The 121,896-nt window shown below is 32.2% G+C and overlaps 5 protein-coding genes, 1 long non-coding RNA gene and 2 pseudogenes across 8 annotated transcripts; 5 read left to right on the top strand and 3 right to left on the bottom strand.

Moving 5' to 3' along the window:
- The first annotated feature begins 354 nt into the window (after nucleotides 1–354).
- Nucleotides 355–54,480, top strand: LOC128183896 (cell adhesion molecule 1-like). 3 transcript variants are annotated; one of them, XM_052853116.1, is made up of 10 exons: nucleotides 355–416; nucleotides 1,969–2,292; nucleotides 24,440–24,748; nucleotides 25,612–25,881; nucleotides 27,212–27,532; nucleotides 27,671–27,774; nucleotides 28,074–28,098; nucleotides 28,215–28,295; nucleotides 29,248–29,269; nucleotides 54,415–54,480. In XM_052853116.1, the coding sequence occupies exons 1-10, from the start codon at nucleotides 368–370 to the stop codon at nucleotides 54,467–54,469; spliced, it is 1,560 nt and encodes a 519-aa protein (XP_052709076.1). In that variant the 5' UTR covers nucleotides 355–367; the 3' UTR covers nucleotides 54,470–54,480. The 3 variants fall into 3 exon arrangements, with proteins under 3 accessions (XP_052709076.1, XP_052709075.1, XP_052709074.1); XM_052853115.1 differs by lacking the exons at nucleotides 24,440–24,748; nucleotides 25,612–25,881; nucleotides 27,212–27,532; nucleotides 27,671–27,774 and adding exons at nucleotides 2,954–3,262; nucleotides 4,121–4,390; nucleotides 6,526–6,846; nucleotides 6,992–7,098; XM_052853114.1 differs by lacking the exons at nucleotides 24,440–24,748; nucleotides 25,612–25,881; nucleotides 27,212–27,532; ... (3 more) ...; nucleotides 29,248–29,269; nucleotides 54,415–54,480 and adding exons at nucleotides 2,954–3,262; nucleotides 4,121–4,390; nucleotides 6,526–6,846; ... (3 more) ...; nucleotides 7,701–7,722; nucleotides 8,084–8,145.
- On the bottom strand, nucleotides 14,643–15,966 carry LOC128183899 (uncharacterized; annotated as a pseudogene).
- Nucleotides 38,982–53,760, top strand: LOC128183898 (cell adhesion molecule DSCAM-like). Its single transcript, XM_052853119.1, has 7 exons — nucleotides 38,982–39,048; nucleotides 44,369–44,704; nucleotides 46,519–46,827; nucleotides 47,228–47,497; nucleotides 52,847–53,167; nucleotides 53,321–53,427; nucleotides 53,716–53,760. Exons 1-7 carry the CDS (start codon nucleotides 39,000–39,002, stop codon nucleotides 53,752–53,754), a joined length of 1,431 nt encoding a protein of 476 aa, XP_052709079.1. The 5' UTR covers nucleotides 38,982–38,999; the 3' UTR covers nucleotides 53,755–53,760.
- Nucleotides 54,481–58,773: 4,293 nt separating the features above from the next.
- On the top strand, nucleotides 58,774–62,428 carry LOC128183900 (uncharacterized). Its single transcript, XM_052853120.1, has 9 exons — nucleotides 58,774–59,093; nucleotides 59,210–59,437; nucleotides 60,489–60,809; nucleotides 60,997–61,109; nucleotides 61,495–61,519; nucleotides 61,603–61,686; nucleotides 61,859–61,939; nucleotides 62,092–62,113; nucleotides 62,359–62,428. Exons 3-9 carry the CDS (start codon nucleotides 60,737–60,739, stop codon nucleotides 62,426–62,428), a joined length of 468 nt encoding a protein of 155 aa, XP_052709080.1. The 5' UTR covers nucleotides 58,774–59,093; nucleotides 59,210–59,437; nucleotides 60,489–60,736.
- Nucleotides 62,429–66,908: 4,480 nt separating this feature from the next.
- LOC128183895 (uncharacterized) lies at nucleotides 66,909–72,330 on the top strand (annotated as a pseudogene).
- A 1,058-nt stretch (nucleotides 72,331–73,388) lies between these two features.
- On the bottom strand, nucleotides 73,389–75,163 carry LOC128183901 (uncharacterized). The gene is made up of 5 exons (XR_008243667.1): nucleotides 74,915–75,163; nucleotides 74,426–74,506; nucleotides 74,002–74,140; nucleotides 73,785–73,871; nucleotides 73,389–73,525 (listed from the first exon to the last, which is right to left on the bottom strand). It is a non-coding gene; the product is annotated as an uncharacterized LOC128183901 (long non-coding RNA).
- Nucleotides 75,164–100,617: 25,454 nt separating this feature from the next.
- LOC128185288 (uncharacterized) lies at nucleotides 100,618–107,002 on the bottom strand. Its single transcript, XM_052854923.1, has 3 exons — nucleotides 106,890–107,002; nucleotides 104,145–106,727; nucleotides 100,618–104,030 (listed from the first exon to the last, which is right to left on the bottom strand). Exons 2-3 carry the CDS (start codon nucleotides 106,639–106,641, stop codon nucleotides 100,618–100,620), a joined length of 5,910 nt encoding a protein of 1,969 aa, XP_052710883.1. The 5' UTR covers nucleotides 106,642–106,727; nucleotides 106,890–107,002.
- A 9,853-nt stretch (nucleotides 107,003–116,855) lies between these two features.
- LOC128183897 (uncharacterized) lies at nucleotides 116,856–118,361 on the top strand. The gene has a single exon (XM_052853118.1). The coding sequence runs from the start codon at nucleotides 116,901–116,903 to the stop codon at nucleotides 118,359–118,361; it is 1,461 nt and encodes a 486-aa protein (XP_052709078.1). The 5' UTR covers nucleotides 116,856–116,900.
- The last annotated feature ends 3,535 nt before the right edge of the window (nucleotides 118,362–121,896 follow it).

Raw genomic sequence — 121,896 nt, 5'->3', positions numbered from 1 at the left:
TAAGTAAAGTTTTGGGTTGGACCAAGCCAAACACTATGTTTGTTACTGACTGTATGTGATAATAATTCTTGACTTTCGACAAGATTTTCTACTGTGAAAGCTAACGCTAATACATGTGTAGCGCTCGGTAAAACTACCCAGATAGGCGGTAGATCTATAAATAATCTTGGATATAATTAAGAAAACACCATTATTTATTAACAGGAAATACAAAATACGTTAATGTCTATTTCAAACTTACATGCATTGTACTTCAACTTAATAACTTAACTATGTACATGTACTCTTTCCAATTACATCCTCTTACAATTAAAAGACAACATTATTTAATGTTAAATATATACCAGGAAGACATTACAGATACAAAATGTTGAAGTACAGCTGTGTATTGCTGTTCTCTTTATTCTTAATATGTGGTAAGCGCACATTGATCAATTTTATATTGGAAATGCAAGTATGCTACGTAATGTACGTTTTGTTTGTAATTTTGTCTGTCAGTTTAATTAATATTAATTGATTATGAAGTTAAAAACGTTATCCTATTAGCTAAATCAAGTATGCTTATATCTCACACAGTTACTTTTAGCCTATTCAGGAAACAGTTCCCGATCCCGAAAAACTGTTGTCCGAGGCCGTAGGCTGAGGTCAATAACTCCACTTTTGCTCAACTGTTTCCCTAGAAGACGTAAAAATGTTTTATTATGCAATTAACTAGCACTACTTTTTAACCTTGAAAATTTTTTCACTTGAACGTGAAATAATTACGTGACCAGGTAACAGTTTGACATTTGGTCATGTGGTCGGGTAGTAGTGAGTCACGTGTTGACCTTGTTTTGTGTAGATCACGTGTATAAATTTTTATTTATCAAAACTCATTTTTAACTTAAAATAAGAATTTACAAATAGAGTCTAGTCTTTTCTGCTCTCAGAACACGTTTTGAACTATATACGACCTTGCCTTTAGAAATAAAAAAATATATAAACTCGTAGATAAATTTGTAAAACACAGCATTGATCATGTAAACTATTTCTTCAGTGGACTATTTTTAATTACTTGAGATAAGTAAAATATAAAACAACCAAACACACGAAAGTTACTGTACATGAAATGGATGTCATACAGTATCGTTATTGTTACTTTTCGCTGCTCTCTGAATATGTAGTAAGTAATGCTAAATAACTTGTTGATTAACAAAAGTCAATAATTGCATGAAAAAGACAATATCCCAACAAAAATACTAGGATATACATGCGTAATTTACATGTATTTTTAGCTCCACAAAAAAAAAGGAAATTTTAAAAAAAAAAAATTGAGTGCATGTGATGAGGAAGTTAATCAATGACATATAGATTGCAAACTGATAACGTCGGAATAATGGAGCTTGAACTTGTATAAGTTCTACTTAACCCAAAATTAAAGATCTTAAAGAGTTTAGTTACAGTGAAAACCAATCTTTGGAGCCCCCCCCCCCTCCCCCATACACCCACACTCAAACCCGTTATGTATTTTCCCCTGCAAATTTCACCTGTATTAACAAAGAACAGATCGTGTGTTGTTCATTTAGTTTTCGTTGTTGATATATTTGAATTTTTTATTATCAAATTACTGGATAAAAGGTTTTTTTTCGCACCGTGTAATTTTCGCCCTTTTACACTTGCAAATAGTTTGGTCCCGTATTGAATTCGCCCGGACAAAGATGTATTTAAAGAGAGATAATATGAGACTTAAAAGAATTCGCCCAGTCTTGATTAAATTCGCCCACTGACGACGAAGGCGAAAGGGGTGAAAATAAAACGGGGGGCGAATATTTCCCTGTGTACAGTAATCAATAAACTTAACTTATTAAAATAAGATAAAGTGTCCATTTTTTCAAATGCAATTCTATTCTGATCAATCATTTTCTTTTCCTTTGTCACTATCACAAAATCGGTACCAGAGAAGAAATTCATGATTTTTGTGGTTTGTAGGTTTCGAACTCATATTAAAGCCAGAGACGCCTGCATTTGTCAAGAAAGGTCAAACTCTTGAGTTAACATGCCAGTCTAATGTACCAGTAGGAATTTATTACTTCTACATGATTGACGTCAAAGGAAGAATGATATCATTAGGTGCTGGCGGAGGGGCTTTCAGATCATGTCATTCATTTATAAATCAAACAAGATTTGAATGTGATTTCGAGGAAATTTGGACATTCAAATTAACTTTGCTAAACCCCATACATAACCAGACAATTGAATGCAGCGGAACTTACAACCGAACGTTGAGCATCAATACTACAATCTTTGTACAAGGTAATAATTGGTTATTGCAACTACATGATCAAGCATTTTCATTTTACATATTATTTGTTTTCTTTTGTAAAACATAATTATTCTCTTCTTTTCATAATAAGTCATTAGTTGCACATAATTGCATATAATTAATCCTTGATAAATGTTATCTCAGATAATAACTCTGTACAAAAAAAAAAAAAAAAAAATAAAAAATAAAAAATAAAAATTAAACGATCAAATTGGAGATAAATGTTCTAATTGTGGTAAAGGCGCATGCAATGAAGGCCAAAATTACCACTTCAAAGAAGAAAGACTAAGTCTATTCTATTCAGTTAAATGTCACAATGCTTTATTCTTTACCTGATAAGCTAACTAAACCGTTGATACCATACAGGAGGCGTCATTTTTATCCACTCTTGTTCGAGAAATATGTCTATAATTTTCTATAAACGTTAAAGCCGCTGAAAATATCATTTAACTACACAGAAAATAAATATATACATATTTATTTTCCTAGATGTAATAATTTGATAAGAGTAATATTGTAATGAAATTGAAAGTACTATCAGAAAGAATGAATTATCTTTCCAGTTTCAGAAGCAAAGTATAAATATTTTCATTCTATTTATAAGGAGTTGTAAATGTTGAAAAGAAGTAAAGCAATTGTTTATTCCTACAGTTCCTGTTTCAACACTGACATTATCAACACCTCAAACTGCAGTCAGGGCATCAAGATCCATCAACATTACTTGTAGAACAAATGACCCTGTTAGACCCGCAGCAAACATCACTTGGTATAAAGAAAAAGCTGAAATCTTCACTCAGATAACCACTTCGATACAGCATGACGCTAACGATCTGTATAGAACTGTCTCAGTCCTACAGTATACGGGTGTTCCAGAGGACAACGGTCAACAGGTGTACTGTAGGGCCAGCAACATCGAGGGAGAACATGTAGAATCCAATAGGTACACTCTCAATGTGATGTGTAAGTAACGACCCTGTCCCTCTACGATTTAATCAAAATAATGTGCTTTAAAAAAAATGTTTTCCCATTGGGTGCCTGGTTTCCATCTTTTCCGTTCCGCAAAGTACTAAAAGCCCTCTCAACACAATACATTGATATGTAACCGTATTCCTAATTTGTTTAAAAGGTTTGTCAACAATTTTCGCAAACAAAGAGTTCCGCAACCTTACAACTAAGTACATTACACATAACTTAGCGATTTTTAAGACAATATTAGAGAGCTATTACAAAACCCTAAATAAGTTAAAATTTGCATATCACAAACCCCGCTATACTGTATCTATTAATGTATTATTACTAGCTGTCAATTTAAACTAAACATCGAATTAAAAAGTTTACCGCGATATGAACTTGGTTGATCACGTGATGATATCCTTTGAACACCAAATGGCTTCTAACATGATTTTGATCACGTACCAGCCAAGCTCATAACTTAGTTAACTTTCAACATTGCAATCAATTACATATTCACGTTTGTAAAAAGAAAATCCTTTAGAACTATTCACATAACCGTAATTTTATGCTTATAATAATGCAACATTAAAACAGAAGCGCGTGCCGTGATCAACGTAATCAATGGAACATCATTAAAAAGTTTACACAAAATTGGACGCTTTTTTTCATTTCTATAGGTTCATATAAGGAAGCATATCTGCAAATGTCAATATCACATAATTGAACGTTTCGCTACCAGTATTTTATAGGTGCATATAAGGAAATAAAGCTGCAAATGTAAATAGCAAACTAATGAGTTCAGCGTAGTTAACAATCAAAGAAAATCAATTCTGTATTCAATTATTCATTTTTCTTCTATATTAGATATTGCAGAGGTACAAATATTTCCGGTCAGTAGCTTGAACATAGTAGCTGGGACAAAACAGGTTTGGCTATATTGTCATGTTTCAAATGCAAACCAGGAAATAGTATCCTATAGGTGGACAAAGTCAAATTCACTCGTATCCACAGTAGTGTCTTCCACACTAATGTATGTCATTGAATCAGCTGTTGAAAAGGACACAGGAAACTACACATGTACCGCTTATAACTCCGCTGGAAATTCAAGTGGAACAGTCGAGATCTATGTACAGTGTGAGACTAATCAACATTTGCCATATCTTTTTGATATATACTATTGTACGAAGACTAATAGGACCAAATAAAAACTATTTTTATCTCGTAATTACGAGTAAAGATCCCGTTATTACGAATGAATTATCTTGTTATTAAGAGAAAGATCTCGTTATTACGAGGAAAGTATTATATAAAATGGTGCGATTCTGAAGAGACCCCCAAGTCGACTGGTTCGCCCTTTTAGTCTATTTTTTTTTCTTCCAGAAACGTTAATTCAATTTTGATTAATTTTTTGATAACAACGCTCACTATATATTAATATATAGATGAAATGATCGGGTTTGACGTTTTATCTTTTATGAATTAATGGAAAGAACGTCATGTAATTTTACTTTCAACTTACATATCGCAATCCTAATCCGAAGTTAATACCAGGTAGTCCCAGTCATAAATCAAAGTACTGAGGTACTGACGGGAGTTGATTTTATCGATTATCATTTATTTTAAAATCAATTTATCTTGCATGGCAATTAGTTTCTAGTTTGTATTTGAATAACGCATTTTTTTATAATATGAATTTTTATACTTTTCCGACAAGAATTTCGAGAAACCCTATATGAATCATGTTGTGTAATATTTAAAGATAGATTTCAACTACTAGTATATATTAGTTATCGAAACAATTCTAAAAATTGTATAGATCCAATCACTATTGATATCGAACTTTAGTCTCGTTTAACTAGACGCTCGGCTGTCTCCGTTAATATCCGACAAGCAAGAGAGTCCCCTCTCTTCTTGTCGCAGATTTACGGAGACAGCCGAGCGTCTGGTTGAACTCTGGCGTAGTAATACACGAGACTACAAAAATATCTTATTGTTCGTAGAATATAAAATTTGACTATTTTCAAAGTGTTTATAGATAAGTTTCCTTGAAAAACAATGCTTCAGCATTCATTACATCAAATGTTTTCTATTATTTTCAAGAACTTAGTCTTGCCAGTGGTGATGATTTGCGCTTAGGTCCAAACACTGTTTCACTTTGAGTTTGCCAGAGTAACTGCATAGGAGGGTTGATTAAAATCAACTCCCAAAAACAATTCTATTAGTTACAGATGACTTTAATGACTATATACATGTACATGTAGTTTCAATCAGGGATATACAGGATTAACACCAAATTGTGTTTTATTTATCCATACACAACCTTTATGTATATTGAAAATAATTGATTTTTGTACATTAACATTTTGGAGTCTGAAACAAATTACATGTATCCTTCATATTAATAAATATTTCAAATAATTTATTAATCAATCTGCTTTCTTCTCCTGAAATTTCTTAAAATCTGCTTGGTCCAATTTTATATCAAATTTTATGTACGCTTTTCAACGATGATTATGGTAAGTATGTGTATAATAATAAAAGACATTGCAGTAATTCATAGACTTTACATAAAGAGAGTAGAACATAGATACGCGCCATTTTGATTACCCTGGTAGATCTTTTCTCGTAATAACGAGATCTGTTTTCGTAATAACGAGATAACTAACCCGTAATAACGAGATTTTTTCTCGAAATAACAAGATATTTTCTCGTTATTACGAGATCTTTTCTAGTAAAAACGAGACAATTTACTCGTTATTACGAGACATTTTCTCGTAACAATGAGATAAGTTTTCGTAATAACGAGATAACTAACCCGTAATAACGAGATTTTTTCTCGAAATAACAAGATATTTTCTCGTTATTACGAGATCTTTTCTAGTAAAAACGAGACAATTTACTCGTTATTACGAGACATTTTCTCGTAACAATGAGATAAGTTAGACTTTATCACGAGATATTTCTTGTAATAACCAGATATATTTTCTCGATATTACAAGCAATATCTCGTAATAACGCGATATTTAAATTGTTATAACAAGATCATATCTCGTAATTACGAATTAAAAATATCTTTGTCTGTGGCCTTATTCGTCTTTCTTACTATTGGCAATGTTAATGTATTTTTTCACAGCAATGTTGTTTTTAATTCCTTGAAAACGAAAGACCTGAAAAATTGTATGAGAATTTGAAATGAATCGCTAAACAAACTTTAAGCATTAATATTTATATGGGCTAACTAAAAATAATTTTTGTTTTCTTTTTGGTAGCAAGACCTATGAAACCAAAAATTATACTAGTTGATTGTGACGTCACTAGTGCCACGATTTTATGGACTGTATCTACATCTCTAAACTTTCGATACACCCCACCATTTCAACAGGAAACTCTTCAACTCAGCGAACAGAACGAAGGATTTTTGAATTGTAGTTATGAAAAAATTGAAACAAACCTGAGTTCTGTATATATCTATCGAGCACCTGATCTTAACCCTTCTACAGAATACAAATTCAGAATCGTGGCCTCCAATGTACATGGTTCTTCAGTCTCAGACAGTCGTGCATGCTTCACAACCGGAAAACCTTTTGCAAGTACTTACTTACATGTTTGAAACATGTGGTTGAAACAAACTTAATTTGAACTTTTGCCATCTTTAGCATCTACGAATATAGATATAATACTGACCTTTAAATGATATCATTAAAACCTTTTTCTACTCCTTTGCTTATTTTTCAGGTGAATCAAAAGATTGTGAGAAGGGATTCATTATTGGCGGGTCACTAGGTGGCGCTTTCTTTCTAATTATCCTTAGTGGAGGATCTGCCTTCTTCATATACCTCAAGGTAAAATACATTGCCTGCAATCATTTAATTCTAGTAAATATAACTTAATTATTGATTGAAAGTGTAATATAATTATGTTTTTCTTATCCTCAATGAACTTTTAATCATTGTATCTACATTTTAAAGCAAGGATTATAAAATTGCTTGACATATTTCCGAAAATTAGTTTATAAACTAAACAGTAATATTAAGGAAATTGGACCCACAAGGGATGTTATGTAACACTATGTGATTTTAGTGGCTCCCAGTTGTGTGTTGTTTTTAATACAGAATATTAAACATTTTTAGATAAACCGAAAGAAACAACAAAGAGGTAAACGTAGATAATAGAAGAGTTATACGATTTTAAAGAGAGAGAGAAAGAGAGAGAGAGAGATTTAATTCATATTTTCTTTAATTATAGCAAAACAGAATGACCATTACGTTCATCATATTTGTTCAACGAATGAACATCCTTACCAAGATATCTCCGATCAGAATAAAGGTATTATATTTTTCCATTTATATTTTTGCAATTGAAAATATAAACAGCTTTTGAAATTGACTTTACAAATGAAATGTTATAAATATTTGTATAACTTGTGTAGCATTTTACGAAACAGGTGCAGTCAAAGTGACTGAAAGGTATGTAATTTTTTTTGTTTGCTTGAGGGAGAAGTTGTGTTTCCTTATACAGTCAATGACTCCCAAAGTTAAGATATGATTTCATTTTTTACAAAAGAGCTAGGCTGGTTTCAAATTTAACGTTAAACATGAATTCTCTTAATTTATGTTTTTAACAACATGTGGAAAATTATGAGTAAAATTGCATTGATATGGTTAAATGCATCCATACTTTTAAGGGAAAGAACAATGAATCGAAATTATGTGCATTTTTATTTATACATGTATTTAATACTCAAATTTTGGGAGATATTATGCCTTAAAAATTTTTACTATTTTTCATATACACAAGGTGGTTTTATTCGTAATTTTTATTTCACAGAGCTGAGTATATGGAATTAGAGGACACAATTTATACAAACGGTGACGGACAATGACCTTAAAGTAAGTTATGTTTTTGCTACCTACATAAACTTTAATATCTCTTAAAAGCACTTATTTTACTTTTATTTTAATTTCTCATGAAAATTTTATTTTGCTGTAAATTCTTTGTATTTCAATTTAGATCAATACATTAAAAAACTCAGGGAGAAATTCTACACAAACTTCAATTTAAATTTTGTTAAATTTTTTAAAATATATAATTTATGTCTCTGTTTGTACTGTTTTTTCAAATTCATATCTACTAAGTAACTATGAACTAAACGTTTTTATTTTGTAGTATATGAATATGAACTAAAATAAACATAATCAAAATAAACGAGTTCTCATTTGTTAAAGTTTTTATTCAATAAAAACAAATGCAAGGTCTCAAAAAATTGTAAGCGAAATGACATTCACATGAATGCGTCAAGTTCATATTGATAATGACTCCTTTAATCGTTTCAGGGTTTTTTTTTGTTCTTACAGATTAAAGCACTGATTTGTGTAACTGCAGATACTAAAGATGATTGCTATGTGATTTGTAATTCATAAATGCATGTATTACACAATCTTGAATAAATCCTAAACCAGTATTGGCTGATATGCATACTTATTCAGCTTATTGTTTCCGAAAGGTAGCTATTCTTATTCTTTTTTCAATAAAAAATTGGTTATTTCCATATATTATTATTCACGAGCGCAACAAAGAAGATCTGTTAAACAACCGACAATAACTCAAATAACATATTTTTTAAGTTTAGAAAAAGGTTATTAAAACTTTATGTACCCTGACAAATAGAAAATCTAAAAAATAATCCCATTTAATCTATCAATGAAAAGATATTTTTTCATCCATTATAAAGAAATAATGCACTGTAAATCAAAATTTTAAAATATCATTTTATATTGTATATAGAAAATGATTTGAATTTACGATTTCCCATTATACGAATATATATAAGATATATAAAGATCTGTAGACAAATAGGTGATTAATTATGGTCTAAAAATAAGTATTACACATTCAGTCAGCATGCGAGCCAGTGTAAGATTGTATTTGCTGACAAGGTCGTTGTATCGACCATAGAACTAACGAAAAGATTACTTCAATATAGACAGTTGATAATACTGTTTTCTCAACTTTTTTGTCAATAGATTGCCCCGCCTTCGCAACTGTTCATTGATAGAGCATGTCCTAGCTGCAATAATGTAGCCCTCTAGATTTTTTGGGGGAGAGGGCTAGAACTCCATTGGATCTCCATAATGGTGCAAGTGCGGGAGTGATTCACTCCCGCAACGATTTCGACTCAAATCGTATATAAATGATAATAACATTTGCATTTCTTACCTGAACTAAAACATTGTAGTTGCGTATGGCATTAATTAATCCAAAAATATCAAGTGTATTCCGTATATCGGTTATTTTTTGTTTATGTCAACAATGCAGGTTGAAGTTGTCCGCTATGATTACTGACCTTGATCGGTTTTATTTTGGGACAGCCAATGAGAATTCAGAAGCCGATCTTGAACTGAGTATAGGAATTCTCCTATTTTTAACATAATTAACGCGGTATATATGAATGTTCCATTATATGCCATTTCCTTGAATGATGTTTTAGAGATAGAACGAGGTGAGACTGCTTATTTACATTGACATTCACGTTATCAAGCCCATCAATACTTCAAGCGGAAATCCCACAAAATCACGCGAGAACTGTCATGGCTGCTGAAAAAGACGACTGGTAAACATGCTGTTATGTTTCATCTGGTTTTGATTTATGTACGGTTAGTTTGTTTAACCTGAATTAAAAAATCATTTCATCTAAAAGAATATAATCAAAATACTGAAGTACTGAAACCCGGGCTCTTTTGGTGTGTCTTTATGCTTATTGTGTAGTAAAGACTGAAAAATCTCTCTCTCTCTCTCTCTCTCTCTCTCTCTCTCTCTCTCTCTCTCTCTCTCTCTCTCATGCTTTTAATGTCGGCAAAGCATCAGAGAGCGACCAAATTTTGTAAGCGGCTATAAACAAAAAATAAGTCTGTCTAGTAGAAGTTAAAAAGTTCAACAGTTTGCAACAAGCATTATATATTTAATCCCCGTTTCTTCATTATGCAGCAAAGTAGTTCATGGAAATTCATGCGCATTGTATGTGTCCAAAATGCATAGTAATGTTTTAAAAACACGTTATTAATAAGAAAACTAAAAAAGAGAGACACTTCATTCGAAATTTAAAAAAAGAAACAAAATGCCAACACTTTTGACAAAATGTGGCTCTTTGGGTTACTATTTGGTATAGCGGAAGCTTTACATTGACGCTGTTTGGTTTTTTGTTTATTTGTGCTATTTATAGTAACATTGGTGATTGGCCTACCTATAGCCAGGACTCTGCTTTCAGCAGAGCCCGGCTAAAAGCGATCTTTTCAGGCCGAAGTCAGCCGCATGAAAAAATTTATATTTTGCATCATTACGGAGATCCTATGGAATTGTAGCCTTCTCCAGTATACATCAGATATATAAAAATCAGAGAGGGCTACATTATTGCAGCTAAGTATGCCCTTGCGTATCGAATTAATTGAGAAACAATAATTCCATATGCAGTTGATGAAGGTATTATTCAACATATTAAGTAAGGAAAGTCTGTATAATATAGGGTTATGCATATTTTGCACGATAAATGTTTGTGAGAATTAATTAAAATTTTGCGCATTCAAATGAAAATGTATCTACAAAATCAGTTTGTTTACAAAACTAAATCTCATAAAAATACATCGATGCTGATGCCAAATACATGTACCTTATTTCTTTACAACTTTAGAAATTAACGTGAACAGTATTAATGAACATAAAAACACCGTATTCACAAACGGTCGAAGAATCAGTAAAATAGAATTTATTAAAATCTTTTACTTTTTTCTTTTCTTTTGTTTCCGAAAGCGTTAGTGAATTATCAACTTGCCGACCGCGCTTTCTTGTTTAAATACTACAAGCTCGCAACATCAAGTAATGATGATATTTGATCCGCATCGGCCAGTAATCGATTTCAAATTATCTCCATTCCTTTTGTAATTTGCAGAGAGTTTATGAATTTTAAAGCTTTACGAAAAACCTTAAACATTTCTGTTTTTAAACAAAATCATTAAATTCGACATGTATAGCCTTAGCAACAAAAATTTGAAAAGTGAAACTTGCATTTATATATCCAGCTTAGAAAGATTACAAATATTTCCGACAAAGGCAAACAAAGCGTTAAATAAAACTTCCCTAAAAAGGACATTGAGGTAATTAATTTGTACTGAATAACGCAGTTAAATTTATTTCATTTTGTTTGTTTGTATTATATTGTCTTAAAACAAAGGATTTACCTAGTTATTGTTTCAAATATTCTTCTTCTTGAGTAGAAATGGAAGCATATATATTGAGGTCTATTGTGTTTTTCTCTATATTTTTCTCGTGTGGTAAGTACCTATTTTCCTTGATTGTCTTTTATGTTATGACCTTTGACACTTGTTTGCAGTGCCCCCTCTCAACTTAAAAAAACAACAACCCAGTTTGCATGGCACAGTTAATAGTATTCACATATTGTTAACAATGTATCTATAGTAACTATAAAATTAGTAGCCAATATTTCTGAAGGAACATCGGATAGTCCCTCCTGAGAAAGATGAGTGTCTAGTGTTGTGGTCTTGACTTAATACATGTACAGGTTATTAGAATAATTAGTAGAACCATTGTAGCGAAATCGTTTTATTAATGGTAAAATATACGTATAGACAAAAAAGAGAGCAACATGAACATTTTGAAATATTATTTTTGATAAAAGATCTCAATCTCATACTGAGTCCTCGACCATACGCTGTCGTCAAAAAAAGCCGAGAGCTTGAACTTACATGTCAGTCCAACAGGTCTGGTGGTGTGTATTGGTTTTCTACAGTCGACGACCACGGAAGGCAAATCGAACTTGGTACCGGTGGAGGTGACTTTAAATATTGTGTAAATCAAACACAATTAGTTACAATCGAATGTAGTTTTGAAGAACCTTGGACATTCAAATTAACATTGCTAGCACCAGTTCATAACCAAATTATCTTTTATGCCCGAACGTTAAACCGAGTGGTCTCAAATTCAAGTACTACAATTTTCATACAAGGTAAGCTACTATTGTTTTGAAACTTCAACATTCTCATTCAAACACATTCATCTTTGATATTCTTTCCTTGTCTTAAACCTCAGACCAATACACAGATTGATTTGTTCGTTTCCCTACAAAAAGTACCCGTATCAACGGTGATTCTATCACAATTACAATCGGCGGTCGTGGATGGCAAAACGATGGTAAAAAGGATAAACATATCTTGTCTGACAAATGACTGTCGCCCTCCAGCAAACATTACCTGGTTTAAAGGAAACTCAGAAATCACCAACCAGATTACCTCTACCATAGAGAATAGGTCTACCTACCTGACGAAGACTATTTCAGTGCTACATTACACATATGTTATAAACGTGACAAGTATGAATCGCTCTCTCTCTCTCTCTCTCTCTCTCTCTCTCTCTCTCTCTCTCTCTCATGAAGTAATTTACTAGTACCACGATACTGATGACAATAGAAAATGTTGTAGAAATTTAGATGAGAAAAACGTAACGTCAGGTTCAAAAAGGTATTCTTGATCTAGAGAGCAGATCAAATGAGTATTTCGAATGAACATAGATTCTATCAAATGCCACACATTCCTTTAAAAGGAATAATTATTTAATATCTGCTGCTCAAGTTCTAAATGTGGAGCTCTGAATGTGTATTGAATTATATCTTGATGACACTTCACACACCTGGATCCGCCAAAGCGTGTCTCTCTCATTTTTCTATTTCGAGCTAGTTTATCAAAAATGAAAGTAGGTTTTTTAATTTATTTCTCAATAAATATTTATCAGGTTAAATTCAATTATAGCTTACAGACGTCATATCCCAAGTGTTGAAATACCAAATGTTTAAGCAGTTACTCTGGTGCAGACGTTTCTTAATTTATTGGCGAAATGTCTTGATTTATAAGTATTGATTTACCCCTCTACAATAAAGAAATAAACATACTTAAAACAGTCACTCTGAAACTATAAACAAGCTTTGGGTTCGGTTGTTTATGTGAAAACACAAAAAGTGACATAGAAAATGTCGATCTGTTCATAAGTTATCTTTATATGAAACTATAGCTGAAAGTTTGTACTTTGAGCGATGAAATAGTACATGTATTCAATTTCAAGTTTGTCTGCATACATGGAGGTTGAATATGGAAATAAAAAGGAATAGTTGAAACTATCATTATTTAACAAAAAAAATAATCTAATTTAATCTATGCGATACAAAGAATCATAGAATATCTGGAAAAAGATCATCCTTCTTACGACCAATTAAGTTAGCGGTTTATTTTAATTAAAATGCATAAACATCATTTTAGCAATACCAATAGTGAGGCCAGAAATCCTTTTAGTCGAGTGTGAGGATGTTTCTGCAAAGATATTTTGGACAGAATCCCCCGATCACAGTTCCTTGAATTCATCTCTTCCACTTGAAACGTTTCTTCAAATAAGCACAGAAAATTATGCATTTGTGAACTGCACGTATGAAAGAATTGAAACTAATAGGAGCAATTTCTATATTTATCAAGTAATCAATTTAAAACCTAATACAAAATACAGATTTAAATTCATGGTCTCTGATGGATTTAAAAGTGATTTCAGACATTCAGACATTCAGACATGTTTCACGGATGAATTTTGTGTTTACAAGCTGCTACACCCAAGTACATCACAACATCACAATGCAATAAATTTGCAACAGCTAACTGACACTGAATCTGATAATACCATGGAGAGGTGTGCTTAAGCCTCATTTCATTTTTGAATCTAGAAAAATGTGATAATTTTCTCTACAAATTTGATCCACAGTGCAATATCTGTATTTATATGAACATTTGATTTTTAATAAAGTTTTCCGACAGCAATCACAAGTAACAACACCATCAGGACTTGCAGCAATATGTGGATATTTTGGAATTACCAAAAGACCTGGAATTTTTACATTGTGTTTACAGTGATCAGTTTTACATTGAGTATCATACAACTCTCGTGCTAATGACCCTCTTTCTCTCCCATATAAAATTACAGGACTTGAGACATCTAACTTTTCTGTTAAAATCTTTTTAACAATAGAGTTGTGGACATTGTATCCTTTATATTTAACAACATCATGCACAATTGATGCAGTAATTCTGCATACTCTATACTTAAACCAGTTAACATTTTCACTCTGATCCTCAGTTAAAGGGTCAATCTCCATACAATCTGACTTATCTATACTTTCTTGCATAAATTTGACAAATGGCATACTACATTTACTTTGTCTATATGATAAAGCAAGTAATGGTACAGGTTGGGGTTCATTAACATTATTATTTGTACAATCTTTGTCTAAAACTTCTAAGATTTGTGTATCATAATTCTTAACAAGCTCAAAAATTTCCATTTCAAAATCATCATCTGTAACATTTTCCTCATGAATAGGATGATATATATATGTGTGTGTAAGGATAGACCCTATTAATGTCAGATTTACTAATATCATCAAGTTTTTTTTGGCTTCGACTCTCTTCTCGACTTGTCCCACAAACACTGGACATCTGTACATGTTGCTGTGTTCCTGTCGGTATGCCTCTCACTCCACTCAACTAAGCTAAACAGGAGAGCTACGACGTGTTTACAAGCACCGTAAAACAGAGAGCGGGGTAACCTTAAAATTTAAGAATATATATGAGACCAGATTGATACCAGGCTGGTTTTTACCGAAGTGATTACCCATGGTCAGTTTAGTCTCATTGAATGATTCCCAGTGCATAACATATCTTACTAATAGTAATTAAATATTTATATATCATATAAATGTAATTTTAATTCATAGAATAATACAATTTTTCAGATTAAAAATTGAATCATTGATAAATCACAGCTTGAATATCTATATGAAACTACGGTTATACATGTAAGTCACTTGCAACCAAATTTTACTCATTTAAAACTTTAATAATAGCCCATCATATGTAAACATTGTAAGCCCTATATTTTAAATGAGTAAATACCCCTTGAGGGCCCTTAAGTGATTACTGAATAAATAAACATACATAATGTACGTGGAATATATATTGATAAACTATGCAAGTTTGAAGGAATAAAAACTAATTTTTATAAAAGCTTATTGATCATAAAAATTAGAAAACTATGATAACAGAAACTTACGCTGTACATTCACATCCAGCTGATTTGATGGTGGCATTGCTGTCAGTCATACACCAGACAAAGTATGGCTTTTCACTTTGCGAAGTTTCTCTCAGACACTTGGCTCAAATGTACATATGGTCTTCGGGTAATGCATGGCACTGAACGGCACTGATATGGTTGCATTTAAACAATCTATACCCCCTCTCTTGTTTGTAACACTTGGTGCGGTCTGCTGTCCACTGGGCATTAGACAGTAAATGGACGAAAATATCTGCACAAACTATGTCTGGCATGCATGACAAATCATATGTCCAACTTTTCAAACTTACATCGCACACAAATGGAAAGTTTATCACTCGATCTTTAAGGGCAACCGTATAGCGTTTTTTGAACGAATCGATGGCGTCGCCTTTCTGCGATAAAACCGGTAATTTCATTTCCGATGCTTTAATAGCGAGCTCTCGAAGTTGTGAGACATTATAGTCAGTAACAGTGATTCCTCTTGCCAACAAAAATGACCTAAGCTCGGGTTTGAGCATGTTTTTAACATCACTGACAACACTCGATTCTTCCATTTTCATTCGAAGCGTCCTTGGATATTTGTACCCACCGACGCGCACTCAACGGTATTAAATGTACCTCCCTTACTTGAGAGCAAGTATCTCGGAACTTGTGTATTAAAAGACAACATTATTTAATGTTAAATATATACCAGGAAGACATTTCAGATACAGATATGTTGAAGTACAGCTGTGTATTGTTATTCTCTTTATTCTTAAAATGTGGTAAGCGCACACTGATTAATTTTATATTTGAAATGCAAGTATTCTACGTAATGTACGATCTGTTTGTTATTTTGTCTGTCAGTTTAATTAACATTAATTGATTATGAAGTAAAAAAAAAAGCTAAATTAAAGTATGCTTATATCTTGCACAGTTATTCCTATTCGGGAAACAGTTGAAGAATTGTCCCGAGCCCGATAAACTGTTGTCCGATGCCGTAGGCTGAGGTCACAATAACTCCACTTCTGCTCAACTGTTTCCCTAGAAGGCGTAAAAATATTTTAATATCAAATTAACTATAGTCTGTCCCAAGTTATTGCTTCCATCAGTTTTTGATGATTTTTAATAAAAATACACATACCTGTGAAAGAAATACAATTGAAATCGATGAAAGGGAATATATCCAAGATATCTTCAATAAACAATTATCCCTTTTCACTCATTAAATTTCACAGGAACGAAAACAATTTTCTGATAGAGATTTGTAATGGGAAATGTTAACATCTTTTCTCCATTCGGAATTCACTCGGAATACATCGCGCAATTTTTTAACATTATCATCCGGGCTTTTAAATGGCTGATGCAATGCAAAATCTCCGTAGACTTTCAATTTTTGGATGTGTATTGAAACCTGAAGCGGTAGAGGGGGCGTTTCAAAACAGATAATCTGGACATTTTTCATATTAGTGGATGAACGTAGTTTGAGCACAAAGGTATTTACTATTATTGAAAGATTAAGCAAAAAGTGGTGGAAGCAAAAACTCGGGACATAGTATAGTACTACTTTTTAACCTTGAAAATATTGTCACTTGAACTTGAAATAATTACGTGACCAGGGGCCCATTTCTCAGAAAGGCCTACGTTTATGCGTAAGCTTAGTCCGGACTAAATCAGGGACCAAACCTCAAAACCAGACTAAGTTGCGTTTCACAAAAGGCGGAAACTTAGTCGGGACTAAATTTGGGTTTAAATCTACGCGTGCTAATGGGTAGGCGTAAGTTCTAAGTCGGTGCACAAAAATAGCGAGTGTTTTGTTTCTAAGGCAAAATATGCAGAGAATTTTATTTTTTGGTTTGTTTTATGTGTTTATAAAGAAAACATTCACATTTATTTAAATATTTGTACATGTACTTATAACTTAAAAAATTACCTATTGTTCGATAACTGTTTCTATTTCTAAATAAATTATGATTAAATCAATTTGATAAACCTTATTAAACGTATGTAATATACATTACTACTCGTAATAAAATTTACCTAAAGTATGAAGAATGGGTGTACCCCGATAAATGATATAAAAACAATAATTAAAAAGATGCTTTATTTCTAAATTAACATGTATTCCCCAACAAGATAGATGTATATAAGTACGAATAGATTATTGATTTTTTTAATCAATACTCAGTAAGCATGAACTAGAGTTTAATGTTTCTAATCAAATTTGAACCTGTTAAACGAAACTTATTTTAAAATTATGAATAGGAGCAACTCAAAACGTTTACATTTGTAATTTGTCCTTGTGTGTGGTTGTTTGTTCTTTACCTACAGTGGTAACAACGTTATTGTTGACAAGCTAATCGTGTTTAATAGTTCGTGTAACGTTGGTGATCGTTCGTGTAACGTGCGGGATCGTGCGTGTATCAGGAAAATTGGTTTGCGTTTTTTACCGTGCGTGTTCGTGCGTGATCGTGCGGGTTTTTCGTTTTGTAACCTTTTTTACGGAATGCCAGGATTTATAAATTCTTAAAACAAAGACAAGTAGTTTTTGTAAAACAATGTGAATTTAAAACTTTTTTTAATATAAGAACATTGACAGTTGTTAACATTCATTCTCTCTTTTGTCGTTAAATACATTTTTTTTATTTCCATAACTCATTCAATCCTTTGTTCGGTCGAGTTAGTTTTGCTTAATCAATTTTATAATCAGCCTATATCAAGCATCAATTGTGTCTTGACAAAAAATTTCAATCATATTAGCGAAAGCGACACACGTTGAATGAAAGCGGCCAAGCTTACCCATTCCCCGTTTTAAACTAAACGATTATTCCCAACGTTTTTCTTTCAAATTAGAATACGAGACGCATTATTATCTAGTAGATTGTATACACATTTGTTTGAAATAAAATTTATTTAGACGTTTTAAAATTTAGATTAAATAGAAATAAATCAATTATGTACTGTAAATTATGAAAATATTGGATGTGAAAAATCGAAATTCTATAGAACAAGGTAACAAATTTACCTGTATCCCGCATAATTAAATCGTACATACGAGAATGAAATTACATAAACAGTGAACTCGTGTGTAAATAATTTGGTGTAGTTTATGCATTATATTCATTTCTATTACACGTAATTTTCTTTAACTTATGATAGAAGTTAATATTCATTATGGAGACAAAAAAATTAATTTGTGTGTGAATCCTTTATATTTGTGTATGGATGTGTAAAAGTGTTAACTCGTAAAATACAAAACAGTGCATGACTTAAGTACATGTCGCTATTCAATAACACACAAACATAAAGCAATACAAAGTAATACGTTTCCTTAATTCTAATCTTAAAAATTAATTTTGATTTTGCGTGTTTAATGGTGTAGAATCGTTCGGTTGCGTGTTTTATCGTTTTTGTTCGTGTATCGTGAAGGTTCAGTAAGTTAGTGATCGTGCGTGTATCGTGCGTGATCGTTCGTGTATCGTGCGTGATCGTTCGTGTATAAGAATCGTGCGTGTCGTTTGTCAACAATAACGTTGCTACCACTGTATACATGTATAACTGAAAACTTAACAACACATATGTATTCTCATTTTTATTTTTTTTTACTCCTAGTATCTGTACAAAACCGTATGAAAGCTACATGTATTTTGGAATGTTTATAAACTCGCTTTTAGATACAATCAATTTTTGTTTGTTAAAATATTGCTTAAAATATGTTTTAGAAGCGTGCAGAGTGTGTATCAATTTTATATCTGTTGACAAGCGTTTGTCAAGGTTATCGAATATTATATTTCACACGCACACCTTGAACTTTTGGAAATCAAATTCATTAATCTTATTAATTCTAGGATGAAGTGATCAATTGCGTTCATATTTAACATCGATCGTAATTCTTTTAAAATATGTATGGGGCATATGTACTATCAATGATCTTCGTGCATATTCATATGCATTGTTTATTTGTACTCATTTAATTGAATTGATCTTTAATTACTTAATTTCATTATATTTTTGTTTCATCATATTTAAGATATATATATAAGATATACGTATATCAAGGGATTTTTTTTTTATTTCGAAGTTGTCGACTTGCAATACAAAAGCGTTGTTTTAGCAGTTTTACAACAGTGTGCATTATTTACAAATTTAACTAGTTTGTATTTGTCATACTTATTATATAAACAATTGTATACACCCCCACCCCAATAACCCAAAGCAGATAGGGAAAAAAGTAAAGCTCACATGCACTTAGTCTTGTTAAAACCGCAAAGATTCAAAATGTCTTATCCGGAAGACGATAGGGGATTTTTTAAGATGCCTTTTCCATTAAACTTGCAAAAACCTTCTATTTATAAAACTTTCTTTAAATAGGAAGGATGTCCTTAGATAACTGCTTTTATATCTTTATTTTAATCAAGATACTGTATACAGGGTTATTTTGGTCCCGTGTAATTTCCGTCCTTCTACACTTGCAAAAAGTCTCACTCTGTCGTGACGTCGCCCAGTCACAGCTGTTACTTAAGTTACTTAATCTTAGATATTGAAAATCAACATAAATTCGTCCGCTGACAACGAGGGTGAAATGATTGAAAATTAAACAGGGCGAATTATTCCCTGTTTATGGTGTATATTACTTTCAACCCCCCCCCCCCCCCCGAAAAAAACCAAAACAAAACAATCGATCGATTAAACCAAAAACAGGAAAGGGAGTTGGGGAGACCCCGGCCTCAAATGTTGATAATTTCTGTCTTGTTAATTGTTGACTATTAATATCTTTCAAAACTATTATCATTTGAATCGCAGAAAATCAAGAATCGTTTCCATGTCATTGTCTACATTCTTTCAATATTGGAACAGAGGATGGACAAGGATCATATAATATTATTTATACAGTAGATATTTTCGATTTCAATTGGTTGCTGTTATACTCATGGTCATATTATTTTCTATAAATAATATTGTGAATTGATAAAAAAGAATCAAGCCTTATCCCAGCATCTGAAAATGTCTAAAGATCTACAGTGTCTATGAAGCATACTTCTCATTCTGCAGACGTATTGGGGCATATCCACTGTACCTTGTCCCTGTATTCTATAAATATTTGAAGTTTACACGAACATTGAAGTTTATTTCTATGTATTGTTTCGTTCAATCAATATGTAAGATTGTGCCTCAATATCATCTACAATGCATTTAATTGTCACATATTTGGTTTCTGAAACCTCTTATATATGCCGCTTTCATATCAACTGTATTTCTCTAAAATTTCATTATGTTAAGAAGTGTATAGGCATTTGTTCTACTTTTATTAATATAAAATGTCATGAACAGCTTGAACTATGCACATTCAGTTGTAAAGTATAACATGCGTACTTTCGGGTACTACATGTACTATGAATTGGAAAATTGATCCACCACATATAATCATAGCCTCAAAGCAAAACAAAATACGATATGCGCATGCTTAGTACTCAGCGGAGATGTCTAAGTTTTTCGACATTTAAACCCTAACTTACGCCTTTTTCAGAAACGCAACTTAGACCCGACTTAATATTGGCGTAACTTTGTTAGTCGGACTAACTTCAGCCCAGATTTACGCCTTTTTGAGAAACGGGCCCCAGAAACTAATTGCCATGCAAGATATGTTGATTTTAAAATTAATGATAATCCATAAATCAACTCCCGTCAGTACTTCAGTACTTTGATTTATTGTGCAAGCTAACACTACTTCATGTAGCGCTCGGCAGAACAACCTAGCTAAGCGCTAGATCTAAATAATCTTGGATATCATTAAGACAACATCATTATGTATTAACAGGAAACACAAACTACGTAAATGTCTATTTCAAACTCAAATGTATTGTACTTCAACCTAAATATCTTATGTACTTTTTCAAAGTACATCCTCTTACAATTAAAATACAACATTATTTAATGTTACATTTATACCAGGAAGACTTTCAGATACAGATTTGTTGAAGTACAGCTGTGTATTGCTGTTATCTTTATTCTTAATATGTGGTAAGCGCACATTGATTTATTTTATATTTAAAAAGAATGCAAATCTGCTACATGATGTACGTTTATTTTTTGTATTTTCGTCTGTCAGTTTAATTAACATTAATTGATTATGAAGTTAAAAACGTTAACCTAGTAGCTAAATTCAAGTATGCTTACATCTCACACAGTTACTTTTTGCCTATTCAGGAAACAGTTGAACAGTTGTCCCGATCCCGAAAAACTGTTGTCCGAGGCCGTAGGCTGAGGTCAATAACTCCACTTCTGCTCAACTGTTTCCCTAGAAGACGTAAAAATGTTTTATTATGCAATTAACTAGCACTACTTTTTAACCTTGAAAAAAAATTTACTTGAAGGGAAATAATTACGTGACCGGGTAACCGTTAGACATTTGGTCATGTGCACGGGTAGTAGTGAGTCACGTGTTGACCTTGTTTTGTGTAAATCACGTGTATAACTTAAAATAAGAATTTACAAATAGAGTCTGGTCTTTTCTGCTATCAGAACACGTTTTGAACTATATACGACCTTGCCTTTAGAAATAAAAAAAATATAAACTCGTAGATAAGTTTGTAAATCAAGTTTGATCATAGAAACTTTTTCTTCAGTGGACTATTTTTGATAACTTGAGATATGTAAATAAAAAAAAAACACACGAAAGTTACTGTACATAAAATGGATGTCATATATATCGTTATTTTTACTTTTCGCTCCTCTCTGAATATGTAGTAAGTAATGCTAAATAACTTGTTGATTAACAAAAGTCAATAATTGCATGAAAAAGGCAATATCCCAACAAAAATACAAGGATATACACGCGTAATTTACATGTATTTTTAGCTCAAAAAAAAAATTTTAAAAAAAATTGAGTGCATATAATGAGGAAGTTAATCGATGACATATATATTGCAATCAGATAACGTCGGAATACTGGAGCTTGAACGTGTATAAGTTCTAGTTAACCCAAAATGAAAAATCTTAAAGTGTTCAGTTACAGGGAAAACCAATCTTTGGAGCCCCCCCCCCCCCCCACACACACACACTTAAACCCGTAATGTATTTTCCCCTGCAAATCTCACCTGTATTAACAAAGAATAGATCGTGTGTTGTTCATTTAGTTTTCGTTGTTGATATATTTAAATTTTTTATTATCAAAATGATATCAATTACTGGATAAAAGGTTTTTTTTCGCCCCGTGTAATTTTTTCGCCCTTCTACACTTGCAAACAGTTTCGCCCCGTATTGAATTAGCCCGGACAAAGTTGTATTTAAAGAGAGATAATATGAGACCTAAGAATTCGCACCGTCTTAAATTCGCACACTGACGACGAAGGTGATAGAGGTGAAAATAAATTAGGGGCGAATATTTCCCTGTATACAGTAATCAATAAACTTAACTTATTAAAATAAGGTAAAGTGTCCATTTTTTAAACAATCATTTTCTTTTCCTTTGTTACTATCAGCGGCACCAGAGAAGAAATTCATGATTTTTGTGGTTTGTAGGTTTCGAACTCATATTAAAGCCAGAGACGCCTGCGTTTGTCAAGAAAGGCCAAACTCTTGAGTTAACATGCCAGTCTAATGAATCAGGAGGATCATATGTCTTCTCCACGATTGACGTCGAAGGTAGAAGAGTAACAATTGGTGTCGGCATAGGGAGTTTCAAAAAATGTGTGTCATATACAAATGAAACAATTTTTGAATGTGATTTTGAGGAAATTTGGACGATCAAATTAACTTTGCTAAACCCCATACATAACCAGACAATTGAATGCAGCAGAGTTTACAACCGAACATCGCTGAGCATCAACACTACAATATTTGTACAAGGTAATAAATGGGTATTTGCAACTACATGTAGCAGGAACTACTATTCAAAGCATTTTCATTTTACTAATGATTTGCTTTATTTTGAAAAAATATTCCCTTCTTTTTATACCAAGTCATTGGTGGCATATATTAATTGCATATAATTAATCCCTGATAAAGTTATCTTAGATCATAACTTTTTACCAAATTAAAAAAAAAGAATTAAACGATCAAATTGAAGATAAATGGTTTAATTGCGGTATAGATGCATGCAATGAAAATTAATTTTACCCTTCTCAAGTTATTGTTTTTTCTTCAAAATCTATATGAATTGAAGAAAACGTACATTGCGCCGTCCATATTGTTTTTTCCAAAAAAAAGAAAAAAGAAAAAAAGAAGCAAATATTTTCCTAACAAATGTGCGTTTTCCTCACGTCTGTCCTTTTAAAATCCAATTTACTTGTGTTTGTAATATGATTTATCTACAAGTAAATGTGTACAGCGCACATTTGCCATTTCTCTTTGGAGTTATCACATTGTTTTGTTGTTATTTAATTATTAAAAAAACACTATGATGTTCTTGGTGCGGAAAAAATACATAACTCGCGATAGCTTTTCCTCAACAAATGGTTGTAGAGAGGACACCAATGAACCTCCTTCATATCTTTTCAGATTTTAAATCTTTAAAAAAAGTCTGTAGCTGCGCAGTTTGACAGCTGTTCTGAGTCATTAAAAAGCATTGTCCTTTTCTTGTATGCATACTTTTCAGACAAAATGGCATGTGGGACTTCATATTTATTGCTTTTATATCTTTGGGCAACATTTTTAGCCAGTTTCGGAAAGAAACAAGCCATTTCAAGAAATGTCTACATTCCTATCCTCAAATGTACAAGATGGCTGCACATCCCCCTTAATTGATACTACACAGAAGGCGTCATGCATTTTTATCCATTCTTGTTCGACAAATAATTCTATAGTTTACTATAAACGTTGAGGCCGCTGAAAATATCCCTGAATACACTGAAAATGAAAATACATTTATCCCTATTTATTTTTCTAGAAGTGATAATTTAATAAGAGTAATATTGTAATGGAATTGAGAGTACTATCACTAAGGATAAATTACCTTTCCAGTTTCAGAAGCAAACATGCATATTTTCATTCTAATTATAGAGAGTTTGTAAATGCAAAAAGAATGAAAACAATTGTTTACTCCTTCAGTTCCTGTATCAACACTGACATTATCAACAACTCAAACTACGGTCATGGCATCAAGATCCATCAACATAACTTGTATAACAAATGACCTTGTTAGACCCGCAGAAAGCATCTCTTGGTATAAAGGAACCTCTGCAATCTTCACTCAGATAACCACTTCGATACAGCATGACGCTAACGATCTGTATAGGACAGTCTCAGTGCTCCGGTATACGGGTGCACCAGAGGACAACGGTCAACAGGTGTACTGTAGGGCCAGCAACATCGAGGGAGAACATGTAGAATCCAGTAGATATACCCTCAACGTGACGTGTAAGTAATGAATCTTTCCCTGTACGATTTAATCAAAATAATGTGCTTTTAAAAAAAATCTTTTTTCCCATTGGGTGGCTGGTTTCCTTCTTTTCCGTTCTGCAAAGTACTAAAAGCCCTCTCAACACAATACATTGATATGTAACCGTATTCCTAATTTGTCTAAAAGGTTTATCAACAATTTTCGCAAACAAAGAGTTCCGCAACCTTACAACCAAGTACATTACACAAAACTTAGCGATTTTTAAGACAATATTAGAGAGCTATTACCAAACCCTAAATAAGTTAAAATTTGCATATCACAAACCCCGCTATACTGTATCTATTAATGTATTATTACTAGCTGTCAATTTAAACTAAACATCAAATTAAAAAGTTTACCGCGATATGAACTTGGTTAATCACGTGATCATATCCTTTGAACACCAAATGGCTTCTAACATAATTTTGATCACGTACCAACCAAGCTCATAATCTAGTTAACTTTCAACATTACAATTAATTACATATTCACGTTTGTAAAAAGAAAATCCTTCAGAACTATTCACATAACCGTAATTTTATGCTTATAATAATGCAACCTTAAAACATAAGCGCGTGCCGTAATCAACGTAATCAATGGAACATCATTAAAAAGTTTACACAAAATTGGACGCTTTTTTTCATTTCTATAGGTTCATATAAGGAAGCATATCTGCAAATGTCAATATCACATAATTGAACGTTTCGCTACCAGTATTTTATAGGTGCATATAAGGAAATAAATTTGCAAATAGAAAATAGTAAATTAATGAGTTCAGCGTGGTTAAACAATCAAAGAAAATCAATACTGTATTCATTTGTTCACTTTTCTTATATATTAGATATTGCAGAGGTACAAATACTTCCTATCAATAGCTTGAACATAGTAGCTGGGACAAAACAGGTTTGGCTATATTGTCATGTTTCAAATGCAAACCCGGAAATAGTATCCTATAGGTGGACAAAGTCGAATTCACTCGTATCCACAGTAGTGTCTTCCGCACCAATGTATGTCATTGAATCAGCTGTTAAAGAGGACACAGGAAACTACACATGTACCGCTTATAACTCTGCTGGAAACTCTAGTGGAACAGTCGACATCTATGTACAGTGTGAGACTAATGAACATTTGCCATATCTTTTTGATATAAACTATTGTACGAAGACTAATAGGACCAAATAAAAACTATTTTTATCTTGTAATTACGAGTCGAGTAAAGATCCCGTTATTACGAATGAATTATCTCGTTATTACGAGAAAGATCTCGTTATTACGAGGAAAGTATTATATAAAATGGTGCGTTTCTGAAGAGACCCCCAAGTCGACTAGTTCACCCTTTTAGTCTCTTTTTTTCTTTTCAGAAACGTTAATTCAATTTTGATTAATTTTTAAATAACAACGACCAATATATATTGATTTTTAGATAAAATGATCGGGTTTGACGTTTTATCTTTTATAAATTAATGGAAAGATCGTCATGTAATTTTACTTTCAACTTATGTATTACAATTCTAATCCGAAGTTAATACCATGTAGTCTCAGTCGTAAAAAACAATTCTATTAGTTACAGATGACTTCAATGACAATATACATGTACATGTAGTTTCAAACAGGGGTATACAGGATTAACCCCAAATTAAGTTTTATATATCCATACACAACCTATATGTATATTGAAAATAATTGATTTTGTATATTAACATTTTGGAGTCTGAAAATAAATTACATGTATCCATCATATTAACAAATATTTCAATTAAATTATTAATCAATCTGCTTTACTCCTTCTTCTGAAATTTCTTTAAAACTGCTTGGTCTGATTTTATATCAAATTTTGTGTACACTTTTAAACGATGATTATGGTAAGTATGTGTATAATAATAGACATTGCAGTAGTTCGTACACTTTACATAAAAAAAGTAGAACAAAGATACGCGCCATTTTAGATAGATCTTATCTTGTAATAACGAGATCTTTTCTCGTAATAACGAGATAACCAACTCGTAATAACGAGATCTTTTTCTCGAAATAACAAGATATTATGTCGTTATTACGAGATCTTTTCTAGTAAAAACGAGATAATTTACTCGTTATTACGAGACCTTTTCTCTTAACATTGAGATAATTTAGTCTTTATAACGAGATATTTCTTGTAATAACGAGATATTTTCTCGTTCGTACAAGAAATATATAGTAATAACGAGATATTTAAATCGTTTTAACGAGATCATATATCGTAATTACGAGATAAAAATATTTTTGTATGTGGCCTTATTCGTCTTTCTTACTATTGGCAATGTTAATGTATTTTTACACAGCAATGTTGTTTTTAATTACTTGAAAAGACCTGAGAAATTGTATGAGAATTTGAAATGAATTGCTAAACAAACTTTAAACAATTATATGGGCTAACTAAAAAAAAATTGTTTTCTTTTTGGTAGCAAGACCTATGAAACCAACAATTACACTTGTTGATTGCGACGTCACTAGTGCCACAATCTTATGGACTCTGTCCACATCTCTAAACTTTCGATACACCCCTCCATTTCAACAGGGAACTCTTCAACTCAGCGAACGGAACGACGAATTTTTAAATTGTAGTTATGAAAAAATTGAAACAAACGTGAGTTCTGTATATATCTATCGAGCGATTGATCTTAACCCTTCTACCGAATACAAATTCAGAGTTGTGGCCTCCAATGTGCATGGTTCTTCATTCTCAGACAATCGTACATGCCACACAGCAGAAAAACCTTTTATAAGTAAGTGTTTTATACAAATTAAAATTTGAACTTTTGCTATTCCTAAACATATAAGAATATACTAGATATAATTATAATATTGAGGTTTTCTTTGTATGATTTTATCAAAACATTTCTTCTCATTTGATTTCATTTTAGGTCAATCAAAAGATTGTAACAATGGACTCATTATTGGCGGATCACTAGGTGGCGCTTTTATTATCATCGTTAGTGGAGGATCTGCCATCTTCATATACCTACAAGTAAAAATACATTGCTTGCAATCTTTTAATTGGTATCTTAATTAATGATTGAAAGTGCATTGTAATTATGTTTTCCTTATTCTCAATGAACCTTTAATCATTGTATCCACATTTCTAAGAAGGATTATAAAATTGCTTGTAATGTGACATATTTCTAAAAATAGTTTACAAGCTAAGCAGTGATATTTAGGAAAATGAGAATGCAGTATCAGGACTCACAGGGGATGTTATGTAACTTTTGTGATTTTGAAGGCTCCCAGTTATGCATTGTTTTTAATACATAATATTAAACATTTTAGATAAACCGAAAGAAACAACAAACAGGTAATTGCAGATAACAGAAGAAATAAATGGAGAGAGAGAGAGAGAGAGAGAGAGAGAGAGAGAGAGAGAGAGAGAGAGAGAGAGAGAGATTATTTCATATTTCCTTTACATTTTAGCTGAACAGAATGATCATTACGTACATCATATTTGTTCAACGAATGAACATCCTTATCAAGATATTTCCGATCAGAATAAAGGTATTATATTTTACCTTATTTCTTAAGGAAGGAGTCATTTCTGGTTTTTGACTTGTCAAACGTAAATTAAATTAATTGTTCATTAAATCAAGATAAAAGGAAATTAAAATAGTATATTTTTCTTTCCTTTTTTTACTATCATACAACTTGGCAGAGAAAAGTAATCAATGTTTATAATCTAACAAGGACTATATTTTGGCGTAATATTGGCGTAGGAAAATATCACACGTTTTGCAATTCAGAATTGCTGCAGATTAATGAGTCTGTTTTCAGAATATGTTTTTAAAATTTGTTTTGTCTATCAAATGACATTTTTATAAGCTTTTTAAAACGCCCATTCTATACATTATTTTTTTGAGATCACTAAAATCAGTTTTTCTCTCTTATTAAATGGTCAGTATATTAGCTTTTCTGTGAATTCATATCTTTATAATAAGTCTTCATAATACATAAAAATCAGAAATATTTTATTATTGGAAGCATTAAAAAAAAATCTTCAAAATTTTAGAAAATAAGAGGAAATGCGGGCTAAGCAATATCAATTTTAGTATAAGTATTTATTCCAATTTAGTAGAATAAGCTGATAGACATTCTGATATTCTAGCATTTCATTGAAGAATAGAATCTTCAAATCTTAAACAAATGTCTACAAAATTACAAAGAGCTACACTTATTTTTATCATCCTTTTCGTTGAGAAAAAAAGGTAGTGACCTTGACCTGACCTTTATGCGAAAACAAAAAGGTCAAATTTGATTAAACTGATAGAATCATTTAGTAATATGATCCGTTTGGCTGTGTCAAAATTTCATGAATTTCTTGTCATAATAAGTATGTTTGATAACGAGAACACTCCTTCCTTAACAATTGAGAATAAAAACAGCTTTTGAAATTGACTTAACGAATGAAATATTCTAAATATTTGTATAAGATGTACAACATTTTACGAAACAGGTGCAGTCAAAGTGATTGAAAGGTATGCATTTTTTTTTGAGAGGGAAATTGTGTTTTCTTAAACAGTCGATGAATCCCAAAGTTAAGATATGATTTCATTTTTACATACAGAGCTGGGCTGATTTCAAACTTGATGTTAAAGATGAATTTTCTTAATATATGTATAACAACATGTGGAAAATCATGAGTAAAATTGCATTGATATGTTTAAATGCATCCATAGTTTTAAGGGAAAGAGCAATCGTTCGAAATTATGAACGTTTTTATAATTATATATTCAATATTCAAATTCTGGGAAATCTTTTACCTTAAAAAATGACTTCTAATCATGTACACAAGGTGTTTTATTCGTATTTTCTTTTTCATAGCGCTGAGTATATGGAATTAGCGGACAAAATTTATACAAACGATGGCGGACAATGACTTTAATGTAAGTTATGTTTTTGCTACCTACATAAACTTCACTATCTCTTTAAAGCACTTATTTTACTTTTATTTTAATTTCTCATGAAAATTTTATTTTTTTGCTGTAAATTCTTTGTATCAATTTAGATCAATATATTAAAGGGAGAAATTCTTTACAAACTTCAATTTAAATTTTGTTTAATTTTTTAAAATATATAAATTATGCCTCTATTTTAACTGTATTTTCAAATTCTTATTTAATAAGTAACTATGAACTAAACGTTTTTATTTTGTAGTACATGTATGTGAAATTAAATAAACATAATCAAAATAAATGAGTTCTCATTTTTTAAAGTTTTTATTCAATAAAAACAAATACAATGTCTCAAAAACTTGCAAGCGAAATGAAATTTACACGAATGCGTCAAGTTCATATTGATATGACTCTTTTAACCGTTTCAGGGTTTTTTTTGTTCTTACAGATAAAAGCACTGATTTGTGTGACTGCAGATACTCAAGATGAATGCGACGTGATTTGTAATTTATATATGCATGTATTACACAATCCTGAATAAATCCTAAACCAGTATTGGCTGATGTGCATGCTTATTCAACTTATTGTTTCCGAGAGGTAGCTATTCTTATTTTTTTTTTCAATCAAAAAATTGGTTATTTCCATATATTATTATTCATGAACGCAACAAAGAAGATCTGTTAAACAACCGACAATAACTCAATTTGCACTGTAAAACTAAATTTTGAAATATCATTTGATATTGTATATAGAAAATGATTTGAATTACCGATTTCCCATTATAGGAAACAAAAATTTAGGATTTTAAAAATGTATTAAATGTATAAACGCTCTGGATGCTTAAAATGAACGCCATAATGCTGATTATTATCTATCTGCTTTACTATGCATTCTGGAGTTGTAGTAAGGCAATTTAAGATATTGTTCTATGAAATAACATCGTTAATTCAATATCTATGTTTTGGGAGAGGGCTACAACTCCATTGGATCTCCGTAATGGTGCAAGTGCGGGAGTGATTCACTCCCGCAACGATTTCTACTCAAATCGTATACAAGTTTAGCTTTTTAAAAAAGCTTACCGTCTTTAGAGCAAACTCTTAACAGCAATAAGATATCAAAGACAATTTAATTATTTTTTATATAAATGTCGCCTTCTATTCCATGCAATAGCGTGCCGAACTTTTTTAAAAAAAAAAAATATGTGCCTTTTAAGCGTGCGTGCATAAAATTGAAAATTATTTACAGCGTGTTATTTATTTGAAATCGACTGTAGTAGAAAAAAGAGATCTTAGGGAAGTTTGAATCACTGTAGTAAAATCAAAGTTAATACAACTGCATTCAGTTTCATTCAGTTTTACTGATATTAGTTTCACCGTATTTAATTTACAAACTTGTTTTCTGATATTAGCCATACCGTATGAAATTTCACTGGTATTTGTATAATCAGAACAAAAAGAAAAGAACAAATTATTTCAATAGATGTTACAGAATATTGCTTTTAACTAGTTAACAGAAAAATGAAAGCCTGAATTTCACTAAGAGCCATTTTTATTGTTCTTTCGTTTTCTTACTTTTTAAGATTTGAAATCTACAAAAATTGTTAAGTCGTAAGTAAAAACGATCATCAGAAAATTATCTCCCTTGTGCCGAACAGTATATCAACCAATGAAATAAATGTAAATTTTCACATCATCTATTTTCTATAAATCACAAAGTAGAGGAAGTGCACAGTCCGGAGACTGTAAATTATTTCAACTCTTTATACCGTCTTTCAAGGAAGACGGTAATAAATGACAATTACATTTGCATTTCTTACCTGAACTCAAACATTGTAGTTGCGTATGGCATAAATCAATCCAAAAATATCAAGTGTAGTCCGTATATCGGTTATTTTTCGTGTATGTCAACAATGCAAGTTGAAGTTGTCCGCTATGTTAACTGACCTTAATCGGTTTTATTTTGGGACAGCCAATGAGAATTCAGAAGTGGATCTTGAACTGAGTATAGGGATTCTCCTTTTTCTAACATAATTAACGCGGTATATATGAATGTTCTATTATATGCCATTTCCTTGAATGATGTTTTAGAGATAAAACGAGGTAAGATCGCTTATTTACACTGACATTCACGTTATCAAGCCCATCAATACTTCAAGCGGAAATCCCACAAAATCACTCGAGAACTGTCTATGGCTGCTGAAAAAGACGACTGGTAAACATGCTGATGTGTTTTATCTGGTTTTGATTTATATAAGGAATAAGGAATCATTCTTTGAGTATTATGAGGTGATAATTTCGGTCGGGGCGTGATCAAATCCAATAAAGCCCGAAGGGCTTTATGATAGATTTGATCACACCCCGACTGAAATTATCAACTCATAATATTCAAAGAATGATTCCTTATTACTTATATCGCGGGGGTGTTAAGGAAGCATATGGGCAATTAAGCGTCATATTTTGACTGTTATATTAAAAATCGTGAAATCAAATAATTATTTTGAATAAGATCAAAAGCTTAGTATTATCCTTTAAAATAGATGTCAGTGCAATAAAATCGGGTAGTACATTACTGCCACATCGGTACATTATCACGTGACAACTATAAATAGCTTACGTATGTTCCTTAACATAAAATGAGATAGAACAACACTACCCCGCGGTTTCCAAAATAAAATAAACATACCAAGTGAAAGCAAAACATCTCAGTTTAATCAAAACCGCTGCTAGAATCCTATGTTTGTCCTTATTGAAAAGTTTTTTATCCGGTTCTAGTGAAACCTTCCCAACTTTTATATAGTTTGCACGGAAAACGGCAAATTGCATAAAAACAACACACAACATGGGATTCTAGCAGCACTTTTCAATTTAAGCATTGATCAAACTAACGATACGTACAAAATTTCAAGTTCAATATATACGGGGTAGTGTTGTTCTAGTCGGATTTTTACATCGTAAACAACGACAGAGGAAAGCCTGGCCGAGAAATAAAAGCAAATGTACATACCTTTTAGCGAATGATTGATAAAACTAACATCTCCCCCAGTGTTCTTATGTTCAATTCTCAATAAATCACACCACAATACTTTATTAGAGTTCTTAAATTAGTTATATTTTGAATATGTTTACAATGCTTTCCGATCAAATTCACACGACATTCAACTTTTAGTCATGACGTCATCAATGTGTAAATCTACGTAACACAAACTAATTTCTGGAAAAAATTGTCTTCAGTATTTTTTGTTTGTTTTTGATCTACGTTTTGTTTCTTAGATATTTGAATATGTACATAATAACTAAGATTTGTGATTTCACGGAATTACATGCAACTCAGATTCCATATGCTTCCTTAACACCCCCGCGATTTATATACTTTTAAGCCATCGTACCATTATATATTTAAATGAGAGATAAGCAAACCCCGCTGGCGCCTCGATTTGGCGTCATTTGTATTATGGGTTATATAGTACAAATTTGATACGTAGTGTTATCACAGGCGAAGACACTGGAAAATGTAAATATATACGGTTAGATTGATGAACCAGAATTTTATCTAAAAGAAGTAAAATATAAAAACGATCTTTCCAGACCGAAGTCTTTATTATTAAAAATTATTTTGCACCATTACGGAGATCCTATGGAATTGTAGCCCTCTCCAGTAAACATCAGATTATTGCAGCTAAGGATGCCATTGCGTATCGAATTAATTGAGAGACAATAATTCCATATGCAGTTGATGAAGGTATATTGCTACATAAGTAAGGAAAGTCTGTATAATATAGTGTTATGCATATTTTGCACGATAAATGTGAGGATTAATTGAAATTTTGCGCATTCAAATGAAAATGTATCTACAAAATCAGTTTGTTTACAAAACTAAATCTCATACAAATACATTGATGACGATGCCAAATACATGTACCTTATTTCTTCTTTACAACTTTAGAAATCAACGTGAACAGTATCAATGAACATAAAAGCACCGTATCTACAAACGGCCGAAGAATAAGTGAAATATGATTTATTAAAATCTTTTTTTTCTTTTCTTTTGTTTCCGAAAGCGTTAGTGAACTATCAACATGCCGACCGCGCTTTCTTGTTTAAATACTACTGAAAAGCTCGCAACATTAAGTGATGATGATATTTGATCCGCACCGGCCAGTAATCGATTACAAATTATCTCCATTCCTTTTGTAATTTGCAGAGAGTTTATAAATTTTAAAGCTTTACGAAAAACCTTAAACATTTCTGTTTTTAAACAAAATCATTAAATTCGACATGTATAGCCTTAGCAACAAAAATTTGAAAAGTAAAACTTGCACACACATATATATATATATATATATATATATATATATATATATATATATATATATATATATATATATATATATATATATATATATATCCAGCTTAGAAAGATTAAAAATATTTCCGACAAAGGCAAACAAAGCGATAAATAAAACTTCCATAAAAAGGACATTGAGGTAATTAATTAATTTGTACTGAATAACGCAGTTAATTTTATTTCAATTTTTTTGTTTGTATTATATTGTCTTAAAACTAAGGATTTACCTGGTTATTGTTTCAAATATTCTTCTTCTTGAGTAGAAATGGAAGCAAATATATTGAGGTCTTTTGTGTTTTTTTCTATATTTTTCTCGTGTGGTAAGTACCTATTTTCCTTGATTGTATTTATTTATGGTTACATTCCTGTTTGTTTCCGACCGCTTCAGTGTTATGACTTTTGACACTTGTTTGCAGTGCCCCATTTCAACTTAAAAAAAATACCCAGTTTGCATGGCACAGTTAATAGTATTAACATATTGTTAACATTGCTTTTATGATAACTATAAAGTTAGTAGTCAATATTTCTGAAGGAACATCAGAGAGTCCCTCCAAAGAAATATGAGTGTCTAGTGTTGTGGTCTTGACTTATACATGTACAGGTTATTAGAATAATTAGTAGAACCATTGTAGTGAAATCGTTTTATTAATGGTAAAATATACGTATAGAAAAAAAAAGGAAAATGAAAATTTTGAAATATTATTTTTGATAAAAGATCTCAATCTCATACTGAGTCCATGATCACACGCTGTAGTGAAAGAAAGCCGAGAGCTGGAACTTACATGTCAGTCCAATAGGTCAGGGGGTGTGTATTGGTTTTACACAGTCGACGACCACGGAAGCCAAATCGAACTTGGTACCGGTGGAGGTGACTTTAAATATTGTGTAAATCAAACACAATTAGTTACAATAGAATGTCGTTTTGAAGAACCTTGGACATTCAAATTAACATTGCTAGCACCAGTTCATAACCAAATTATCTTTTGTGTCCGAACGCTAAACCGAATGGTCTCAAATTCAAGTACTACAATTTTCATACAAGGTCAGCTACTATTGTTTTCAAACTTCAACATTCTCATTCAAACACATCCATCTTTAATATTCTTTATTTGTCTTAAACCTCAGACAAATACACAGATCGATTTCTTCTTTTCCCTACAATTAGTACCTGTATCAACGGTGACTCTATCACCATTACAATCAGCGGTCGTGGATGGTAAAAGAATAAACATAACTTGTGTGACAAATGACTGTCGCCCTCCGGCAAATATTACCTGGTTTAAAGGAAACTCAGAAGTAACCAATCAGATAACCTCTACCATAGAGAATAGGTCTACCAACCTGACGAAGACTATTTCATTGCTACATTATACTGGTATTGGGGATAATTATGGTAAAGAGGTGTATTGTAGAGCCAACAACATTGAGGGAGAACGTGTAGAATCAAACAGAAATGTTATAAACGTGACAAGTATGAATCTCTCTCTCTCTCTCTCTCTCTCTCTCTCTCTCTCTCTCTCTGATGAATTTATTTACTAGTACTACGACAATGATGACAATAGAAAAGGTTGTAAGAATTTAGATGAGAAAAAAGTAACGTCAGGTTCAAAAAGGTATTCTTGATCTAGAGAGCAGATCAAATGAGTATTTCGAATGAACATATATAGATTCTATAAAATGCCGAACATTCCTTTAAAAGGAATAATTATTTAATATCTGATGCTCTACTTCTAAATGTGGAGCTCTTAATGTGTATTGAATTATAACTTGATGACTCTTCACACACTTGATCCGCCAAAGCGTGTCTACCACCTTACTCTCATTTTTCTCTTTCGAGCTAGTTTATTGAAAATGAAAGTAGTATTTTAAATTTATTTCTCAATAATTATTTATCAGGTTAAATTCAATTATAGCTTACAGACTTCATATCCCAAATGTTGAAATACTTAATGTTTAAGCAATTATCCTGGTGCAGGCGTTTCTTAGTTTATTGGCGAAATGTCTTGATTTATAAGTATTGATTTACCACTCTACAATAAAGAAGTAAACATACTTAAAACAGTCACTCTGAAACTATAAACAAGCTTTGGGTTCGGTTGTTTATGTGAAACCACAAAAAGTGACATAGAAAATGTTGATCTGTTCATTAGTTATCTTTATATGAAACTAGCTGAACATTTGTACTTTGAGCGATGAAATAGTACATGTATAATAGTAAATTTCAGTTTGTCTACATACATGTAGGTTGAATATGGAAATGAAAAAGTTAGAGTTGAAACTTTCATTTATTTAAGCAAAAAAATTAATTTAATTTAAGCGATAGAAAGAATCATAGAATATCTGGAAAAAGATCATCCTTCATACAAAAAATAATGTGAGCGGTTTATTTTAATTAAAATGCATAAACATCATTTTAGCAATACCAATAGTGAGGCCAGAAATACTTTTAGTCGAGTGTGAGGATGTTTCTGCAAAGATATTTTGAACAGAATCATCCGATCACAGTTCCTTGAATTCATCTCTTCCAACGTTTCTTCAAATAAGCACAGAAAATAATGCATTTGTGAACTTCACGTATGAAAGAATTGAAACTGATAGGAACAATGTCTATATTTATCAAGTAATCAATTTAAAACCTAATACGAAGTACAGATTTAAATTCATGGTCTCTGATCGATTTAAAAGTGATTTCATGAACATTCAGACATGTTTCACGGATGAATTTTGTGTTTACAAGCTGCTACACCCTCTAAGTACATCACAAAATCACAATACAATACATTTGCAACAGCTAACTGACACTGAATCTGATAATACCATGAAGAGGTGTGCTTAAGCCTCATTTCATTATTTGAATCTAGAAAAATGTGATAATTTTCTCTACAAATTTGATCCACAGTGCAATATCTGTATTTATATGGACATTTGATTTTTAATAAAGTTTTCAGACAGCAACCACAAGTAACAACACCATCAGGACTTGCAGCAATATGTGGATATTTTGGATTTACCAAAAGACCTGGAATTTTTACATTGTGTTTACAGTGATCAGTTTTACATTGAGTATCATACAATTCTCGTGCTAATGACTCTCTTTCTCTCCCATATAAAATTGCAGGACTTGAGACATCTAACTTTTCTGTTAAAATCTTTAAAACAATAGAGTTGTGGACATTGTATCTTTATATTTAACAACATAATGCACAATTGATGCAGTAATTCTGCCTACTCTATACTTAAACCAGTTCACATGTTCACTCTGACCCTCAGTTAAAGGGTCAATCTCCATACAATCTGACTTATCTATATTTTCTTGCATAAATTTGACAAATGGCATACTACATTTACTTTGTCTATATGATAAAGCAAGTAATGGTACAGGTTGGGGTTCATTAACATTATTATTTGTGCAATCTAAAACTTCTAAGATTTGTGTATCATAATTCTTAACAAGCCCAAAAATATCCATTTTAAAATCATCATCTGTAACATTTTCCTCATGAATAGGAATAGATAGGATAGATATGTGTGTAAGGATGGACCCTATTAATGTCAGATTTACTAATATCATCAAGTTTTTTGGGCTTCGACCCTCTTCTCGGCTTGCCCCACAAACACTGGACATCTGTACATGTTGCTGTGTTCCTGTCGGTATGCCTCTCACTCCACTCAACTAAGCTAAACAGGAGAGCTACGATGTGTTTACAACCACTGTCATCCCTAAAACAGAGAGCGGGGTAACCTTAAAATTCAAGAATACATGTATATATGAGACCAGATTGATACCAGGCTGGTTTTTACCGAAGTGATTACCCATGGTCAGTTCAGTCTCATTGAATGATTCCCAGTGCATAATATATCTTACTAATAGTAATTAAATATTTATATATCATATAAATGTAATTTTAATTCATAGAATAATACAATTTTTCAGATTAAAAATTGAATCATTGATAAATCACAGCTTGAATATATATATGAAACTACGGTTATACATGTAAGTCACTTGCAACCAAATTTTTACTCATATAAAACTTTAATAATAGCCCATCATATGTAAACATTGTAAGCCCTACATTTTAAATGAGTAAATACCCTTGAGGGGCCTTAAGTGATTACTGAATAAATAAACATACATAATGTACGTGGAATATATATTGATAAACAATGCAAGTTTGAAGGAATAAAAACTAATTTTCATAAAAGCTTATTGATCATAAAAATTAGAAAACTATGATAACAGAAACTTACGCTGTACATTCACATCCAGCTGATTTGATGGTGGCATTGCTGTCAGTCATACACCAGACGAAGTATCGCTTTTCACTTTGCAAAGTTTCTCTCAGACACTTAGCTCGAATGTACATATGGTCTTCGGGTAATGCGTGGCACTGAACGGCACTGATATGGTTGCATTTAAACAATCTATACCCCCTCTCTTGTTTGTAACACTTGGTGCGGTCTGCTGTCCACTGGGCATTAGACAGTAAATGGACGAACATATCTGCACAAACTATGTCTGGCATGCATGACAAATCATATGTCCAACTTTTCAAACTTACATCGCACACAAATGGAAAGTTTATCACTCGATCTTTAAGGGCAATCGTATAGCGTTTTTTGAACGAATCGATGGCGTCATCTTTCTGCGATAAAACCGGTAATTTCATTTCCGATGCTTTAATAGCGTGCTCTCGAAGTTGTGACACATTATAGTCAGTAACAGTGATTCCTCTTGCCAACAGAAATGACCTAAGCTCGGGTTTGAGCATGTTTTTAACATCACTGACAACACTCGATTCTGCCATTTTCATTCGAAGCGTCCTTGGATATTTGTACCCACCGAAGCGCACTCGACGGTATTAAATGTACCTCCCTTACTAAAGAGTAAGTATCTCGGAACTTGCGTATTAAAAGACAACATTATTTAATGTTAAATATATAGCAGGAAGACATTTCAGATACAGATATGTTGAAGTACAGCTGTGTATTGTTGTTCTCTTTATTCTTAAAATGTGGTAAGCGCACACTGATTAATTTTATATTTGAAATGCAAGTATTCTACGTAATGTACGATCTGTTTGTTATTTTGTCTGTCAGTTTAATTAACATTAATTGATTATGAAGTAAAAAAAAAAAAAGCTAAATTAAAGTATGCTTATATCTTGCACAGTTATTCCTATTCGGGAAACAGTTGAAGAATTGTCCCGAGCCCGATAAACTGTTGTCCGATGCCGTAGGCTGAGGTCACAATAACTCCACTTCTGCTCAACTGTTTCCCTAGAAGGCGTAAAAATATTTTAATATCAAATTAACTATAGTCTGTCCCAAGTTATTGCTTCCATCAATTTTTGATGATTTTTAATAAAAATACACATACCTGTGAAAGAAATACAATTGAAATCGATGAAAGGGAATATATCCAAGATATCTTCAATAAACAATTATCCCTTTTCACTCATTAAATTTCACAGGAACGAAAACAATTTTCTTATAGAGATTTGTAATGGGAAATGTTAACATCTTTTCTCCATTCGGAATTCACTCGGAATACATCGCGCAATTTTTTAACATTATCATCCGGGCTTTTAAATGGCTGATGCAATGCAAAATCTCCGTAGACTTTCAATTTTTGGATGTGTATTGAAACCTGAAGCGGTAGAGGGGGCGTTTCAAAACAGATAATCTGGACATTTTTCATATTAGTGGATGAACGTAGTTTGAGCACAAAGGTATTTACTATTATTGAAAGATTAAGCAAAAAGTGGTGGAAGCAAAAACTCGGGACATAGTATAGTACTACTTTTTAACCTTGAAAATATTGTCACTTGAACTTGAAATAATTACGTGACCAGGGGCCCATTTCTCAGAAAGGCCTACGTTTATGCGTAAGCTTAGTCCGGACTAAATCAGGGACCAAACCTCAAAACCAGACTAAGTTGCGTTTCACAAAAGGCGGAAACTTAGTCGGGACTAAATTTGGGTTTAAATCTACGCGTGCTAATGGGTAGGCGTAAGTTCTAAGTCGGTGCACAAAAATAGCGAGTGTTTTGTTTCTAAGGCAAAATATGCAGAGAATTTTATTTTTTGGTTTGTTTTATGTGTTATTAAAGAAAACATTCACATTTATTTAAATATTTGTACATGTACGTATAACTTAAAAAATTACCTATTGTTCGATAACTGTTTCTATTTCTAAATAAATTATGATTAAATCAATTTGATAAACCTTATTAAACGTATGTAATATACATTACTACTCGTAATAAAATTTACCTAAAGTATGAAGAATGGGTGTACCCCGATAAATGATATAAAAACAATAATTAAAAAGATGCTTTATTTCTAAATTAAACATGTATTCCCCAACATGATAGATGTATATAAGTACGAATAGATTATTGATTTTTTTAATCAATACTCAGTAAGCATGAACTAGAGTTTAATGTTTCTAATCAAATTTGAACCTGTTAAACGAAACTTATTTTAAAATTATGAATAGGAGCAACTCAAAACGTTTACATTTGTAATTTGTCCTTGTGTGTGGTTGTTTGTTCTTTACCTATACATGTATAACTGAAAACTTAACAACACATATGTATTCTCATTTTTATGTTTTTTACTCCTAGTATCTGTACAAAACCGTATGAAAGCTACATGTATTTTGGAATGTTTATAAACTCGCTTTTAGATACAATCAATTTTTGTTTGTTAAAATATTGCTTAAAATATGTTTTAGAAGCGTGCAGAGTGTGTATCAATTTTATATCTGTTGACAAGCGTTTGTCAAGGTTATCGAATATTATATTTCACACGCACACCTTGAACTTTTGGAAATCAAATTCATTAATCTTATCAATTCTAGGATGAAGTGATCAATTGCGTTCATATTTAACATCGATCGTAATTCTTTTAAAATATGTATGGGGCATATGTACTATCAATGATCTTCGTGCATATTCATATGCATTGTTTATTTGTACTCATTTAATTGAATTGATCTTTAATTACTTAATTTCATTATATTTTTGTTTCATCATATTTAAGATATATATATAAGATATACGTATATCAAGGGATTTTTTTTTTATTTCGAAGTTGTCGACTTGCAATACAAAAGCGTTGTTTTAGCAGTTTTACAACAGTGTGCATTATTTACAAATTTAACTAGTTTGTATTTGTCATACTTATTATATAAACAATTGTATACACCCCCACCCCAATAACCCAAAGCAGATAGGGAAAAAAGTAAAGCTCACATGCACTTAGTCTTGTTAAAACCGCAAAGATTCAAAATGTCTTATCCGGAAGACGATAGGGGATTTTTTAAGATGCCTTTTCCATTAAACTTGCAAAAACCTTCTATTTATAAAACTTTCTTTAAATAGGAAGGATGTCCTTAGATAACTGCTTTTATATCTTTATTTTAATCAAGATACTGTATACAGGGTTATTTTGGTCCCGTGTAATTTCCGTCCTTCTACACTTGCAAAAAGTCTCACTCTGTCGTGACGTCGCCCAGTCACAGCTGTTACTTAAGTTACTTAATCTTAGATATTGAAAATCAACATAAATTCGTCCGCTGACAACGAGGGTGAAATGATTGAAAATTAAACAGGGCGAATTATTCCCTGTTTATGGTGTATATTACTTTCAACCCCCCCCCCCCCCCCGAAAAAAACCAAAACAAAACAATCGATCGATTAAACCAAAAACAGGAAAGGGAGTTGGGGAGACCCCGGCCTCAAATGTTGATAATTTCTGTCTTGTTAATTGTTGACTATTAATATCTTTCAAAACTATTATCATTTGAATCGCAGAAAATCAAGAATCGTTTCCATGTCATTGTCTACATTCTTTCAATATTGGAACAGAGGATGGACAAGGATCATATAATATTATTTATACAGTAGATATTTTCGATTTCAATTGGTTGCTGTTATCATCATGGTCATATTATTTTCTATAAATAATATTGTGAATTGATAAAAAAGAATCAAGCCTTATCCCAGCATCTGAAAATGTCTAAAGATCTACAGTGTCTATGAAGCATACTTCTCATTCTGCAGACGTATTGGGGCATATCCACTGTACCTTGTCCCTGTATTCTAATAATATTTGAAGTTTACACGAACATTGAAGTTTATTTCTATGTATTGTTTCGTTCAATCAATATGTAAGATTGTGCCTCAATATCATCTACAATGCATTTAATTGTCACATATTTGGTTTCTGAAACCTCTTATATATGCCGCTTTCATATCAACTGTATTTCTCTAAAATTTCATTATGTAAAGAAGTGTATAGGCATTTGTTCTACTTTTATTAATATAAAATGTCATGAACAGCTTGAACTATGCATATTCAGTTGTAAAGTATAACATGCGTACTTTCGGGTACTACATGTACTATGAATTGGAAAATTGATCCACCACATATAATCATAGCCTCAAAGCAAAACAAAATACGATATGCGCATGCTTAGTACTCAGCGGAGATGTCTAAGTTTTTCGACATTTAAACCCTAACTTACGCCTTTTTCAGAAACGCAACTTAGACCCGACTTAATATTGGCGTAACTTTGTTAGTCGGACTAACTTCAGCCCAGATTTACGCCTTTTTGAGAAACGGGCCCCAGAAACTAATTGCCATGCAAGATATGTTGATTTTAAAATTAATGAAAATCCATAAATCAACTCCCGTCAGTACTTCAGTACTTTGATTTATTGTACAATACTACATGTAGCGCTCGGCAGAACAACCTAGCTAAGCGCTAGATCTAAATAATCTTGGATATCATTAAGACAACATCATTATGTATTAACAGGAAACACAAACTACGTAAATGTCTATTTCAAACTCAAATGTATTGTACTTCAACCTAAATACTTTTTCAAAGTACATCCTCTTACAATTAAAATACAACATTATTTAATGTTACATTTATACCAGGAAGACTTTCAGATACAGATTTGTTGAAGTACAGCTGTGTATTGCTGTTATCTTTATTCTTAATATGTGGTAAGCGCACATTGATTTATTTTATATTTAAAAAGAATGCAAATCTGCTACATGATGTACGTTTATTTTTTGTATTTTCGTCTGTCAGTTTAATTAACATTAATTGATTATGAAGTTAAAAACGTTAACCTAGTAGCTAAATTCAAGTATGCTTACATCTCACACAGTTACTTTTTGCCTATTCAGGAAACAGTTGAACAGTTGTCCCGATCCCGAAAAACTGTTGTCCGAGGCCGTAGGCTGAGGTCAATAACTCCACTTCTGCTCAACTGTTTCCCTAGAAGACGTAAAAATGTTTTATTATGCAATTAACTAGCACTACTTTTTAACCTTGAAAAAAAATTTACTTGAAGGGAAATAATTACGTGACCGGGTAACCGTTAGACATTTGGTCATGTGCACGGGTAGTAGTGAGTCACGTGTTGACCTTGTTTTGTGTAAATCACGTGTATAAATCGTGATTTATTAAAACTCATTTTTTAACTTTAAATAAGAATTTACAAATAGAGTCTGGTCTTTTCTGCTCTCAGAACACGTTTTGAACTATATACGACCTTGCCTTTAGAAATAAAAAAAATATAAACTCGTAGATAAGTTTGTAAAACGCAGCATTGATCATATAAACTATTTCTTCAGTGGACTATTTTTAATTACTTGAGATAAGTAAAATATAAAACAAACACACGAAAGTTACTGTACATGAAATGGATGTCATATTATATATCGTTATTTTTACTTTCCGCTGCTCTCTGTATATGTACATGTAGTAAGTAATGCTAAATAACTTGTTGATTAACAAAAGTCAATAATTACATGAAAAAGACAATATCCCAACAAAAATACTAGGATATACACGCGTAATGTACATGTATTTTTAGCTCCACAAAAAAAAAAGAAAAAAAAAAAAGAAAAGAAAAGAAATTGAGCGCATGTGATGCGGAAGTTAATCGATGACAAATATATCGCAATCAGATAACGTCGGAACTTGTACAAGTACTGGTTAACCCAAAATGAAAGATCTTAAAGAGTTCAGTTATAATCTTTGGCCCCTCCCCCACATATTTAAATTTTACCTGCAAATTTTACCTGTATTAACAAAGAACAAAATCGTGCGTTGTTCATTTATTTTTTGTTGTTGATAAATTTAATTTTTTATTATCAAAATGATTTCAATTAATCAAGAAACTTAACTTTTTAAGATAAGACAATGTGACCATTTTTTCTAAAGCAATCAATTGCATTCTAAACAATCATTTTCTTAGTCACTTTAACAAAATCAGTACGAGAGAAGAAATTCATGATTTTTATGGTTTGTAGGTTCCGAACTCATATTAAAGCCAGAGACGCCTGCGTTTGTCAAGAGAGGCCAAACTCTGGAGTTAACATGCCAGTCTAATGACCCTAGGGGACTGTATGACTTCTACACGATTGACGTCGAAGGGAGAAGAATAGAATTAGGTTATGGCGGAGGGAGTTTCAAACAATGTGTGTCATTATATACAAATCAAACAATTTTTGAATGTCAGTTTGGGGAAATTTGGAAATTTAAGTTAACCTTGCTAAACCCCATACATAACCAGACAATCGAATGCAGCAGAATTTTTACTTACAACCGAACATCGTTGATCATCAGTACTACGATCTTTGTACAAGGTAATTATACATGGGTAATTGAAACTAACAGGAACTACTACTAGTATTTAAGGCATGAATGAATTCCAATTTTAGCCGTCTCAGGTCATTGTCTTTTCTTCAAAATCTTCTCGATGAGAATTGAAAAAATGTAAATTGCGCCCATATTGTATTTTCTAAAAAAAAAAAAAAACTCCATAACAAATATGCGTTTTTGTCCCGTCTATCCTTTTAAAATTCAACTTACTTGTGTTTGTAATATGATATACCTACAAATAAATGTGTACAACGCACATTTGCCATTTTTCTTTAGAGTTATCACATAGTTTTATTAGTTGTAATCCTTCTATTTGTTTGGTTTATTTAAACAACAAAATGATTTCTTTGGTGATTTATCCAGGATATGAAGGTAGAGACATTGCAGAAAAAATACATATCCCGCTTTGGCGGGTTGTGTACTGATTTATTTCCGTATATATTTACATCCACCAACCATGATTTGCTAAATTTCTTATGAAAATTGATTGCAATTCATAGCTCTGTAGAAACTAACAGGACTGAAATCTATACGCCTCGTTTATCGATTGATCGAAATTTCATTGACCTAAGAAAAATCACAGACTGCATTAAATAATCATGAGGATGTCAGACCCAAATTCCCGCAGAAGAAGATTTGGCTGTTTCTTTTGTTCTAACGTACTGATGTACAATAACAATAATTTAGATAATTTTACATACTTTTTACGATTAATTCAGTAAAAAGTCTACAGATAAAGCCCGAAATGATGCTATCATGATAGATTTGATCACGCTCCGACCGAAATTATCACCTCATAATATTCGAAGAATGATTTCTTATTACTTATATGTTTTGAATGTTCAGGTATCAGGAATCGTACGATTAAATCTTTGAATATTGACACATGTTCTTGATTTACATTTCTTTTAATTATGCGAAATATTGGAATGTACAATACAAAATCAATTCGTAGTGTTATCACAGACAAAGACACTGCTATCTATCTATCTATCTATCTATCTATCTATCTATCTATCTATCTATCTATCTATCTATCTATCTATCTATCTATCTATCTATCTATCTATCTATCTATCTATCTATCTATCTATCTATCTATCTATCTATCTATCAACATGCACATCTATTCATCTATTCTTTTCGAGTCAATCGCTTAAGAAAAAAGGGTCACAAACCAAGACTAATTTCTCATCTATTTAGTTACAATGTTACAATGCTTTATTCTTCACCTGATTAACTATTTAAGGAGGATGTGAGGACATCTTGTACATTTGAGGATACGATTGTAAACATTTCTTGGACTGGATTGTTTCGAATTCTTCCCGAAACTGGCCAAAAATGTTACCAAAAGATACAAAAGCAATAAATATGAAGTCCTACATGCCATTTTGTTTGAAAGGTATAATGCATACAAGAACAGGACGATGTCTTTTTAATCACATCAGAACAGCTGTCGAAAGATGGCCGCACATCCCCCTTAAACCGTTGATACCATACAGAAGGCGTCATGCATTTTTATCCACTCTTGTTCGACAAATATTTTTATAGTTTATTATAAACGTTGAGGTCGCTGAAAATATTCTTTAACTACACTGAAGGTGAATTTACATATATCCCTATTTATTTTTCTAGAAGTAATAATTTGGTAAGAGTAATAATGTAAAGAAATTTAAAGTACCATCACTAAGGATGAATTATATTTCCAGTTTCAGAAACAAACATGAATACTTTCATTCTATTTATAGAAAGTTCATAAATGCATAATAGAAGTAAAACAATTTTTTTCTCCTTACAGTTCCTGTATCAACACTGACATTATCAACACCTCAGACAACGGTCAGGGCATCAAGATCCATCAACATCACTTGTATAACAGATGACCTTGTTAGACCTGCAGCAAGCATCACTTGGTATAAAGAAAACTCTGGAATCTTCACTCAGATAACCACTTCGATTCAACATGACGCTAACGATCTGTATAGAACAGTCTCAGTCCTACAGTATACGGGTGTACCAGAGGACAACGGTCAACAGGTGTACTGTAGGGCCAGCAACATCGAGGGAGAACATGTAGAATCCAATAGATACACTCTCAATGTGACGTGTAAGTAATGAATCTTTCTCTCTTCACAGTGTTCTGATATATTATTTATGCCCAGTTTGTTTTAAATGTAAGCGAACAATTTTCCCCAATACAGAATTCCATAACTTTGCAATTATGTACATTACATGTGCATGTTAAGCGATTTAAAGACAGTAACGAGCTACTATTAAACCGCTAATTAGGTCAAGAATATATTTAAAATTAGATAAACCCGCTCTTAATAATGTATCTATTATTGTTTTATTACTTAATGATTATTCTTGTAATACAAGACAACTTTTCATCGTTAATTAAGTGGTCATCGCTTTAAAATACTTATATTTTGATCGCTTTGTTCGAGTGATCCAAACAAAAAGAAATACAATTCTGTATTCAATTGTACACCTGTCTTTTATATTAGATATTGCAGAGGTACAAATTTTTCCTGTCAATAGCCTGAACATAGAAGTTGGAACAAAACAGGTTTGGATATATTGTCATGTTCCAAACGCAAACCCGGGAAAAGTATCCTATAAGTGGACAAAGTCAAATTCACTCGTATCCACAGTAGTTTCTTCCGCACCAATGTATGTCATTGAATCAGCTGTTGAGAAGGACACGGGAAACTACACATGTACCGCTATCAACTCTGCTGGAAACTCAAGTGGAACAGTCGACATCTATGTACAGTGTGAGACTAATGAACATTCCCCATATAACTGTAATACATGTATATAAAATTGGCAACGTTAATGTCTTTTACGTAGCAATGCTGTTTTTATACATTAAAAATGAAAGACCTAAAATATATTTGTATGAGTATTTCAAATTAATAGCATAACAAACTAGAAACATTATTGTAGGCTAAATGAAAATTATTAAGGTCTTCCGTTTCCAACGGAAGACCTTTCTATTATTGTGCGGGAAAAAATTAAGATTATTCTTATTTTTCTTTTTTTTTTTTTGTTTCCTAGACGCGACTTTTGAGGCTTCATATCTTGCTCATTTCTGAACGGTTTTTGCTCAAATTTTCAGGGCTAATGTACTTGACAAAATACTATCTTAAGCAATTCATAAAATGTAGAATTCCCTTTCCGTTAAAGAGTTATTCCCCTTTTAAATTTTTTTAGGGCCTTTTGTTTCCAGACAAAGGCTCCGAGACTATGATAGCTGGGAATAGGAATCCAACGAATTTGAATAACAGAGACATTGTAGTTGTGCACATCTGTTTTTGTTTTAAGATTACGTTTTTTATTTAGGAAAAGGTAGGGGGTCAAAAAACAGGATTCAAAAAAGTGCGAAAATTCAGACATGTTTTCCTTTATATCTTTTAAACGAAAAATATTTTGATAAGACATGTAGAATAAAAGTTGTGCAAAATATCAAGGGCTTTCATTTGACACCAATAAAAAAGGGCTGGCCCTTAAATTAAGGGCCAATGGCCCCTAAAAAAATTTGCTTAATAACTCAAAAACGGTTAAAATTTTGATATGGCTGTCGCTGGAAAAGTTGTTTGTTGGGATCTCATGAAGGTCGTTTCAATGTTATTTTGTAAGTGATTTGTGTAGTATGAGTGTAAAAAGCTTTACATGTTAGCATGTACCTGTTTTTATTTGACAAGTTAACGAAAGACTTTGTGCGTACAACTGGCATGAAGTTACCGCAGAAAGTATGCTGGTTTATACAGGAGGCATTAATTCATAAGAATTTTTTTTTTTTAGAATACATGCTTTTTTTAGGAGTTTAAGTCATTGCTGTTAAGTTTTTATAATGCACAATCCTTAAAACGGGTTTTGGAAAACAAATCATTGTTTTTCTTTTCTAGTAAACCACAAAATATGGAATTAAAAAAATCTATGCATTACATTTTCGTTATTAACTCCATGCATTTAAAAATATACCTTGAATCAGAGCTGTGTGTGTGTACCATTACGTAAGCTCACCCTCGTCCGCGGCCGAGAAAATCGGGGCACGATAGTCGCGGCTTGAATACCTAGCGGTCAGCGGTTATCTAATACACAAGAGTTGCGTCTCTCATATATGAGTTTATTTATCCGCAAACTCAAGAATTGTTTTCGTTTTGATTACACATATTTTTTTATGAATTAAACAATTTGGTGTCAATTAAGAAATCGTTCAGTTAATTAATAAAAGCAATGTCATTCTCAATCTAAAGCAATAATAGACATAGATCAATTATGGGTTTTAAGTTTAAAATACATAACTTCTATTTGATAGAGTAAGGTCATTATACGGCAATCATTTCAAAGCTTCCTGGATTCTGAGCTGTGCGGTTCTGTGCGTTGTACCTTTACGTAATCTATCGTTCACCCACGGCCGAGGAGATCAGCCACGGCTGCACTACTTAGCGGTTATTTAATACACAAGATTGGCACACCGAGACGCACACTTCCATGCATATGAAGGTGTTTGAGTTAATATAGCCGTAAATACAAGAACTGTTTTAATTTTATGTTATAAAAGTTTGTCCATTTTGGATTTATTTAATTAAATTTGAGTGTAAATGAATATTAATGAACGATATTACTCCAAATCGGAAACATCGTCAGACAGAAATTAATGGTTGGTTTGTTTATGTAAAATATTTTATAAACTGTACAAATAATGTTTTAAATCAACAACAACAACAACCCCTAAATATTAAACATTTAAATGATGATCATCCATCGCACATGGCTGAGGAGATCCGGCGCGAGTGGACAAGTGACCCGCGGTCGGTTCGTGATCTTCTACATGTACCTTATCACGCGCTCATGTTTCAAATTTTGCACGGACACAACTATATTTTGTTATGTTTTCAACTATTATATTGGTTTTATATGAAAAGATAAATTTATTTTACTTGTATAGTTGATTAAGCATTGATGTATACGATAGCGTACAAGGTATAGTTTAAAAATCAAATCAAATTATAATCAAAGTTCCATGTTACATGTTTGCGGTAGGTGCTAGCACGATAAAAGAATGTCCTGAGTTGAGGCATTCGATGATTATTTAAAAGAATATTCACATGAGTTTTAAACAACTTTAGATTAGATTCTATCGGTCATATATTAATCACTTCTGTAGTTTTTCTACATGTTCGTTTCATTGTGGAAGCGAACTCATTGCTGCCCCCCCCCCCCCCCCCCCCTGACAGGAGCTCGCGCTGTATTTTTTTTTAATTGGCGAAAAGATATCAAGATCTGTCGAAGTCATTTTTGGTGGCTTCTTCTTATGTGTAACATTTTGTTTCACTTTCCCACCCCTTTGTTTATTCGGTCAGTCTGTGTTAATTCAATCGCCACGTGCGACCGAGAATCGTGTGTCGCTTCAGCGCACACAGCTCAGAACATATATAGCCCCGGGTCATCAATTGTTATGTAATTGAGTGACAGTTGAAATGGTGCGTTTACTACATAAAATAATAAATTAAAAAAAATCATCCAGAAAAAAGGTTACCGTAACTCAATAGTCAATACCAAAAATAAAATCCGTATGATTACAAACTTAAATCGGTTTTACAGTATTCGACGGGATTTGATTTTTCTTTTAACATTAGTATTTTTATTGGTTTCAGAGAATACGATGTAAAAATACAAATAGTAAATAAATCTGATATTATTTACATTGATAATATTGAAAAATATTTAAAATTAAATTAGTCACATTCGTTAGAAAACAATGTTATACAAACATCCGATCATTTTTTCCTATGTCGTATCATTTGCGTAAATAAATATGGTCTGTACATATTCATGTAGCTCAGAAAAATTCAAATGATTTAACAACAAAGAAAGTTGTAATTACTATTTCTGATTTTTTTTTCCAAAGTAATTTAACATGGTATTGAAAAGAACAAGAAATAATAATGATTTAAATTTTTGACTCAATATTCGTATATATTACCTATGAATCGTATGGTTCTTGGTAATAAACAATACAATACAATACCGGCGCTCCTTACACGTATAACGGCGTACAGTGTATAGATTATCATTATCTATTTGAATTAAGTACCATACGTAAAGATTCCCATAATGATAATAATAATTGTTTTCCGTTAACAGTGGTTTAAATAATTAGAATAATTACTTGTAAAAAATATCTAGAATCGGGATTCCAAAGAACTTACTTCCTGCAATTCATAGAAATGATCAGTATATTTTCTTTCTATGTTTACATTTAATTTTGTTCAAATAATTAATAAATTTTCTATCATTTAAATTGTGTGCTTCATCAAATACTGATTCCGATTACCTTGAAGTCATTAATTTTTCCATTGGTTATTGACAAAAAAAAAGAGACGCTTGACCATCCAATGAAAACAAATATAAAGAGTTTGATTGACAGGTTCAGTCAGGTTTCACCCGATGTCTTGTAAGTTAAAGTTGATTAAGGCTTGTTCCAACAGAAATCATGTTTTGCTAACTGTATTTAATATTTTTTTTTATTTATAGCGAATTTTAATATTGTACAGTCATTTTACCGGTAACGAATCAGTATGCGGTTTCGTCGTGCATGCAACTATTACTATCGGAATTCCAAATGTTTTTATTTTTTGTTTAAATCGCGTTTCTTTGTCCTTCTAAATTGTAGTATCAAACTTCCGAAAATATAAAGGATGAATTACGGAGACAGTAATTTCAACACCCTCTCCATTTTCCTAGTTTCGTATTCGTTTCCCAGTATCGAATTAAGCGCCCTTTATCACTTCTGACCGAATATTTTGAGGCGAATTGATTTCAAAAATATACTGGAGGTACATGTTAATGGACTTATAAATGAAGAAGGAAAAACAATTGTGGGAATATGTCATTTAAACAAATAATATGATCGTTATTTTTATCATACCGTTTTCCCGTCAAATTGAAACTGGACTTGAACAGTTTTCATTTGCGTTACTTTATAATATTGAGTTTTCATAAAAACACTTTATAATAGTAATTGATGATAAGTAGTTGCCATTTTCCTTTGTTTTTCCCGTATATCTATCAATATATGCAGCCAAATAATACTTCTGTCGCAATGAACCGAAACTAGGAAAACTACACGTGGTTCAATCTGATACTGGCAAATACTCGTTACCGGTAAAACGACTGTACCAGTACTGAAACATCGTATAAAAACGTTATATATACATGTACTCTGTAACTAGTCGTCTTTTAATACATATACATGTACCTTTCTTTTGTTTGTTAAAAATAAATTCAATTTTGTAAAAAGATAAGTATTTCATTTCTTCTAGATTTTTTTTTCATGAAAATACATACAAAAGAGTTTTGCCAATCACAAACAGTTTAAAGTACATGTAATGTAAAACACGGGCGCCATTTTGAAACAAATTGTCAGAGAGTTCCGAATGAAATCTGATGAACGTTTCACATGGTTCTCGCACGCTTTGCTCGAAACGATTTACACGCTTTGTCCGAAACGCTAAACGGTTTACACGAAACGCTAAATACGATTCACACGAAACGCTAAACGGTTAACACGAAAAGTTTCTTGCACGTAAGTCACACGCTTTTTTGGTGTAGTAGTACGTTTCAGGGTCTGTAAATTTTGTCAGCATGCAACAATTCTAAATTGCACATTGTCTTAAAAAATTTAGAAATATCTAAATAAAGAAGTTATCTTAGAGGAAAGGTTACATGTTTTGTAAACGGGTTCGGTTTAAAAAAAAACACAATTCCTGACATGACACATGAGTACATACTGTTTATAACAATGCTTGCTACCCTCTGAAAATTTAACTCGCCATTAAATATCTCATTTTTTAAATAATGTTTGTTACGATTACATAAACTGTGTGCGACAAATAGTTTTCCTGAAACATTTTCTTATTTTCTTTTTCAAAACACGTTTTATATGCCGGCTTTCAATCACAACACGTTTTTATAACAAAAGCAGAACTGAAAGTTTAGTAATTATAATCGTTTGACACCATATCACATATATTTTCAACTCGCAGCAACAACGGAAGACCTACTCGTGGCTTTGCCACGAGCTCTGCTCTAGTTCTTCTTTTCTTTTATGGTAGCAAGACCTATGAAACCAAAAATTACACTAGTTGATTGTGACGTCACTAGTGCCACGATTTTATGGACTGTATCTACATCTCTAAACTTTCGATACACCCCACCATTTCAACAGGAAACTCTTCAACTCAGCGAAGAGAACGAAGGATTTTTGAATTATAGTTATGAAAATATTGAAACAAACCTGAGTTCTGTATATATCTATCGAGCGACTGACCTTTACCCTTCTACACAATACAAATTCAGAATCGTGGCCTCCAATGTACATGGTTCTTCAGTTTCAGACAGTCGTGCATGCTTCACAACCGGAAAACCTTTTGCAAGTACATACTTACATGTTTGAAACATGTGGCTGAAACAAACTTAATTTGAACTTTTGCCATCTTTAGCATCTACGAATATACTGTAGGAGATATAATACTGACCTTTAAATGATATCATTAAAACCTTTTTCTAATACTTTGCTTACTTTTCAGGTGAATCAAAAGATTGTGACAAGGGATTCATTATTGGCGGGTCACTAGGTGGCGTTTTCTTTCTAATGATCCTTAGTGGAGGATCTGCCTTCTTCATATACCTCAAGGTAAAATACATTGCCTGCAATCATTTAATTCTAGTAAATATAACTTAATTATTGATTGAAAGTGTAATATAATTATTTTTGTCTTATCCTCAATGAATTTTTAATCATTGTTTCTACATTTTAAAGCAAGGATTATAAAATTGCTTGACATATTTCCGAAAATTAGTTTATAAACTAAGCAGTAATATTTAGGAAATTGGACCCACAGGGGATGTTATGTAACACTATGTGATTTTAGTGGCTCCCAGTTGTGCATTGTTTTTAATACAGAATATTAAACATTTTTAGATAAACCGAAAGAAACAACGAAGAGGTAAACGTAGATAATAGAAGAGTTATACGATTTTAGAGAGAGAGAGAGAGAGAGAGAGAGAGAGAGAGATTTAATTCATATTTTCTTTAATTATAGCAGAACAGAATGACCATTACGTTCATCATATTTGTTCAACGAATGAACATCCTTACCAAGATATCTCCGATCAGAATAAAGGTATTATATTTTTCCATTTATGTTTTTGCAATTGAAAATATAAACAGGTTTTGAAATTGACTTTACAAATGAAATGTTATAAATATTTGTATAACTTGTGTAGCATTTTACGAAACAGGTGCAGTCAAAGTGACTGAAAGGTATGTAATTTTTTTTGTTTGCTTGAGAGAGAAGTTGTGTTTCCTTATACAGTCGATGACTCCCAGAGTTAAGATATGTTTATTTTTTTTTACAAAAGAGCTAGGCTGGTTTCAAATTTAATGTTAAACATGAGTTCTCTTAATTTATATTTAACAACAGGTGGAAAATTATGAGTAAAATTGCATAGAGATAGTTAAATGCATCCATACTTTTAAGGGAAAGAACATTTGTTCGAAATTATGCCCATTTTTATTTATACAAGTATTCAATACTCAAATTTTGGGAGATATTATGCCTTAAAAAATTACTATTTTTCATATACACAAGGTGGTTTTATTCGTAATTTTTTTTCACAGAGCTGAGTATATGGAATTAGAGGACAATATTTATACAAACGATGACGGACAATGACCTTACAGTAAGTTATGTTTTTTCTACCTACATAAACTTCACTATCTCTTAAAAACACTTATTTTACTTTTATTTTAATTTCTCATGAAAATTTTATTTTGCTGTAAATTCTTTGTATTTCAATTTAGATCAATACATTAAAAAACTCAGGGAGAAATTCTACACAAACTTCAATTTAAATTTTGTTAAATTTTTTAGAATATATAATTTATGTCTCTGTTTGTACTGTTTTTTCAAATTCATATCTACTAAGTAACTATGAACTAAACGTTTTTATTTTGTAGTATATGTATATGAACTAAAATAAACATAATCAAAATAAACGAGTTCTCATTTGTTAAAGTTTTTATTCAATAAAAACAAATGCAAGGTCTCAAAAAATTGTAAGCGAAATGACATTCACATTAATACGTCAAGTTCATATTGATAATGACTCCTTTAATCGTTTCAGGGTTTTTTTTGTTCTTACAGATTAAAGCACTGATTTGTGTAACTACAGATACTAAAGATGATTGCTATGTGATTTGTAATTCATAAATGCATGTATTACACAATCTTGAATAAATCCTAAACCAGTATTGGCTGATTTGCATACTTATTCAGCTTATTGTTTCCGAAAGGTAGCTATTCTTATTCTTTTTTCAATAAAAAATTGGTTATTTCCATATATTATTAATCATGAGCGCAACAAAGAAGATCTGTTAAACAACCGACAATAACTCAAATAACATATTTTTTAAGTTTAGAAAAAGGTTATTAAAACTTTATGTACCCTGACAAATAGAAAATCTAAAAAATAATCCCATTTAATCTATCAAAGAAAGATATTTTTTCATCCATTACAAAGAAATAATGCACTGTAAAACAAAATTTTAAAATATCATTTTATATTGTATATAGAAAATGATTTGAATTTACGATTTCCCATTATACGAAACACAAATTTACGATTTTAACATTAGTATTAAATGTATAAATGCTCTGGATGCTTAAAAAGTCGCCACAATGCTTATGATTATCTATCTGCTATACTATGCATTCTTGACTTGTAGTAAGGCAATTTAAGATATTGTTCTAAGAAATAACATCGTTAATTCAATATCTATGATGAAAACTCAACTGTTTTCATTATATTGGGATAGGCCAATTTTTAAGTTTGTTCATTGGATATATGGATGCCAAAAATGCACACGTTGTCAAATCACATACCATTTAAATCAAAACTATATGAATCTTCTCCAGTTTTATTCAATAAGGTAGAGGACTTCAAAGAAAATGATTTCGCAATTCCTAGAGTTTACACTCTCATGTTTATAAGTTTTTATCTATTTCGTTTTTTAAAATAATCATCATAATATTTACCACGATTATTCTTTTAATACCAGCAGTGAAAGTGTGTTGTTTAAAGATAATAAGGGTAATACAATGCACATCATTTTATATAATGCACATCATTTTATCAATATATTACGAAAAGGTAATTTTTTGAACTTTAAAGGGACATAATTTATTTGAACAATTAAATTTCTTTTAAATTTTAATGTTTTTATCGTTTCAGTGTCATCTTTCTGATGCTCAATTTGAATATTGGAAATCGTGTAATAAGCGAAATACAGAGATCACGAATTCGAGCTTTGTTTACATAATGAATAATTATAAGTTATGTATCTTGCTTATAACGCGACAACCAACAGTCACATTTTGATTGCTTGTTGGAAATATCTAAAAAAACCCCACTTTGTTTAATCTATATAAGCCGCATCTGATGCTATTTGAGAGAGGTTGGAAACCAGATCCAAATGGTGTCTATATGATAAGCCGTATGACATGTGGTAATGACGAACGTTGTTCAAAATCAAAAGTCCAAAGCAAATATACAAAACAGGAGCAGAGCAAACACGGGCCTCTAAAAAAATTAAAGGTAGGATCAGGTGCCATAGAGTAGTGAGCATCTTCTGCTGACTGGTTACACCCGCCATGTGCTCTTTGTCGTAATCGGGAAAAAACGGGAAAGGTCTGTAGACATATAGGTGATTAATTATGGTCTAAAAATAAGTATTACACATTCAGTCAGCATGCGAGCCAGTGTAAGATTGTATTTGCTGACAAGGTCGTTGTATCGACCATAGAACTAACGAAAAGATTACTTCAATATAGACAGTTGATAATACTGTTTTCTCAACTTTTTTGTCAATAGATTGCCCCGCCTTCGCAACTGTTCATTGATAGAGCATGTCCTAGCTGCAATAATGTAGCCCTCTAGATTTTTTGGGGGAGAGGGCTAGAACTCCATTGGATCTCCATAATGGTGCAAGTGCGGAAGTGAATCACTCCCGCAACGATTTCGACTCAAATCGTATATAAATGATAATAACATTTGCATTTCTTACCTGAACTAAAACATTGTAGTTGCGTATGGCATTAATTAATCCAAAAATATCAAGTGTATTCCGTATATCGGTTATTTTTTTGTGTATGTCAACAATGCAGGTTGAAGTTGTCCGCTATGATTACTGACCTTGATCGGTTTTATTTTGGGACAGCTAATGAGAATTCAGAAGCCGATCTTGAACTGAGTATAGGAATTCTCCTATTTTTAACATAATTAACGCGGTATATATGAATGTTCCATTATATGCCATTTCCTTGAATGATGTTTTAGAGATAGAACGAGGTGAGACTGCTTATTTACATTGACATTCACGTTATCAAGCCCATCAATACTTCAAGCGGAAATCCCACAAAATCACGCGAGAACTGTCATGGCTGCTGAAAAAGACGACTGGTAAACATGCTGTTATGTTTTATCTGGTTTTGATTTATGTACGGTTAGTTTGTTTAACCTGAATCAAAAAATCATTTCATCTAAAAGAATATAAAAACGATCTTTTCAGGCCGAAGTCAGCCGCATGAAAAAATTTATATTTTGCATCATTACGGAGATCCTATGGAATTGTAGCCTCCTCCAGTATACATCAGATATATAAAAATCAGAGAGGGCTACATTATTGCAGCTAAGTATGCCCTTGCGTATCGAATTAATTGAGAGACAATAATTCCATATGCAGTTGATGAAGGTATTATTCAACATATTAAGTAAGGAAAGTCTGTATAATATAGGGTTATGCATATTTTGCACGATAAATGTTTGTGAGAATTAATTAAAATTTTGCGCATTCAAATGAAAATGTATCTACAAAATCAGTTTGTTTACAAAACTAAATCTCATAAAAATACATCGATGATGATGCCAAATACATGTACCTTATTTCTTTACAACTTTAGAAATTAACGTGAACAGTATCAATGAACATAAAAACACCGTATTCACAAACGGTCGAAGAATCAGTAAAATAGAATTTATTAAAATCTTTTACTTTTTTCTTTTCTTTTGTTTCCGAAAGCGTTAGTGAACTATCAACTTGCCGACCGCGCTTTCTTGTTTAAATACTACAAGTTCGCAACATCAAGTAATGATGATATTTGATCCGCATCGGCCAGTAATCGATTTCAAATTATCTCCATTCCTTTTGTAATTTGCAGAGAGTTTATGAATTTTAAAGCTTTACGAAAAACCTTAAACATTTCTGTTTTTAAACAAAATCATTAAATCTGACATGTATAGCCTTAGCAACAAAAATTTGAAAAGTGAAACTTGCATTTATATATCCAGCTTAGAAAGATTACAAATATTTCCGACAAAGGCAAACAAAGCGTTAAATAAAACTTCCCTAAAAAGGACATTGAGGTAATTAATTTGTACTGAATAACGCAGTTAAATTTATTTCATTTTATTCGTTTGTATTATATTGTCTTAAAACAAAGGATTTACCTGGTTATTGTTTCAAATATTCTTCTTCTTGAGTAGAAATGGAAACATATACATGTATATTGAGGTCTATTGTGTTTTTCTCTATATTTTTCTCGTGTGGTAAGTACCTATTTTCCTTGATTGTCTTTTATGTTATGACCTTTGACACTTGTTTGCAGTGCCCCCTCTCAACTTAAAAAAAACAACAACCCAGTTTGCATGGCACAGTTAATAGTATTCACATATTGTTAACAATGTATCTATGGTTACTATAAAATTAGTAGCCAATATTTCTGAAGGAACATCGGATAGTCCCTCCTGAGAAAGATGAGTGTCTAGTGTTGTGGTCTTGACTTAATACATGTACAGGTTTTTAGAATAATTAGTAGAACCATTGTAGCAAAATCGTTTTGTTAATGGTAAAACATACGTATAGACAAAAAAGAGAGCAAAATGAACATTTTGAAATATTATTTTTGATAAAAGATCTCAATCTCATACTGAGTCCTCGACCATACGCTGTCGTCAAAAAAGGCCGAGAGCTTGAACTTACATGTCAGTCCAACAGGTCTGGTGGTGTGTATTGGTTTTCTACAGTCGACGACCACGGAAGGCAAATCGAACTTGGTACCGGTGGAGGTGACTTTAAATATTGTGTAAATCAAACACAATTAGTTACAATCGAATGTAGTTTTGAAGAACCTTGGACATTCAAATTAACATTGCTAGCACCAGTTCATAACCAAATTATCTTTTGTGCTCGAACGCTAAACCGTGTGGTCTCAAATTCAAATACTACAATTTTAATACAAGGTAAGCTACCATGGATTTGAGACTTCAACATTCTCATTCAAACACCCTTATCCTTAATATTATTTCTTTGTATTAACCTTCAGACAAATTGATTTGTTCTTTTCCTCTGCAAACAGTACCTGTATCAACGGTGACTCTGTCACCATTACAATCGGCGGTCGAGGATGGTAAGGGAAAAAACATAACTTGTGTGACAAATGACTGTCGCCCTCCGGCAAACATTACCTGGTTTAAAGGAAACTCAGAAGTAACCAATCAGATAACCTCTACCATAGAGAATAGGTCTACCAACCTGACGAGGACTATTTCAGTGCTACATTATACGGGTATTGGGGATGATTATGGTAAAGTGGTGTATTGTAGAGCCAACAACATTGAGGGAGAACATGTAGAATCAAACAGATATGTTATAAACGTGACAAGTATGGATCTCTCTCTCTCTCCTTCTCTCTCTCTCCTTCTCTCTCTCTCTCTCTCTCTCTCTCTCTGCTGAATTGATTTACTAGTACTACGACAATGATGACAATAGAAAAGGTTGTAAAAATTTAGATGAGAAAAACGTAACGTCAGGTTCAAAAAGGTATTCTTGATGTAGAGAGCAGATCAAATGAGTATTTCGAATGAACATATATAGATTCTATCAAATGCCGAACATTCCTTTAAAAGGAATAATTATTTAATATCTGATGCTCTACTTCTAAATGTGGAGCTCTTAATGTGCATTGAATTATAACTTGATGACACTTCACACACTTGGATCCGCCAAAGCGTGTCCACCACCTGACTCTCATTTTTCTCTTTCGAGCTAGTTTAATTATCGAAAATGAAAGTAGGTTTTTGATTTATTTCTAAAAATTCTTTATCAGGTTAAATTCAGTTATAGTTTACAGACTTCATATCCCAAATGTTGAAATACCAAATGTATAAGCAGTTACTCTGGTGCATGCGTTTCTTAGTTTATTGACGAAATGTCTTGATTTATAAGTATTGATTTACCACTCTATAATAAAGAAGTAAACATACTTAAAATAGCAATCCTGAAGCTATAAACAAGCTTTGGATTCGGTTGGTTATATGAACACACAAAAAGGTGACATAGAAAATGTCGGATCTGTTCATAAGTTGACTTTATATGAAACTAGCTGAAGATTTGAACTTTGAGCGATGAAATAGTACATGTATAATAGTAAATTTAAGTTTGTCTACATACATGGAGGTTGAATATGGAAATGAAAAAGAAATAGTTGAAACTATAAGTTATTAAACAAAAGAAAATTAATCTAATTTAATCTAAGCGATAGAAAGAATCATAGAATATCTGGAAAAAGATCATCCTTCATACGAAAAATTAAGTAAGCGGTTTATTTTAATTAAAATGAATAAAAATCATTTTAGCAATACCAATAGTGAGGCCAGAAATACTTTTAGTTGAGTGTGAGGATGTTTCTGCAAAGATATTTTGGACAGAACCCTCCGATCACAGTTCCTTGAATTCATCTCTTCCACAAACGTTTCTTCAAATAAGCACAGAAAATAATGCTTTTGTGAACTGCACGTATGAAAGAATTGAAACTAATAAGAGCAATTTCTATATTTATGAAGTAATCAATTTAAAACCTAATACAAAATACAGATTTAAATTCATGGTCTCTGATGGATTTAAAAGTGATTCCATGAACATTCAGACATGTTTCACGGATGAAGAAAAAGTTAAAAGTAAGTATTTGTGATTATCAGATTTAAAATTACGTAAACATGTTAAAACTTTATACTACTAGAATGTTGCTTTTTTGCTAATATTTATCTTAAACACCAGTAGATATATCGAATTCGTCAATATACTTAAATATTTCTATTTGTTTAACGCACGCCAAAAATGCAGAATTGCCTGATTTGATAATAGGTCATAAAGACGAGAGCAGCATGGGACCAGCTCTTGGTGGAGCAGTAGGTGGCGCCCTGTTTTTGGTGTTATTTGTTAGTGTTGGAGTCGTTACTCTTTATAAACGCAAACAAGTAAGAACTAATATCAATAATCAAATCAATCAATCAATCAATCAATATGTACCTTATATTTAAGTTAATGTTGTCGGAAACCATAATGATCACATATAATCTGCTTTCTAGATTGGATAACATACTTACCGTACTAATATACTGTTATTGTGAACGGTCTCTAGTCTCGGTTTCAAATTTTCCTTCATAATTCTAAATTTTCTGGCTAATAATTTTTAAATGTTTCATGTTTTGAATGTACTTATAAAGTAGAGTTTGCGTACGAAATAAAAAAAAAAGCTCGATGGATCATGTTATAGTCAAACCAATAAATAAGATTTCTATCACAGAATTTGCTTTGATTCGATTTGAAGAAAACCTACACTTTTCATTTTTTTCATATTAGGAAAGTCGAAAAAAGTCAACAGAAGGTAAGGTAATACCATTAAAATTTGATCTAGAGAAAATGAAAGAAAGATGAAAAGAGTTTTATTTGGGATTTTTTTTCTTGCAGTAACATCGAGTGCACACTACGTAGAACACTCTTGTCCTACGACTGATCAAACTTATCAAGAAATCTATTCCAATCAAAACACGGGTAAAGTTGTGTGTGTGTGTGTGTGTGTGTGTGTGTGTGTGTGTGTGTGTGTGTGTGTGTGTGTGTGTGTGTGTGTGTGTGTGTGTGTGTGTGTGTGTGTGTGTGTGTGTGTGTGTGTGTGAAAGAGAAGGTATAAAGAAAGACAATTTCTTGGAAACACTTTTTATTGTAGAATTACAAGAAAAAGATTACGTAGATCATTTATGCCCGGCGACTGATCATCCTTATCAAGATGTTTCAAACCAAATCAAAGGTAATATAATTTATGAGTATGTTCAAAATAAATTATTCTTTGTATGTAATCTAAAGTATGCTACAGTTCAAATTAATCCTCGGTAAATCCATTGCTTAAATGCTACAAATGAAAATTGATCTGACAGTTGAGTCCAGAACTTACTGTTTTAGATCCTGAAAATACGCTTGAAAGGTGTGTATGTTTCTTTATGTGAATAAAATGAAGATAATATAGGGTTTAATAAATATGAATAATCCAGATAGAAACTTCTAAAATTTAAAATGCTTTATTTAATAATCATATTGAGTGATTAATTGTGTTATCAAGGTAGTATTCTTAAAAAAGTTTCCAAAACTTTGATGATTTTTCAGAAAATTAAAAGTATTTACAATCTTTAACACATTTTTTTAAAATTTAATATTTGATTTCAAATGTAGAATAGAATACATGGAAATACCAGACACAATCCTGACGAACGAAGAAAGTCATTATCATACTTTAAAGTAGGAAAAACTAGATCTCATTGTGTAATATTAAACAATTCAATTCAGCCAAAGGTTTAAGTAAGATTCTCTGATTACAATTTGTTCGTTGTCTGTCGTTACGTTGTCGTAAAATTTCCAAATGTTCATCTTCTTCTCCAAAACCATGAGGCATTTCAACCAATCTTGGCACAAAGCATTCTAGGGGAAAGGGCTTACAAATTTGTTGAAATGAAAGGCCATGTCTTCTTCAAGGGGGTGACAAATGTAATTAAGAAAGATTGAAGATAGGGTAGGATGTTAGAAGAATTAATTTTAAAAGGGATATGTATATTATTCTCATTATCAATTGAAACGAAATGATTTTCATCTGTTACCAAAGTTACAAGTGAAGATTTATTAAAGTAAATTTTTATTCTTCTTTTATCAATTATGTGTGTTGAAGTCAAAAGAAGACATTTGACTTTTGTTATATCTTAAATTTATTTTCAAATTGTCAAATAAAAAATCCCATAGAGCACTTTGTTCTGTCAACACTTAAGGGTGTTGTTTACTCAGGATTTGAGTTCTCAAATTCGGATTGTTATAAAGTTCAATGTAATGAGTAAAATTTGTTCTAAACAAAAAAAGTATTAATAAAATGAATTATTATTGACAAAACATTTGATATTTTTACTTTATTACGTAATTAGGCTCAAACAAAAATAGACTTTTAGCCAAACAGAGGAAATTCGGACTAAATTTTGCAGATTTTGTTTTCCGCTAAAACATTTTTGGAAGTACTCTAATATTGAAAGTTAAGATTTTATATTTTAGTCTATATAATTTTTCATATTATCTGCTGGTTTTACCTCACTTATTCATTAAAATAATTGTATGGCACGAATTGCGAAAATATTAAAAAATGCTTAAAAACGATAAAAGACACCATATCTCAAAATTTTGATCATTTACCTAATATAAATTTTATGCCAACAGAATAAGGACAATATAAGTAGTTCAATGCTATAAATGTTTTTGTATTATCATCATTCAATTTTTTGTAAACTTAGATCAAAAATGGGTAGGAATTTGAAAACTGATAGAGGACATTCGGACTGGAATATTTTTTCAAATTGTAGCTGAAATCTTAATGTTTTGTACCTATTTAGTGCCACTGCCATTCATAAAATGTAACATTACATTTTTTAAAGTGCTTTATTATTTGAAATATATTTACAATTAAGAAAATGTCAATTGTATTGTAAAATTTTAAGGGATTTTTCTTGATTTTTCAAAAAATATTCAATGGCCATTTACTCAAAAAGTAGGTCATTGACCTACTTTTTTGAAAGTGAAAAATAACAATACAATCAAAGGTCTATAACATACAATAGATGGGGTTTCATTATCATCAGTGGAATTTTTTTTCATTCTGAGTAAACGTCATCCTTAACAAGCAACCGTGACTGTAAGTGAGAATTTGATGCTTCGCAGAATTATCAACATAAGTCTGAACAATGCCTAATTGTTTGCAAGAAGTTTACAAAAAACTTTTCTCATTTGTCCTAAATGTTTTAAAGGAAAATAATGCATGCAAAACAAGACTCCTATATAAAACATGTTGATTATTTTTAAACGATACAATGTTCAGGCAATATTAAAATTAGGGGGTTGTTTAAAGTTTAATATGAGAATGTACATAAAAAATTGGTTAACATTTGCTAAGAACTTGAATCCTACATAGTGTGTTAATTAACTATGCAAACATCCTGATAAAGTGAATATTCTAAATCCTTCCAATTGCGACATTTGGACCAATACTGAGACCCCCAAAAGATAGTCAAAGTTTAACTTGGGGATACAGTTTTTGGCTTGTTTAAACCATGACTTATAAACTGAAAAATGGGCCTTATGTGAGGGTAAAGCAATTAGTATAGGAATGTATAGTTAAAAATCTAAAATTTTATTCTTATCAAAAACTACGTACAATCTTTACATTTTGCAATTTCATTATGTATTAAAGCATCCTGATTCTTAAATTTTGACATAACAATTACTGTAACAACACTGACTGATTTATTGGTATGTGACTCTGCAAAGCTTCTTTGATTAGAATAAATAGCTGCTTTGATTTGAGTTATGGCAGTGTTACTCGAATGAGCCATGTGGCCCCTGGGTATCTTGTTCGTTTTTTTTTTTAAAAAGTTTTCTTTTGACTTGAAGAAGAGTCTAGTTGTCCCAAAAATGAAATAGTTTTTATTATTAGTTTTGTTGTCCATTTCTAGATCTATTCATACGTTTAAATCATTGTAGGTAATTATACTGTTACTTCAACAAGGAGTGGCCGAGACTACAGCTGAACAAAATGTAGTTTTATATGCCTGGCTTGAACATATTACCATGGACTTTAAATTATTTTGTCATTAATGAATGCATTCATTAACCTGTTCCTTTTTTGTTTAAAGAGTGTTGATAATTATTTCTGTGTCCGAAAATTTTTAACCTAATGTTTTCATTGTTTATTGCTCTTGGAGCTGATTAGGCAATGTTTAATATCAAATTAAAGACAAAATGAACTGTAAAAAAGAAAACCTAATGGAAAAGAAATCAAATTAAAATATACCCGAAAAATTAACAAGAAAAATTGAAAAATAGCAGATCTGATAATGGCCATTAAAGTACCCATAAACGCATCAAGACTGAAAAACGGTGCTAGATTATTCGTTAAATTGCTAGAGCAATGACGCGTGCTCAGATCCTCCAGGAAAGTTGTAAAAAGTGTCATTCTTTTTATCCTTGTTATTTCAAATTTAGTTTAATTTGCACAGAAGTTACGGATTTTCCTCGGCCTATAATCATATTTCTAATAATAAACTCGAAAAACATATTTTGAAAGGTATATTATTATGCAGAAATCTGTCCTAGAATTGTAAAATAATTGTAAATATCGAATATATAATAACTTTCCTTATTTTAAATTTTGTTGTTTATAATTTTTTATATGGCATATATGCATGTGTTAAACGATTATATAGAAATTAAATAAATATTAACAAAAATTAACAACATTTCTAAACTTCGTTTTCTTTTATTCACGTCCATCTTTGATTGCTTTATTTTTCTCTAAAACGTAATATCAAAATGTAGTGAGCTTTTTGACGTGGAATATGCAAGTTTTAAAATATCCAAGAAGGTAAGAAATTGTACGCATACACATACTTTTTATTAAATGAAACAAATAAAAGAATTTTTCCTTGAAAGTAAAAAGATTTATGAAAAAGGGTAATTTATCCCAAAGAGAGTTTAACAAATAAGCAGTAGAGGGCCATTTCAAATTAAATGCTTGCCAATTAACAGGCATCGTTAATATTAAATTCAAATTATAATAGATATCATTCGTATAAGCGTGATCTAACACAAACTCAAGCAATATCATTAAACACCACATAAGGGAAACCAGGTTTTAAACGTAATGAAGGATTGTAAATAAATAAATAAGGAAATGATTATGATTACGGAAACAGATATTTGGAAGAAAAATATAACGTACGGGGATTTTCTTCTTAAATGCTCTCGATTTTCAATAAAACATTTAAAACATTACATGTTATTAAGCAAATATGATCGATCAGCATAAATTATACATATTACGATAAATACACATACACATAGACTGGAAAACGGCTTAATGGATAATGAAAAAAAAATATGATTGAAAAACTATTTATAAAATAAGACCTAAAAAACGTAGTCATCATATGAAATGTCCCCCTCCCCCTCCCCTCCCACCCACCCCATAAAAAACACAAACAACTCCAAGAGATTTATTTAGAGCTGCGGTTGCAAAACTACTTTTCCACATTTCGAATTTATACTTGATCTTGATAAAAATGTCACCAAATAAATACCCAGTAGGTAAATGATGTTCATTTAAACACCTTTTGACATTGCAATCAGAATTTCACACAGTTGATTTAAAACTTAATAATTTAATTCTGGTTGTAACGCGCTTTCTGATTGGCTAAAAAATTATTTTATATCGTATAAAGAATGTTGCCTACGTCATAGTAAGACTAACGTCAAAAACATATCAATACGCCTGACGTTACGTTTGAATTTTGTACAATATTACGTCATTTTAAAGGTTAAATGATCGTTTTTATCTACAATGAAGTGTAAAAAAATTAAATTATAAGCAATGAATTCAATATTTATTTGTTTTATACGATATAAAATGGTTTGAAACAGTTTACGCTTTTTTATAAACCGCGAATTTTATACGATATAAAATGGTTTGAAACAGTTTACGCTTTTTTATAAACCGCTTCGCGGTTTATAAAAAAGCGTAAACTGTTTCAAACCATTTTATATCGTATAAAACAAATAAATATTGAATTCATTCCTTAATTAAACAACTACATACGATGGAATCAAAGATTTATACTATTATTGTGGCACAGATATTTTAAAAATAGTTTTATCAAAAGGAAACATTTAAGTAACAGCTGTTTTAACTGTGTCGCTATCAAAAATATGACATAAAGATAAAACACCCACATAGGATATACAAAGCTATGTTTTAGACTATGCCTTATTCACATAAAATGTGAGAAATGAAATCCCGCTGACCTAATATCTTCTTACATGCGGAAGAAAAACGTTAAACAAACAACAAAATGCGTCTAATCGGTTTTGATATTTTAAAATATGTTCTGCTGATATGGAAATGTGGTAAGTGCTTTTGTTAGTCGATACGGTTGACATGGATACAGAAAACGACTTGGTATTTAAATACCATCAATATTTAGATGTATATGTTGTTTTATATGGATTATTTTGAAGAAAGTCGAAATCATTTAGTGCGTCTTCTACAAAATGATTTATGTAATTATTTTTTATCTACTTAAGCATTTGTATATGTATTTCTTATGATTAAGGTTCAGAGTTAATTCTTAGTCCGGAGAATATAGCAACAGTAGAAGAGGGTCGACCCTTAACATTGACATGTCGGTCTAACGAAACAAGTGGGATATACAGTTTCTTCTACATTGACGACCATGGAAATAAAATTAACTATGGAAATGGTGGGGGCTCGTTTCTTTCATGCACGAATTTAACCAGTCAAGCATTTATGGCATGTGAATTTGGCAGTCATTGGACATTTAGATTGACAATCACTCATCCAGTTCATAATCAAACCGTATACTGCAGAGGGGTACAATCCAGCCAAGAGTGGTTAACTAGCACTACGATATTTGTGGAAGGTAAAGTTTTTGACTGAAAAGTAATTATTTTTTTACATCCTCGCTCCAAAGGAGATGTGGGCATACTGTTTTATCGTTGTGTGTCTGTCTGTCTGTCTGTCCGTCCGTCTGTCTGTATGTTTATCCGTAACAAAATGTGTTTAGGCATGTCATACGTTGGGATCTATTTTTGTACCAATCGGACGTCAACTTCCTGTTAATTGTTGCTTATTTTGTATATTCACATCAGAGCGCAGAATCAATAATTTTATCTTGACAAAAACAATAAACTATTTCATTTTCGAATACCTATAACGAAGAGTGTCGTATCACTTGACTTAGTAATCTCATGCTTTTGGCCAAAACAGGAAACGTCACTAGTTATAATTACATTTAATGGATGGTTTAACACTAGACTAGGCACTCTATCCACGTCATTTCACTACCCAGTTGAAATTGGTGCCAACCTCTGTTGGCAGGTAAACTACGATTGGCCAGTGTTTCAATAATGGGAAGGCATTTTGTGTTTGTCCCCTAAGTATCACAAAAACTTTTAAGACAATTTGATTCGATGAGCCCTAAATGTTGAAATGAACTTAACGTACTTACATGTTGGTACATGTTTAATATATAGTGTCAAGTATAAAGATATAAAGAGGAATGCTAAAATGATAAATGTATAAACAATTCACTAATATATATATATATATATATATATATATATATATATATATATATATATATATATATATATATATATATATATATATATATATATATATATATATATATATATATACATTTATTCACAAATTCAGAATCTTGATTTCAAGACCTTAGTAGGAAATTAATAGATAATTTGTGATTAAATATTTTTTTCAGGAGATGCAACACTATCAGTCACACCTTCATCAAATGTAGCTGTAAACTAAACAATTGCTTTACAATGCTTGTTTAGATCTGGACAGGCTGGGGTTAGATTTAATTTCCCTGGACATATTAGCTGTTTAGTAGCATTTGGTTATTGTGCAAGAGGTTGTGGCACTTTGTCATCAATTGAATGTCCTAACAACCAGACATACATTGTCAATGTCACCGTGTTGCCGTCATGGCACAATATAACTTTTTCCTGTCAATCGCCATTCGGAGGGACAAAGAGCAAAATAACATTGAATGTAACAGGTATAATGTGTATTTTTCATATAGTTTGTGTACTAATGATCCTTCATGTAAGCAATGAATGTGATTTATTTGATATAAATCTTTATCAGTTCCTGTCACTTCTGCCATCATCAGTACGAACCAAACGTCTCTAGATTCGGGAACAATAATGTACCTGACTTGTCAGACAAGTTTCTGCCATCCACCTGCAACTGTCACATGGTACAATGACAATAAAGAGATTTCGGATCATACAGTTGTTACCGTTGATAAAAATCCGTATTTCCTTTCAAGGATGACATCCAAATTAGAGTTTACTGTTATGCCAAAAGATAATGGTAAAGAAATATATTGTATCGTCAGCAATATTCTGGGAGAGAGGGTTGTTGTTTCAGATAAAATAACACTTGACGTCAGATGTAAGTATGTTCAACGAATACATGAACATCAATGTTGATCTTTATGTAACAATTTTAGAAAAGTTAAACACATTTAAATATCCTAATCTAGTAATTTTTATTTTTACAAAATATAAAACCAAAGATTTAGATGATGTGTGTTGCTTTATTAAGATATTTCAGATGTTTACATTATTCCTTCTGGTAATTTACATGTTGTCGCGGGGACAAAACATGTTTGGATTCACTGCTACGCTGACAATCCGGATGTCGTAGAGTACAACTGGTTCAAGGGACATTCTTCTAACCTCACAGTTTTGTCACATTCCCAAACCCTTTTTTTTAAAACAGTTGACATTCAGGACAACAGTCAATATACATGCAGAGCAACAAATGTAGCAGGGACATCAACCAGTACTATTCAAGTCATCGTACAATGTAGGTCACTAGGGACATGTACAAATGTATGTTTACTTCTTTAATTCGAAGTATAGTTTTACTAAGTACATGTATTTTGAATTCTTGAGTTGTCTTTACATTGTTATTGATAAATACGATCATAGCTTAATAGCCATATGCGATTGCAAGCGAAAACTTTCATTTTTTGAATTAAGCATTTAAATTAGGTAGCTTAAAGTCTTTAGCATCATTGAATATTTTTTATATTGCTTGTCAACTTTTCTCAATCTTCGTAATTATCAGTTTTATAAAAGAGATATGCACTTAAATGTTAGGGTTAGCAACTATTCATCCAAGTTGGTCACTTTTATTTAAGTTCTATAATTTATTATCACAACATTATGATGATATAGATTTCATATGTTTAAACATCATATCGATTTTGAAGATGATCCACTGGCAGCAAAGATTATTGAAGTGATATGTCAGGACACTCGTGCTTTCATTCTATGGACGTCCTCTAACACATACTTTAGCGATGACACTTACAAAGAAATCCTTAAGTACAAACGTTCGAATGACTTGCTATTTGCAACATTAGAAAAACCAAATTGGAATGGAACCAACACTAACATAAAACTTATTGAAGTGACCGACCTGAAGCCTAATACAGAATATTTATTCAGTGTTTTGACTTTAAGTCGACATGGCTCAGCGAACTCTAACAACGAGACATGCATTACTAATATAGAAACAGCCGAAGGTAAGTTTATGCTTCATGAATTTTTATAGCATCTCAATATACAATTTTTTTCTATTTATGCGAAGATCATAAAGATCATTGGAGTAAATATTTTGATATTTTAAAGAAATCAGAGGAGACTGTAATACTCAGATTGCAGTGGCAATTGGTGGATTGTTGGGTGCCTTTGTGTTTATTAGCGTTTTGGTTGTCACTGGCGCTATATTTTACAGAAAGGTGTGTTCAAGACTTTGATTTATAATTTTTTTCCCGTAATAAGACGTCACAAAAGGTGTGTTAAGACAATCAAGTGATGTACACATTGAATCCATATCAAACGCGTTTTTCAGGAGTTGTTTATAATTGCAAGACTGACAGTTAAAAACACACCGTTTTTGCAATATTGAAATGAGATGCATAATGCATAATGCAGCTAAAGAATAATACTCAAACTTTGTTATTTACTGCATTATGTAAAAAGATTAATCAAGTAAAAAGTTGCAAAACATAAACGACAATTACATAACAATAAAATATACATAACGTTATCTATTATTAGAATGTTTCACACTCACTTTTGTAATCAACATGTGTATTCAGCATACTCTGTATTTTAATTTTTGGTTAAGAATGTGATTCATTTCTGATTTTAGGCAAAAGAAAGGAAACAAACAGGTAATATGTCATTATCAATAAACACTCACACATATAGAAAAAATACATTGCCAATAGAAAATAATATTTAAGACCCACCTGTTTATTTAAAACGCCACCTCTCATCAGAAGTATGGTCTTATCTTTCAGTAGCAGCAGTAAGTCACAAAATCACTGAGACATATGAAGACCAGTTTTGTGAAAGCAAAGATCATCATTATGATGGAATATTACCGACATCTGCTACTGCAGGTAGCACATCAAATTGAATATCATTTGTATTCTGGGTCATTAATGCGAGATAGCGAATTAAGTAAAACGTTATGAGTATAACAAACAATTTGGAAATACCATATAACTACAATGTCAGACTTTATTTATTTCTTTATCTCAGATAGAAACAACGTCAAACTTTATTTATTCTCCACTCTCGGATATATATAATGTCAAGCTTTATTTATTTCCCATTCTGTAAAATATAGGCGTGTGATTCATGTACTTTTGGAAGGTTCATGATTTTCCTTGGCTTGAAAATATGTGATACAATTTATCGCCATCAATAGTGAATCAACCGTCAAAGGATATTAAAAAACAAATGAAAATGATGTGCAAGTTTATTTATATACAGGTCTGACTTAATAATATTAGTCTCTCATTAGAGTTTTTTTTTCCAAAGAACATGAAAATTAGTATCATAAAAAATAGATGAATCATTTTTACACGAGAAATTTAACCAACATCAAGCTCTCATTTAAATTAAAGATTACAGAGAATGTGTTTGTTTTCCTCAAAGCCCAAAATTGAGGGGGGAAAGGTGTTGAAGATTTGTTTTTAAAATGATGTGTATGCAATACTCCAACCTGATTGATTTGTGTGCAGGTTCTGAGACATGACTACTAAGAATGCAAAAATCAATGAATAAATAAAAAGAATTTACGTATATCTACATATGGATCATTCGTTTGCTTTCTATTTAGTATATTTACAAGCGCTTTTATTTTACCAGTCATTATAGGTACATAAATTTTGTTGGTATCATATTATTTTTATAAAAGTCGATAGAAATTACAAATTTGGTTTTGTTTAATTTGTGATTTTTTAAAATTTTCAACAATGACTTGAACTCTCTGCAAGTACAACCATAAGTACAAGTAAATCTATATTGTATTCATGAATGGTAGTGAATATTTTTAATTTAACATACCAAGTCTGACTCGTGTTTTTTGGTTTAACTTTCAGATAACATCGAAATGTATTCGAACGTCGAGTGACCAAGATGTTTAAAGAGGTGTCTGAAATACGTAAATTTTGTATCAGTATATTTGAAATAAAGTACGTAAAAACCACATATCACTCAGTTTTTACAAACGTGCTATCTTATGTAAATTAAGTTCGGTTTAATGCTAAAGCATAATATAATGTTTATTTCATGAACCAACCTTAAAGCATTACGCTCATATATTACTGAGTACAGTGTAGTAAAATTATTTTACACTTAAAATAGAGTTTTGTTGAATACTTTTTTTTTTTTTTTAATAATGATTTTATTTGAAATTACATACAAATTGCTTGAGGTAATACCTCCGCAGAGGCCCTCTTTGTATACCTTACCTGGGGTGCCAGGGGCCCCCTGGATCGGTAACTATGTAGCAAAAAAAAAAAAAATGAGGATACCTTATACATTTATATTTTTACAAAGTAAAGTTAATAAAGTGAAGTAATATAATTGTAATCATAGTAGATCATACACAAATCTAACTTAATAGTGCGAATTTATCATTTTTTTTCCTTATGTAAAGATTTATCGAAAAAAAAAAAAAAAATATATATATATATATATATATATATGAAAACAATTCTAAGTCATAATTTAAATACAATTTACGAATAAACATGTAATAGGAATTGACAATTGTGAATATAGAGAATATAAAATGCGGTACTATGCGGTAGGACTTGCTTCTACAGTCACAGTTCTTTTTGTCCTATACCGTATAAAAGTACGAGAGCCAGGTCGCCCTCTAGTTCATTATATTCTATTACTAATACACAGCAAAATGTGCCACATACGTTTCACATACGTTAAACATGTGTGATACGTATGTGACCTCACGTACGTTTAACGTGATTTAAGTACCACATGTGTTTAACGTACGTTAATGAACATATGTGAAACGTATGTTACACGTGTGTTAGACATACGTGATACAGTCCATACGTTTTACGTATGTGGATCCAACGTACGTTTTTCACATGAATTACATACATATCACATGTAAATTGCTTAAAATTAAATTACTTGAATATTTTCAATTTTTCAGTTCATTCATGATATACTTCATCTTGCTGCTTGAATCACTTTATTTGATACTCAGTGACTTCAGTGGATCTTTGGAAACATTCATTTTGCATTTCCAGCTACTTGTTAATCTAAAATTAGAGTTACAGAAAAAAGACAGTTTCGAGATTAAAAATGAATTTAATTCCTTGAATGATTACATTTAGATTTATATTGTTGTCATTCTTCTGTGCTTTAATAGTTTCTGGAAAAAAAACAAAGAATTTACCATTAAATTTCATTTTATGATAAAGTAAAATTTACAAATGCCTCGGTTGCTTTTTTATTCAACAATATTGTTAAAGAATAACAGGATCCATTTAGATTTTATTGCAAATACATTACAACATGAAGAAAGTTTACAATTGTTAATAATTTTTTCTTTTATTTGCAAGCTCTCAGAGAGAGAGAGGGGGGGGGGGGGGCAAATAGAAGGTCAATCACAAGACAAAATAATTTTTTACCTCTAGTATATTCATCCTGATTTTTGTCCACCTCCAATTCCTTCCTTTTTAATGTTTTCCCATGAAAATGCTTGTTTGAACTTCTTTCTAAAATATTAATATAAACTTAAGTACATACAATCATTTAAATACATGATAAAAAATATAATTTATACATGTAAAGGGGGGGGGGTGACTGGATACATGCCTGCATTAATCCTTATCTAGATTGAATTACCTTAATCTGTCACTAAATTAGCAACCACATTGCAACTGTCTGAACTTCGCGAAGAACATTTGGATCCTGGATCATTCATTACAAAATCTTCAGGCAACATCAAAACAGATCTTTGAAACTTCTGTATCATATCCATTTGCTACAAATTATAATACATGCATTAGATAAATAGATATATCAAAATTTTACACTTACTTACTAAGAAATACAAATGTAGGTGTCATGCAACAGATTATTATTAATGATCCTGAACACCCAATGACTTCTACTTTTTTCAAAAAACAGTCAATGACAATGTCATAGAAATCCATACCATTGAGTTATTTATTAGGTTGAATTTGTATGGAAAATTTTTTCCCAGCGGTGTTGATGACCCTTAAAAAATGGTTGAAAAACTGTGAAATGCAATGGTATGTATACTTACATTATTCAAAGAGACATCTGTCTTTGACTGTTAGCTAGTTGATGTCCTCTTCCAGGGATATGTCAAGCAGTCAATGCATACCTATAAAAATGTTTCAATTACCATGCAATAAGAATACAACTTAATAGAGGCAATTCAGTAACCATTTCACTTAGTTGCAATGGAAGACCTACTCGTTACTTTGCATAGGCTTTGCTCTAGTTTTTCTCTACTTTCAATATTTCAGTTTTCAAATGCGTCTTATCCAAGATCGACATATATTTTATGGGTTTTAATAAGTATTGATTCTTCTAAATTAACTAAACCAAATAGCTGCTTAGTTGTAGCTCTCTGGGGAAACATCATTTTTATCGTCATTAATTCAACCCGAATTTTCCCGGAGAACACAGTTACAGCTCCGTTCTACATGATTACTCTTTTGCCATCGGTAATTTTACGATATAATTTTCAAATGCAAGTAAATAAAAACGAATGCTTGACAATCATTACCTCTGCTAAGCTAAATTCATCCTGCATGTTCGATCTGCTGCCTCCGTGACGTAAAAATGTGACGTATGTTTTGTCATCGACAAAACTAAAACCGATTTCGTATTAATTCCGGATTCCTTATCGAATTAATTTTAAGAAGACACGTGGATTCTGTTAATGAAACAACTTTATTTATGCATAACTACATAAAAAATTTAAACCAATAAACATGCACAGTAGCAAGGCTTTTCTTCACACATGCATTCATTTCAGAGACAAGAGTGATAAAGCAACATGTACATGCAGATCATGCGCGGATCCAGAAATGTTTCCGGGGGGGGGGGGGGGGGTCCGAGGATAAATGTGTTTTCCCGAGGGGAAGGATCCGAGGTATATTTGCGATAATTTTACTGTGTAAATTTCATTAACTTTCCACGCATGCAGATAATTTGTCAAGTTATTCAAATGCATGCCTTCATACATATGTAAAACATATATTATTAACGCACGTGTAACATATGGTTTTTAGAACTCATGTTAACCATGTGTTTATTAACATATGTGTAACATGTGGTTGAGATCTACATATGTAAAACATATGGTTCACATACGTTTAACATATGTAAAATCTAACGTATGTTAAACATATGTGATGTTGAACCTATGTTATCACACGTATGTTAACCATGCGTTTCTCAACATATGTGTAACATACGGTTTGACTTCACATGAGTGTCACATATGTTTAACGTATGTTGTACATGTGTTAAGTTCAAACATATGTGAAACGTATGTGGCACAATTAGCTGTGTAGTACAACATTATTGTTATTACTATTTCATATTTTACAATTTACAGCATTTCAGAAAGAGTTCTAAGTATACAGTAATCAGAATTGACAGTTTGTGCTTGCTGATTTACAAGGAAAAAGCTTGCTTGTTAAATACTTATAATAAGTAAATAAGTAAATTGAATTTTTAAAAATGAACACATTTGTAATACTGTTACAGAAAAACAGTTTGAAGCTGCAAACTGTATAAGCCATTTTCTGAACAACATTGTAAAATATTTTCTTTGAATAGAAGTAATTTGAAATTGATCGTAACACCACGGTAAAATATCAAAATCATTCACACTAGATAAAAAATATCAGCACAAAGCAGATCTGCGCCGATCAAAAACGAAGGTTTGTTCATGTACTGAGGCCTTCATTAAAGCTATAAGCCTTTTATGTAGTGTTTCAAATCATAAACTAATAACTCGAAAGAGACACGCAAACATTAAGGAAACGAAATGAATACAAAACACTACTATCTTTATATTTTCAGCTTAAGAGTAAATCAAGGAAGTATACATGTGATAAATAAATTAAGAAATAACAATGTTTCTCGGATTGAATACATAAAGGAAACGATAGAAATTGTATTAAATTGCTCAAATAAAAGGAACCAACTTATCTTAATGATAGTTAACTAGAAACATATCGATAAGAAAGGGCAACGAAGTAATGCTAAATGTAAAAGTGATTGTTTTTTTTAAACAATGCATATTTGACGTTGTGTTGTTTTTTTGTTTCCTCAAGACTACAGTAATGCTGTTCTATAAGGAAATCGATTACAACGAAATAATTTAAGTCTGTTCCATATCCACCCAAGCTTAACCCGTTACTTTTTGGCTATAATTTTTTTCCTATGTTTTAAACACAACGATGTTTTATTGTATCTAGTTTAATACAGTTTTTTCTTGCATCTAAGTTTAACTTTTGTAACTTCATTTCAAACAAATTTTGGCTTGCATTCCACGTCTCAAAATTAATCCCAATTTTGGCCTATATTTTTGTAATTTCATGGAATATTGCCCTTTTGTTTTGTCAGACTTACTTTTGCATATCAATTTTCTGTACTGGCAATATAAATGTATCTGACAATTAGTTATTTACAACCTCGCACATAATACAGAAAGTGTAACGAAATTGAAAACAATCGAGTACTAAGATACTGTGCAAGTGCCGTTAAATTGCATTTCTTTCACAAACATAGCCATTGCGAAGGGATCGAAGAAGTCCGTGATTCACTTAAAAATTTCTAAACCATCACCTGTCATCATATATACGCCTGCGGGTCAGTTATATACCATCAGTTGATGTGCTATGCTTGATCACTGCAAGCCATGTATCAAAATATTTACTAGAGATATAATTTTTCATTCATTTATTTATCATTGTTGTATCATCCTCGCTTATTTTGGAACATGTAGATAATCATTTCTGCCAGAAACCGCTCTGGAAATGCAGTTGATTTCTTATGACTTGTATCTTATGCTATATGATTAAAGAAATTGGTGCTTGTGTACGATTCATCTTTCACAACCCCATATTCACAGCTTTTTGAATATCATGACTGGGTTTTTCCCCACAAAAATAGCAACCGTAATAGTCCTATGTATTAAGAGATATGTAAATTCGTACAAAAAATTACACTTCTAAAGATCAATTCTTTCAAAACACTTGTTGGTTTTAAAACATCAAGTTTTTAGTACTACTTTTAAATGATACAGGAAGAATATGATGCCATGGTCTCTCGTAAATTTGATACAGCAGGTATCGTGATTTAAGTAATGGTTACATTATATTAAGGACGTTGGATCCTGTGATCAAAAGTCATAAAGTTGTTTTCTAAAGTATATTTTAAAAATCTACACACATAGCTTAACCAAAATTCAAAACAAAACGGGGTTAATATGCCCCATTTGGCGGTACGGTGTATTTAATGACCTTTCTGCACTGAAAGTGCAGATTGCACATAAATCGCTTTTCCCTCTATATTTTATTATTGGAATGAACCATGGCCTCAAAAAAAAAGTATACTATTTATAATAAAAAAAGTAAAATTATCATAAAGAAAAATCTTTCAATTTCTTCAGCTAATTGATATTTTGACCTTTTTGCACTGATAAAACGCTATTTTTATCCATTGCCAATTCAGCATGCAATGAAATTAATTAAATGTCTAAAACTTTTTCTCAAATTTAATAAACTTGTCAGAAAAATCTTAAAATTTCAGAAAATAAAACAAAAAGTATGGGTGTATTATGTAAAATTAAAGATATGGCATGAAATAAGCTGATTTTAGGCAAAAATTGGAATTCATTTTTCCTTGACTTTTATGAAATATAAGTTAAAGCCAATATGTGTCGATAGAAATATTGAAAAACTGTAAAATTATGTTGTTTGTATCAAAATGAAGATATCCTACTGCACACACTATCTGGAAATTGTGTTTCCACTGAAAATAAGGTAGCTAAAGTGACGGTACACTAAAACAACCGAATTATGAAAACTTTTCATTTTCTTCTTGAAAACCTTCCGCCACAAAATATAGTCCCGTACTTAACTCTGTAAATATGTAATTTTTCTTTTACTATTTTGTTAAAGAAAGTTTAATTGGAATAATAAAATTTGAATTTATAAGTAGAATCAATATATGATGCATAGTTTCTAGAATGAGGTGACCCAAAATGGCTACCAAAAAACAGAGGAACGAACCTCTTTAAGTAAATTTTACGTGGTAAAAAAGGGGACACAGGGAGCAAAACAACTTAAATGTTACTTAATATTATCTAACTTACTGCCTTTTAACTTATCTGCCTGTCATTGGCTGATAAAAAATTCTGCACCAATCAGATATTATTTCTCTTTTGTTTACGGCTGTCTAAGCTGTCAAATCGAAAATGTGGCGTTGCTATGAACAAAAAGAAATCGTCACATAACAGGCTCCAGTATATGTTTTACTTTACGTTGAATTGTCAATATAAATCAAGTAATTTCCCCAAAGTGTATATTGATATCATTTATAAGCACATACTCTTACTTGAACAGGGTGTAAATGAAGAGGAAAACTGTATAAATTGTGTGTATATACATATACCGATGCACGTACTGTGAAATCAAAATTTGAGGATACATGTACCGGTAAATTAAATTTAGATTAAAGTGACACACAAAATGTTACAATAAACGTTGAATACAACTTCCTTAAATGAATTTATCGTCAGAGTGATCAGTATGGAAAGTCAGCAAAGATTATTCTAATCAATTTTCAACTTCTTGTGATTTTGTACCTAATGAAGAATATATTTACACGGACTTTTTTTTGATACACACAATTCATCGTATTGGAGAAACAAAATGGTTGGTTGTATCCTGAAATGCATTGTCCCTCTTTCTGTAATTTTGCCATGTGGTAAGTATTTATTTTACAACTGCATTGGCTATTACTTTCAAGGCATACAGTTTATGTTAATATCCAATGGGAAAGTGAATTCTTAAGTTTTTATAAGTGTGTTTCGTTAGTATTTTTTATTTGACAACGCATTATTAAATGTAAAAACCAGACAAACAAACCAAAGAAAGAAAACAAAACAGAATACCAAAAAACAAAAAACATAAAAATATTAAATTGATGCATTATTGTACACATGTTAATTCTAAACTGCCAGATGATTAATAAAATCAATCCAAGGAGACCATGCTTTTTCAAATTCATCAATTTCTGATTTCTGAATATAAATATACTTTTCAGTCTTGTATCTTTGATTTAAATAGTGTAAAAGCCCTAAAAAATGTGGCGTCTTACTTTGTTTTAAACATAAAAATATATATTGTTTTGTATATAGGATTACAAAGTTTAGAATTCTGTTCTCCCAAACAATGGGATAAACACCAAATAATACATTACAAACATCAAAATTAACATTGTTGTTGCATTTCTCATATATAAGTATAAGTAAGTGCATTCCATAGAGGCTGGATTTTCTTGCAAGTTGCAAAAACATGTTTTATAGTTTCAGGCATATCATTACAGAACGTACAGCAGTCAGAGGTAGTAATTCTGATTTTCTTAAGATAATATTTAACAGGAAGAATTCTATGGAGAACTTATGTAACTTATTAATTAAAAACTAATGTTTAATATTTTCCTTACATTTTAAAAATATTCGTATTTTCCAGCACATGAAGATTCATAAGATGATGCTTGCGATTGCTTTTGAATATACGAAATGAAACTAAATATAAAATGCAAATAAATTTGAAAATCATACCATAGTAATACAATTAAAGAAGCATCGAAAGTAACATTAGCTTTTCCTTTGCATTGTTTATTTTATGGATATATCCTGATGCTCATTTGAGAACTTTGGTGTTTGCTTTATATTTCGGTTGCAAAAATGATGTGATCATGAAATAGCTGAATCAAAAATACACGTTAAACTTATTTAAACAATAAATGCTTTCTTTGGTGATTCATTCGGGATATGAAGGTAGCGACATGCAGAAAAAATACACAACCCGCGGGTTATGCAATTTTCTCTGCAATGATCGATATCTTCATAGCCCAAATAAATCATCATTTGCGGTATGAAGGTAGCGACATTGCAGAAAAAATACATATCCCGCGTTAGCGGGTTATGTTTATTTTTTTTGCAACGATCGCTATCTTCATAACCCGAATGAATGATCAAAGAAAGCAATTTATTGTTTATATTAACATCTTTCTTTCAACTAATTGATGAATTGATTATAAAAAGTTAGTAAAATTCACTAAATTACTGTTAATTTATATATGTAGGTTAGCCAAAAGAAACAGCTAGATCGTCTCCTGTGAGTAATCATCATGATTATCTCGTGCAGTCCGTTATTTTTCTGAGGTCGCTGTAGGTTTCGACCAATCGATAAACAGTGCGTGTCAATTTTTGTCCTGTCTTTCTGAGATAGGTTAAGTTAGCTACTAGTAACTGGCTACTAGTAACTGGCTTCGAGAATTAGGAAAAGCTAGCTACTAGTAACTGGCTACGAGATGAAACAAACTTGGCTTCTAGTAACTTGTTACTGTCCATGTGAGAACACATACCTAGGATTACTATTTGTGTTCTAAAGATGTAAATTGCACTAAATCACTGTCAATGGTCAATATATCTCAAGTAGCTGTATATATAAATTAAAGTTATATGCCAGACCTGCTAATATCAACATTTCTCCAAGTCATCCACATAATATTACGACACAATTACTCAGATATCTCTCTTTATGTAGTCAGATACTAGCGCATTTTATTACAAATATCTCTATTTTTCGGCGGTTTTGTCAATATATCTCAAGTAGCTGTATACATAAATTGAAGATATATGCCAGTCTTGCTAATATCAACATTCCTTCAAGTCATCCACATAATATTACGACACAATTACTGAGATATCTCTCTTTATGTAGTCAGCTACTCGTGCATTTTGTTTCAAATATCTCCATTTTTAAATATTTAGTTTATACACCTCAAGTAGTTGTATAAATAGATTGAAGATATCTACAAGTCTTGTTAATTTTAACATTCTGTAAGGCCACCTACATGATATTACGACACAACAACTGAGATATCTTTCTTTTTGTCGTCAGCTACTAGTACAATTTGTTACAAATATCCTTATTTATATAGGGTTTTGTCACAATATCTCAAGTAGCTGTATATATAGATTGCTTATATTGACAACTCTTGCTTATTTCAAGATTCTATTTGGACATCCACATGATATTACGACACAACTACTCAGATATCTCTTTTAATCTCGTCAGCTACTAGTGCATATCGTTACAAATATCTTCATTTTTAACACTTTCCATGGGCCATGTTACTCAAGTTGATATACATATAGATTAAAGATTAAAGATATCTTATTTTTAATTTATATATTGACAAAAAAAATTTAAAATCATAAAATTTTTAAAAATCGTGTCTGTAAGGGTATGGGGGAGGGGCGGCAAAGTTTACTTATAATTTCAACTTCACTGGTTATTTTCTTTCATTCACTTCATCTTTTTACGTGCACACGAAAAACGTATGGGGAGAAACTCTATGTTAAATCCCTTTTTAGATGAAAAATATTTGCAGCGAGGAAAGGTCTCTCTCCTCTGAAGAGACGCATACAAAAGAGGAATACATTATAAACATTGAAACGCTTGTGTTTACAGCTTCAAATTTCTGCTTAGGATTTTATCTTTCCTTACACACAGGTTTCTAACCGAAAATATTTTCCATGCACATTTATAAGCACTACTATACGGAGCAGATACGTATGGAAATACATGTTTCTTACAAAACTAAGCATACTTGTGCAAAAAAAGCATACACTTTTATTGTCTCGACTAAATTTTAAATAACCGACTTTACCGACAGCAGATTCCAGTGAGAGTAAATCCGGGACAAAACTGTATAAGGATTCATTGTCTGACTTCATGACGTCAGGCATATCTAAGGTTTAAAAGTTGCATTCTCCAAAACAGTGCAGACAATGGGACAAGCAATATCAGGATTTTTCACAAAAAAGATTAACCGATGCATGTTTAAGATGTCAGCATTAACATTCACAAATGATGAAAATGTTATATGGCATGTAATAACAACAGCGAGCAAGAGTTTTCAAGTAAAAGGTACGTTCACCATGCAGTGCACGTGTGTAATCCAATAAATCAGAATTCCACTATATTTGAACGGTGGAAAAGGGGGAGGGGGTTATTGCAACAAGTTGCAACATATTGTCGATTACGGTACAATGTAAGTAATAATTGGTGTTGGATTTTCATTATTACAAGACAGTCATCAGTTTTGATTAAAAAAAATATATATTTATACAGCTGGAATGTTTACTGGAGGAACTAAATCGCCGAAGCGGGGTGTGACCCGATTTTCGTTCAATTGGGCGATTTCATTAATCTTGAAATGGGATCATAACACGCGTCTCATACTAATTGTACATCACTACATTTAACAATTACTAATCAAGTGTGTTTCTTAATTCGTTAGATTCCTTCAAAACATCCGATCCAAAGTATAATATACATGTATGTAGCTGTTACAAAACAAATGTCAAAAATTCATCTGCCCCCCTCCCCATGGATCATGAGTTCATTCGTTGCATGAACGGTAATAGCAGGATTTCGCGCCACAATATCTCATTCATAGATTTTGCACACCGATTAGTTGACGAGTCCGTTGGGATCATGCAAATACCCCAGAGCACACCATGTGTTTACATCACAGGCACGTAGCATCGGGGTTTGAGATGAGGGGGCTGTTTCCCCCTCCCCACTTTTTTGGCAGCTGGCACTTTTCTTAACTTTATATGGAATGGAATGGAAAAATCATGGATTTGCCCCCCCCCTCCACTTTTGTAGGAGCATGCCATAAATGAAACTGCGAATAAGGAATGATTTGATTTGAACATATTTAATTGTGTAAATTACACAAAAGGGTTGGAAACAAGTTCTTACAACTTACAAATTCCTCTCCTAATGATAATACATACAACATATACAATTATCATAGTATTATTACATGTTACTTATAGTTATTGACTTTTAGTTATTGACTTTATAATAATTAAATTCATAGACATGCATATACAAAATACTTGCTAATATATAGTAGATAACGTTAATATACAGTAAAAAAATCAAAATCAAAACGGTATCTAAATATTAAATCTTCCAGACTCTTTAATGAACTTTTAAACTGCTGAAAAAATAAATCAAGCAGTTTGTATTGTAAGACAAATTGTTACTACCCAAAGAAGCATATGTGAGTTAATGAAAATTGTTTCTTCAAGCCTATTAAAAAGTAATTCAAAAATATTGTTTGTAGCATTTACATTATTCTTGCATACAAAGAAAAAGTGATAAACCTCCTCCTTTTGACCACAAATACAATTGGGTGATTCAATAATGTTTCTTCTATACAGATCTTAATTCAAAATACAGTTGTGTCTCAACTTGGTATGTAGAGTATTAATAGTGCGCTTACCAAAGGAATCATATTTTAGAGGGTGAGGAATACTTTCAGTAATGTTTTTCTTGAATATGTTAAGAGACGTTGCTTCCCAAACTTCTAATTTGAGAGAATTCCATTTCCGAATGGTGTCAGGTACAAAAGATTTTTTGTAAAGTTCTAATCTGCTGATTGGAACACTTTAATTTTCGCTATTTCTTGCGTGATATATCGAGTTATTTTTGTTACAGGAGGAATAATGTTGCTCAAGTACTTAGGTACTTGATTTGTATGAATTTTAAACATGGTTATTAATTTAGCCTTATTTTGTCGACTTGCCATAGGTTCCCAGCCAGTTTCTGTGTAGAGAGATTCTGTAGATGCTAAAATAGGTAAACCAGTAACAATCCATGCAGCACTTAATTGAACTTTTTCTAATCTCTACATGTCAAACATATTGCAACCATCCCCTACTACAGAAGCATATTCAAGAACTGGTCTACTAAACGTGATATACTTTTTTGATAAATTAGTTCTACCTAGAGTAAACTTTAGTTTTTTCAAAAGTCCAAATTTTTTGTATGCACTGTTTACTATATCATTAATATATTGAAACCAACTTAAATCATTAGAAAAATTTAAACCAAAAAGTCTGTGGGTTGAAAAATAGTCCAGGTGACATCCTTGAAAAAATACATTTTGATATATATTGAGATATATTGACAAAACCCCCCAAAAATAAGATATTTATAACAAAATGCACAAGTAGTTGACTACATAAAGATAGATATCTTAGTAGTTGTGTCGTAATATCATGCAGATGACTTGACAGAATTTTGATATTAGCACGTCTGGCATATATCTTTAATCCATATACATGTATACAGATACTTGAGATATACAGTCAGTTCAAGCATATCCTTTACAACATACACCATAGCATAGCATTGAAATCTCATAGCATAGCATTGAAATCTCATAGCATAGCATTGGAATCTCATACCATAGCATATAATCACATTCGTCATAGTATACCATAGCAAAGCATACAACATGATTTAACTTTATATACAGCTACTGGAGATATATTGCCAAAACCGCCGAAAATAAAGATATTTGTAACAAAATGCACAAGTAGCTGACTACATAAAGAGAGATATCTGAGAAATTGTGTCGTAATAATATGTGGATAACTTGAAGGAATGTTGAATTTACCAAGACTGGCATATATCTTCAATTTAAATATACAGCTACTTGAGATGTATTGACACAACCGACAAAATATAAGGATATTTGTAACAAAATGCACAAGTAGCTGACTATATAAAGAGAGATATCTGAGTAATTGTGTCGTAATATTATGCGGATGACTTGACAGAATGTTGATATTAGCATGTCTGGCAAATATCGTCAATCTATATATTCAGCTACTTGAGATACATTGACAAAACCGCCAAAAAATAAAGATATTTTATTATTTTGTAACAAAATGCACAAGTAGCTGTGTGTCGTAATATTATGTGGATGACTTGACAGAATGTTGATATTAGCATGTCTGGCAAATTTCGTCAATCTATTTATTCAGGTACTTGAGATACATTGACAAAACCGCCGAAAAAAAGAAAGATATTTGTAACAAAATGCACAAGTAGTTGACTACATAAAGAGAGATATCTGAGTAATTGTGTCTTAATATTATGTGGATGACTTGAAGGAATGTTGAATTTACCAAGACTGGCATATATCTTCAATTAATACATACAGCTACTTGAGATATATTGACAAAACCGCCAAAAAATAAAGATATTTGTAACAAAATGCACAAGTAGCTGACTACCTAAAGAGAGATATCTGAGTAATTGTGTCGTAATATTATGTGGATGACTTGACAGAATGTTGATATTAGCAGGTCTGGCATGTATCTTCAATTTATATATACAGCTTCTTGAGATATATTGCCAACACCGCCAAAAGATAAAGATATTTGTAACAAAATGCGCGAGTAGCTGACTACATAAAGAGAGATATCTGAGTAATTGTGTCGTAATATTATTTGGATGACTTGAAGGAACTTAGCAGGTCTGGCATATATTCAATTAATATATCCAGCTACTGGAGATATATTGCCAAAACTGCCAAAAAATAAAGATATTTGTTACAAAATGCACAAGAAGTTGACTACATAAAGAAATATATCTGAGTAATTGTGTCGTATTATTATTTGGATGACTTGACAGAATGTTTACCAAAATTAGTATATATCTAAAATAATTACATACAGCTACTTGAGATATATTGACAAAACCGCCAAAAAATAGAGATATTTGTAACAAAATGCACAAGTAGCTGACTACCTAAAGAGAGATATCTGAGTAATTGTGTCGTAATATTATGTGGATGACTTGACAGAATGTTGATATTAGCAGGTCTGGCATGTATCTTCAATTTATATATACAGCTTCTTGATATATATTGCCAACACCGCCAAAAGATAAAGATATTTGTAACAAAATGCGCGAGTAGCTGACTACATAAAGAGAGATATCTGAGTAATTGTGTCGTAATATTATTTGGATGACTTGAAGGAACTTAGCAGGTCTGGCATATATTCAATTAATATATCCAGCTACTGGAGATATATTGCCAAAACTGCCAAAAAATAAAGATATTTGTTACAAAATGCACAAGAAGTTGACTACATAAAGAAATATATCTGAGTAATTGTGTCGTATTATTATTTGGATGACTTGACAGAATGTTTACCAAAATTAGTATATATCTAAAATAATTACATACAGCTACTTGAGATATATTGACAAAACCGCCAAAAAATAGAGATATTTGTAACAAAATGCACAAGAAGCTGACTACATAAAGAGAGATATCTGGGAAATTGTGTCGTAATATTATGTGGATGACTTGAAGGAATGTTGAATTTACCAAGACTGGCATATATCTTCAATTAATATATAGCCTACAGCTACTTGAGATATATTGACAAAACCGCCAAAAAATAAAGATATTTGTAACAAAATGCACAAGTAGCTGACTACATAAAGATAGATATCTGAGTAATTGTGTCGTAATATTATGTGGATGACTTGAAGGAATGTTGATTTTACCAAGACTGGCATATATCTTCAATTAATACATACAGCTGCTTGAGATATATTGACAAAACCGCCAAAAAATAAAGATATTTGTAACAAAATGCACAAGTAGCTGACTACCTAAAGAGAGATATCTGAGAAACTGTGTCGTAATATTATGTGGATGACTTGACAGAATGTTGATATTAGCAAGTCTGGCATGTATCTTCAATTTATATATACAGATACTTGAGATGAATTGCCAAAACCGCCAAAAGATAAAGATATTTGTAACAAAATGCGCTAGTAGCTGACTACATAAAGAGATATATCTGAGTAATTATGTCGTAATATTATGTGGATGACTTGAAGGAACTTAGCAGGTCTGGCATATATCTTCAATTGATATATACAGCTACTTGAGATATATTGACAATTGAAAATGATATAGTGCAATGTACATCTTAGGAACACAAATAGAAATCCTAGGTATGTGTTCTCACATGGACAGTCACAAGTAACTAGAAGCCAAGTTTCTTTCATCTCGTATCCAGTTACTAGTAGCTAGCTTTTCTTACTTCTCGAATCAAGTTACTAGTAGCCAATTACGAGTAGCCAACTTTGATTTTATCTCGTAGCCAGTTACTAGTAGCTAGGTTTTCTTACTTCTCGTAGCCAGTTACTAGTAGCTAACTTTACCTATCTGTCTTTCTTTTCTGTTTCAGCCGCTGTAGATTTCGACCAATCGATAAATGGAGCGTGTATATTTCAGTTTGGCTGCTTCTATAGATTTACGAATTAGCTATTATGATATGTTTCCGCATGAAATAGAGGAAATAATACTTTGTAAATGTAAATATAATACATTTTTAGTGCTTAAAGTACGTAAACATAGAGAACTTTTTATACTTTACGGTGAACGCTCTTGTTATTAAGGTTCAAACCTTTTACTGAGTTCAGGACATCTATCTAGCTGTTGTTAAAGAACATTAAAACAATTGGGCATTCACATTAAATCTGCTTATTTCTGTCCATAACCAAATCATTTTCTGCAGCAAATGCCTAAACCGAACCCTATTTAATTCAGGTTCTACAATCTTCATACAAGGTGAAATATTGAGAATGCAATGTAGTTTTTAAAATTGAACGATCTTTATTAAAGTAACATCTTATTTCTTCTTTTAAGTCTGAAATTTTTGATTAATAAGCAATAAGTTTTTCTCAATTTTTTAACTGCAGTTTCTGTATCAATGTTGACTCTTTCTTCGTCTCTACCCAAGGTCGGAGTGAAATAATGAACATAACTTGTCTGACAAATGATTGTCGCCTTCCTTTACCCGGTTTAATGGAAACTCAGAAATAACTACTTTGATAACTTCTACTATATAGATGTAACAAACTAAAATTCGTTGTGTATAATTATAATTCCCATTGATACAGTATTCAACAAACCTGACTGCAGAGCAAATGGATCAGATTCAGAGGTTAGTTGAAGAATTTGGTGATATTTTTACAGATGTCCCCAAGAGAACGCATTTGATGAAACATTCATTGAAAACTTCTACGGAGGTGCCAATTCAGATGAAACCATATCCGATCCCCTATGCATTACAAGACAAAGTGAAGCGTGAGTTACAGCAAATGATGGACCTTGGTATCATTGAGGAAACGGACAGTCCGTATTCAGCACCAGTCGTCCTCATAAAGAAGAAAGACAACTCGCTGAGATTCTGCGTTGACTTCCGGGAGTTGAATAAGATTACAGTATTTGATCCTAGACCAATGCCTAGAATAGATGCTATGCATTCCCAACCACTATTGAAATAATTTATTTCAATAGTGGTTTTATTTCAATAGTGGTTGCAACACACGGTCATTCTTTATTCAAAAGTCTGACTGCATTATAAATGTATAGGGAATTGAAACTAAAAAAAATTACATTTTTTTATCATTTCTATTACACACCCTTCTTTATAAATTGGAGTTTCCTCATAACACTCATCTGTTTTTTGGCTTAAATTTATATTTTTTTATTTGTGTGTGTTGCCAAAATCAGATAATCTCTTTGTGCAAATCAAATTAATGTATTTCAACTAACTTCTAATATAAAGACACGGGACGGAAGAATATTTTGCTTTTATTCCTTCATATTTGGAAACAAAATTATTTAAAAGTCCACCAACTAAAAATCAATTCAAAATTGACGCATCAATATCTAAGGGAAATTCAAAATCTGATAGGATGGGCCGTTTGAGGTTTAATACTAACTTAAAACATTTTGTATTTTCATTGCTTATGAACATATTTTACGATCGATCTGCTTTATTTCATTTACCTGACACTATCCAATAAATTGATGTTTGATAACTTTGATCTCAGTGAATTTATGTTTTTTAAAATTCGTTTAATATGTTCGTTTGATTATACAATCATTTTTTCTTTGTGTTTGGATCCGTATATTTCAAATCTCACTGATATTCTACGCAGTTTGCACGTGAAAGCTGATAAACTTTCGTGAAATTGGAGAAACCAGTATTTTTTGTTGTTTCCCTCCTATTGTATTTATCTGCTGTAGTTTCACCTGTGGCCGTCTAATGAGTAGAAACTTGTTGGACGGATGCAGGACAAAAAGAGATTTCCAAAGACGACCATTTATGCACATATTAATTATCTTAATTAAAACTTATCAGTCATAAACCTTAAGCACCCTCAGTAATTCCAATTTTTAATTTTAATAAGCACAAAGATTTTGTATAGATTACCATTCTATGAAGTATTTTTCTAAGCTGTTGAAAATTCCTCGGTTAAGGTTAGTGGCAAGAACATTGAAAAACAACGGCCATTTTTCTCCAGAAAGTCTTCATCGTCATAAATCCTTCGGTCTACCTGTCAACATTATACTTAACTAATTAATATTGCGACTACGTACTAGTCACAACTAGCATTGTGTGTAGTCTCAAATCTTTATTTCTGGCTCAATACGGCTATTGAAATTACTTTTCAACACATTTGCAAAGATATATTCGTATAGATTTAGAAACAAGAGTTTAAATTTAGATTTTGTTCACTTATACATTGATGTTTGATCCAACAGAGTAGACTAGATGTAATTTCTTTGCACGCGTTACCTATCATTTTGTACATATTTGGATTTTCCACTTTCGGTTTCTATAGTTTCAAAATGGCTGATCATATACACTGGGCTGCTTTGCTCTTTAGCACCTTTGTTTTGTTTGTTTGTGATTGCGTAAGTACAACTACTATAACGTTTACTCATTACACCTACTTGATATACGGTTAAAATCTTTATCTCGTGTTGACAACATTGATCAAAGTTTATTATACTCTGTAAAACCATTAACTAGTTTATATCATTAAATAATGAAAATATGATATTGAGGTGGCATCATTGTTCCATGTAAAATATAGATGCTACCGTGCGCAAGAGGTACAAGTTGTTAATGTTTTAAAAGAAGCAAACCATTACATGTCTATGGGTGACCAATTCAATATAGCTGACTACCACATGTCAATGTATTTAAATCCCGATTGCACTTAAACTGTACATTTACAAGCCTTAGCTATCTCGTCCGATTTTTTAGTTAGTGAAAAATGGATTCATGCTACGTATTAGTTTATTTAGGCTTACGATTTTTGAAATTTTAATTGTGTTAGAGCCACGAAACGCCTGTAATTGACTGTCATACAATCTAATTAAGGTCTTCCGTTGAAAACGGATTGTAATGTTTTTTCTTTCTTTCTTTTTTTTACCCCCTTTTTTATCGGCAGAATTTCTCAGAGATGGCTTGATAGATTTCCCTGAAATTTTTAGGAATGATAGATAATGATAATATCTCGAGGTGTTTTTTTCATTTTTTAAAAATTCATTTCCGGTCGTCCGTTTCCTGTCCCTCGTCAAAAAACCTTGTTCCCTCGAGATCTCAGAATCGGCAAGCACTTGGACATCCAAACTTTGTGGGATGATAGACCCAAAGCTGTAGATGTGTTTAAACTATTTTGTTTTGTTCGGCGTAACTTCCGGTCGTCACCGGAAGCACTTTAAAAATAATTATTTTAAGCATTAAATTCCTTTTCCATATAATAAATATATAAGTAAAAATCTATACATACGTTATCTATGCGATGTTATATCAACAAAAAAATTCTACTTCCGGTGAGATATCTCAATTATCTCAGGTAGTTTTTTTAAACCACATTTTGTACCCACGAGATATCATAAACTAAAAGTGATCAAAGCAAGAAACTTTCACGGATGATAAACATTTGATTGAAGATATGTTTAACCACTTTCATTTTGTCGACCGTCACTTCCGGTCCACACGGGAAAAGTTCAAACAAATCAAGTTGTTTATCCGTTTAACTGTTTTCATTCGATAGTTTCAGTTACTTTGATAAATAATAATGTGAGATAGGCAAGTAAACAAGAAATAATAAATTAAATTTTCATTGAGGAGTTCCGTTTGTCCGTTTCCTGTCCCGAGACTAAAAACCTTATTTCGACGAGATCTCGACGAGATCTCTGAACAACCAAACTTTGTGGGATGATAGACTTATGTTTGTATATGTGTTAACACTATTTTGTTTTATCCGGCGTAACTTCCGGTTGACACAGGAAGTACACCCAATTTTGATTTTTTAAAAATCTGTCAGTTATTTAGCATAGGATAACATTTTAGCTATAAAAATAGAAAAGTCATCTACAGATGGTAAAAAAAAAATTCTACTTCCGGTCAGAACTCTCAAATATCTTAGGTAGCCTTCTTTTTTAAAAACAAAGTACCCCAGGAGCTCAGAAACTGTGAGAGGTCAAAACAAAAAACTTGTATGGATAATGGACATTTGATTGAACATGTGTTCAAGAGGTTTCATTTAGTCGTACGTCACTTCTGGTTCTCACTACGAAGCGTTCAAGCAACAGAAGTTTTTATTTTTAACTTTAGATTTTTTTAAACATTTAACTCAATGTGATGAACAGTAACGTATCGTACGTAAATGTATTAAAATATGTAATTTCAATTTCTTTAATCACTTCCATTTGTTCGTTTCCGGTCCCGAGACAAAAACCTTTTCTCAACGAGATATTAACAACAAATTAACAAAAACTTGACCATACAAACTTTGAGGAAAGACAAAACAATGTTTTAAGATATGTATACTATGTTCTGTTTGATCACGCCTAACTTCCGGTCGTCACAGAAAGTACTCGAAAATTGACATTTTGTCTTTTTGTTTTGTTTATTTTTTGGGAATCCCTGTACAGTCTATATTATATATATTTTCTGTTTACAAGATAAATGGATGTTTTGTACAGATTAATACATGAGGAACGGAAGACCTTTTTGTTGCTATAGCAACAAGAGTCTAGTTAAAGCTGAATATTATTAATAAATAGACACAGTCACACATGTACAGGTATATACACTCTTCAATTTTGTTACACCCGATTGCACACATGAAACTCGAAGCCGACGAGAAGTGTCCCTTCCATGGCTTAAGCTTTTGTGCATTTATTTCTTTTTTGTGCATTTTCTTTTTAGTGATAATGCATTAACCTGTTTATTTGATATTCACCTGGCTTCAAAACAGTACTTAAAATTTTGATAATTTCGCGACCGAGTAACACGACGATGTAAGACATGCGTCCACACAGGTGATACCTTAACATCGAAATACTTAGGAAATAAACAGCAATGTTAAAAAGTTCACCGGGATACGAAGTTGGTTGGTCACGTGTTAAATCCTGTGAAGCCCGAAGGGCTTCTCAGTAGATTTGATCACGTACCAACCCACTTCATATCCCGGTGAACTTTTTAACATTGCTGTTTATTACTTATATTTACGTTTGAAAAAGACATTTCGTTCAGAGCTGTTATTATTATCGAGATTTTATGTTTACAATAATCTAAGCGATAATCGCGTGCTATGAACATTGTGACGTCATGAAAAGGTTCATTCAGAATTGAACGTTTTCGCTATTCTATAGGTTCATATAAGGAAATGTATTTGCAAATGTAAATATTTAAGAAATAAACAGCAATTTAAAAAGTTCACTGGGATATGAAGTTGGTTGGTCACGTGATCAAATCCTGTGAAGCCCGAAGGACTTCTCAGCAGAGCGACAAGCGACATATTTATTCACAAATAGCGATAATCTACGCTAAGCCATGTACAAGATGCCTAACATCTCGTTCAATTTTACTCATTTAACGTTAAACTCTTCAAAATTTTCAATCTCAACTTTCAAATACTCTTTAAATATCTTTGCTTCACCCATGTTTACTTACAATGTTTTGTTGCTATTAAATTTTAAATGTTTTCCCCCTTTCTCTGAAGAGATTTGAGCAAATTTCGACGCTGTCATTTTGTTCTGCTCCAGACAAAACAATGTAACGTCAATATTCTAAGGGCAACTACTCTAATCTTAAAGAATTTCAAAGGGCAACTACTCCAAATACTGTAAGAACTTACGGCATGCGGTTTGTGTATTAAATTCTATGAAATGTCGAAATGAGTAAGCGAAGCGTCGGCCAATGACGGCCATATTTCCTAATATTATTTCTCACCGAACAAATACATGTTAGAGATATATGAGGCAATCACGTGCTATGTTTAAACCAATGAAAGTGTGACATTTCAGTCCAAGGGAAAACAAAGGTTCATATAAGGAAACATATTTGCAAATGGAAATATTTCGAAGTGTTAACGCTGACATAAAGTCATAAAAGCATTTGGTCGCCATATTAGTTTCGATCGCTCGTCAAATGCTTACTGGAGTATATTTACCGGTCGAGATAGTTACGGTCGGTTGCTCGGCATTCAGATTGCACGGACTTCTATTTGAATGAAATATTGTATTAATATGTTTGTGAAAAAGAGTAAAGGAACCACAATAAAATAAACCATAAAAGAGGGGTTATTATTTTAATGAATTTTCAAGGTATTCGTAGTATCTGCATTACATTAACATGATGTGCTAGGTTTACCTTACAACGCTTGCACATCAAAAAAGTTAGTTGTTCATTCAATGTAACAACCAAACATCGTTTTTATCAGATAGTTTTGGATTTGCGCATTTGCGACACAGGAATACGTTCTACAATGATCAAGATTTTTTTTTTAAATATGTGTGCTTGTATTTCAGTTTGTTTTGTTTCATCTTTCACTGGATATTCCTTACCAGTGCAGTGGCTGTCAGTATATTTTTGTTCAAAAAGCGTTTCTACAAAAATTTCTGTCCAATGTATTATGTTCGGGTGAATGAAATATCTAAATGCAGTGAAGCATGAATAGTGCTCTCGGCCTTATACAGGGGTTTTGATGCGATGAGCATAAAAATAAAACTCGTCAAATAATATGGCGGTAGTCGGAGATAAAAGGAAATAATGCGTATGAATGAATTCATGTCAGCTTTAAAAGGTCTGCGGTTTATGTATGGGTTGTAGGGAAAGCGACGATGAGAGAGAAATATGGCGGACAATGTATTCCACTAGCTCAATCAATTCAAAATTATCGCATCAATACCTAGAGGAAATTCAATATCTGACAGGATGGGCCGTTTGAGGCTTAATACTACCTTAAAACATTTTGTCTTTTCATTGCTTATGAACAGATTTTACGATCGATCTGCTTTATTTCATTTTTCTGGCACTATCCAATAGATTTATGTTTGATAACTTTGATCTCAGTGAATTTATGTTTTTAAAATTCGTTTAATATGTTCGTTTGATTATACAATCATTTTCTCTTTGAGTTTGGATCCGTATATTCTCCGCAGTTTGCATGTGAAAGCTGATAAATTTCTGTGAAATAGGAGAAACCAGTACTTTTGTTGTTTCTGTAGTATTGTATTTCTCTGAGTTTGTGTTTAACCTATTTATCTGCGGCAGTTTCACCTGTAGCCGACTTATGAGTAGAAACTTATTGGACGGATGCAGGACAATAAAAGATTTCCTCTTGTGGACTCGGCTTAGCAAAAGATGATGTCACATAAATGTTTTAATTTCTATGATATTTTATCTTAGCTACACATATTATTACTTTTAAAGACATATTTGATGTGAATGTTTTTTTTTTCTAATAAGTATTTTCCAAAAAATCCTTATCAATAAATGTTTCCTTTTCTTCTGAATTTGGCTTCAACATTGAACGCAGTGTATCGCTTGATATGCCATCACGGGTAAAATCTTTTTAAAGGTAGTTGATTTTTTATCTAAATCCTTGATATCGCTTCAAATCATACCGATTCAGTTTGTTTCTAAATATTCAAAAATCAGAACTGATCAAGTATACAGTGCTGGCATAACTTTTGTAAAATATATAAATGCACACCAAAGACAACCATTTATGCACATATTAATTATCTTAATTAAAATTTATCGGTCATAAACCTTTAGCGCCCTCAGTGATTCCAATTTTCAATTTTAATAAGCGCAAATATTTTGTATAGATTACCATACTATGAAATATATTTCTAGGGTCGGTTAAGGTTAGTGGCAAGAACATTGAAAAACAACGGTCATCATTCTCCAGAAAGTCTTCATCGTCATAAAAACTTCGGTCTACCTGTCAACATTATACTTAAATAATAAATATTGCGACTACGTACTAGTCACAACTAGCATTGTGTATAGTACCAAATCGTTATTTCTGGCTCAATACGACTATTGAAATTACTTTTCAACACATTTGCAAAATTACCCAGTCGTGTAGATCTAGAAACAAGAGTTTAACTTAAAATTTTAATCACTTATACATTGATGTTTGATCCAAAAGAGTAGACTAGATGTAATTTCTTTGCCCGCGTTACCTATCATTTTGTACATATTTGGATTTTCCACTTTCGGTTTCTATAGTTTCAAAATGGCTGATCATATACACTGGGCTGCTTTGCTCTTTAGCACCTTTGTTTTGTTTGTTTGTGATTGCGTAAGTACAACTACTATAACGTTTACTCATTACACCTACTTGATAAACGGTTAAAATCTTTATCTCGTGTTAACAACATTGATCAAATTTTTTATGCTCTGTAAAAACATTTACTAGTTTATATCATTAAATAATGAAAATATGATATGGAGGTGGCATTATTGTTCCATGTAGAATATGGATGCTACCGTGCTCAAGAAGTACAAGTTGTTAATGTTTTAAAGAAGCGTTGCCATTACATGTCTGTTGGTGATCAATTCAACATAACTGACTACTACATGTCAATGTATTTAAATCCCGATTGCACTTAAACTGTACATTTACAAGCCTAAGCTATCTCGTCCGAGATTTTTTGGTAAAAAATGGATTCATGCTACGTATTAGTTTATTTGGGCTTATGATTTTTAAAATTTTTAATTGTTTTAGAGCCACGAAACGCCTGTAGTTTACTGTCATACAATCTAATTAAAGCTGAATATTATTAAAAATAGACACAGTCACACAGGTATATACACTCTTCAAGTTTGTTACTCCCGACTGCACACATGAAACTCGAAGCCGACGAGAAGTGTCCCTTCCATGACTTAAGCTTTTGTGCATTTATTTCTTTTTTGTGCATTTTCTTTGGTGATAATTAACCTGTTTATTTGATATTCACCTGGCTTAAAAAAAGTACTTAAAATTTTGATAATATCGCGACCAAGTAACACGACGATGAAAGACATGCGTCCACACAGGTGATACCTTAACATCGAAATACTTAGGAAATAAACAGCAATGTTAAAACGTTCACCGGGATACGAAGTTGGTTGGTCACGTGTTAAATCCTGTGAAGCCCGAAGGGCTTCTCAGTAGATTTGATCACGTACCAACCCACTTCATATCCCGGTGAACTTTTTAACATTGCTGTTTATTACTTATATTTACGTTTGAAAAAGACAATTCGTTCAGAACTGTTATTATGTTTACAATAATCCAAGCGACAAGCGATAATCGCGTGCTATAAACGTTGTGACGTCACGAAAAAGTTCATACAGAATTGAACGTTTTCGCTATACAATAGGTTCATATAAGGAAATGAATTTGCAAATGTAAATATTTAAGTAATAAACAGCAATTTAGAAAGTTCACTGGGATATGAAGTTGGTTGTTCACGTGATCAAATCCTGTGAAGCCCGATGGGCTTCTCAGTAGATTTGATCACGTATGATTTTAAACATATCTTATTTGCTTTACTTACACGTCATTATATTCTTTGCAAGTTAATCAATATTTGAATCACATGAAATCGAAATGGGTTATTGTTAACTAAACACGTTTTTTGAGGGCCTTATCAAGTGAATCAAAGTTTTAATTTTTTTTTTATCATACCAATAGTTATTATCCACCTCATATTTTCATTTCTCGCTATCCAATTCATCTCATACATCAAGTGTTTAAACTTGCCGATAGAAGACTGTCGATTATATAATATAAAAGTAAAAACATTAAAAGTAAAAGGTAGCTGTGCTTTTCTGCGGAGCTATATTGTTCCACCAGACGCTGTGTCTACGCAATGGAGATTTGCTTAAATAGGTGTAACTGAACTAAATGTTTGTGATTCTTTGCATTGTGTTACCATTAAAAAACAATAGACTGATGTAAACAATCTTGTCCATATGTCTATAAGTTCATTTTATTTTTTGTACTGCAAAAACTCTATTTCATTTGAATAATTTTGGTAAAAAAAACCGAATAACTTGCGACATGTTTTTGACGCTTGTGTCATATTTTTATTTAAATAATCACGCATAAGTTCAAAATACCATTATTATTGTTTCTGTAATATTTCAAGAAACCATTGGACGGCTACAGGTTTCCGGTGTTTACAACAAAATCCTGTCCAAGAAATCAGACAGAGTGGATGGAGAGATCATCTGCCATCAACTGTACCGAGAGCAATGGCTACCTGTGTCTTCCAAGCGAAGACCTCACAGAACTCTTAGAGTTTTGTTATTTTGACCATCAAATACTGATTGAAGAAGGTATACCCTCATAAGATATAAAACTATTAACAGTGCAATAAAAATGTAATATTTTTTAACATGTAACAATTCGTTTTATTATACTTTCATGTTAAATACTGAAATCTGATTGGTTTAGATGCAGTTGGTAATCCGTTCTATTACCCTCAGCGTAATCAACACACTTGGCAACGGGTTACACTATATAAGTAGTGCCTTTTTGGGAGGATAACAGTTGAAATTGACACCCCGAGGAAACTACTGCCAACCGACGCGAAGCGCATATTGAGATAGACATGTGATATATAGAGGATATCTATATTGTGTGATTTTATATTTGCTTTATCCAACGAGTTGAAATGGTGTATATATTTGCGAGGCTTGCCGAGCGAATATAACCATTTCAACGAGTTGGATAAAGCAAATATAAAATCACACAATTATAGATGTTCTATTTATCTCATACAATTTGATTTATATTATGAACAGAAGCTTTTGAGAAAGTCCCTTATATGACCCGAATTGATTTTTCAAAGATCAAAGACTATGATGCAACGTTGTGTTATGCGGTTATTGTGACCTTGCGCAATACAATTTAGTACGTTATTTCTGATATAAATCTAACTGTTTTAATGTAAAGTTTCACTGAAATAAACCTTGAAATAATTTTTTAGCTCTAAATAATTTTTCTTAGAGACTATTTACTTGATTAAATAGAAATACTGATCAGAAGAATTGAAGAATGAAGTTTGTTGACATACACAAAGTTGGGAATGCTCGTTAGTTTGAATTGACTCGAACGAGGGACAGTTGTTGATGTTTTATAAAACAAACACTAGGCCTAGCCTAATGATTCGAAATTGAAAATAGTGAATAAGGATGCTTACTGGTGGTGGAATAAAAGTCTAATAAACATTATTTCGGTAAGTTCTTGTATATGAACACAGCCTTCAGCTCGTCGTCAGGATGAACTCCTTTAATAGTTAACGTAATTTGCAGTTTTATAAACTACACAAAGCAAATTGAAAGTTGGAAAGAGGCTAAACTTATAAAAAAAACTTAACAAACAAAAAAAGGGTCTTTTGGTTACGGGTATGTATAACTTTGCAAAGAAGGGGAAGGGGGGGGTGCTAAGCCCCCCCCCCCCCCCCTCCCCGGTTACGACGCCTTTGCTACGCACTTATGTGTTTTCCTTCATATTTGAATTTAAATTTTTGACAAAATCCATTTAATATCAATTGTTGTAGTAGATATAGTTATTTTGAAAGTACTAGCAAATCTTCGAAAAAAGGTCACTGAAGCGTTGAAGCGAGGGGATGTGTCAAAAATAGTTCGGACCGGAAGTATTTGATAAAGCATCACCCGTTTGATATAGCAAAGGTTTATCACACCGGTAATATACACCACACGTGTATATATATATCACTCATGCGATAAATTTTTGAAATTCCACTGGATGCTCTTACGCTATGTGACGTCATAGTTAAACATTACGTAGGTTGAGACGGTTGATTGACGTAGAATAAAAATGTACAAAAATAATCAATTTTAGTTTAAAAGTGTGGAATTGTACATTAAACGGCATTTAATGTCAGTTTATTTATTATTTTTTTTATGAATTGATATGTTCGAAAATGAAATGTTAACGTTTCTTTGTTAAATGTTCAAGAAACTTTTTTTACATGCGTATAGTTGTTTACGTCTTGCAGTAAATGTGTTGTGCGGCTCACGATTATAACTTTTACAGAAAAGATTAAGGTTTATCAAAAGACGTGGTAAAACGTGATAAAAAGAATATCTCATGACTTGCGATTGTACAGTACCGAACAGACCCAACCTTACACCAGAGTAAACCCCAACTAAACCCCGGGGTTTATTTTTGGGTTTACTTTAGGTTTACACAGGGTTTACTCTGGGTATTTTGAAATTGGTTTTGAGTTCCACGGTATGCACTGAAGTGTGAAGCAGACTAGTATTTTAATCTTTTTATCCTACTGCCTGTAATTCCTACCCCTGGATATACTTCTGGCCGGGTTTACTCACTGTTTCCCCTCTGTAAACCCAGAAAGTAAACCCAGGGTTTAGTTGGGGTTTACTTTCTGTTAGGTTAGGTCTGATCGGCACTGTATATGATTTTTATCCAGCGAGTTGTTTCATCATTAAACATGCATGCGAGTGTTTTCTTTAAAGTTTGCTAAAAAGGCTGAAATGGACACACATACATACACACACACAGCAGCGATGCCTTCCCCCCCCCCCAACACAACGAGTTGTGTGTTTTCTATCCCTGAGCCATGGCTCGGGGATAGAAAAGGCACAGTGAGTTGGATAAAAATCAGATAATTGAAAATCATGATATATATATATATATATATATATATATATATATATATATATATATATATATATATATATATATATATATTGTAACGCTTCTACCATCGTTTTTTATAGTTTTTATTTAGACGATAGACAGTGGTAATAACTACAACAAAACAAAGACGAACATAAGCACATATGACATGACGACATCAAATGTTTTCTTTTAAAGATAATAAAATAGTCAAAATTTATAGGCTTAGAATAGTCAGAATGTACAATTATGAATTTTCATTACTATTAAACTTGTTAAAGTTAGTTAACTTACTCCATTGTGGTCTAAAACATGAAAAAGATTGACAGTCACTGATGTTTCTTGTACTGTGTTTCCTCACGAACCGCACGAGACACACTGAATTCCACAAATCACAATATACACGGATATAAACGGAACATACACAAATTTCACAACACGGACAAAAACGGATAAACGCACAAAATAAGCCGTGTAACGGCACACTCCCCCCCTGTGATGTCCAACATCGCAAACATTCTTACGGTACAAACAGCAGAACAGTCTCTGTAACTGGTCTCACATATGTAACGACACGGCCATTTTTTACGACACGTATTTCGATTTTACGCACTCGTCCGTCTTCACTCGGGAACACACGCTGTACGATACCCATCGGCCATTCATTTCTGGGAGAGTCTTGGTCTTTCAATAGTATGACGTCGCCTTCAGCAAGGTTGTTTCGAGGGTCTATCCATTTCCGTCTAGATTGCAACAACTGTAGATATTGGGAATGCCACTTTTTCCAGAATTGGTTAGCCAAGATCTGGACATATTTCCAATGAGATTTATACATGTCCTTAATATCGAAATGTTCAAAAGGTCCAACGTCCAATTCGGTCTTCTGTGTTAATAGAGTGTATGGAGATAACACAGAGGGTTGAGATGGGTCTGTTGATACAGGCACTATAGGTCGGCTGTTTATGATTGCTGCAACTTCCGCCATGAGGGTGTTCAATACGTCATGGGTAAGATTTTTCTTTGATTCCTTAAGGAACATAGAGTCCAATATGCGTCGGGTCATTCCAATCATCCTCTCCCACACTCCTCCCATATGGGAAGAATGGGGAGGGTTGAAGATCCAAGTACATCCATTGTTGGTAAGAAAATTTTTCATCGATAAACTTTCTACGTTGACTGCAGCGATCCCTAGAGCATCTGTGCTACCAACAAAATTTGTCCCTCTATCAGAACGGAATTCTGCTACTTTTCCCCGGATGGCTACAAATCTTCTCAAAGCATTGATAAAAGTAGGTGATGACATATCTTCTACTAGTTCAATATGCACGGCACGACATGTCAGACATGTGAATAAGATTCCCCAACGTTTACTGTTCACTGATCCGCCCCTTGTCTTACGCGTAGTAATCTCCCATGGTCCAAAGGCGTCAACGCCTACATAGGTAAATGGAGGGGATGGTCTTGTACGACATTCCGGAAGATTTCCCATCTTCTGATGTTCTAATTCACGTCTGAGTTTTCTGCAGATTACACACGAATGTATGATTGATGAAATCAATCTTTTCCCTCCAATTACCCAATATCCAGATGAACGAACAATTCCTTCCGTCAAATGTCTCCCCTGGTGTTTAATAGTTTCATGACATCGTTGAACAAGAAGGCGAGCTAGGTGGGTTTTCCCATGGATGATGATTGGACCATGTTCATTGGATAGAGCATCTCCAGTACGAACTCTTCCTCCTAGTCGTATGATTCCATCATGAAGGTAAGGATCCAGATATCGTAAACAGCTATCTTTGGGTACAGGTTTGTTACCAGCAAGATTTGAGATTTCAGCAGCAAATGTAGTATTCTGACATGATTTCACTAGGAATAGTTCGGTAGCACGGTTCATGTGCACAGTGTCCAAGGGAGGTAGGTTAAGCTTCTTCCTAACAGCTCTTCTAAGAACAGTAAAAGCTCTAACCATAGACGTCCAGGAGGAAAATTTCTCTATTTTCTTGTACACTTCAAAAGTTTTTATACACATTTTTTGCGAGATGACATTCACATTTTTGATTTCACTGTCATTATCTGGGTTGACAAGAGAATAGTCTTCTTTTTCTGTTTTGTCAATTTGTAAATAACTAGGTCCTTGAAACCACAGGCTTTGTGTTAATTCGTTTGCTAGGACTCCTCTGCTTCCGACATCTGCAGGATTGTCTTCGGTAGAAATATAATTCCATTGTTCTGGATCTGAATGTTGACGGATACGCTGGACACGATTGGCGACGTAAGTATGGAAACGCCTCGTTTGATTATGGATGTATCCAAGGACTATGCGACTATCTGTAAAAAATTTCACTTCATGAATGGTTGTGTCAATATTTTTTAACACAAATGATGCAATTTCTGTTGATAAAACTGCTGCACATAACTCTAGTCTGGGAATAGTGTTACTGTGTTGAGGTGATAATTTCGACTTTCCTGTTAATAGTCCATGGTAAGTTTGTCCTTTGTTGGAGATCACACGCAGGTAAGCTACTGCACAAACTGCTTTCTCTGATGCGTCTGAGAATACGTGCATCTCTGTACGAACACTATCTTTAAATGTAGTTGGAACAATGTTTCTCGAAATTTGTATGTTTGACAAATGATACAGGGAATTACACCAAGTTCTCCATCTGTTTGCAATTTTCAATGGAACAATGTCATCCCAACCAATAGGTAAGTTGATCACTTCCCGAAATATGAATCTGCCTTGCAAAATCACAGGTGCTATAAATCCAAGTGGATCATATAGGCTGTTCAAACATGAAAGAATATCTCTCTTTGTAGGTGAAAAGTCCTTGACTTTTGGTACGAATTGAAATGTAAACGTATCTGACTTTAAATTCCACGCGAGTCCCAGACTTCGCTGTAAAGGTATTTGATGAAAGTCTAAATTCACATCCCCTAAGTCTTTCGCCCTATCTTTTGGAGGAAGTTTATCCATGACTTGTGGACTGTTCGACGCAAATTTATGAAAGTTCAAGTTCCCTTCCTCTTTAAGTATAGTTTGCGTACTCTGTAAGATTTCCAATGCTTCGTCTTCTTCTGCATAAGATACGAGACCATCATCGACATAGAAATTTCGGTTTACAAATTCACATACTCTTGGGTCACAGTCTCTTCTCTCTTGAACACATCGTCTTAAACAATAGGTTGCTACTGCCGGAGATGGTGAATTACCAAAGAGATGAACACACATCCGGTATTCCGTTAGTGGTAGTGTGGGATCATTGTCTTGAAACCAAATAAAGCGAACAAAGTTCCTGTGATCTTCTCGAATTTTGAATGAATGGAACATTTGTTCAATGTCACCTGTCACTCCTATTTTCTCCTTTCTGAATCTTAACAGTACTCCATGAAGACTGTTAGTTAAATCTGGACCGCTTAACAAAATGGAGTTAAGGGATTGTCCTTGGAATGTTGCGGACGAATCAAAAACCATGCGTATTTGGTTTGGTTTTTTGGGGTTGTAAACTCCAAATATAGGAAGATACCAACACTCTTCTTCGTTTTTAAGTACTGGTGCTATTTCTGCATGTCCTTTGGAAAATACTTTCTCCATAAAAGAAATTGAATGTTCCATTTTCAAAGGGTTCTTCTTACAAGATGCTAAGAATGATAAAGTTCTCTTCATAACTAGTTCACGGTTGTTGGGAAGTCTTTTTCGATCTGTTTTAAATGGAAGAGGTGCGGTCCAGGACCCATTTTCATCTCTGTAACATTCACTATCCATGATCTTCATGAATTCTCTGTCATTCACTGATAGGCCAGGTTGATCATCATCGGGTGTTCTCACAAAGATATCAGAAGTTATGATTTCCTCGTTTGATGTATCATACAAATTATTTCTAACTTCTGACACTTTCATGTAGGCTGGACATGGTAGAAAGGTTGAACTTCTTCCTGATGGTAAGATATATGTTTTATTAGTCACAACATGTGGTATATGTGTCTTGTCAAGACAACATTCTCCTATGATTGTCCACCCTAATGACAACTTTTATGCAAAAGGAGTACCAGAAGGTCCAGTTTTCTGCGTCAACACGTGATGAGCATCTGGATGATCTCTTCCAATTAGTAAGAGAATTTCTGCATTTTCGTTTAATTCTGGTAAGTCGGTAGCTAAATCTGCTAGATGAGAATGAGCACGTGCTATGTTTGGTGTGGGAATTTCTTCTCTGCAGTTGGGAATGTCATCACATTCTATCACTGAATGTAAATAGACCGGACTTCCTTCTGAAATTGGTTCCACGGTAAAGTTTGATGCACATCTCCCACTAAGTGTCACAGAACCACTACACGATGACAATGTGTAAGTCACAGAGTCGGTAGGTATATCAAACATATTGAAGAAATCTGAGCGTGCAAGAGTTCTACTGCTCTGATCATCTATGATCGCGTACATAGATTTTTTGTCGGATGGATTATCTGTTGGATAAACATTAACAAGAATAGTTTTCGAGCATGATTTGCCTTCAAAGTTCATTCCACATACCACAGTACACTTTTTCTGCACATCAACTTTCGTTTGGTAAGTTGTCTCCTTATATTGGTCTTGACGACTGAATCGGTCATCATGAAGTGCAGTGTGATGATTTTCACTATCACAGTACTCACATTTCACGACTGTTCTGCAATCTCGAGCTAGGTGATTCCAGTCCAAGCATCGGAAACACAAACCCGAATTTTTAAGGATTGTTTTTCTTTCTGATAATGGTTTATAGCGAAATGTTTTACAGTCCTTAAGACTATGGTTAGCATTATGAATAGGACACCACTTTTGCCCTCTGTAGTCTAAATTTCTGTTGGGTTCCACTTCAGTTTTGCATGATAGAACTGTAGTATTTTTTGTTTTCCTGTACTGGTTTGGTGTAGGAGCACTCGAGGATGCTTCGTACTGAAATCCCGGATCATTACGGATCTTGCTCATTTCTTGTAAAAATTCAACAAAATATGAAAATGGTGGGTATGGAACACTCTTTTTGGTTTTATAGTTTGAGGCACGCATTGTCCACTTTTCTTGAATGTTGAACGGTAGTTTATTTACAATTGGGTTGATTCCGGACGATGAATCAAAGTATGACAACAATGCGGAATAGTTTGGATCTTCTTTGATAGCCTCAATTTCTGCTAAAATGTCCACTAACTCGTATAGTCGTTTACTGTCTCGATTGGTAATTCTGGGAAAATCTCTGAGTTTTGTTTTCAATGCAGATTCAACTAACTCCGGGCTTCCATAACGTTCTTGAAGTCTTGACCAAATTCTTTCAAGTCCTCTCTTTGGATATGTTGTATTTGCTGTTCTGATACTAGCTGCAAATTTGGAGGATTCAGGACCCAGGAATTTCACCAATAAATCCATCTCTTCAAATGGGGTAACTTGTAATTCTTCAGTAATGCTCTTGAAGCTAGTTTTCCATGTAGTGAATGTTTCTGGTTTATCGTTGAAATGTGAGAATCTTGAGAACAACAAATCTTTCTTGAGTAAAAATCTTGTAAGATCACTCACAACAGTTGGACTTTCAGGAGTTTTTACATTTTGACTTGATAATTCTCTCAATATAGATTTTTGAATAGTCGGAGTCTCTTTGTTGTTTGACTTTTCATGGTTAGTTTGTGAAAAAACACTTTCTGAATCACAGGTTGAAAAGGGATCAATGTCAAATTTGTCATCACTGTGATCATTGATATAACGAGCAGTGTACTGATTACGGTTAACTGGGGTATCAATGTGTTTTGGTATGATGGACCTCTGTTTACTATCTGTATCAAAATTCTGTAATGCTCGTACTTCTGCTTCCGCCACAGCAGCTTTACGCTCCTCTTCTAAAAATTGATGAGTGGCCTCTAGTTCTGCTTTTTTCCTTTCATTTTCAGCTTGACGTTTAGCTTCCATTTCTCTGAGGGATGCTTTCTGTTTTAAAAGAGATAGTTCTTTTTCACGGAACTGAACATTTGCACGTTGTGATTCTGCTTCCATGCGCTTCTTGAATAACATTGAACTAACACTAGATGACATAGTTCCTTGTGAACTCTTTGAGACACTTTCAGTGATTTCCATGCGAGAATCCCGGATTCTTTTTCTTAAATTCTGAATAATATCTTTTCCTTTGTCAAAGGTAGCCTTCTGGGAGTCCAACTCCTTTTGGCTTTCAGATGTATTGGTTCGAGTAAGGTATTCGAAAAACATTTTATTTTTTTTTTCATATCTTTTTCCCATGTCATCAAGATTGGAAGCCAGAGCACGTAGTGCTTTGATATCGTTACCAATGTTTTCAATTTCACTTGGAATATTTTCTATATCATTCCATATTTTGTCAATTTTTGCAGAATATTTCTGTACTTCATTTTCGTAAAGTTCTTTACCTTTGTTAGTAAGAGTTCTTACACGTTTTTCGTCTTCCGTACGTTCAGGTTCAGGTTCAGTTTGTTCAGCTGTCTGATTTTGGTCCTTTTCTTCGTGATCTCCGTCGACGACGGTTTCTTGTGGGTTCGATTTATCTGCTGACGCCATGTTGAAATATGGGAATGGATTATTACTGTAACGCTTCTACCATCGTTTTTTTATAGTTTTATTTAGACGATAGACAGTGGTAATAACTACAACAAAACAAAGACGAACATAATCACATATGACATGACGACATCAAATGTTTTCTTTCAAAGATAATAAAATAGTCAAAATTTATAGGCTTAGAATAGTCAGAATGTACAATTATGAATTTTCATTACTATTAAACTTGTTAAAGTTAGTTAACTTACTCCATTGTGGTCTAAAACATGAAAAAGATTGACAGTCACTGATGTTTCTTGTACTGTGTTTCCTCACGAACCGCACGAGACACACTGAATTCCACAAATCACAACACACGGATATAAACGGAACATACACAAATTTCACAACACGGACAAAAACGGATAAACGCACAAAATAAGCCGTGTAACGGCACATATATATATATATATATATATATATATATATATATATATATATATATATATATATATATATATAAAAGAAAAAAAGCAACACTAACTGCAAAACGTGCAGTTAGTGTTGCTTTTTTTTCTTTTAGTACCGGTATATTTTTACCGGACACTGAGTAAATACTTTTTTGATTTGCCTATATATATATATATATATATATATATATATATATATATATATATATATATATATATATATATATATATATATAATCAAAAAAGATATATAAAATGTATTTCCAGGTTTGTGTATGTTTTTAAGAAAACGAGATTCCATTGTTGATGCTTATAGCTGTCGCACTTTTGTCGAAGGATGTCCAAATACTACGTATCGAATTTATGAGGCCTTCAAACGTAAGTACACTGTAGTTGTAATTAGTTTAAGAAAAGCTAAGTGGATAGAATCATGCAAAATAAACATTAAGGTAGACAGATATACCCAAAACAATGTTTCCCACTTTCAAGAGAAGCGGGGTACAATATTTATTCAAGATTGTTTCAATAGTGGCTTCATTTAATGATGGCACTGTTGCTACACAAACACGACTGTAAGATATTTTTGTTATTCATTTAAAGCTGAACACTGCTCGTTATAGTGAGTGTAGTGTTTTTCCTTTCTTTGTTTTTTTTCTTATTATCCCCCCCCCCCCCCACTTTTTGTCGGCAGACTTTCTCAGAGATGGGTCAATAGATTTTCTTGAAATTTTTAGGACTGATAGAGAATAATAATATCTCGAGGGCTTTTCCTCATTTTTAAAAAATTCATCTCCGGTCGTCCGTTTCCTGTCCTGCGTCAAAAAACCTTGTTCCTTTAAGATCTCAAAATTGGCAAATATTTTGTCACCGGAAGCACTTCAAAAATTAGTTTTTTTCTTCATATTTTATTCATTTTACATAAGATGAAAATATCTGTATAAAATCGTACATTTGTCATCTATATAATGTTAAATTACAAAATAAATTTTACTTCCGGTGAAATATCTCAAATATCTCGATGTAGCTTACCTTTAACAAATTTGATGTCCGCGAGATTTTTGTCACTGTAAGTGATTGAGACACGAAGCTCTCATGATTGGTAGAAATTTGATTGGGGATGTGTTTAACGGGTTAAATTTTATCAACTGTCACTTCCGGTTCTTACCGGAAGGGTTCAAACAAATCATGTTTTTAACAAGTTTAACTGACTTTCTTGGGTCTGTCATCTAGCCTGATAAACAGTGATGTACGCTAAGCAAATGTACATGAAATACCAGCTTTTGTTTTTATTAATCACTTCCGTTTGTCCGTTTCTGGTCCCGAGAAAAAAGATATTGTTTCAAAGAAATTTTAGGTTTGGCAGAGACGTGAACAACCAAACTTTAAGGAAAGATTGACTTTATGATTGATTGGACAAATGGTTAACATTTTTGTTTAGTTTGGCGCTACTTCCGGTCGTCACAGAAAGTACTTCCAAAATTGGTTTCTTTTTCATTTTTTTTTACATGTAAGTAACGTCTGGATATATCATTCACAATAATTATCATATCCACTTTTTTTTTATGAGAGAAGCAATGTCTTACAGTTAAATCGGTACATGTATATCAAAACGGAAGACCTTTTGTTGCTTTTGCAACAAGAGTCTAGTTTTCTTGTTATATGTGCAAATTCTGTCTGCAAACAATGCATTTACCAATTTATTTGATGTTAGTATTTTCCTGGTTTAATAAAAGTTGCGTCAAATTTGATTATTTCATCGCGACGGAATAACATGGCGATGCAAGATGAAGTTCACACAGGTGAGACATCTACAGCGAAATACTTTAAACAATTTAGAGGTATGCGCATTATATAGGGGTTCGCCCAATTCCCCAGTGTTTAATATCTATTGCATTCAGTTTCGTTAAGGTTTAGGAATGAAAACTCTGCATGGAGAGGTACTAAATGCAAGTTGATATTAAACACTATTCTTCCATCACAATCATTATTTTAATACATGTAGCATTACTATGACTTCTGAGGTGGGAGGGTGGGAAAACCTTCCAACAGAATGCAATCATATTTAAATACATGTATCAGTACACATTCACTTCTTACATGTGCACACTCCCTAAATCTCTTCCAAGGATGTTGAACTTCTAATGATTCATATGTCACTCTACTTCCGCTATGATATTAACCAATGAGGATCTACCCATATCCTTCGTGTTCAAATTCTATTTGTATTCAGTTTCGTTAAGGTTTGGGAATGAAAACTCTGCACTACGATTATTCCCTTTAACAATTTTCCATTAAAGTAAGAAATTCATTAAATAAACCCATTTGACAACAACACATCTATTCCCAATGCTCAAAGTAAAAAACAATACCAAATGTATATCTCAATTTTATTACCATTACAATCATTGTAAATATTTGTCATTATTATTTAATCATACAATATAAAGTTACAATTAATTGATACTCAATAATCCCGTAGCAGTACATATCATTTTTAATAAATAATATTCTCAATATTATTAACAAGTCACAGTACCCCAAAATGCATCACAGGATTTATACATGCAACTTTTCTTTACTAACTCATACAATCTAGCACTCTTCACTCCATTGTCTAAAATGCATTTTCTTTAACCTGAATAGTCTGCCTTTTCTTTAAACTTCATCTTAACAACATCTGCCTGATACAAAGATTCTGCAAACTTTGATGCAACCACTCCAGAGTCTACAAGTGTTACCATTCTACAAAAATACTCCGCGCTAGACTTTCCAAATGATTTCCACATGATTCATAACTTGATCTACTCTCTCTACTGATCCTGACAATGTCGTCGTAATAGCACATCCTGATCTAAAACTATGCGGCGTTTCCCCTACATAAATTCTTAATGTTGACAAATAATATTTCATCCTCTCATAAACCACTGAATAGCCGATATTCTTATCCAAAACTCTGCAATATTCTGCAACTGTTCTGACCAAATATCCCGCTGATAAATCAACATTATGTGATTTTGCAAACCTAGCAAAATCTAATAAATCTTTCACTGGACAGACCACAAGATCAGGACATATTTTTAATGACAAATGAATTACTTTTACTTTAATCACCTCTAAGAGTTTTTCCAAAAGTATGTTTAAACACTAATCAAGACCCTCCTGAGCGACAACCAAGAAAAAATCACTAGCTAAATCATCAGTGAAAAACTGAAGTGTTAACCACGCCTGATCTCTAAACAAAACATATCTCTCCTTGACATGAAGATCATCACGTTTTAATTCCCAATCGATAAATAATGCTATTGCCCTAATGTTTGACAGAAATATTGGTTTTGCTTGTTTTGGAGAAGTGCTTTAGCCTGTTTTTCTTTGCTTAATTTTAAATACTCCTTATCTAAAGAAGATGCAGCAATATTTCCAGCATCCGAAACAATATCGCAATATCTTCCAAAACCCTGCTCATCAAATATTTAAATCAACTGCTGAATAATACACTCTACGATTCCTGAAACAAGGCATCTAGGGCAATTGCATTCAAAATTAGATTGAGAACCTAAAAATGGGCAACATAATTTATATACAATTGTTTTCCTTTTAAAATCTTTCCACACCAAAAATCGTCTAACATCATTTGGTGTGCATTTAGATAGTGATAATGAAAAATTTCCCAAGAAATTACGAAAAACTCCAAATAGACTACTAGTATTCTTCTTAAACCCAGGTGCTGTCAAAGCAATTTCATCCAACTGTAAAAGTCTACTGTCAATTGCTTCCCAATCAATATGTACATCTGAAATCCTTTACTACAATAGATATGGAATGGAATGTCAAATTTATATTTACATAAATGACACTCGGGAGTCGAATAAGGGCCATCTTAAACCAACTGAATCAAAAACGAAACCCTTTCTCAACACCTTTTTCTCCTTTCAACCCAAAGCAAACTCAACAAATTGAGTATGAATCTAGCTTCGGCCACCATATAGGAAGAAGATTCATCTTTGGAACAACGATATTACAGGCAACACTCTGCTCTTCAAGGAAATTCAATACATGTACAGGAGGTATCAAAGTAAAGGGTGGATACACATACAAGTTCTATGCTCCACTAACTGACATTATGACAAAACACATCCAAACCAGCTGGTGAAGGAGTACGACACTGTGTAAAATGCTTCAGAGGTTTACCATCTATTGATCTCATGACATAAGAATCCAACGACAGCAAGTCCACAAAATGAGGGCCAAAAATATGATTCAACAATTGACCAAGACTTGTCAATTAGCATAGTGTCAGCTGAGTTCAAAGAACGTGAGGGTGCATCTGAAAGATTCATAACCGAGGGAGCTAATTGTTAAAAAGTTAAATGTAAATCAGTGTTATGTTCAACAACAAACCCAAGTATACAATTAAGAGGTCCTGCTTACCCCCTGGTTCTTCCAGGACCCTATTACTGCCATGTTATTGGACAAAACGTCAACCCTAAAATTTTGTAAAACCTCTCTCAAGGACTGCAATGATTTAAGAACAGCATCGGCTTCCTTTTCATGAATTGGTCTACAATCATCATTTTCCCAGTAGTCCCCTACTATAGTCGCACCATTCTCTATTTTAACAGATGCACAAAACTTAAACCCGGATGCATTAGTTTACAACTCTGTTCTTTTATGGAACTCAGTTCTGCATTTAGAACATCTGGACCAATTATCCCAAAATCTCCAAATACGCAAGTTCTTCTTTCAATGAATCTGAGACTTTTGCACTTTTACTATTCCGATGACAGGCAGAAATAGCAGAATTAATTTTTATACAAAAAAGTTTTCAACCTGGAACAGCTAAACACATAGCAATACATTTCCCACAAAATCTGTGTATTGTCCTCAAATCAACTTCACTAATTGACAGAACTGACAAAGACATCAGACAGAGATCCGACAGAATCAACTGAATACCATCTGGATTATTATAGTGTTATGTTAAGTAGATGGAACTAATGAGCATTTACTTAAAGACAATGTATATCCTAACCTCGTCAGTAATTCTACCACGACATACACTAGTTTTCTTGTCTCAATAATAACTATTTCTTCATCCTGAACAATAAACCGATCATCAATGTATAAAGTATTCTGAACTGAAAGCTTCCTTAAATATGCTGTCAAACACATACCAATTGTCTGATATATAAACAGTGAAGCCTGCCATCCAAAAGGCAGAGTATTATAAACCATCAAATAACCACCAAACTAAATGCCAAAAAATGGATGAGATGATTCTGTCAACTTCACATGATCATAAGCATATTTTTCATCACAAGTTACCATTAACGAGTTTTTTGGCACAATTCTATGAATATGTTTTAAAAGTGTCCAACATAAAGGGTAAATTCTTTATCCAAAGATTTAAAAATCTCTCATCATGACTGAGCATTGGCTTCGAAAGCTCAACTGTCAGAGGCATGATCATTTTTGGAGGTTGACAACAACGCACCTTACCTAACAATCTGATTGAACCCGATGCAATTCTCTCGCATAACTCTCGTGCTATAAATTCAACATACTGTTAACAGCAATTAGCATTTTGATAATATTTTCTAGGTGGAATGTCAGTATGAAAATTCTCATTATAATGTCGAGAAAATTAATTAATATTTACACCATTTTTTAGCCATTGTAAAACATGAACACTTAAACTTTCCAAAAAGGGAAACATTCATGAAGTTGACCAGATACAAAATACTTGGGGTCACATGATGGTTAACATTTTATATCGTATTGTACACCGCCACCAAGAACATCCTCAGCTGAAGGGACATATTTGGCAAGAAAAGGAACTCCCCCCTTCAAGCGTTACGCATGCTGGCTGATCTCTGACCTGAACATTTACAGGGTAAAATCCACTAGCCATTTCACAATCAGGAACTTTGATAAACATATATTCCCATTGAAGGCTTTCTGTAGAAAACAACCAAATAAACGAGAACAAGCCAGCAATGGTACACTTAAAGGAAGAATCCCTATGCCTACAATCCACGTCCTAAACCCACTATGGCATCAGTGTCCCTTGAACTGTAGACAAAGAAATTCAATTAAATATCATTATAACAAACAAATACTCAAAGAAAATAATAATATCGAAAATATTATGACTTAATCCAGTTACATCAATCTTAGTAACTTAACTTTCCTTTTGCTACTTTCCTTTTCTTACAATTTTTAACCTGATGAGTAGTACTATTACAAAACATACATGCTCCCTTAGGACAAAAATCTTGACGGAATGTACCTGCTCTAGCAGATCAAAAACCTTGATTAACAAAATAACCTGGTCCACCAAACTACTAGGGATAACCAGGAAATACCCTGGTTCTGAAGGATACATCACAATAGGTGCCTGATATGGATACAAATTGTTTAAAGGGCTTATACATGTGTCATTTCTTCTAAACCCACTTTCACCCTCTTTCTTCCCATCTCTCTTCTACTTATTCTTAAATTCTTATTTCTCTTTCAAGCACTTTATAATAGCTTTTGATATTACATCTGCTGGTTTACCCCCCCCCCCCCCAAAAAAAAAACAAAAAAAAACAAAAAAAACAAAAACAAAAACAAAAACAAAAAGCAGATAAACATAGGCTTGAAATGTATAACTTGGTCTGGTACTGAGTCGCCTGTCTTGACAATTCCTCATATATTTCTGCCTCCTCATGAGATACCTTTCTTGCTGTTTTGGCAAGATCCCCAAGGGTGAAAACAATCAAATACATACTTGGATCCTATTGTAAACAAAGGGACCTCACCTTGCTCTTTAGATCATAACTGAATCTTTCGAAGATTTGTCCAAGGATTTTAACCGCTCCTCTAGTGATACATCCTGTATCTCATCTTCTTCTCCGCCTATCCTCCTCTTTAAAGTCTCTCTAACTGGCTATTGTGAACAAGTACCAGGGGTCTACAATTAAATATATAACATCCCTTTAAAGATTACCGACTACAGATTAAAAAGCAAAGTATATGTACCATTCCTATCCTAATATATTAACAAAATTTACATCCTGTAAATCCTGTCACTTCGGTTGACCAACTTCATAAGCAAATATTATAAATGAATGTAGAACCCATCTTGCCTCCATTTTACATTTTACTCTCTAATATATATATAATGGTATATATATATATATATATATATATATATATATATATATATATATATATATATATATATATATATATATATATATATATATTTATATATATATATATATATATATATATATATATATATATATATATATATATATATATATATATATCCAAATCACAAAAGTATTTTCTCAGTGTCCGGTAAAAATATAATAAAAGAAAAAAAGCAACACTAACTGCAAAACATAAGCGCTTTCATTGTTAAAAATCTTCAGACGTTTTACAGTCGTTATATATTTATATATAAATAACAGAAAGCCGATTCAAAACTCTACCGGTTTCATTATAATCTTCAGGAGTTTTGAACAATCACCATAGATACCATGGTGATTGTTCAATCTCCTGAAGATTATAATGAAACCGGTAGAGTTTTGAATCGGCTTTCTGTTATATATATATATATATATATATATATATATATATATATATATATATATATATATATATATATATATATATATATATATAACGACTGTAAAACGTCTGAAGATTTTTAACAATGAAAGCGCTTATGTTTTGCAGTTAGTGTTGCTTTTTTTCTTTTATTATAAATATATATATATATATATATATAGATATATATATTTATATAGATATATATATATATAGATATATATATATATATATATATATATATATATATTTATATATATATATATATATATATATATATATATATATATATATATATATATATATATAATCCAAAATGAGTGAAAGGTGATATCACACAGTATAAATAATCAAAAAAGAAAAAGAAAATGAACAGTTCCAAAGTTTCTATTCACTAGCGCTTTCTGGATTTACATCCTTTTTCAGGTGAATGTACATAAGTTATGAACTTCGCGGGGGTGTTAAGGAAGCATATGGATTCTGAGTTACATGTAATTTCGTGATATCACAAATCTTAGTTATTATGTACATATTCAATTATCTAAGCAACGAAACGTAGACCAAAAGCAAATAACAATACTGAAGTCAATTTTTTTTCAGAAATTAGTTTGTATTACGTAGATTTATACATTGATGACGTCATGACTAAAAGTTGAATGTCGTGTGAATTTGATCGGAAAGCATTGTAAACATATTCAAAACATAACTAATCTAAGAACTCTAATAAAATATTGTGGTGTGATTTATTGAGAATGGGACATAAGAATACTAGGATAGATGTTAGTTTCATCAATCATTCGCTAAAAGGTATGTAAATTTGCTTTTATTTCTCGGCCAGGCTTTCCTCTGCCGTTGTTTACGATATAAAAATCCGACTAGAACAACACTACCCCGCATATATTGAACTTTGAATTTTATATGTATCGTTAGTTCGATCAATGCTTAAAATGAAAAATGCTGCTAGAATCCCATGGTGTGTGTTGTTTTCATGCAACTTGTCGTTTTCCGTGCAAACTTTATAAAAGTTGGGAAGGTTTTACGAGAACTGGATGGATAACTATTGAATTAAGAAAAACATTGGATTCTAGCAGCAGTTTTGATTAAACTGAGATGTTTTGCCTTCATTTGGTTAATTTATTTTATTTTGTAAACCGTGGGGTAGTGTTGTTCTATCTCATTTTATGTTAAGGAATATACGTAAGCTATTTATAGTTGTCACGTGATAATGCACCAATGTGGCAGTAATGTACTACCCGATTTTTTTGCACTTACATCTATTTCAAAGGATAATACTTAGTTTTTGATCGTAATTCAATATTGTTATTTAATTTCACGATTTTGAATATAACAGTCAAATTAAGACGCTAAATTGCCCATATGCTTCCTTAACACCCCCGCGTTGTTTTCATTAGAAACGTTTACTATGACGTCATGATGTAACGAGAGTCTTTTCAGGGAAGGAATAAATCCATGACGTCATAATACAATATAAAACGTTAAAGTTCGGGAAAACTGAATTAGACACAATATGATCATAACGACATCAATAAATTTACAAATACAAAGACTGGCTAGAACAAAGATGATTATACAGATATTTAATGTTTGTTGAGTTTTGGGGAAAATAATTTAATAAAATAGTTCTCTTTCACAAGTCTCATGGCGGTTGAATCGGTTTTAAGTTTATAAAATGGGAATAATTTATAATCTCCCTTAGCACATCTGTCAAAATGTTCACTGCATGGGGTGTTTCTGGTACTGGGATCATTGATCTCTTGGCGATGGACGCGCATGCGGGCGGTAAGTTGTGTTCCGGTTCATAACTTATGTACATTCACCTGAAGAAGGATGTAAATCCAGAAAGCGCTAGTGAATAGAAACTTTGGAACTGTTCATTTTCTTTTTTGATTATATATATATATATATATATATATATATATATATATATATATATATATATATATATATATATATATATATATATATATATATATATATATTTTAAAACTAATAATACGATCATGTAATATACATGTAAAATGTCATAACATTATAATGTTATGTTGAGTTTTGGTCACGTGATATGAACACTGAGGGACGTGTTTCTCAGGGCTCCTATCGTTTTGACAATTTTTGGATGTTTACGCCAGTGATAAACCTCCTTTTTGACAGGATGACTTCGCATATAGATAAGTGTATATATGTTTCTCTTGGATGTGTAAAATATTTCGCTTTTTCATCGTATTATTCATTTTCATATTTTGTGTATATATTTTGAACTGGGTGAATCGGTCACGCATACTTGAACATACGATGGCCACAGGTACTACAGGTAAAACAGGTAGTGTGAGCGAAAACTCACAGCCAGTCGACCGTACATTGAAACCGCTTTACCTGAAAAACTCAGATATTCAAACATCTGAAGACAAGAGATTATCAGATTATGATCTTATAGATCCAATTATGCGTGTTATTGGTGATGACCTACATTGTCTACAGTTAGACCGCAATCTGTGGCGCATTTATTTGAAAACATTGGAAAGCCGAAACAAACTGTTAACACAGGGCATAGAAATCAACGACATTTCTGCTTCTTTTTACGACACAAATCCGTACTCTTCGGGAGCGACATCAGTGTCTCAGCAAACACTTAAAATACGCATATGTGGTTTACCATTATCAGTTGACGAATCTGCCGTACATGAAATGTTAAATAAACTGAAAGTCAAACTCACAAGCAAAATACTGTACGAAAAGATTCGTCACCCAGTTACAAATAAAATGACTAGTATTCTCAATGGTACACGTTTCATGTATATTGAGCCTCTACCTGCTGGAGAAAGTCTTCCGAAATTTAATACATGTGTAGGTCTTCGTTGTAAAATATTGCACTTTGGACAGCCAAAGAACAACCACATACTTCAATGCACAAACTGTTGGAAAACAGGTCATACAAAATCAATATGTAAGAACGATTCTTGCTGCAAAGTATGTCAAAAGCCTGGTCATTTACCGGGACAGAAAGAATGTCCACACTATGAAGTCCAGAAGCATATCGCTCCATTCAGCGGATCACAAGACGTTCTGTCTAATTTTTACCCGTGCGAATTGGATATCTACGGCGTCAAACATAAATCCGCCGAACATGCGTTTCAATACACCAAAGCGATTCGTTGTGGTGATTTAGATGCTGCGAGTAAAATAACAGCTGCGGAAGACGCCCTCTCAGCTATGCGACTCGGGAAAAAAATTAAAACGAACGAACAATGGAACGCCACTAAGGAGGCAGTGATGCAAGAAATTATTGAAAATAAAAGCGTGCAAGTAAAACTGTTTCAAGAAAAAATACGATCAGCTAAACAATCTACCACGTTCGTGGAAACCACCTACAACGACGAATGGGGCTCCGGTCTGGATAGGACAGGGACCATCAACACAAAACAAGATAAATGGCCTGGTAAGAACACCTTGGGAACGATCATTAAAAAAGTGGCGAAAAAAGTTCGCAAGAGAAAATTAAGTGATAACGCACCGAAAGCACAAAAACAAAACCGCGAACAAGCAAAGCAACGAAACATCGTTGACATGTTGAAAACATTGCTTGCGGCATCAGACAGTGATGCATCTGGCTGCAATCCCAACTCCGAGAGTTCGGAATCGGAGGGTGAGACCTAGGTCAGTCAATCTGTATTTAAAACTACATATGAAAATTATTGTTATATGTACTGTAGTTTACATAAGAAAAAATAGTTAAAAACGAATGAACTAAAAGAACACATATCAATGTATCGATTATTATTTCTATTTGTATTTTTTTTTCTTTTTAATATTTTGAATTATGGTATTTATATATAAACACAAATAACACAAAGTAATACAAAACCTTTGAGAAATGAATGAATTAAATATTGTCAGTCAATGTAAGAGGATTAAATTCTAGTGAAAAAAGATATAAGATTTACACATGGTTAAAAGAAAAAAAAGTAGATATAGCTTTTCTTCAAGAAACTCATTTTATTCAAAAATTTGAAAACAAATGTAATTTTTATTGGGATGGAACATCTGTGCATGCATTTTCAAACTCTCAGTTTAGCAGAGGGGTCACTATTCTTTTTCGTAAAGAACTAAATTTGGTAATTCAAAATACCCACCGTTCGGAAGATGGTAGAAAACTTTTAGTAAACGTAAAAATAGATGATAAAAACTTCACGTTTGTAAATATATATGCACCAAATGATGATTCAAAACGTACAGCTTTTTTCGAAAGGATGAAAAGATTTATTACACTGTATTCTTTACAAGAAAGCGATAAATATTTATGTGGTGATTTTAATTGTTCCTTTGAAAGAAAAAATGATAAATCGCACAAAAAGTTAGCAGAAATTATTAATTATTTAGATCTTGTAGATATTTGGAAACTAAAAAATTCTAATACAGAGGGATATACTTGGTGTGATTCGGAAAACAACCCAAAAAGCAGAATTGATTTCATATTTACAAGTAAATTAGCCTCTGAACTAGTTGAAAAAATTCAAGTTAAACGCATTCCAGGTACTCATAGTAAAGGAAATAGAATGAGCGATCACCGTTTTTTGAAAATAATTGTAAAAATTGATAAATTAAAAAGAGGCCCAGGGTACTGGAAACTAAATACATCACATCTTGATAACGATGAGTATAGAGAAGGAATAAAAAAGATTTTTAAAGATCTAGACAATTCACTAGATGCTTTTTCTAAATGGGAAACTCTTAAACTCAAAGTACGCGACTTCTCAATAAACTTCGCAAAAAAGTCATCAAACAATATAAAATCAAAAATACAAAATTTGGAAAAGAAAATCGATGAAATAGAAACTCTACCAAGTGAAAATATTAATATGAAAGAAAAACGTGATCTTGAATCAGAACTTGATAAACTACAAAACGAAATTGCAAAAGGCGCGCAAATAAGATCAAAAGAGAGATGGATAAATGAAGGTGAAACAAATACAAGCTATTTCCTAGGACTAGAAAAGAAAAATCAAACTAACAATACCATTAAAGAATTAAAAGATGTTAATAACAGAATAATCAATACAAACTCAGAAATTATTAAAGAAATATGCAATTTTTACGAAAATCTGTACACGACGAAATCTATCGATTGCAATAAAATCTCTAATTATATTAATGACATTAAATGTCCAACCCTTAATGAACAAGATAAGCTTATATGTGATGCTTTACCAACTTTAGACGAGTGCAAAGAAGCGGTGTTTAATATGAAAAACAACAAATCCCCTGGTTTAGACGGACTGCCCTGTGAATTTTATAAATGTTTTTGGGAATATATTTCACCAATATTTTTTGATTTACTCATAAGCGTATATGAAAAAAAAGAGCTAAGTTATACTCAACGATTAGCACTAATCACAGTTCTATTTAAAAGTGGCGACAGAAAAAGTCTAAAAAACTATAGACCTTTAAGTTTAACTAATACTGATTACAAAATTATAGCATTCATATTTGCTAGACGATTACAAAAGGTTATTAATAAATTAATCGGAAACGAGCAATCGCCTTACATTAAGGGTCGTTATATTGGCGTTAATGCGAGATTAATATTGGACATATATGAATATTGTACAGAAAATAATAATGATGGGATTCTATTATTTTTAGACTTTGAGAAAGCTTTCGACTCTGTTGAGTGGAATTTTCTCTTTAATGTCTTAAACAAATTTAACTTTGGGGATAATTTCATAAACTGGGTTAAGATTTTGTATACAAATCCAGTCTTTAAAGTAAAAAATAATGGATGGATATCCAAGTCATGTAAAATGTCAAGAGGAATAAGACAGGGATGTCCAATTTCAGCAATGCTTTACATTTTTATAGCAGAAATTTTAGCTTTAAAATTAAAAAACAATAATACAATAAATGGTTTTCAATTTAACGATACGCATAAAGAGATTAAATATTTGCAATATGCAGACGATATAACTCTTACTTTAAAAAACACCTCATCTCTAAAAAAGGCATTACAGACTGTTGAACTATTTTGCTGCCATGCAGGATCAAAAATTAATTTGAATAAATCCCAATGTATACTCATGGGCAATTTAAAAGATAAACATGAAATTATAGAAGGAGTAAAAGTAACAAACAGTGCAGTGCGATGCTTAGGAATTCACATCGGTCATGATAAAAATAAATGTAATGAGTTAAATTGTTAAATTGGATGAAAACTCACAACGACATGGAAAAACTGTTTGAGTCATGGAAAAAGAGAAAACTAACTATATTTGGCAAATCGTGTGTTGTTAATAATTTAGCTGTGTCAAAATTAATTTACAGTGCATCTATTCTCCCACTTCCCGAAAATGATTTTATTAAGAAAGTCAACAGAGCCATTTTCAATTTTATTTGGAACAAACATGACATAATTAAACGAAATACATTAATAGGAAAAATAGAAGAAGGCGGGATCGGTGTAATAGACATAGAACTCAAGTTAAAAGCACTGAAAGCATCTTGGGTTAATAGATTATCAGATTCATGTTTAATTAATGAGGTCATAAATGCTTATTTGAAAAGGGTCAACCTTAATTTGAACTTCATATTATCAACGACTGAGAGAAATAAGGAAGATTTTACAGTTATTAATCATATTCCTAAATTTTATCAAGAAATATTTTGTTGTTTTAATAGTTGTAAAAAACAAAATAACATTCTTAACATGTCAAACGTAACATTTGTACAACAACCCCTATGGAACAACGAACTATTTAAATATAAAGGCAAAACGCTGTGTTTTTTACGATGGATAAAAAGTGGTATATTATATGTAAAAGATCTTTTCAAGAAAGATGGCAAAATGAAAACACTAAATGAATTATCTGATATTTTGTTGAAAAAATGTAATTGGCTATGTGAATATAATATCTTACGAAACGTAATAAGACAACAATGTGTAACTTTTGATATGACATGTAGTCAATACACAAAAAGTAATGTTGAGAAAAGTTATACATTTCATTTAGGATGGCATACAATAACAGACAAAAAATGTAAATTCTTTTATGAAAATTTGTTGACTACTAAGTTCCAAAAACCCATTTATAAATCTTATTATAAGAACATGTTTAACGTTCAAAAAGAAAACTGGAAAAGAATATACATTAATAAAATTAAAAACATATATGATAAGAACATATGTGAATTTAATTAC

This window comes from Crassostrea angulata, chromosome 5, assembly GCF_025612915.1.
Source record: "Crassostrea angulata isolate pt1a10 chromosome 5, ASM2561291v2, whole genome shotgun sequence".
Taxonomy (NCBI): Eukaryota; Metazoa; Mollusca; class Bivalvia; order Ostreida; family Ostreidae; genus Magallana; species Magallana angulata.
Note: the sequence above shows the minus strand (reverse complement) of the source record. Positions and strands in the feature narration are given on the sequence as shown.

Bases quoted from the DNA above. Each gene is read 5' to 3' on its own strand.
- LOC128183896 (XM_052853115.1), top strand. From the start codon at position 368: ATGTTGAAGTACAGCTGTGTATTGCTGTTCTCTTTATTCTTAATATGT. The intron at 7,099-28,073 runs GTAAAATACATT...TAAACATTTTAG, and splicing joins CCTTCTTCATATACCTCAAG to ATAAACCGAAAGAAACAACA. The intron at 28,296-29,247 runs GTATTATATTTT...TTTACGAAACAG, and splicing joins TATTTCCGATCAGAATAAAG to GTGCAGTCAAAGTGATTGAA.
- LOC128185288 (XM_052854923.1), bottom strand. From the start codon at position 106,641: ATGGCGTCAGCAGATAAATCGAACCCACAAGAAACCGTCGTCGACGGA. The intron at 104,031-104,144 runs GTACTCCTTTTG...TCTTACCATCAG, and splicing joins GCAGAAAACTGGACCTTCTG to GAAGAAGTTCAACCTTTCTA.
- LOC128183900 (XM_052853120.1), top strand. From the start codon at position 60,737: ATGGTCTCTGATGGATTTAAAAGTGATTCCATGAACATTCAGACATGT. The intron at 61,687-61,858 runs GTAAAGTTGTGT...TTTTTATTGTAG, and splicing joins CTATTCCAATCAAAACACGG to AATTACAAGAAAAAGATTAC. The intron at 61,940-62,091 runs GTAATATAATTT...TTACTGTTTTAG, and splicing joins TGTTTCAAACCAAATCAAAG to ATCCTGAAAATACGCTTGAA.
- LOC128183898 (XM_052853119.1), top strand. From the start codon at position 39,000: ATGTTGAAGTACAGCTGTGTATTGTTGTTCTCTTTATTCTTAAAATGT. The intron at 44,705-46,518 runs GTAATTATACAT...TTCTCCTTACAG, and splicing joins TACTACGATCTTTGTACAAG to TTCCTGTATCAACACTGACA. The intron at 53,428-53,715 runs GTAAAATACATT...AAACATTTTTAG, and splicing joins CCTTCTTCATATACCTCAAG to ATAAACCGAAAGAAACAACG.
- LOC128183897 (XM_052853118.1), top strand. From the start codon at position 116,901: ATGTGTAAAATATTTCGCTTTTTCATCGTATTATTCATTTTCATATTT.